At 36.7% G+C, this 144,179-nt stretch overlaps 1 protein-coding gene and 1 pseudogene across 8 annotated transcripts; both read left to right on the plus strand.

The window, feature by feature from the left end:
- Positions 1-5,570: 5,570 nt before the first annotated feature.
- On the plus strand, positions 5,571-114,354 carry GGTA1 (glycoprotein alpha-galactosyltransferase 1 (inactive)). Of its 8 annotated transcripts, XM_074211679.1 has the most exons (11): positions 5,571-5,944; positions 5,999-6,105; positions 20,775-20,778; positions 24,669-24,691; positions 30,030-30,116; positions 62,775-62,863; positions 68,541-68,576; positions 76,382-76,453; positions 77,393-77,446; positions 79,651-79,788; positions 106,822-114,354. In XM_074211679.1, exons 1-11 carry the CDS (start codon positions 5,653-5,655, stop codon positions 107,513-107,515), a joined length of 1,596 nt encoding a protein of 531 aa, XP_074067780.1. In that variant the 5' UTR covers positions 5,571-5,652; the 3' UTR covers positions 107,516-114,354. The 8 variants fall into 8 exon arrangements, with proteins under 8 accessions (XP_074067780.1, XP_074067773.1, XP_074067779.1 ...); XM_074211676.1 differs by lacking the exons at positions 5,571-5,944; positions 5,999-6,105; positions 20,775-20,778; positions 24,669-24,691; positions 30,030-30,116 and adding exons at positions 30,173-39,049; positions 40,670-40,850; XM_074211677.1 differs by lacking the exons at positions 5,571-5,944; positions 5,999-6,105; positions 20,775-20,778; positions 24,669-24,691; positions 30,030-30,116 and adding exons at positions 30,173-39,045; positions 40,670-40,850.
- LOC141505657 (putative monooxygenase p33MONOX pseudogene) lies at positions 20,740-30,141 on the plus strand (annotated as a pseudogene).
- Positions 114,355-144,179: the final 29,825 nt, after the last annotated feature.

The following is a 144,179-nucleotide window of genomic DNA, read 5'->3' on the forward strand; positions in this document are numbered from 1 at the left end:
TAATAGCTCTATAGTAAAATGAACAAATGAGAATGATTTAAGGTTTTCTCAGCATCAGGATAATCCAAGACAATTCCAAAGGATTCATGATGAAATAAACTATCCACCAACAGAGAAGGAACTGATGTCATCTGAATTCAGATCCAAGCATGCCATTTTTCACTTTCTTTTTCTTTGAGTTTTATTATACAAAATGGAAATGTTTTACAGGATTGCACATCCAGAATCTATCTCAGCTTTCTTACTATCTCAGAGAGAGAGGGGAAAAAGAGAAAGGAAGGGAAGAATTAGGAACTCAAACAAAACCCCACAATGAATATTTATTTTTACATGTAATTGGGGGGAAATAGAATATTCTTTTAAAAAAAGTAGTGGGTTTTTATTGGAGTTCTTCATGCAAATCTAACCTTGTTGGCAAGATTCATACAGAGGATTCTCATTTTAGTATAGGTTGAAACTAAATGATGTCTAAGATAAATTCAAACTCTAAGAGTTTGAAATTATACATCAATGATACTGATAGATAATCTTACCAGTGGAAGTATACACAAATATAAACACAAAGAAAGCACAGGAGGAGAGAAAAAAGGGAACATATATTCATATGCATATGTACCTGCATATTCATATTAAGATCTATAAATGAATCAGCCTTTTACAGAATTACTTGTTTGTTCCTTAGTCATTGCTTCTTCTCTAACCACTAGGTCTAGGATGATGATGAATTCTTTTTTTCTTTTTTCTTTTGATGATGATGAATTCTTCAGCTCCCTCCTCATTTTCTTCTCCCCTTCATCCTGAGAGTTGGGGGAGGGGGTGGACATTCTTCAGTCTTTTAAGATGAATTATCCCTAAAAGTGATAAGGATTCCCCAAACCTTCTGTATAGCCTCTCCCATACCCCTGAATAGCTTTTAAAAAATAACCAAACTTCTATAATTTGAATTAGTCATTTCATAGAATCTACTGTAAAACAAACAAAAATCTCATAGCTTAGAATACAAAGTAAAGTATGATCAAAAAGTTTAAGGGAGTCAAAGCAGTACACTATTGTAGACCAGGTCTGATTCGGGATACTCTGGTGTTCTGGGTTAGGAAATGAGATGAAATAGGATTCTTGCAGACCAGACAGATAGCAAAAACTGGTCTACTTAGCAATAACAGAAAGAATATTCAGGAAGCAAACAAGTAGTGATTCAGATGGACACAGCTTCTCTGCCTTTCTATAGCTTCTAGTCATCCTCCTGAGAGAGGAACTCCTAACTGCACATTTGCTAATTTTTTACTTAAACTATCAGGAAGCTGTGTCTGGGATTAGGGATTTAGTGTCCTGGGCTAATTAAGATACAGGAATAATTCCTTTTTAGTTTTTTGCAAGGCAAATGGGGTTAAGTGGTTTGCCCAAGACCACATAGCTAGGAGCTAGGTAATTATTAAGTGTCTGAGACCAGATTTGAACCCAGGTACTGCTGACTCCAGGGCTGGTGCTTTTTCCACTGTACCACCTAGCCACCCCTGGAATAATTCTAATACCGTTTAAGAAAAACAAAGAAAAAACTAGTCTCATCTGTAAGAGTAGGAACTTGGATTGTACCACTTACCCCAAAAGAAATAGATTAGTCCTCTGAAGTTCCCTCTGTTTCTTACATTCTATATTTTATGAACATTCTTTAAGTTCCTATCCACTAAGCCACCTAACTACCCCTAGTTTAATATATAGATAGATAGATAGATAAATAGATAGATAGATGATAGATAGACATGTATAAACATATGAAATCTAACATGATAGTTATAAAATGGCTTTTTGTCACCTCCATATTTTTCTTCTATTAGTTTTTTAAAATGCTTTTTTGATACTTTCTTCCCTTCTCTGTCACAGCCCATTTACATTCTTTCCTTCTCTGTCTTGTATATATATATATATGTGTATATATATATATATATGTGTATATATATATATATTTGAGTAAAATAAATCAACACACTGACCATGCCTGAGAAGAATGGTTTTCTAATTGTTCCTCTAATCCATCATCTCTCTTCCAACAGTGTGTGTGGGATATGTATATGTGTGTGGGGGGGGTGGCTATGTGTTTGGGGGTTGGGGTGGGTGTGTAAGTGAAGGATATGGGGGAGAGAGGTCTTTTGAAGTCTCATTAGAATGTGTTTTTGTCAGAACTGAGGGCTTTCAAAGTTGTGCCCTCTCACATTATTATAGTGGTATTATTCTCCTGATTCTGCTCATTTCACTCTGCATCAGTTCACACAAATCTTTCCATATTTCTTTGAATCTATTGTATTCATCATTTTTAGCAAAATATACCATTAAGTGCATAACAATCCATTAAGCTGTTTTCCAATTGATGGATAACCCCTCTAGTTTCTAGTTCTGCTTTAAATGAAGGCACTGATATTTATTGGTTAATTGTATGCTCTAATATATAATTTTCTATGATTCTTTTCAACTCCACCATTCTATACTTATAAGACCTCCTTATAAGGTAGTTGGTAACTCAACCCTTCAGATCACTAAAAGATCAGCATGTACTACAGGGATGAGGTTATAGCTGTGGAGATGCCCCATTGAACTAGCATTCTGTCATTTTTAAAAGTTGGAAAGAGACTTTTAAAACTTTGTGGAATGCAAGAAGGGTCATTTTATTAATATTACTTGCTTATGTACAATAAAACTTTATTTCAGGCTACTGAATTCTTGTCTTTATGACACTGAAAATGAAAAAAAAAAACCAAAGTATCCCAAATGCAATTTTTTTAAAAATTGGCTAATCCCCTCTTTTTCTGTCTTTTAATTTGCCATATGTAAATACCAGAAGCAGAATTTAATATCATTAAAAACAAAGGATTTCCAGGTGTTTGACCAAATAAAAAGATAGGGTGATTCCCCCCCCCCCCTTAAAAATGATGGTTTTAGCAGTCTTTTCCTGGGTTCAGTAAAAGGAAGATAACCTGAAGGGCTCTGGGAGAGCCAGATCAGGTTAGATTCCTTACCACTTATGAATTTACCTTTCCCTGATTATTGCTAAGGAAAAAAGGGAAGAAAATTTTGATTATGATTCAAGAAAAAGAAAATAATTTTTTTCCTGTTTTCTTTGAAGGAATAGCTGGTAACAGTGAATTTTGACCAAAAGAACTATATTCAAATTCTTCCTTAGTTACTTTCCTCCTGTGTGATCTTGGAGCTCTAATGTCTAAATCAGTTTCTTCATCTGGTCATATAAGGAAGTTAGAGTAGTTGATCTCCTCCAGCCTTGAATTCTAGAATATGCAAATCATCAAACACTTAACATCACGTGACTCCCCTCTTTTAGAATTTTCAACTTCTCTTTTCCTATCCTCTAGAAATTCAAACACTGGCATTTAAGGGCAAGGAGAGGGTCAATCATTACTTGTTTTCCCCTTAGAGACATCTCATTTCTTTTGACTTCTCAACACACCAGAATTGCCTTGAGGGACACCCTCAAAAGAATCATTTTGTATTTATTCTTACATATATTCTGTATTTATTTGTCTGTGATCCTAGTAGCATAAGCTCCTTGAGGGAATTACTCTCACTTTTCTATTTATATCTCCAGATCTTAGCACATAGTATTTATATATATATATATATATATATATATGTACATATATATGTATGTACATATATATATATATATATATATATATATATATATATATAATAAATTTTTGGCTGACTGGTCTAATCTCTTTGTGGTCCTCTAAATACATTTTGTTAGCTCCTCCCTTCCTCCCTTTCTTCCTTCCTTCCCTCTCATACTTGTGGGTATATTGTATAAAAGTCATAATATTTCCTGGTGCTTACAAGTCCAAATCACTCTAGCTTTTCTAGGATGGCTCTCAGACTACACCCTCTTGGTCACTTTTCAGCCCTGATTGGTTCAAGGTGAATGCATATAGCAATATTTTTTTTTTTGTCAGAAACCCTGAGGGTCTACCCTCCTGGATTGATTTTTTTTCTTCTTTTGAACTCTAAAAAGAAATTCTTCCTTCTTTTTTTTCTTTCCTGCCTTATTTTGGAGTGGTCATTCCTGGTCTCTTTTCCTCTTCTCTCTCTAACTTAACCTAAATCACTGGATGGGCATTGTTGTCTCAGCCGAATTGTGACCTGGAAACAGTTTAGCTCTGCAAGGCCAGTGTCTCTCACTGCTTAGGGGACCATCTTCCTGATCTGTATCTGGTCACTGAACCCAGATGGTTCTGGAGGAGAAAGTGAGGCTGGTGACCATCCATCTTGTTATCACCTTCCTGATGTCACAGTCTTCTTTGACAATGAAGGACAAACATCATTTAATCAACTTCTCCCTCTACATAGAGAATTATGGATCTCCAAATATAAAATGGAGCAAAGAGCTTGAAGGGACCTTAGGACATAGATAGATTAAGGCAAGTAGGTGGTACAGTGAATGGAGCACTGGACTTTCAATAAGGAAGACCTGAGTTCAAATATGATCTGAGACATTTAATACTTTGGACAAGCCACTCTGTTTGCTTCGATTTCCTCAACTGCAAAATGGGGATAATCATAGAATTTGACTCCAAGAGATATTGTAAGGCTCAAATGAGATAGTATTTATAAAGAGCCTGGATAATAGAAAAAATATATATCATTAATTAGGAAGTTAGACTACGTAATAATATTAGACCTGGAAGGAATATTTGAATGGAGAATGTTAGAACATCAAATTCTAGAACTGAAAAAGACATTTAAGTTCCCAGGATCATAGATTTTGACCTGAAGTGACCATAAATATCACTGAGTAAATTCTTCTTGAGAACGAATTTGAAACATAGAGTAGTGACACACAACTAGGAAGATGCAGAAAAAGTATTTGTGCCTAGTTGGACTGACTCCAAGTACAAGATTTTTTTTAATCACCTTATGTTGCTCTCAAATCCAAATAGATATTATAAGAGAAGAAACTGAGCCTTTCCCCATTCATAAAGTAGGTTTGGAGGTTTTAACTACTAGATAATGAAATCATCTTGTATCTTCTTTATGTTGGCATTCTGCTTTATATTTTAACCGTTTGAGACTTAAGGTGCTTTTCATCCCTGTCTTTCTGTGGCCTAAAATCCCTTCCGGGTCTAAGAGTAAGGACAAGTTTAGCCTAATCCCAGGCACGATGAGGAACCATCCATCAACCGGTGCTTTACTGAGAAGACAATGCAACTAGAATTTGGTTGATTTCCTCCTTCCGGGGGAAACAAGTGGTGAAATAGATGGGCTTTTCCTGTGGTAATGTGCTACGAATCCGCTTCTTTCTGAATCTGGCACTTGGTGGGACCAGCACCAAACCCAACAATTATCCCACGACCCTCTCCCCATCAAGGGTGGTACTTAGCTCCTCCCCCAACCCCCGGTTGCCCCGTTGTCTCTCCATATCTGCAGTGGCAGAGTTTAGGCAGGACAGGGTTGCCCTGATGAGGTCTTTTATTTTATTTTTTTGCTAGCTTCAGGGTTTTTTCCGCTTGAGTGAAAATTTTTTTAAAGGGGGGGGGGATGTAGCTCGCAGCTGTCTGCCTAGGGTTGGGCTGGCAAAAGCAATGAGAAACATTAGCAGGGCGGAGAGAGGAGAGTTCTGGGTTCTGGGGGTAGCAGTCCCAACCCGGCATGTGCAGAGGAAGAAGAGAAAAACACATTCACTCTAACACACACACACACACACACACACACACACACAGACACACAGACACACAGACACAGAAACACAGACACAGACACAGACACACAAACACAGACACACACACACACACACACACACACACACACACACACACAGACAAACACAAAAACACAGACACACACCCAGCCCTATTTGTAAGGGAGGAGGAGATAACCGGAGTAATGCATAGGCAGGAGAGGAAACCGTGGCCCGCACCGAGCGGAGGAGGTGGAGGAGGAGGTGGAGGAGGAGGAGGAGGAAGAGGAGGAGGAGGAGGAGGAGGAAGAGGAGGAGGAGGAGAAGAAGGAGGGGGAGGCGGCAGCAGCCGCTGCCCCTCCAAGGATCTAGTCCACCGGCTCTGCTCCCGCACCAGCCTCATGGCTGAAGTTCTGTTCCGGCAGGTGGGTCCTAGCGACCGGCTCGTTGTCTCCTCCCTTCCCCTTCTCTAGGCAGCTTTTTTGCTGGTTACCCCGCATCTCTCCCCCGCCCCCACCCTGAGCCCCTAAGTTGCCTCCAGTTCTAGAAGGGATTCCAGAAGGGCGCAGGACCCCGCTTTCAGTAACGAGGGTGTTACAGTGTACGGGAGCTGGGGGCGAGGGGCGGAGGGGCGCAGGGTACAGCCTCGCCCTATCGGGGCAGTTTCTGGAGGAGGGGGCGGAGGGGAAGGGGGGGGAGACTGCGAACAAACCCTAAGGGAATCGTAAGGATTGTTACGATTTCCTTTGGCACCAGGAGACCATCCTGTGTCTTGCAGAAGCGGAAAGAAAGGGGATGCAAAGAATAATAGAAAGGAGACGTAGGGAAGTGTCTCTAAAACTGAGTCTCTCTCTCTCTCTCTCTCTCTCTCTCTCTCTCTCTCTCTCTCTCTCTCTCTCTGTCTCTGTCTCTGTCTCTCTCAAAACTTAGAGAATGTTAAAATTTTAATGTAATCAAAAGGAAAATTTGGGAACACAGAGCATGGGCTACAGCTTGAAGGGACCTTAAAACCACCCAGACATTTTGTATGGAGACACAGACGTTCCCCATTCCCTGAGGTCATGTAGCTGATTCAGTTAGGACTCGAACCCAAATCTCCCGGCTCCCTAGCCTGTGCTCTTACTTTCTACCACGCGCCTGGGGAAGTTCCGAAAGTTTCACTTTGGTAGTTAATAGTTCCTGCTCAGCAGAACTTGCCAGAGATCGAAGGGGACAACTCTCTAAAGAGAGCTGTCAAGCCTTCTCTTCCTCGCCCCTTCCCCACAAACTCCAGTTCCCACTCTCTCATGCATATGGCAGAAAAATAGAAAAAGTAAACCGATGGCAAAACGCTTGAAAGATTGTCCAAGAAATATTAAAAGGGGCACACACATATCCCCCCAAAACCCCTAAAATGAATGGGATGGGATTGAGAGAGGGAGGAGGAGAAAGCCCAGAGGTTGAATTCAGAGTGCAACCATCAGTCCTTTCCTTCATCTGTGGCCCTCCATAGTCCTAAGAGTTGCCAAAATCTAAATTCTAAACTTTACCCATCTTCACCAGAGTCCTTAAGATGATCCCTACAGCTCCATTTGTATGTTAACCAAGTACATCCTGAGAGACGTGTAAAGGGAGCTTCAAATCTGGCTAAAATTTGTATTTGTCAACCGACCCTCTTTTACCCCCCCCTTACTTTTCCTCAAGATGGAATTTTGTTTGGCACCTTCCTCTGAACTTTGAACCTTCTTCATAGATAGTAGATGTGAAATAAATGTTTGCTGTCTGTTGTATGAATCTTGAATGCTGTACTGTCATTTGAAGTGATTTGTTGGTGGTAATATTTAATTTTTAAAAATTGTTACAAGGGAAGGCTCATTAAATGCTTCAGAAGCATTTCCTGAAATGAGCAGGATATAAAAGCAGCAGACATCAATATATCTTTAAACATATATATTGAATCAAAGTGCAAATGAATCTTGACCCTCAATTTCCTCATTTGTAAAACGAGTTTATAGAACTAAATAAAATCCAAGTTCCCTTTCAGTACTAAAATCCTATAAATATTTGGGGTGTCATTTTTAAACTTTGTCTCTCCAGCACCCTGCACACATTAAGGATCTTATACATAGGAGAAGCTTTAATAAAATGGACTGAATTTAATGGAACTGAGTGAGATATTAAGGAATAAGCTTAGATTTTCCAATTTCTCTCCCTCCCCCACTTTCACAGGTGGAATGCAAGCCATAGAGTGTAAGAAAGTAGTAGGAAAGATAAAAGGAAACATGGATTTTTTTTAGGTGTCTTCTATGTGCTAAATCATGTTCTGTGTACTGTGCTAAGCACTTTGGAAATATTATCTCTTTTGATTCTCACAAGAACTTTTGGGAGGTAGGTGTTATTTCCACAGTTGTAGAAACTGAGGCAGACACAGGTTAAGTAACTTGCTCAAGGTCACAGCTAGTAAGTCCTTGAAAAATATGTGAATCCTAGACAACACCTCAAAAGTGCAATCCCTTTTTGAGAATTATACACATGGTATATTGCTGACACTCCTTATTATCCCATCCTTCCTCTCTCTCTCTCTCTCTCTCTCTCTCTCTCTCTCTCTCTCTCTCAGGTTTTTACAAGGCAATAGGGTTAAGTGGCTTGCTTAGGCCACACAGCTAGTTAATTATTAAGTATTTGAGGCTGGATTTGAACGCAGGTACTCCTGACTCCAGGGCCAGTGCTCTATCCACTGAGCCACCTAGCCGACTCCATCCTCCCTTCTCTTAATTCCACCCCCAATTTTGAAACTTCACCTTGACACAAACACTTAACCTGTCACAAAATAAATTTGCTATAGGCAAAAGAGAATAGAACTTTTTTGGCATGTAAAATACATATCTTTGTAGAATTGTAATGTTGAAAGTGAAAAGAGACCTTAAAACTAAGAGACCTGAGAATGTAGATTTATTAGAATAGAACACTGAAAATGGAAAGGGGATTTTAGAGATTACCTAGTCCATTAAAAGAAATGGGGTAGGGATTGTCACATAAAAGAAAATACTGCTTGAGTCAGAATTAGGTGTTGTGGAAGTCAGGATACTTGGGTGCTTGTCCTGGTCCCACCATTAACTGACTAAATGACCTTGACAAGTCATTTCAATTTCTCTGAACTCAGTTTCCTCTTGGAAAATAATGGGCTAGACATCCTAAAATTTTGAAATATTATTGATAGGATGCCAGTCAGAAGTTTAGCTTAATCCCATTTCCCTATGACTTTGTACTCCAAGAGCAACATTAAAAGATAAACAGCAAATTCTTCCTTGACTCAAAACTGGCAAAAACCATTCACCCACTCACTGTAGCATTAGATGACTAGATTAGCTTTTAGACTCCTTGATTATAAAAATTATTAAACCCTGAAGTGGTTAATACAGGCTGGAGACTTGAGAGACACTTTTGATCTAAAGAAGGAAATCTTAAACACAAGTAAAAGTCTTTGCAGTCAGATGAAGAGAAGGCTGGGTGATAAACTGGTTATATAAGGAAATTACATTACAAATATTTATAATTTGTTACATTTTACCTAGAATTCTCTGCATATGTAAAAGGACATTTGATTCTAAAAGGAAATTTTGAAAGATGCAACAGTTAACTAATTGTTGGAGAAATCTTTAATATGGCATAACTGAGAGATAGTGAGTTGAGATCTGAAGTGGATTTGAGGAGACCTTTTATTTTCCCTTTCTGGACCTCAGAGTTTCTATTTGTCTGCTGGAGATAAAAACCATGTTTCCCTCTTACTAAACTGTGGTGAGAAAAATAGTGAGGTGATGGGTAAGAAAGTACTTCAAGAAAAAGACCTAACCTTGTATGAAGAAGTCTGGGTTCTTGCCATGGTCCTGTCCTTTGATAGTTGCATTAGTTTAGACAAGTTACTTCTTTTTATTTTTAATTTTCTTCAATAGCAGAAACAAGTTACTTCTTTTTGAAATGTAGTTTCCTCTATAAAATGAAAAGGTTCCTCCCAGATCTGAGATTTTTGCTTCTATGTTCTAACATTCTGTGTTCTAGAGACCCTTCCACACTAATATTCTATATTGTAAAGGTTTCTGCCAGCTTTGACTTTTTTTTGTTCTAAGCCTCTTTCCTTCTATGTTCTCATGATCTTATGTTGGAAAGTTCTGTCCAGTTCTGGCATTGTAGGTCCCAAGACTCCTAATTCTAATATTCTCTGTTCCAAGATCCCTTTCAGTTATGATATTCTATGTGCTAAGGTTCTTCCAAGCAGTATGTTCCATGATCTGTATAAGTGAATATTATTGTTATATATTCATGGAAAATGAATATTTCTTCTACTTAGTGCTAAATAATGCTCCCCCTGCCGCTCCCCCAAAAGTTTTAAAAGGCAGGAATTAATGTCAGTGTAATTGCATTTCAAAACAGAGTTTGGATTCAAGTACAAATGAAAAATTTAAAACTAAATAATCAACTAACCCTCAGAAGTATATCCCTAGGGTTAGAGAAGGATTTGGTACATAAAAACTCGGACTTAGTTTGCCCTTGACCAAAAAATATGTCTGAAGGCCAGGGAAGGTCATGCCTGAACTGAAGGCAAGAAATACTGAACTGTCACTTATGCAAAAGGAAGATGGCCTAGTACATGGCTAGCACAAGCATTAGGAGTAAGCAAAGGAGAAAGATTAACACCCCCCCCCTCCAAATAACAATCTAACTATTGTTAAAGCTTCCTTCCTTTGGATTTTGAAAGCTATCTCATCTTCCAGAGCTTCTTATTAAAATGACTAGGCCCTTCAGAGAAAAGAAAAAAAAAAAACCCAGAGCTTTTATTAATGTTATATACAGTATAATATAGTAGAAAGACTTCTGAACTAAGAGATTTGGCTGCCCCATTTATTAGTTTTGGAAATTCTCAGTTTCCCTATCTGTAAGATGGTGGCAATAATTCTTGAACTCCTTACCTCACAGGGATATTGTAAAGAAAAATACTTTTTGAGTCTTAAAGCAACATAGAATGTGTGAAATTATTGGTTATCATAGACTATTAAAGTCATAAGGATCTAGAGCTGGGAAAGAGCTGAAAGGTCATCTAATCTAATCCCCTTATTTTACAGAAGAAGAAGCAAGGCCCTGAGAGGTCAGATGAATTGCCCAGGGTCACATAATTGGTGGAATCTGAAATGGATTTGAATTCATGTCTTCTTGGCTTTTGGTCCAACATTCTATCCATGCTGCTTCTCAATATAAATTGTCAGAGCATGGAATGTTCTAGCATGAGGGCTCTGAGAACAGAATATTAGGACAGAAAACAAAGAATGTTAGAACTACAGGGAACTGAGATAATTTACTTGTTTTACAGAAACTGAGACTGGAAACCCAGAGATAGTATGATTATTGAGAAAATGATGAATTTAGAATCAAAGGAATTTTTCATATCCCATTTCTGTCACTTACTATTACTTGTAAAATGAGTTGAGCTGATGGGGTGGATAGATGGCTTTGGAAATTACTTCCAGATTTAAATCTCTTAAATTACTTATATTACGTAGTGACCATTTCAGGGACAGTTGCAAGAATAGGGCCCTTTGAGTACTAAAGAGTTGAATTCATGAGTCTGGTTTTTTTGTGGTCTTTGATCTTAACTTTTTTGATTTTATCTATGGACCCTTGCTTGTGGAGGCATTCTTGCCAATCCTTATCATTGTTAACAACAGATTTGTTCCACCAGAATTCCTTTCTTTGCTAATAATGATAAAGATCCCACAAGATATTGGCTTAACCTATTACCATCAACAAAACTTAGTTCAGCCCCACTGGCTCATTACAGTCTTCGAATTTTGCCTGTTTTTCAAAATTGGAGAGACAGTGTGAAAGTGGAAAGAACAAGGGGTCTAAAGTCAGTAAGAGTCAAATATACATCAACTGTGTGACAATGGATACGAGAAGACAGTTTTCAAAAGAAGAAATTCAAAGGAAGAAATCAAAAATCATAAAAAAATACTCCAGACTTCTGGCTAATAGTCAGAAGACCTGAATTTGCATCCTTTGTGCATGTGACTTGGGGAAAGACTTTTAAACTCTCTGATCCTCAGTTTTCTCCTTTGAATATTGAAGGGGCTAAATTATATAAAATAAATTAGATCCCTCCTAATGAAACCAACAAGCATCTATTAAGTGCCTACTATTCTCCAAGCATTATGTTAAGTAAGCATCTGGGATACAAGGAAAAGCAGAAAAAATCCCTGCCTTCAAGAAGTTTGAAATCTGATGGAAGAGAGAAAATAAGCATTTAGGACTCTAGTATGTGGTATTATGCAAAATACTTGCAAATCCATTTGATTATCACAACCACCTTGGGAAGTAGGTGCTATCACTATCTTAGAGATTTTAAAGATGAGGAAACTAAGGGAGACAGAAGTTCCTGGGATCATACTAGAAAGATTCTGGGACTGAATTTGAACTCAGATCTTCTTGACTTCTGGCCCAGGACTCTATTCACTGTTCTTCCTGGCTGTTTGCTTCTGACATGGTGCAGTCACAACATGCAAATAAGTATGTATAGACAATTTATATACAGAATAAATTGAAGAGAATGACAGAAGGCAAAACACTTTAAAAAAATTTAGATCTTAGAGCCTAAGGAATGATTAAGAGAACTAGATTGGGTGGATTAAGAAGGGCTGGTTCAGTATGGGAGAGAAGAGGACTGAAAGGGAAAGGAGGATAGCAAAACTAAACTTTAATTTCTTCACAATTTTGCTCATGGCTTGTTTTAAGTGCAGTCAGACTTTAGTGACTGTATATAAATATTTGTTTTAGAGAATTGATCTGTACATAACATTAAAAAAAAGAAACAAACAAATAAAAAAAAAAGACCATTCCTAAGGTGAGATACCTTTTGGTAGGCTAAAAAGAGCAAACTGTCAGATTTTATGATTATTTCAAGAGGAAACTGAATACCATTTTCTTTGTTCTTGCTGAGGTACAAACCAGTAGTGATGTTGCTGTATCAAAGGGTACACACAATTTTATAGCCCATTGGGCATAGGTCTAAATTGCTCTCCAGAATGATTAGATTATTTTAGAACTATGCCCAAAGAACTATAAAATAGTGACTAGCAATACCGCTAATATAGGTGAAAGAACCTATATATACAAAAATATTTATAGTAGTTCTTTTTTGTGGTGGTAAAGTATGGAAATTGAAGAAATGATCATCAATTGGGAAATGGCTAGACAAATGGTAGAATATGATTGTCGTGGAGTACTATTGTGCTGTAACAAATGATGAAAAGGATGTTTTCAGAAAAACCTGAGAAGATTACATGAATACAAAGTGAAATAAGCAGAATCAGGAAAACATTGTACCTGTCTACAACAGTAATATAATACAATAATCAACCATGAATGAATTATTCTCAGCAATACAATGCTCCAAGATAATTCCAAGGAATTTATGATGAAAAATACTATCCACTCCAGAGAAAGAAATGGAGTCAATACATATTTAAATATACCTTTTTAAAACTTTCTTTATTATGCTTGGCTTTTTAATCTGCATTTCCTTTTAGAACATCTCTACCTTGGAAATGTTTTGCATGACTGCTATATGGATAATCCATATCAAATATCTTGTTTTCTTTTTTCTTTTTTTTTTTTTGCAAGGCATTGGGGTTAAGTGGCTTGCCCAAGGCCACACAACTAGGTAATTATTAAGTGTCTGAGGCTGGATTTGAACTCAGGTACTCCTGACTCCAGGGCCAGTGCTCTATCCACTATGCCATCTAGCTGCCCAAAATATCTTGCTCTCTTTTTTTTTTATTTTTTATTTTTTATTTTTTATTTTTTTATATCTTGCTTTCTTAAGGAGGAGGGAGCAAGAGGGAGAATTTAGAACTCAAAATATAAAAATATTTTGCTGGTTTATAACTAAGAAAAAAATTAAATATATAAAAATGAACATCATGTGGCAGTTATATTGAAATTTTATGGAGGGCAGTGATATAAATGATACCAATTCAATGCATGAGACTCCTTTCTGTGCCTCATTTTTCTTGTTTATAAGATGAAGCAGGTAGATGATCTCTAAGGTCCCTTTAGTTCTAACATTCTCAGAAACTGGAGATAGAAGGGATCAAGAAGAGACCATCTAATCCAACACGAAACTAAGTAGGATTCCCCTTTTCAGCATATCTGAGACATAGTCATTAAGCTTTTTTTTGGAAGATATCAGATAAAAGGAACCAGCTAGGGTGCCACTAGACTTGGAATCAGGGGGACCTAAGGTTGAATTCTATCTCAGACAATAGCTACATAATCTTGGGTAAATCATCCAACCATATATGTCCTAGTTTCTTAATATGAAAAATTTAAATAATAATCCCATGGGATTATTGGGAGGATCAAATGAGGTAATATGTGTATGCTTTGTCTAACTTTAAAGAATTATGAAAATTCTATTTTTTTTATAGCTTACTATCTCTATTGCAACCTACTAAATTTTTGGATGACTCTAATATTTAGGAATTTCCCCCTATCATCAAACTTCTTTACAATTTCCTCCCTTTGTTTTCTTATTCTACTTAGAAAAAAATCTAATCGTTTTACTATGTAGCAGATCTTTGAATACGTGAAGATAGTTATATCTCCTTTCTTTTCTTCAGGCTAAATATTCTCATGTCCTTCAAGGAATCTTCATATATCATGAGTTGAAGAACCTTCATCCTCCTAGTTATTTTCTTTCTTTCTTTTTTGGGCAAGGTTTTGAGTTTTACAATTTTTCTCCCTCAACCCCCCTCCCCCTGACAGAAAGCAATTTGATATAAGATCTATATTTATAACCATGCTAAGCGCAGATCAATATTGAACATGTTGTGAAAGAAGAATGAGATCCAAATGGAGGAAAGAAAATGTTAGAGGAAAAAAATGCTTTAATACAGAAGACAATTTTTTTTCTTTGCAAGGCAGTGGGGTTAAGTGATTTGCTCAAGATCACATGTATTGTCTGTGGCTGGATTTCAACTCAGGTCCTCCTGATTTCAGAGCCACGCTCCATAAGATATGAAAATAAATTCCATGGTTTCTTCTCTGGATATGGAGGGTATTTTCTATCACAAGTCTTTTAAAATTGTCTTTGATTATTGTACAGTTGAAATGAACAAATCCATCATGGTTGATTATCACCCCATGTTGTTGTTAATTTGTATAATGTTCTTTTGGGTTGTGTTCATTTCAATTAGCATCAATTCATGTAAGTCTTTTCAGGCTTTTCTGACATCCCATTTCTCATGATTTCTCATAGAACAATAGTGTTTCCTCACATACATATATCATAATTTTTTTTAGCTAGTCTTCAAATGATGGGCATCCCCTCAATTTTTAATTCTTTGCCACTACAAAAAAAGAACTGCTATGAATATTTTGATTTTTTTACCCTTTTTCATGATCTCTTCAGGATACAGACCGAGTAATGGTATTTCTGGATCAAAGGGTATGCACAAAGGGTATGCCCTTTGGGCATAGTTCCAAATTGTTCTCAAGAAAGACTAGGTCTGTTCAAAATTCCACCATCCAAGCATTAGTGTCCCAGTTTTCCTATATCTTCTCCAATATTGATCATTTTACTTTCTAGTCCAATCAGAGAGGTGTGAGGTGATACCTCAGAGATATTTTAATTTGCATTCATCTAATCAATAATGATTTAGAGAAACTTTTAATTTTTTTAATATTTTTATTTATTTAAGGCAATGGGGTTAAGTGATTTGCCAAGGTCACACAACTAAGCAATTATTAAATGCCCGAGGCTGGATTTGAACTCAGGTCCTCCTGACTCCAGGACTGGTGCTGTATCCACAGTGCCACCTAGCTACCTCTAGAGCAACTTTTCATATGACTACAGATAACTTTCATTTCTTTGTCTGAGAATTAACTTTCCATATCCTTTGTCCATTTATCAATTGGGAATGACTTGGGTTTTTTTAAAATAAATTTGACTCAGTTCTCTGTAAATTTTAGAAATGAGTCTTTTGTTAGAAACACTAGTTGAAAAAATTGTCCCCCAACTTACTACATTCCTTTAATGTTAGTTGCAGTAGTTTGGTTTGGGAAAAACTTTTTAAATTTAATATAATTTAATATAATCAAAATTATCCATTTCATTTTTTATAATGTTCTCTATCTTTTCTTGATTGTAAACTGCTTCCCTTTTCATAGATCTGACAGATAAACTATTTGTTGGTCTCCTAATTGGCTTATAATATTGCCTTTTATGCCTAAAATTTACACCCATTTTGAACTTATCTTGGTATAGGATGTGAGATGTTGGTCTTTGTCTACTTTCTGCCATACTGTTTTCCAGTTTTCCCAGAAGTTTTTATTCAGAGAGTGAGTTTTTATCCCAGAAACTGGAATCTTTGGGTTTATCAAAAGTAGTTCACTATAGTCATCCCAGTTACTTTCTTCTGGATTCTTTCCAGTATGTCAGTATCTTTTCTGAAGTGTGGAGTCTAGAACTGAACCATAAACTAGCTTTGGTCTGGCCAGGGTATACAGTATAAGTGTATATAAATATCCAGAATTTTAATCTGCTCCCTGGTCCTGCACATTCCCTCTTACTAAGAATGCACTAGCTTTTTTTGGTTGCCCTATCTCAGTATCAATTCCTCTTCAACTTGCAGGCCCTGAAAATCCTCATGTTTTCACCTTTTTGCTTCTTGCTCTTGTGAAGTTCATTCATGCATTCATTCATTCATTTATTATTTTTTTGTTTATGTTAATATGTTTTTGAACAAAGTAGGACTAACATTTACTCCTGTTGAAATTTCATTTTGTTAGAATCAGGGCTGTCAGAGTGTTTTTGAATCCTGACTGTCTCGCAGCTCACTGATAATCCATACCTAGCTGTCTCAGCTTTGCATCATCTGCACATTTGACAAACATTCTGTGTATATCTTTATCCAAGTCGTGTAGAAAAATGTTCAGCAGCCCAGAGCCAAGTGCAAGTCCCTGAGGTATTCCACTAACTCTTAGCATTCTACATCCTAAAGTCCCTGCTCTTATGCTTTGTTCCAACATCTCTTTCACCTACTAAAGCTTGATGTTTCAAGGTACCTTTCATATCTCATATTTTAGGATGTACTAACTAGAAAGTCTACTTTTCAGGTGCTAATGTTAAAGAAGGTCTGTTTGCTTGGGTGAAACTTTAACTAAGGATGCAATGGAGTAACTGGATAAAATATGTTCTTGTAGTCTGTTACCCACTTGGTGTGGAGGCTTGGCAAAAGGAACAACTTGATGAAGTGACTAAATTCCTGTTGAAGGCCCTGTCACCCACTTGGTTTCGAAATTTTGCAAAAGTAGTCACACTTCTCCCAGTCTCTCTCATTCCCCCAAATGCAAATAATTTCTCAAGCATGCATGCCTATCTGTTCAGAGGTGAAACATTTCCTGAGCTGAGGAGACTATCTTAATACCCTTCAGTGTTTTGTGATTTCTGGTCTTTGACATCAGCAAATGTTTTCTGCCTTTGAAAAATAATTGGTATCTTTCATTTTAATTTAATTTCTCTCTCTCTCTCTCTCTCTCTCTCTCTCTCTCTCTCTCTCTCTCTCTCTCTCTCTCCTTTCCTCAACCAGAGAACTACCATGTTTTCAACCAAAAAAAAGAGAAAAAAAAGAAAAATTTGCTGAAATGCTTACCCCTAATCCAAATAATACATCCTTGTTCCACATGGTCCCTTATCTTTATGAAGGAGGGAGGTAGGTTTAACAAAGAATTTGGAAAGATACAGGTGACTTGTTTGGTCTAAGAAAGGTAGATAGTAAGAGAAGGAAGGATAATAGAAAAAAAATTAGGCAAAGATTTGAACCTGGGTTAAATAAAAACCAAAAAAAAATTGAGAGGAACAAGTGTGTGGTTAAAATGTCATCCTTATCTTATATATCTGATGTGTTGCTCAAATGTTATCAGGGAAATAAATTCTATCTAGCAAACCTCCTTTCCCCATATACTAAATAATGGGACATTTTTCCATGTATAGGGTTAAATGGTCAGAAATTCAACATTTGCAAGTATATTTAACATAGACTTAAAAATGAATTCCCTAGTATTTATATACACACATTCACACATATATACATGTCCACATGCATGTACACATGAACAGACATATATATTCCCTGATGTATGTATACATACACATATATATGTCTAGTCTATATATCTTTCTTGACTGGATCTATGATTTCATCAGTAAAGGTAGCTCCAGGTGAGAAATTTCCTTTACTGGTTCAGATAACAAGTCTTAAAATAATTACCTGAGGGGCAGCTAGGTGGTGCAGTGGATAGAGCACTGGCCCTGGAGTCAGGAGTACCTGAGTTCAAATCCAGCCTCAGACACTTAATAATTAATTACCTAGCTGTGCGGCCTTGGGCAAGCCACTTAACCCCATTGCCTTGCAAAAACCTAAAAAAAAAAATTTACCTGAGTCAGTTGAAAGGCTAAATGATGTCCAGAGTTGCAGATTTAGAGATCTTTTACCAGTGTTTTCTCAAGAGGAAATGGCAAACCACTCTAGTATCTTTGTCAAGAAAACGCCAGTGAGGGGGCGGCTAGGTGGCGCAGTAGATAGAGCACTGGTCTTGGAGTCAGGAGTACCTGGGTTCAAATGTGACCCCAGACACTTAATAAATGTGGCCTTGGGCAAGCCACTTAACCCCATTGCCTTGAAAAATCTAAAAAAAAAAAAAAAAACCCAGTGGGGTCACAAAGAATCAAACTGAAAAAACTGAAGATTAACAGTAAGAAATTGTGGGGCAGCTAGGTGGCACATTGTTTAGAGAGGCACATCTAGACTCAAGAAGACAGTAGTTCATATCTGGCCTCAGATACTTAATAGCTGTGTTACCCTGGACAAGTCACTTAACCCTGTTTGCCTCAGTTTCTTCATCTATAAAATAAGCTGGAGAAAGAAATGGCAAATCATTCCATTATCTTTGTCAAAAAACAAAACAAAGCAAAACAAAATGGGATCATGAAGAATAAGACAAGACTGAAATGACTGAACATTTATATTTATGAATATATTTATATATGTGTGTGTATTTATGTATATATTTATTAATTTCTTCACTAAATATTTATAAAATTCCCATTTTGTATAAAACACCATGATCATGGTGGGGGCAGGGGTAGATGAGCAATTCAACTCACCAAAATAGACTAGTAATTCATCTGTAATATATAGGTTTAGAGAGTTACTTTGGACATTAAGAAATTATGGTCACATAATTGAATGTGTGAGAGGCAAGATGTACCCAAATCTTTTTGTTGCCAAGGCTGACTCCTCTATTCACTAAATCATATTGATACTAAGTATAAATAAAGTTAAGTGTCTTCCTTCATGTTATGGTGATTCTAGTTAATAGGGTAATAAACCATATAGATATTCTAATATACAACATTAAATAAATTTCAAGAGATGCAAAATGTTGGATGAGCTGGAGGTGGAAAGAAAAGTCACTTCCAATTGAATTTAGGGAAGACTTCTTGGAGGAGGTAGCATTTGAGGTAGACTTTAAAGGGCTGTCAGGAATTCAAGGGCAAAGAAGGGAAAAGGAGAACGGAAGAACAGAATTCCAGATATAGGTAATAGAATAACAGCATGGAAGCAGAAAAGCACAGGTCATGTTTGGAGAACAGAATGTCTTTCAGTTTATCTAGAATATAGATTTTTGGAAGCTGTTAAAGGGAGTGGGGAACCACCAAATATTTTTTAAAAGGACGGTCATCATCAAACATATGTATATAATATATATATATATATGAAATTTTTTTTATAATTTTGAGGGATGTCTTTTTTCACACCACATTTACTCCCTTTTATTTTCATTTACAGCATTAATGAGCATCTACTTTGTTTACAATTCTTTGCTACTACAAAGAGTGCTGTTATGGGAATTTGGCTGTATTGGGGATCTTTATATCTTTGACTTTCTTGTGGTTTATACTTATCAGTAGGATCTTTGGTTCCAAGAGTCCATACCTTTTTAAAAATTAGTTGATTGATCAATACGGTTTTTTTTGCAAGGCAATGGGGTTAAGTGGCTTGTCCAAGGACACACAGCTAGGTAATTATTTAGTGTCTGAGGCGGGATTTGAACTCAGGTACTCCTGACTCCAGGGCCGGTGCTCTATCCATTGCGCCACCTAACTGCCCCAATACAGTTTTTTTTAGGAATTTTTATTTTGAACTTAATCAACAAACTTTTAAAGATATAAATAACAGAGAAGATGATTATATCCGAAATTGTAAACTTCTTTTGGATACAGTGTGTAATATATGTATATATATATACTTATATATACGATAATTCGAAAGTTTTAGTGTTGCTTAGTGTGGCTTAAGAACTATATTAAGACTCTTTGGGACAATTGATTTGTGTGTGTGTGTGTGTGTGTGTGTGTGTGTGTGTGTGTGTGTGTGTACTTTAATAAGCTAGTAATATAACATCTGGATTTTCCATAATGATTTTTGTTAACACATAACTCCAAATTGCTTTCCAGAATAGTTGAACCAATTCACAGGTCCACCAACTGAGTATTTTGTATTCCTGTTTTTCCATAGTCTCTTCAATATTGACTTTCTGTCTTTTGTTATCTTTGACAGTTTGTTGGGTATGAGGTGCAACAGCTGGATTATTTTGTATTCTTAATTTTACTATTATTTATCTTATTAATATTATTATTCTTTGAATTTTTCTTATTCTCTTATTATTAATCTACCACATGGTTCATAGTTTGCAATTATTCTTCTGAATATTTTTTGCCCATATTTTTTGATCATTGACTTATTGGAGACAATTGTTCTTGGTTTTATGTACCTTGTGTAATGTATGTCTTGGTTATCAAAGCCTTATAATTTGATGCAAAAACCCTTTACCCCCCTTATCAACAATTTCCCTGATCACAACGACATTAATTTTGTTTCTTTAAAAATTTTCAATTTCGGCTCGCGGTGCTCCTGCCGGCAGAGTCTGGTGCGGGTCCAGGAGCCACATGGCCTCACTTGGCCTTGTGCTTCGGGGCCTAGGGAGTGGCGGGGCCCTGGAGCCTTGTTAGTCTCAGCCTCCTGTCCATGCCGGAGCCCTGGGCTGTGGACTGGCTCACCTCCATCCCTCCCCCCTCCCACCCCCTCCTCACCGTCTGTAGAACCTCTGCATGAGAGCTGCTTGGAACTTTTGCTAGTGTCATCACTAGCTGTAGAATGTTCCCTTTTGACATCTTTGTCCTAACTACATAACTTCCATAGACTTTCACCTGTGGGAATCAGGATTCTGGATATCTATCTGGAGAAACATCTGGATCACAGTCTTTCATGGCATCATCCAGAGAGCCAGATGTGCCTGCTATTGAGCACAGTACAGGTAGGCTTCTAGGAAAGATGACTTTGCCAATTGGAATGCAGCGATGGGCATTCAGTTATGATGATGTCCTAGAGGATCCCACACTGATGACTCCGCCTTCATCTGACATGTGCAGTAAGGTTCTTTGGAAAAAGCCGGTCATTCCAGATCGGAAGTACCAACAGCTTTCCAAGGTTGAAGAGGGAGACAATAATTTCTCCATAACCCCCTCAGCTTCCAGTGACCAAATGAACAAAGTCCCAGTGGTGAAGGCCAAGGCTACGCATGTCATTATGAATTCTCTAATTACAAAGCAGACACAAGAGAGCATCCAGTGCTTTGAGCAACAGGCAGGGTTGAGAGACACAGGGTACACTCTTCATAAAGGCCTCACCACAGAAGAAACCAAGTACCACCGTGCGGCGGACGCAGTCCATAAATTGAAGTTTCAAAGTGGAGATATGACAAAAGAAGATAGACTGACTGCTTCAGCCCAGTCCACTCCAAGTAGTACACCCTATTCTTCTCCCAAGCAAAAACCCAGAGGTTGGTTTCCTCATGGATCTTCTACTTCCTTACCTGGCCTAGACATTAGCAGCATGGATGCTAGGAATGGAGACAGAGACAAACCCTCATCTGAAAAATGGAGCCTTTTTGGATCAAGAACCCTTCAGAAATCTGACTCAGGTTTCAGTGTCCAGTCCTTCAGAGGTAATCAGAAGCCATCACCAATGGAACTTATTCGAGTTCAGGCTACTAAAATTGCAGACGACCCAGCAGCCTTCAAGCCACCTAAAATGGATTTTTCCAGGGATGGAAGGAAAGAAACAATCTCCCCAGACCCATAACCTCAAACCAAGGGACATGAATGTGTTAACACCTACAGGGTTCTAAATCTCCCTTTTCATATGAGCAATATTGTTTTCCCTGGTGATCCTGTTATGTAGAGAGAGTATCTTACACTTTTCTTTCTTTCCAGACACCATGGCTACAATGGAATTAGGTAGTGGGAGAGTCCGCTGCCTTTAGTTTGAATCCTGGTGCTGCTATTTGCTACCTCTAAAGTGAGAGGGTTCTATCCAATTAACTAAATTTAATTCCCTTTTTTTTTAGGTTTTTGCTAGGCAATGGGGTTAAGTGGCTTGCCCAAGGCCACACAGCTAGGTAATCTTTAAGTGTCTGAGACCAGATTTGAACCCAGGTACTCCTGATTCCAGGGCTGGTGCTTTATCCACTGCGCCACCTAGCCACCCCTAATTCCCTTCTTTTAAGTATTATGATCTCCACTTCTGTTGACCTGATGGGTGGTGAAGTAGATGAAGAACTGGGCCTAAAGTCAGGAGGATTCATCTTCTGACCCCAGACACTTAATAGCTGTGTGACTCTGGGCAAGTCATTTAATCCTGTGTGCCTCAGTTTCCTCATCTGTAAAATAAACTGAAGAAGGGAATGGCAAACCATACTTGGCAAGTATACTTGTACCACCTGGCTTCCATCCTTCAGTTATCCTCAACTCCTTGGAGTGGGGAGGCATCTAAGGCAGCCAAGATTGCTCAAGAGAAGAACTTAGGATAATTTATTATTCTTCTTTTGAACATCTACTTTTAATGCACCTTTTGTTGCCCTGTGGCATGTGACTGGGGAGGCCTTCGCCTTCTGTCAGCCACTGAACAGCATAAAGTAGGCTGTAGAGCAGAGCTGTCTGAACTGAGGCTGAAAATACCTCCTGCTTTGCTGAAACCACAGCTTGGGTCCAGAGCCCACTATGAGCAAAACAAGAAAGCCCAGGAAGGGTGGAATAAGGATAACAAAGGAGCTTGCCAAGATAGGCGGGTTTAGAGCTCTTTACTCTCAGAAAGTGCAAAACTTATTTTCTTCCCTCCCTTGTTGTGACTGGAGGGAGATGTATGTCACACACACACACACACACACACACACACACAGAGGCACACACAGAATTGTTTAAAACCCAAGGAACTCCAAACCTTATAAATTTGCAAAAATTAGCACCCCTTTGTTTCATAGTTTAAGCTTTACGTTGAGATTTCCTGATGACAGATCTGTGAAATTGTGCAAGTGTTATATTCGTTTTACAGACAGGCAAACTGAAATTCAGTTTGTCCAAGGTTTCAAACTCAAATCTTCTGGCTCCAGGTCTAGCTCCATGCTGGTTGTTATACCATACCAGGGCATGTTATAGATAAATACTGTTTTTAGGTTTAAAGGCCCTTTTCCATGATGATGATAATAATCCTTCATTCTTGAAGAAAATCATGACATCAGGGAGGTGACACCATGACAGCTGAATTTGAGTGAGGGAGGACTGTGCTAAGTCACCAACCTCACTTTCTCTTCCAGAGTAATCTGAATTCAGTGACCAGGTAAGAATCAGGATGACCGGAGATGACCCTGGATGTGAGGCAGAGTTAATAGACTTGCCCAAGGTCACACAGCTAGTAAGTGACAAGTGTATGAGGCTGGATTTGAACTTTGGTCTTCCTGACTCCAAGGCTGTCTAGCTGTCTTAAATTTCCATTAGATTTGGCAGAATATCTGGGTTTAAAGAGACCTTATAGACTACAGAATGTTAGAACATGAAAGTTAAAAATGGAGGATATTTTCAAGAGCTTGGAAAGAGCTTTGTATACCTTTAAAAAACAATACAATTATAGGTAATGATTAGTCAACCCTCTCACATAAAAAAAGTAAAAGCTTAGAAAACTCATCCAACTCAAATTTACGTAGGACTTTAGTCTTGTCTCATTTGAACCTCAAAGTGCCCCAATACCTTAAATGATAATAATAATAACTAACATGTTTATAATGTTTATTATGTGCCATGCACTACATGAAGCACTTTACAATTGTTATCTTATTTGATTCTCACATTAACTCTGTGAGGTAAGAACTATTATCCCCATTTTACAGATGAAAAAACTGAGCAAACTCAACAGCCGTGTGACCATGGATGAATAACTGAACTCACTGAACTTTTGTTTACTGCTGTTGGATTTACATGGTCTCTAAGGTTCTTATCACCTCTGGAATTCTTGCTTCTAGTACTTCAGAGAAAGAACTTAGTATAGTGTAAATAAAGTGTGATCATTCTCTCTTCATAATCAAACAGCTTTGACTATCCCTCTTCCCAATTTATCCTTCTATTCATAAGATCTTAGAATTGGTCCTTAGAGGTCATCTCACCCATTGTTCCCATTTTATAGAAGAGGAAACTAAGAGGTCCATGGAGGGTAAGTGACTTGTTGGAGGTTGAACAGATAGCAGGTGACTGAGCCAGGCTTCTACTCCAAGTCTCCAGTGCTTTTTAAAATGTTTTAAGTTTTTTGTTGTGATTCTTTTCTTTTTGATAACACTTTTACTCTCAACCCCTTTATCCTCAAAATAGAACCCCCCCTTTTAACAATTAAATACAATCAAGCAAACCAAATCAAGACATTGAAAAATGTGTCTCATTTCTCAACTATAGGCCATCATTTTGTTCAGAGATGGGAGGCAAGTGGTAGATTTTACCATTAGGGTTTTGAAAAGTGTCCAGTACTTTGCCTACTAAGTTCTTTCTAGTTCTTTTATTCTGAAACCCCAGTCTTCCTGACATACCCCAATACAGTGCTTTTCCTATAGAGGGCTGCTTGCTTTGAACCTTTGAGATGTATGTGTGTATGCCTGCATATATGTGGACATACACACAATATACAAAAATATAGCATGTGTATGCATATGGATACATGTACATTTAGTGTACTCATATACATACTGTTTGAATATCTCTATATTATATGCATATAACATACATAAATGTGTATTCAAAGCAGGCAGCCCTCTTATAGGAGGGGCACTGTATTAGGGAAGAGTCTAGAAGACCTGAATAAACGTACAATAAATGAAGAAGTGAATAAATAGATGAATGAATGATTAAGTAGATAAATATGTGTGTATATACATATAAGTATATATGTTCCCCTCTTCCTCCAAGGATATTCAGACATATGTGTATACATACAGACATAGATGTGTATATATATATATATATATCCCTTCTTCCGCCCCCAAAGACATTCAGACATTATTGTTGGGTTTCTTTCATAAGAATTAATCATTCCATGGTGTTTTTTTTTTTTAGATTTTGGCAAGGCAATGGGGTTAAGTGGCTTTCCCAAGGCCACATGGCTAGATAATTATTAAGTGTCTGAGGGCAGATTTGAACCCAGGTACTCCTGACCTCAAGGCTGGTGTTCTATTCACTGCACCACCTAGCTGCCCCTATTCCATGGTTTTTAACATATATTTTTAACATTGAAAGCAATGTAGGTAGAGAGTTAGCTCCAGGGCCAAGAATATCTGCATTCAGATCCAACTTCTCATATATTCTGGCTATGTGACCCAGGGCAAGTCAGCACCTCAGTCTACTTTAGTTCCTTCATCTGTAAAATGGAAAGAATAATAATTCTTATCTCACAGGGTTTGTTGTAAGGGTCAAGTGAGATATTTGCTATATAAATGCTTTTATTATTGTCATTATTAGTCACAGTTCTAGTTAACTGTGTACTGACTATAAGTTGCAGAGATGTAACCTTGTATTGGTAGAGGGAGTTTCATCACCTAGGAGGTTCCTATGCCAATGAAATCAAAGGTCCAATCCCTATCCATATTGAGGAGTTTATGGACTCACTAGGGCAGCAATATATCCATGTGTATACACACCTATAATTCTTTAGTGATATAGGATCTTATCTACACAAACAACTGATATAGGTGGTTTTGTAGGGAAGGTGCCATGTAAAGGGAGTTGTTGGTTCTGAGTCTTGACAGTAGCCTGAGTTTCCAAGATGAAGAGGAGGAGGAAGTGCTCCTGAGGATCATAGATCAAGAGTTGGAGAGGGTCTCTGAGGCCACTCAGTCCAACTTGTCCATTTTACAGATAAGTCAATTGAGACCCAGAGGGTTAAGTGACTTGTGCCCAGTTACACTGGCATTTGTACTTAGGGATTTTATTCTAGCACTCTTTCTACAGTGTCTCCCTAACACTTAAGAGATGGGAGTTTCATTTTTATCTTAGTATTCTCAGTACCTACCACAAAGGAACATGGATCTCACTGTAAGGGATCCTATGAGGTAATTGAGTCCAGTCCTTCATTTAACTGGCCCACAGAGTTTAAGTGACTTGCTTGGAACCACACAATTTGCAGGTATCTAAGGCAGGATTAAACCTACCAGTGACTCTTGCTTCCAAATTTAGTGCATTATAGGCTGCACTAACTAAATGCTTGTTCAATTGAATTGAATCCCTAGGAGGCCTATGCAAACTGATAAAGAACCGGTATTCTTTCTCTTCCCAGCTCACTCCAATAAGTTGCATTGTTTTGAAGCAACGGGATAGGTACTAGGAACACTAAATGTGTTTTGCTTCAAGAATTTTTTGCATCACAAACAGCCTGAAAAATAATCAAGTAAAGATTTTCTCTTCCAGTTTCCTGTTTTTTGCCAAGCTAGAAATAGCTTTTTGGGTGAAAGGGTGAAGGGTAGGGGTGAGAGGCCTCCTGGATTTAACCAGTCCCTCATACTGATTCTCTTTATTTTTCAGTTCCAAAAGTAGCCTTAGAAAAAAATTAGAGAAGTTGGTTGACTCTGGCCCCTCCTCCTTTCTGGCATCCCAGCTGCCTGGATTCTGTCCCATTCCCTGGGGGCTTGGCCCACTTTTAGACTTTCTACGTAATTCCCAGGTGTTTTGCTTAAGGTGTGGCTCCCTTTTGGAGGATATTCTCATTTAAATAAGACGTGTGTGTGTGTGTGTGTGTGTGTGTGTGTGTGTGTGTGTGTGTACATATATAGAGAATATATGCTGGATTCTGTATGCTAAATATGCTATCTGTACATAAATATACACACATACCTACATACTAGCATACTAGTACAACCCTTTCATCGTATCTCTAGATGGGTCCTTAGCATCTAGTCCAGTCTCTCATTTTACAGATGAGGACAATGAAGATCAGAATAGTTAAAAGATTTGCCTAAGGCCACACTACAAATAATAATGTCTTAGAGTTACCAGAAACTTTAAAAGATTATAGTCTTGTGATTGATCTTGGTTGAAAAAAATCTTAATTCTTTTCACTGACAGCCCCATGCTTGAGTGTTCTTATGAATCAGCTCCACTAATATTCTCAGATCTCTGCTTTATTCTCCTGTTGATGCTCCTGAGATTCCTCATCATCACCACTTCCTATTATGAAGAAACCCCATCTTCAAATGTTTCTACCTTTCTTTCTTATGGACAGACCTTAGGATAGTAAAATAGGAAATAGTAGCCAATCAGATCATAACATTTTAGATCAGTAAGACTCATGGGATTATAGGTTTTAGGACTTGAAGTAACATAAGAGACCATCAAATTCACTCTGAGAATTCCAAGGTACAAGTGGGTTGAGTCCTGGTATGGGAAGAATTCTGGGTTCAAACCCAACCTTTGATATTCTTTATTTGACCTAGGGCAAATTGTATTACTTTCCTAGGAAAGATTCTTCAACTGTGAGGTAAGGTGAAACTCTGAGGGTCTCTGCTATCTCTAAATCTCTTGCTCCTGAATCAAATGATCTCAAAAATGAAAGGATGGAGTTTCAATAGATGACATTTAAAATTCCTTTTACTTTAATTATTCTGTGATTCTGTAACACAGAACCAGAAGGAACATCACAGTGATTGGATAGAATGACAGAATTGGAAGGGACCTTAGAATAAATGATGTTTCTTAAACTTTTTGGTCTCCAGAAACCTTTATTCTTAAAAATTATTGACAATTTTCCCCTGATTCCTAAAACATGAGACTGTCAGTGAAAATAAGATTTTTCAACCATGATCAATCACAAGGCTGTAATATTTTAAAATTTCTGATAACTCTGAAACTTTATTATTTGTACAGCAGAAAATATGCCAGATAGCCTCCATCACAGGCTACTATGGCCTTAGGCATATCTTAACTATTCTGATCTTCATTTTCTTCATCTGTAAAATGAGAGATCTGGACTATAGATGTTAAGGACCCTTATAAGATGAAAGGTTTGAACTAGTATGTAGGCATATGTGTATATATTTATGTATAGATAGCATATTGTTTATGTGAGTTTATATCTTACAATAGCTACAGTGTTTGAAATTAAAAACTTCTCAATATTGTTATGAAAATAGTTTTGATTTCAGGACCACATTTTGGGAATCATTGGAATAGAGTTATCAGAACTGAAAGAGACCTTTTAATCACTAATATAACCCTCTCATCTAAAGTTGAGCAAGCTAAACTCTACAGATTGAAACAAAAGAAAGTAGCATATCTCTAGGCTCCTGGGCCAGCTGTTTCCTATACCACTTTTGCATGAAATGAGTTTAATTTACATATCAGGGAAGTTCTAAAACAGGGAGTATTTTTGAGAATAACTAGATTGAGTCTTAGAACATATGTAGGAATTTTGTATTAATGGAACCCCAGAAGGGTTACAGAGAAATATAAATAATGGGATAGTGTGGCATTTCTAAAATTAGGCTATATCCCCAATTGATCCCATGAGGTTTTAACCCTAGTTGGAATAAACCTCAGGCCAACTAACATGTTCCTGAGGGAACAATATCTACAATACATTTCTGCTTCCTACCCTGTTCCAACTTGCTTTCCAACCCTATTCTTGTAATTCAGGACCTTAGCTACAATCTCTGAAGTCCTGTTTGGTTTGGTTTGTAATTACCATAGATGCAACCTAAGACATGACAAAAGTCTAGGTTCTCTCTTGGGAATACTTTGGCTGTAGATTTTATAGAAACCCTGAGCCAGAAGGGACCTTAGAACATAGACAGTAAGAATATAGAATGTAAGGTCATAGATTTTGAGATGGAAGAGATTAAGACCTTCTAAACCAACCCCCTCATTATAGTAAGGAGACTGTGGCCCACAGAGGTTATATGACTTAGGTAGCTACACATGGGTAACATGTGGCCAGATTTGGAGTTGAACTAAAGTCCTCTAACATTAAAACTAGTTTCCTTTTCACTGGATCTAGCAATATTCATTGAATGTTACATCTGGAAGGAACTTAGGAGAGACATTATAACATGGATTGTCAGAGCTCAAAGGGTTCTTAGAACAATATAATAATCATTTACATCTGAGTATTGCTTTAAGATTTGCAGAGTATTTCAGCTTCTTCATCTAATTTGGTTCTTATAGCTTCCATATTGTTATACCCATTTTACAGATTAAAAAAACAAACTGAAGCTTCTTCAAAAAGCTACTTCCACTTGGTCATATGGCTAGTGAATGGAAAAAATGGGTCTCAGACACAAATATTTTGAGTCGCATGCACTTAATTCACATTACCCAGCCTCTCTTGCATAGGAGATAAAAACTGAGAGTTTGAAGAGACATTCAAACATAAAATATTAGGAGAAAGGACAGAGTCCAAAACTAGATTTTAAAGTTTGTTTTGTCCAATCTTCCTCCTTAAAACAAATGGAAAAACTGAGGCCTAGAGTGATGAAGTACAAGATCACAGTGAGTTAGCAAGAAAACCTGTATTAAGAAGAGAATAGTTCTTCTGACTTGTAAGGGAGAGGCTGCAATTAAAAAATTTCCTCTTTTCAGAAAGTTCCTCTTCTTTACACTTTAGTTGATATCAGACTTTGTTCCTCCTTTAGGCCAGTGGTGCAGCTGCACTGGCTGACAATCTGCTAGCACTTAATTTTTTTGTGCTGAATGAGTAGCTAAGTTTAGTGCAGCTTCTTTATTTCCAAGTTATAACCCTGCCAAGAATCTTGGAGCTCTGGGTTGCCTTTTTTAATTATTATCTTTATTGATGGCTTTTGTTCTTATATCAACTTTATTTCTAAACATATATCATCCCCCTTCTCCTGTTCATCCTGCTATTCCTTATAACAAAGAATAAAACAAGAAAATGAGAAAGGCGGCTGGGGAAAGCATTTCAACAAAACTCATATGCAGTGTTCCATTTCCAGAGTCCCTCACCCTTGCAAAGATGGGAGGGCGGTAAAATTTCTAATCTCTTCTTCCAAGGAACAAGTTCAGTCTTTATTTAGTGTTTAGGTTTTATTGTCCTTGTTATTCTTCCTGTTTAAGTGGTTTGTTATCATTACAGTTGATATAGTCAACATAATATACAGTAATTCCTGTTTCTGTTTAGGTCACTCTTCATTGATTCATCTCTTAGTTAATGCAATTCAAAGAGAAAGGAAAAATCAGTCCTTTGTATTATAATTATAGCTTCATAGTATTCTGTTTGAAAATTGGAAAGGTCATAGATTTGTTCTATTTTCAATCTTCTCATTTTAATAGAAAAAAATACTAAATACTTATTGACTGACTAAGTGGCCCAGAGAGGGGAAGTATCTTCTAGAAGAACTTCAGGTCCCAGAGGGCTATTGAACTGCTTTCATTTTTGTTTTTGCATTCTCAGATCCTGGCACTTAGTGTTTAATAAATGCATATTAAATTTAATTGCCCAAGGTTTCACAGATATAAGATGGGTCTTAGAATACCTATTATTGCCTACCTTATAGGACTATTGTAAAGAAAGTGCTTTGTCAACCTTAAAGCACTTTTAGAAATGTTTGTGATTATCATTATGATCATTCTCATCAAAAGTTAATGAATAAAACCAGGAAATCTGACCTCAAGGTCCAGGGATTAGTACAGACCAAAAATGTTCTAGGAGTCTATAGGAGGGACAGTTGTCTCCCGACTGGGGTTGGTTAGAGAATGCTTCAAGAAAGAGGGGATAGAAAGAATTTGTATGGGCATAGAGGAGGAAGGACATAATGAATGAAAAAGAGAATGGCATGTTCAGAAAATTATGAGAACACTAAGCATAGCTGGAACAGAGTGGAGAGTCATGGCAGATCATCTAGAATGTGAGTTGGAATCAGATTGCAGAATTATGTGCTCCGGAAAGGTGGGAATCCATTGGATGATATTAAGTAGGGCTTATTAGATTTTCTAGATATGGCCCCAAACTAAATTGTATTAAGTATCAAGTTTTCTTTTCCTCAAATGAAATAGCTCATAATTTTACCCCATAAATTAAGTAATGTAAATATTATTATACCCATTTTAAGGATGAGGAAACTGAGACACAGAAAAACCAAATAAATAGCTTGCCTCTGGTCACAGCCAGAAAGTATCAGAGCCACTACTCAAACCCTTCATTTTTGAGTTCAAGGCTATTGAGTCATCTTTTCCTAACATTAAACCTAGTGCGATTTGTCCTTGTTGATTTTAAGTATTTGATATCCCTGAACAAGATGTAACTTAAATCTTTTTAAGCACCCTGCTATATAGACTTATTCAATAAAAGGGATTTACACTTTAGTAGAAGAGACAAGACATACAAAAATATTCATGAAGTTGTCTGAACAAACATATATGTCAGTGCTGAAATAACCCAGTAAAAGGGGAAAGAGGAGGTAGAGGGATCAGGGAGTCCTTGCTTTAGCATTAACTCCCTGAATTTCTTTGGCAAAATGACTTCCCCTCTAGGCCTCAAGTTCCATTTTTTAATGCTTGTAATCTATGTTCCAAGATTTTTGATTCTAAGCTGCTTTGAGTTCTGATATTCTGTGATTCCCTGCTGCTAGAAGTTTCCTATCACTATATAATAAAACCCTAAAGGTTTCTTTGTGAATTTTGTTCATCTGTGGTGGGATCAATGTCAAACGACTCCAAATTTAGAATTTCCTCCACCACAAACAAAGGTAGAATGAAATGCTGGACCCATTCTGAGAAGGACAATGGTCTGTTGTGAAAGTCAGATTCTTCCCCAGACAGAGGTTTGGTCAATTCCAACCAATTCTCAGTGCTAGGACTTAGAAGCTACTTTTGGCTCCTGCTTGGGGTCTTCTTCCTAGTGGGACCTGAAGGATGTGTTTTGCAGGAAGGTTCAGGAAGACAACATCCTGTGGCCACAGTCAGAAGTCCAAAGCATAATGGTCAATAAATATTGTTTTTATTATATTCCAAGATAGAAAAAAAAGGCAAAAGACAGGAGCTCACAATCTAATGGGTGAGGGGCAGCTAGGTAACACAATGGAGAACCTGGGTTCAAATCCAGCCTCACTTACTAGCTGTGCATCCCTAGGCAAGTTACTTAACTGGAGAAAAAGAAAATAAAAGAAGGAAGGCACTAGAATCTAGAGGGATCTTCTTTAGAAGATAGCATTTTAGTTGGATCTAAAATGTCCTTTGCCTTCATAAAGGAGGCTGGAGACCACCCTCTGACAGAATCATGGAATTTCAAGTTAGAAGAGGCCTCAGGATTATGTAGTTCAGTCCCTTCATTTTCTAAGCTAGGAAACTGGAGTACTAGAGATGAGAACCCAAGTCACAGAGGTAGTAGAGAGATTTCTCCATTCATGTTCTAACTATTATATCTTGCTCCTTTTGTAAGCATACTTTAAAAAAAGTTACTCGTTCTGAACTTACACACTAAAGAAAGGAACATTTTCAAACATAAAATGGAACATAGAAAGGATTATATGAAACTGAGTCTCCATTTCACACTGCTTACTTTTTAAGTACATAACAAATTCTACACATTTCTTTCCAAAATGTCCTGCTTGTCTATACTTCCTTTTATTCTCTGCTGTGCTTTTTAAGGGTTAAGAACAGCCTTTTTAAAAATTACTTTATCCTCAAAGAAGACCATAACATCAGGGAGATGACGCCATGACATGCATGTGAATTGGATTTGAGTGAGGAGGTGCTGTATTAAGTCACCAGCCTAACTTTCTCCTCCAGAGCCATCCAGTGGTCAGTTATGAAACAGGATGACTGGAAGTGACCCTGGATGTGAGGCAATCATGGTTAAGTGACTTGCCCAAGGTCACACAGCTAATAAGTTTCAAGTGTCAGAAGTTGCATTTGTACTCAGGTCCTACTAACTCCAAGGACTGGTGCTCTATCCACTGTGCTACTTAGCTGCCCAATATTTTTCTTCCACTGTTGTTTAATCACATGCCTCCCCAAGGATGGACCACTTTGCTCCTGAGAAGCCAAAAATGAAACTTTTATGTCCATTGACCTAGGACCCAAAATGATACTGTATGGGACAAGTTTGCCTGATCTAAGAGATAAGAGACTCAGGAAGTCCTCAGTACCAGAAATATCTGACCTGGAACTCCAGAGGGGCTAGAAAATCATACGAAAATACTACCTTTGCTAATAGGCATTTTCCATTGACTTTTTCCCCTCTTATTCTGAATAAGAACCAAGTATAAAGTGGAATAAGAGGAGGAAGAGCCATACTGTTGGAAGGACTAGGGCCAGGGAAGCGAGAACTCATTGCTATTTTACTGACCAAAAATTTCTTTTAGCTTGAACAGTAACCAGACTTTTGGGAGCTTCATTTTTTTTAATCTGTAAAATGGGTATACTATTTCCCTTAATTACTTCATAAGGTGTTTGTGAGGATCAAGTGATAATATGTGTATTTTTTTATAAATAGAATGTAGAAAATAGAAAAAATAAACTGTCATTATTAGGGATGGGGATTGCAAATCACTCTTTGTAGCTAATAGTCTCAGACTGGGTTTTTAAAATCTTTTTTGTGACATGGACCCTTGTTTGAAATTTGGCGAAGCCTACAGACCCCTTCACAGAATGTTTTTAAACATACAATAAAATATACAAGATTGCAAAGACAATCAATTATATTAAAATAAAGATGTAAGATTTTTCCCACACAAGTTCTCACACAGAGACACATACATATAGACACACACACATGCACATGGACACATACATGCACACACACACACACACACACAGACATGCACATGCTTGAAATCAATCAATGGACTATGAATCCCAGGTTAAATACTGCCATCTTAGAGAGTTGACTAGAACACTGGGAGCCTAACTTTCCCAGGGTTATTCAGCTAGTGTGTGTTAGAGGTTGAACAAGAGTCCAGGTCTTCTTGGCTCTGAAACTAATTTTCTATGCCAACTGATTGCTCAAACTATCATAATTATTTTAGAATGTATATACTCCTTGCTGTCAGGGATCATTTCACTTTTGCCTTCATTTTATCAATGCTTAGCAAATAGTTGATGTTTAATAAATGCTTGTTGATTGATATACCAGACTGGTTACAAATAAATTGTGTGATAAACACTGCCTCCATTCCACTAAAAGGTAAAAGTAAAATTCAACACAAAATTGGTATATTATTTTATTTTTAAATTTGTTTTTTCAAGTTGCATGTAAAAACAATTTTAAGCATCTTTTTAAATTTTGAGTTCCAAATTCTTTCCCTCCCTTTTACAAACCCTCCTCCCTTCCTGAAATAGTAGGCAATTTGATATAGGTTATACTTGTGCAATCATGAATAACCATATTAATTATGTTGTGAAAGAAAACATAGACAAAAAAAAACACAATCCCATAGAAAAAATAGTGAAAAACAGTATGCTATGATCTGCATTCAGATTCCATCACTTCTTTTTTCTGGATGTGAGTAGCATTTTTCATCATCAGTCCCTTTGGAAATAGTCTTGGATTATTGTATTGCTGAGAATAACTAAATCATTCACAGTTGGTCATTTGCTGTTACTGTGTATATATTGTTCTACTGGTTCTGCTTACTTAATCTTGTTTTGTTTTGTATTTTTAGGTTTTTGCAAGGCAATGGGGTTAAGTGGCTTGCCCAAGGCCACACAGCTAGGTAATTATTAAGTGTCTGAGACAGGATTTGAACCCAGGTACTCCTGACTCCAGGGCTGGTGCTTTATCCACTACACCACCTAGCCGCCCATCCCTTATATGTTTTTTGAATAAGGTTATCAGGTTTTCAAAAAAATCTATCATTTTGTTGCCCTTTCAATTTAAAGAACATCCCACACTGAAGAGGATTTGATAGCAATCTTTATTTTCTGAATTAGGTAGTTTTCAGTAATAGTTTATCAGTTCTTGGCATTGTTTGACATTAATTTTCATTGCATGTTGGTGTGACTGATTCTCTGTACCAATAGATACTGTGATATCTCTTTGAATCAGTGAAATATATTCTTTTGTTTTGGTTTGTTTTTTGCTAGGCAATGGGGTTAAGTGACTTGCCCAAGGTCACACAGCAAGATAATTATTAAATGTCTGAGGCTGGATTTGAACTGAGATTCTCCTAACTCCAGGGCTAGTGCTTTATCCACTGCACCATCTAGCTGCCTCTGAAATGTGTTCTTTATGAGTTCTTTGTTTCTGTTCAGTCATTTTTCAGTGGTGGCCAACTTTTCATGACCCCATTTGGAATTTTCTTGACAAAGATCCTGTAGTAGTTTCTCATTTCCTTCTCCAATTCATTTTACAGAGAAAGAAACTGAGACAAACAGGGTTAAGTGACTTACCTAGGATCACATAGCTAATAAGTAGTCTTCCTTATTCCATGTCCAGTGCTCTATTATTCACTATAGTACCTACCTGTATTTCTAAGAGTAGCATCCATTTTTAAAAAACACAGAATTAAAAAACACAACAAAAGAGATCAATAAAACATATAACATGGAATCCAGTACTCAATTCACATAAAACTAACTAAAAATGAGAAAATCCACTTAATCTAGTTTCATCTGGTCAATTCATACACTGATTCAATCTAGTATAAGTAGAAGCCCAAATGCAAGAATAATGGATCCTGTGCTTTTACTGGAATAGGGGGAACTCCCAGGTGAGGAAGCCCTCCCTCCCATGCTCATTGTCATCTTCTTTGCAACTTAGAATTTTAAAGTTTTCTGGAATGCTGAATGACATTGCTGAGGTGGGGGATGGAGCACATTATCCTATGGGATAGGAGTGACACTTGATGGTTTTGAGTCTGGCTCTAATTCATAATATGAAACTATCCCAATTATTGCTCATCCCAAGAAATTTGCTTGCCCCCCCAAAATAGTAAGCATTTAATCAATGCTTAAAAGATGGGCTTACTGTAACCAAACCCCATTGAAGAAGAGCAGAAAACGAAAGAAATCCTGTCCTAACATACATTCTTGTTTATACTACACCAGTGGAAATTCATCAGGGAAACTGATATTGACACTGGAAGCAGATACTCATTCAAGATAACAGTTAAATTCATTGCATATCAGCTGAAGTGAAACTATAAAGGAAAAAGAGCAAGATGAAAAAGCACCTTGTACCCACTGAGGTAGAGAAATGCACTCATGTTACTTTATAATTTTAGGCATGTTTTGGTTTTGTTTTAGTTATTAGCTCTTTTGATCCTCTCAGTAGCTCTCAGATAGGTAGTGCAGAGCTCTCTCCTAGAATAATGAAACATTTGAAATCCTAAGGTCCTCAGTCTTGTGACATTCTAGGCATTTGAAGCAGCTAGTTGGTAGGGTGGATAATGTGGTAGATTCAGAATCAAGAAGATCCAAGTTCAAATTTGGCCTCAGCTGTAAAACAGGAGTGATACAGTGCTTTCTACCTAGCACGTTTATGGTGAGAATCAAGAGAGGTATTTTAAAGCTATTAGCACCTTGCCAGGTCCCATACTAGGTACTTATTCTCTTCCCTCTAGTGGTATGACTTCTAGTGACAATTCTTCTCATGACTTGAAAAAATGGTAGTCTTTTGAATTTGAAAGGACCTCTTAAGATCCCCTACTAGTCTAGGAGGGGTTTTTTTTTTTGAGCACCTACAATCAAATCTGCAAATCTCCCTTACTTCTGGAGAGCTGATTGTAAGCTGCATACATATAGACAATGGAGGAAACCCACAAGCAGTTCCAGTAAATGCTTTCAATATGCATACTCCCTAGCTATTCAGTTATTTCCTTTACATTTTATAGACTTGGGAAAAAAAATTAGTTAGATCAGGAACCAAACTGGAAATACTTCTAAAGGGGCAGTACTTCCCTTTGGAGCACAGATATTCCCCTTAGCATAACCCACTGGGAAGCTGCCCCACATCCACTGGGACACACATTTGAGGAGATTCAATGGAAGGAACAGGAAAGATCATCTTAGGGTTTAGTCATTGGTAGGCATATCAAAAGATTATTTAGATCAACTCTGACTTTAACAAATTGAGATCACCAAAGAGGGGAAGTGACACAGTTTTAAGATAGAATTCATATCTCAGTTTCTCACACAGAAATGGAGTTTTATCTCCACTATACAGTACCCCTGGAGAGTCTCATGCTCTATTTCTAGCAAATGATATTTAAGCAAGATAGGAGAAATTAAGAGAAGTCAGGTACCCAGCAAGGGTGAGGAAAGAAATTTATAAACAAAACCAAGAATGTGACAGAGTTGTTGGTTCCTGTCTCTGCCACCTTCTGCCCAGAATGTCTTTGCTCCTCCAGGCCATCTCCAGAAGCACATGTCCCCCATAAAGTCCCATTTGAATTAACCTCTGGAGCCAACCTCAGTTATTTCAATAAAATTCATAGAATGTTAGATTTGGGAGCTATCTGGGAAAGCCTTTTGTCCAAACTCCTTTTCTCACCTCCAGCTACAACCATTGTATAGATGAAGAAATTGAGGTATAGAAAGTACCAATTTCATAGTGAACAAAAGGGTTCTGGATTTTGTGAGTCTGGGTTTAAAGTCTGCTTTTGTTTCTTTTTAACTGTGTGATCCTAGACAGGTTACTTTAGCTCTCTGGGTCATAATTTTCTCATCTGTAAAATTACGGTATGGGATCGGATGCTTTCTGAAGTTTGTTTTCATTCTGAGTACCATACTTAGGCATTACCTAGCATTCCCATATCAAGTGGTAGAACCAGGACCCAAACTCATTTTTTTTTTAAAATTTCTAGTTCAACATTTTTCCAGTCGCATAAGGCTTCCTGATTGGAGGAAGAGTGGGATACTTTATTTTGGATCATAAGACTTGGATTTGGAAGAGGATTTAGGGATCATTCACTGAAGTCTCACTGTATGAAGAAAGCCAAGGAGGAGGAAACTGAGGCACCAGGGACTAGGCAGAACTAATAAAGAGATAATGGAGGCAAGATTCAGACACAGGAACTCTAATGTATTCCTTCTATAAGCCAAGCTGCCTAATTACCCCATTAGAAGAAGTACAAAGACTAATCTTATGGTTTTTTTTTTAAATCCATTTAAAATGTTCATTTCTCCTTCAAAAGAAGAAATGAAACCTTCAGGAAGGCATTAAGAACGAAAACCTCTGTTGAGCCAGTTTACTCTTTCCTCCTCTGCCTACATTGCTGCCAAGTTCTGTGCTGTAGAGGGATGTATATGTACTGAAATTAATAGTTTGAAGATGCAGGTTCAGATGCCAGCTTGTGTGACCTTGGACAGGTTGCATAGTCTCTCTGAGATTCAGTTTCTTCATCTGTAAAATGGGAATGATAATGCCTGTACTCTCTGTTTTCCAGACTTTCTTATTGGGGAAGGTGTTTTTATGAACCTTTTATAAACCATAAGACAGGCTGTTATGGCTATGACTTCATTTTAGCCAGTCTGGTCATTTCTGTGGCTTTGTAAGGCAGGTCCCCCCCCTCCACCCCCACCCCCACACTGTCAGAGGCCCAGGGGCAGACAAAGCACGTGAGCACCCGTGGGGGTGTGGGAGGAGGGGCTTTCCGCTTGAGTCTGGGTTTTCGCTTCCTTTCTGTTTCTGTACCTGAATTAGCACCCTCATTTCCTCTTCTAGCCAGAAAGCCCCTGGCCCAGGCTCACGGATCTCCTCTTGGGAGGACTGGGGAACTTTTTCTGCTCTGCTGCCTGGACCACACAGATGTGGCCCTTCCTTGGCTTCTCCTGTATGCACATGGAAAAGAAAACAAATTGGCTTTGGGGTTGTACCTCTGACAGAGTTTCTCCAAGAGTGGACAAATTTTGGACTTGATGGATAGTCTGGAAGAGGATAGTAGACAGCTTCATTGTCCCCTCTCTGCTTCTTGGACTTACTCCAGTCTGGAGGAGGGCTTGAAGAAAGACTGGGGTAGGTGAGTTTGGGAGGTGCTGGCCTGCTCTTGACTCTCTGGTTCTCACTCTTCACCTTTGTTTCAAGATCAGAGGAACTATTCCTTTTCTCTTTCCTGCCTCTCTCCCATTTTCCTTCAAATTCATCTTTATTTAACCCTTTGACCTTACTGGGAGTTAGGAGGAGACATGAGCTCTATACTACTTGAGCTCTATTGTGTTTTGGCTGGTGAAGAGGGAGGAGCAATTTCTTGCAAAAGAAGCCATAAACTGGTTGAACTGAGAGAAAACTCTGAACCTAGAATGTTGGAATGAGGAGGACCTTTAGAACACAGAATGTGGAAACTTGGAGGACCCTTAGAGCAAGGAATATTGGAGTGGGGAGGGGCCCCCGGGGAACATGGAACTTGAAGGGACCCTAGATCTGTAAGGGCCTTGGATATCACTTTATCAACCTGTACCCCAGAAAGGAAACAGATTTGTCACAGTTGTGTTAACCTGTTGCACTTTCCTCTTGATAATGCCATTTTTATTGCTGAACCTTTGATTATAGACAAAATAAACAGTCTGAAGGTTCAGTAAGAGCTAGAATGAAATCCCCCAAACAGATTGTGAGCTTCTGGAGAATGGGAGCTTGCCATCTACGTTGGGGGGGCAGTGTTGGAGTAAGGAGTGGGTAGCATAGGACTACAGGATACAAAGCAGGCCTTCAGTAAATTAGCAGTTCATTGATTGAAAGAGGAAGATTAAGGCGAACAAAAAGAAGCTATGGGTGTCAGTGGTTATTTTGATTGAGGCAGGCAGATAGAACTGTCACTAAAAAATTGCCTCAAATCTCAGAAGCATAACCAGGAAAAAAACCTTGTCAAAATTAGAAATGCAGTTCCTTGATACAAACAACTGACTCAATCATCAGGTCGCAGTTAGAATCTATTGTTTGGAGCTGGGTTCTACAACTGGAGAAAGTTGTAGATAATAGAGGAGTATCATAAAAGATGACTAAAGATAATTAAAATTCTGAAAAAAATTACAAATCTGGTAATTTCTACACTTTTTCCAGTGTAGGTTCTTACCCAAAGGCTTTTAATTGACCAGTTTAACCAGGTTGAAGGACAAGATAACTGGAATTGGAGTAGAGAGCTGGGTTTCTTATTGTGATTGGGGAGTTTGGATAAGAATACTTAACATTCCTTTCCTCCTGTTAATTGGGGGAAGGTAACATTTAAATGGAAACCTTTGTTATTTGAGGTGGTTTAAACTCTATACTGATATTTGTCCTAAGGGACTGCTGAGACCCGGGAAGCCAAGGTCAGTGTAATACTTCGGCTTGCTGGGTAGGGGGTCCCTCCTAGGTGGGGACATCTGAGCAGGTGGGGAAACCTGTATGGGTGAAGGCTCCTAGATCTTTAAGTATGTAAGGTTGGGTTCTTAACCTTTATTCATCTTGGAATAAAATCAGAATGATTTTAAATGAATAATATAGATTAGATTACAAAGGAACTAATTAGATTATAAAGTAGTTATCACAATATTTAAATAATCAAGTCAGTGGATCCCTGTTTAAAAACCGTTGCCATAAGGGACATGGTGACCCACCAGGGAAACAACTATTATTGTCTTTTTCTTTTTCATCTGGAAAACAGATCAGTGACTAGATCCCACTGAAGAGGAAGTGATAGAAGAAATCTAAGCAAAGAAATGGGAAGTGGCAGGAAACCCCTTCGTAAACAAATTCCCTTTACTCAAATCCTGATAACTCCAGAACCTTCTAGATGTTCCCTGTAAAAACCTTGAAGTCTGGAATCGCTCTTCTCTTTTTTAAAGGTAATAATGGAGATGAAAGCGTCTTCCTAAGGCACTAAGGGCAGATTGCACAGATCCATCAAAGATAGAGTGGTATGGTGGAAAAGAAAATCATTGGATTTGCCATGCAATCTGGGTTGGAATTCATTCTCTCCTATTTGTTACTTGTGAAGTTTGGTGGGAAGTCTTTGGGTCCAGATGAAATTCTAAGGTTCTTTCGAGCTTTAAATCTTATAGTAAGATTCAGACTCTTGCTGAACTTAGTATGTATGGGGCAGGCTCCGGAAGAAACAACTCTTAATTCTCTGGTGGGCAGCTTTTAAAAGAGGTTCAGCAGGTTTGGGAAGAGAAAGGGGAAGAACCTTCAGCTCCACAGATTGGCATCCAGTAAGACCTTGAGGGTAGGGGAAGATGATGCATGACATTGGAGTGGGGAGACTTTGGAAATCCTGGTCTCATAGAAGAGCTTTAAAAGTCCTTCAGATGGAGCAGTGGCAGTAGGAGCAGACAATATGGGAGGACTTCTTAGTACTTCTAGGATTCTATGACTGAGTCTAGAAATTAAGAAAATATTTACTCAAGTAGAAACATGGAAATGTGTAGTATCATGTTATATGCTATTGTTCCATCTCTATGAATGTAAAAGTTGCTTTAAGTTCTTAAAAGGTTATTTCAACAGGGTGTCTGTCAAGTCTAGCAGGTTCTAACCAGTTGGAAGGGCCAAGCAATCAAACAACAAACTTTGATTAGCATAATGCTAGGCAGTGGATATCATGATAAAATTCAAACCGACCCTGTCCTTTGGGTGCTGGAATTCTAACTGTGGAGACATTTACATCATATATACATATATATATATATATATATATATATATACACATATCAATGTATGTAAAATAGAAATTAAGTGAATGGACAAGAAGTAGGGAGGACACTAAACCTAACTGTAAGGACTGATAGATTTCTTTGGCTACCCTGGCTCATGAAGGTGCTCTACTAAAGTGAGATAAGACTGTAAGTTATCTTGATGGAGCTAGCACCTCTCCTTCAGAGTATCCTTGATTTAGAACCACAGGGAATTTTACACATCAACTAAAGTCTGGAAAGTTTAATTAAGTCACTTGCTCAAGGTCATTAAAGAAGTGAATGGCAGAGCTTGGTTTCAAATTCTAAATATAACTTTATATCCATTGTACTATTCTGTGCCTTCTCTTAAAGTATAGTCATTAAATATTTATTAAAGCGTGTACTATGTTTTAGGAATATATACAAATAAGAAAAATAAATTTTATGCCTACCTTCAAGGAATGAGAAAAGACAAAAGAAAGAAAGATAAAAAAGGGCAGGAGAGGTGCCTGATGTATTTAGAGGCATGATGTCAAAGTAGTACAAAACAAGTTCTGATAGAAATTAAAACAAAAAGTTCAAAATAAGTTACATGAGCAGAATGTGGAATGACTGGAAATTTAAGAGATGACTGAGTATATATGGTTATCCCTTCCATAATGCAGAAGGGGCATAGTACCCTGGGATTTGGAAAATTCTCTTAAATTTTTTGGCCCTCCCTTTGTACCAGATAAGAAGTCTGAATTTTTTCTTTTTCTTTTTTCTTTTATGGATTGTTTACTGTATTAAAAGTTAAAACTTATTGATATTATACAATACATATATTTTATGCATTTCTGAGTTTCTAAACTTTTTCTCTATTGTTTGTGACTTTTGCAAAACTCCCCCCCCAAATTCCCATTTGATTCCTTGTGCCAGTCCATGATATATCAAAACCTCAATTTGTAAAGTCTCAATATGGAAAGGATAATTGAAGTTGAAAAAGAGATAATATATATAATATATACATAATATATATTATATCTATGGTTGATATTTGAATATTATTTCAAATTTTGATACAACTATAATTCATATATGTGTATATATACATATATGAAAACATTTATGAAATAACTCAATCTCAGACAAAGCTTTTCCATTAAGATGCATCATAAGGTTAGTAAAGAGCACTGAACTTGGGTTTTGAGTATCATTTTTCTCATTTTTTCTCCTCAACTAACCTGGTTCAAATTCATATATGAGTTTAAGCCTTACAACTACACGTGTGTGTGTGTGTGTGTGTGTGTGTGTGTGTGTATCCTTAATCTATATTTTTAAAATACATGGGGTGTTAGAAACAGCAGGATGGAACAACAGGATGATAGAACTAGAAAAGATCTTAGAACTTAGGGTGCTAGTGCTGGAACAGAACTTAAAACATAGTGTTAGAAAGAGCTCATCTTTAACTCCTTTGTTAAATTGGCAAAAAACCAAGACCCAGGAAGATGAAGTTAGTTAATTAAATTTATCTAGAGAGCTAGAGACAGCTGAGACTTGAGCTTCAGACTAGTGACTAAAGCCACTAGTTATCTTGTTCCCTTAGCTACATAGCCTCTCCCTTCTGCCATATATTCCTTGGGAATTGAATCTGAAGCCTCCTAAGGGTGGCTTTTTTATTTTGACCCCTAAAGTGTAAAAGCATTCATGGAAGTGGAACATTCAGTTCAGCCAGATGGTAGGAGCACCTATTGCTTTGTGAAGGGATAAAAAAGTAAAAGATCCATACAAGCTTCTTCTGACTGGATATGTTAAACCCAGTGTGACCAGAACACCTAGAAAAGCAATCACAAATGTTTGATCCAAATGAAGCAGTCACCCTCCGAATCTCAGACAGTACTCTCCTAAAAGTTGCACTATAGGTGAATGGAGAGAGCACTGACCTGGGACTAGATTTGAGACTGGTTTCTGCTCCTCAGCTAAACTAGTGGCCTTAGGCCAATAACTTAATGATGATTATAATGATTCAAATTTATAGAAGACTTTAAGACTTGCTTTAAAAGAGTTTGATCCTCCCAAGAAATGATGTTTACCTCTAAGTTATACATCCTCAGTGAGTTAGGGAGTATATTATTAGTCTCATTTTACATTTATTAATGCTAATTATCTCCATTCACATTTATTAGTGCCAATTATTTATTAGTACTAATAATTTACATTTATTAGTACTAATTATTTACTAGTACTAATAATTTGCCTTTATATAGAACTTGATATACACTAATTTATTTCTCACAATGACACTAGGTATTATCCTCATTTTACAGTGGAGAAAATTTGAGTCTTAGAAAAGTTAAATAATTTGTCCAGGGTCACACAGTTAATAACTGTCAGAATTGGGATTTGACTTGATTCTCCTCCTATCCAGGTTTTTGTCACTGTACCACATTGCCCTGCCTAAATTTCAGGTTCCTTTTTTGTAACTCAAGATATGTGGTTAGAGATGGAATAGACTAGATGATCTTCGATGTTCTGCCTAACCCTTAACATTTGAAGCTCTCTTCTAAAGTACCTTCTGTCAGTCTGTGTTCTATATTTTAAAGTCCCTTCCAGTTCCAACATCCTTTTATTGGGTTTATCCATTTGAACCTTTCTGAAAAGAAAGTCAGAAGAATTAGTTAAGATAAGCAAGTACTAATCTGTGTTGCCAAAGAATGAGTCCATAGGTAAGCATTTATTTCCCAAGCATTTCCTATTTCTTTCAGTCTGGAGACCTAGGTTCATATAAGAAAGATTAGGTAGCAGATCTCACTTTGTTTTCTTCCTTGTTTAGACTTCCTTCATCCTTCATTGCACTTTCTAAGGAAAGTGAATTTTCACCATTCTCAATACTTTTATGTTTTTTGTTTGTAAATAAATACCTCTGCCTTCTGGACAAGGCAAAAAAATGGCTGGGAGTTATGCACTTCTCTGAAGCCTTAACTTAAAGCATGTAGGTTGTAAATATCCTTGTCAGCAAGAACTTTTGACAGAAAAAATAATCTGCAAGTAAACTCCTTCATGATTTAAAGCTAGAAGAGGTTATAAAGCATATAACCCAGACTGTTCATTTTATGGAGGAGGAAACTGAGAATCAGGCAGGATTAAGTTGCTTGTTCAGGCAATATTATTATCCTAATATGTACTTCAACACTAGTAAATTAGATGTCACATAGTAGGCACCTTATTTGTCAAATGAATCAAATGAAATAGTTTTTTTTTCCTGAGAGGTCATGGAATCTTTTTCAGAAAAGTAAATCATCTCACTCCCACCCTGTTTGAAGGCAGGGAGCTGGACTAAATAGACTCAAAGTCTTTTTAATCTTAGGTTTATCAAGGTGGAAGATAGTGGGATCGTGTGATTTAAACCTTGGCAGACCCTTAAGAAATAATCTGTCAGGGGCAGCTAGGTGGTGCAGTGGATAGAGCACTGGCCTTGAAGACAGGAGTACCTGAGTTCAAATCCGGCCTCAGACACTTAATAATTATCTAGCTGTGTGGCCTTGGGCAAGCCACTTAACCCCATTTGCCTTACAAAACCTAAAAAAAAAATCCCAAGAAAATGTAACTGTAAATAAAATTAGATCTAAGTCCTTGGGAATTTCTCAACACCGTCTTTATTTTTTTAATTTTAATTTATTTTTAATGTTTACTTATTTTATTTTTCCCCCTAGTTACATGCAAAAACAAGTTTCAATATTTATTTCCAAAACCTTGAGTTCCAAATTTTCTCCCTTCTTCCCACCCCACTCCCTGTCACTGAGAAAACAAGTTACTAGATAAAGGTAAAAAATGTCAACACCATCTTTATTGATTTACTAAAAATGAAACAAACTAAAGTTAGAAATGATGCAGGGAAATGATGTAGAGAATTGTGAATTTAGCAGAAATAAAATCTTTCTAATGTGTGGAGGTCTTTACTCTTGAGATTCTGCCTCCCTTGGACACTATTGATTGTATCCTATCTCCCCTTGACCCTGGTATATCTTATCCTCCATTTCTACCTTGACTTAACTTTGGCCTGGACACTGGCAGACAAGAAATGATGTGTTAAAATTGGACATCAAGTAACTTGAGGAGTCAAATTTCCTTTGAAAGTCTAATCTTGGGACTGCTAGGTGGAGCAGTGGATAGAGCACCGGCCCTGGAGTCAGGAGTACCTGAGTTCAAATCCGACCTCAGAAACTTAATAATTGCCTAGCCCTGTGGTCTTGGGCAAGCCACTTAACCCCATTGCCTTTGCAAAAAAAAAAAAAAAAAAGAAATAATCTGTCAGTTATTAATACAATCCCTTCGTTTTACAGATGAGATAACTGAGGTTTAGTATGTGAAGATTTGGTTTCTGTTTTAAAAAAAATCCTTTGTGTATGAAGGTTTTTAAAGAAAAACTCATTTAAATAAATATTGCAGTAGACTGACCAAGGAGAGAGTCCCTTGGGTTCTCCCTTGTTGCTTCCCTAGTTTTTTTTATTTTTTTCCCCAAATTTTCCATTAGGCGGCAGCTGCAGCAGCACAGAAGTTTTTGTACATTTTAGCTGAGAGGTGTCTGGTTGTTTTTAAGTTCACAGAGCTCTGTATGGTAGGGTGTGGGAGGGGGCAGGCCAACTCATTTTGTGGTGCTTGGTGGGAGGCTCTTGTCCCCAGTGTAGGGTACTGCCACAGATGCAGCCTTTGGGGCTGGGGTGGAGTTTTGGTCACCAGAGACAGCATGGTCACAGTCCAAGAGTAGGATATTATGGGTTCTTGCATTTGGCTCTGAATCAATAATCCCAGTAAACAGTCTATTTCTTGATGTTCTAGGGGGAAAAAATTTCTCTGCAACCTAGAGATCTGTCTTCTTTCTAAACCTCTTGCTACTGGTGAGGCTATTTAGTCTTTAGCAGAAGATCTGAAACCTGGCAACTTCCTTTAATTCCAGTTCCCCCAATTCAGCAGAGTTGAGCCCAGTAGAACTTTATTTTCTCCCCATTTATACTTATAAAAGGAGTAAATAGTAAAGTATGTGAAATACTGACAGGGAACTAGGCAAGCTTTGCACTTTGCCTACCATATTTTATTTGATCCTCAGAATAATCTCATGTGGTTTATGATTCCCATTTTATAGATGAATATACTGAAGTTCAGAGAGGTTAAGTGACTTCTGCAGGGTCACAAAGATAGTAAATGTATGTATCTCTCTGAGCTTCAGTCTATTCATTTGTAAAATAAGAGAGTGGGGCTACTAAACTTTGAAACTCCCTTCCTATTCTAAGTCTCTGATCCTATGTGCTAATGACATGATTTACTTCTAGCATTTATAGAGACATTTCTGTGACTTTTTTGTAAATTAAGAGAAATTTCTTGTGTGAACTTGTCTGGGGCAACCAAAAAAAAAAAAGAACCTTTTGTTCTTTCCTATCCCAAGATGTGACAAATATTGGTTTCTATTCCACTAGTCTATCCAAACCATTCCTCATTTCTGTACCTGCCCTGATGGAGGTTGATTTCACTCTGTCCTTCCAGAGTAGAATTCAAAGTTTGCAGTATAAGAAAGGCAATGCTATTCGGTGGAAAGAAAAGAATTTCAGGAGGCTAAAGACCCAGGTTCACCCTTGGTGACTTTTGACAAGATCTTTGGGTCTTCATTTTCTCTTTTCTAGAGTGTGGGGATTGTCCTTGATGGTCTTTAATTTTCTTTCTATTTCTAAATCTGATTGTTTTCTGGTGCTCAGTCTTAGCTCTGCCTCTTACTATGTGACTTTAGGTTAGCCATCTCACCTTTGAACTTTAGTTTCATCTATAAAATGGGAAAAGGTTGGATTCCAGTTTCTCTATAAAGTCCATGCTGACTAAAAATCTGTGGTTTCTGGATGAAGGGAGTGTTAGCATTGTTCTCCAAGACAGAGCATCAGAGTCCCCATTTACCCACAGCATCTCAATGCAGACTGATAGAAGCAGTTGGCTTTGGAACCAGGCTTGTAGTACATGCTGGAAATCATAACCATGATCTTGGCTCTATGCAATAAGGATGACTGGTATGGATTTGTGTATATTTAAGAATATAATCACTGCTAAGAAGTATATGATGGGAAGTTATTAAATATAACTATGAAATATATAACAATGGTATATTAAATATTTCATTGTATATGGTTATTTATTGAATGTGCTAATGATCAGGTTATTAATTATGATAAATTAATCAATTGCTTTGGTCTTATGGCTTTACTTGTCTTGAAATCTGAGTACTGTAATTCTCTATGATGAAACAGACTATCCTTTCCTAACAGCAGCCTGTGAAATAGGTAGGATAGGAATGAGTCTTTCCATTTGACAAATTAGGAAGTTAAGGGACCCAAATGCTTAAACTACCAAATGTTGTAACCAGGAATGAAACTCAAAGCTCTGATTCCATTGCCCAGGGTACATTACATTACCTTGTTGCTTCTATGAGTTTCTTCAACCCGTTTTCACACTCCCAAGAACTGTCTGATTTCCTTGTCATTAGTCTTCCACTGGTACACTGGTGTATGTGGTATGTATCATGACTTCTCAACCTTTACACATTCATTGTTCATGTTTTTCTTTAAAAACAAAACAAAAATACCCCATGGAGAATCTTTACAAACCATAGAGATCTACCTGGGGTTTTTTGAATCTTTGAGGCCAAACACTATGCTGCCTCTGAACTATTACCCCTTTTACTAGATAACTGACCTATCTCCTGTTTCTAACATTTTCGACTTGAGAGACCTTGGACAAGTCACATCACCTTTTTGACCTTAATTTCTTTGTAAAATGAAGGGATTAGACTAGATAGTCACTTTCATCTCTAAAACCATGATCCCATAATCCTTTTTCAGGCCTTCATGTCCTTAATAAATAATTTATCTGCCTAAATTCTCCACTGATGCCTCATTTGAGAGTGATCTCAGAAGTCTTCTGGTCCAACTGTCCTTAAAAAATATTTGATAAAATAACTGACTCATATAATAGAAAAGATTCTGTTATACTAGCAAAATGTGAACTTGGTTTGTCCGGTCCCACCAACTTGATAAGACTTTAAATAATAGCCTGGGGACAAAGCCTTATCTATTTCCCAAAGACCAGTGGAGCTAAGTGTGAAGAGGCATGTCTCTGGAAGCTTAGCCATAATTCAATCTGAAATATCTAAACAGGTCTAATGTAGTCAGGATGATTGAGAAAAACTTCATTTATTCATATTATCCATATGAAATGAGAGCTTATCTTAGATCTTATACATCATTTGAATGACCCTTATCAAGAAGCTATTGTGGATAATACCCTTTTAATAATAAGGGAGTTGTCAATGGAATGCCGAGTCTGGAATCAGGAAGTCCGGAGTTCAAATATGGTCTCAGACACTTATTAGCTGTGTAATCCTGGGCAAAGATATATTAGTTTTTATTTAAGACTATGCAGTAGTTTTAAAAAATCTGTGATTTGCTTGATGAATAATAGATTCTATTAATAGTATGAATCTTAATATATTTCTATTTCCTTGAAGCAAATATCAAGATGAAACTGATTTGTCTGGCCAGTAACTTAAATGTGAATAATATGGGGTTAAGGAGAATTTTCCTAAAGAAGATTGCACAGTACCATGTATTTCCTTTAAGCCTTTTGAATATACTTAAGTGGAGTCATGATTTCATTGATGACAATACATATTCTACTGGTACAGCTTATAAATTATCTGTGACACCTTTTCATTCTGCATGATTCTTGTTCCAGGTTCTACATTTTCCACAATGGATTGATCTAGTCTTTTGGAATTCTTTCCTTTGCCTCTTTTTCTTGCTCATTCATATTCTCTCATTCCCCTCTTTCTCTCTCTCTCACACATACACACTTTCTTTCTCTTCCTTCATCTCTCTACTTGCTGGATATTGTGGTTATTATCCCTTATTCATATTACATGGCCAACCCAACTCCTTTTCAAATTATTTATTTCCACAGTGATTTCTCTCATTCTACTTATGCAAAATACATTGAATTATATTAACTATTTTTGTTCAATGTGCATGTTTTGATTGGGTCTCTTGCTAGTTTGATTCTTTGAAGATTTTAGTATTTCAAGATTTTCATCCACATAATTTGTAGGTTGAATGTTTTTAAAAAATGGGGATTTGCATTTTTGAATGACTTGGGATGCTTCCTTATGATTCAGTTTTGAACCCCAATTCATTGTCCCTCTTCAGGTTCTATTCCAAATATATGTACTAGTATAGTAACTGAATCTACTTGCCATCCTAATGTATATCATAGATTGAACAATAAGTATTTTTTGATCCATTTAATTCTTCCTCTTGTTGATTGACTGACTACTAGACTGAAGGGTGAAGGAAATACTGATTTTCACATCATTTACATGTCCACTCCTTTACTATCTGATACTTTTTTTTTTGGTTTTTACAAGGCAAAGTGGTTAAGTGACTTGCCCAGGGTCACACAGTAATTATTAAGTTATCTGAGGTCAGATTTGAACTCAGGTGCTCCTGACTCCAGGATGGGTGCTCTATCCACTGCACCACCTAGTTGCCCCTAATTTTTCCTCTTGTTAGATCTTTCTCCTTTAATTAATTTGGCATCTTACTAATGAATCTCTGAAATTTTCTAGGACTTGATGCAATGTTGCAGCCATAAGGGATGAGTGTCTACAGGACCTTGTCACATTTAACAGTAATCCTCCAACTTTTTTGGGTTATGGTCTCCTCTTTTCAGAACAATTTTCAATGCACAGAACAAAATTCATAGGATTATTTCAAAGAAAACTAAAGATTTTTGAGAATAATAGTATGTTTTTTTCTCTCCATCCATTTCTCTTCATTTCTCTCTATCCAAAGACTCCTTGTGGGTTCATGTATCCTAGGTTAAGAACCTTTGCTCTATATAGTCCACCTTCCATTTAGATTCTGTGTTAGCCATCCTCTGTAGTAAACTCTCTTATGGCAAGCATTGCATCTCCATGATTTTTGTTTTGCTTGATAGTAATCAGATGGTCATCTAATGGAATTTTGTCTCTAGGGTTACATTTATCAAGGAATGTTGTATGATGTTAACTTATTTGATCTTTTTTTCCATTTCTGTGGGGTTTTTTTTATCAAGTTCTTGACTCTTTTTTCATAATTCTCTTGTAGTACTCTCATTTCTTTAAAAAAATTTCTTCTCCAATTTGCTTTTTTAAAAATTTCTTTAAAATTCTCCTAGGAGTTCTTTTTGAGCCTGAGACAAAAAAGTTTTCTTTGAGGCTTTTCTTGAGCCTTTCTTTTGACTGACCCTGGAGAAAAATCTCTTTCTAACTTTGCCTCAGGTCTAAAGCTTTCTGATAGTTTGTGCTTTGGGGTAAGGTTGCTATGATAGGGTTTCTTTTTTTTCATGGTTAAACAGGAACATAATTTTATTTTTTTTTGGCTGTTAAAGATTTTATTTATTTTGAGTTTTACAATTTTTCCCCTAATCTTACTTCCCTCCCCCTCCCCCCACAGAAGGCAATTTGTCAGTATTTACATTGTTTCCATGTTATACATTGATCCAAACTGAGTGTGATGAGAGAAATCATATCCTTAAGGAAGAAACATAAAGTATAAGAGATAACAAGATCAGACAATAAGATATCAGTTTTTTTCTAAATCCTTGGACTTTGTTCAAACTCCACATTTCTTTCTCTGGATACAGATGGTATTCTCCATTGCAGACAGCCTCAAATTGTCCCTGATTGTTGCACTGATGGAATGAGCAAGTCCATCAAAGTTGATCATCACCCCCATGTTGCTGTCAGGGTGTGCAATGTTTTTCTGGTTCTGCTCATCTCACTCAGCATCAGTTCATGCAAATCCCTCCAGGCTTCCCTGAATTCCTATCCCTCCTGGTTTCTAATAGAACAATAGTGTTCCAGGACATATATATACCACAGTTTGCTAAGCCATTCTCCAATTGAAGGACATTTACTTGATTTCCAATTCTTTGCCACCACAAACAGGGCTGCTATGAATATTTTTGTACAAGTGATGTTTTTACCCTTTTTCATCATCTCTTCAGGGTATAGACCCAGTAGTGGTATTGCTGGATCAAAGGGGTATGCACATTTTTGTTGCCCTTTGGGCACACTTATGATAGGTTCTTACTGTATTGCATAGATCACTGTTTTGTCTCCAGGGCTGTTGGCTTTGCCTGGTGGATTGCCCTAGAGCTCAGAGCCTAATTGCAGACCTTTTGATATGAGACTGGCTACTGCTACTCTAGAAGCTAGCCTCCCCTTCCACCCCATTGATACAGACCCTTCTTGCTGAACTCTTAAACTAATTCCCTTACTCGCAAATCAGTTCTACTGTTTTCAGGTTGTTTGGAAGGGAATTTAGGAGGGCACCAGTGAGCTCCTGCTTTGTTACATTATCTTGTCATTATAATTGGTTTACTTCCCTTTTTGAAAGCAGTGATAGTTCTTTTTTATAATTTGATATATCTAATTCTTTTTGACCCTTGGAAATTGTTCATGATATATAAATGTGAGCTTCTAAGTGATCTATAGGTCATTGGCTTCTTTTATTTCCTTAAAACTGAATCACATTTTCCAATATTCTGTTCATTCTTTGTGCCTGAATATTGAAGTCCCTAAATATATTTATCTTTATCTATATCTATAACTTAGTTGTTGTATTATTTCTGCACTTGTTGTAAAGTTGTTTTGATCACAGTGTTGTTGATGATGATGATGATGATGACAACCATGATAATGATGTTTGACTTTCATTCTTTTTTATTTATGTTGGGGTTTTTTGGCAAGGCAGTGGGGTTAAGTGGCTTGCCCAAGACCACACAGCTAGGTTATTATTAAGTGACTGAGGTCACATTTGAACTCAGGCACTCCTGACTCCAGGGCTGGTGCTCTATCCACTGCGCAACCTAGCCACCCCATTGACTTTCATTCTTAAAGAACACCATGATATCAAGGAGTTGATGTCATGACAAAGAATAAATTGTATTTGAGTATGAAGGGGTGCTATACTAAGTCACCAGCCATATTTTCTCCTCTAGAACCATCCATTGGCCATCAGGATGACTAGACAAGACCCTAGATGTGAGGCAATCATTGTAGTTGTTTTAGTCACTGTGTGAATGAACTATGACTTATGTGAGTGTCTTCATTTTTGTTCCATTTGCCTTAGCTGTGAACTCTAGTAGATCACTGCCATTTTTCAACTCAGTAGGTATTTATAAAGCACTATTGCCCATGGAAGGTCCTGTTAGACCCTAGAAAAACCAGAGTAGGAATGTGGATAGAGAGTTTGGAGTCAGGAAGATATGGTTTGGAGTCTAACTCTGATGAATGACAGTGGACAAATCACTGAATCTCACTTCAGTCTCACTTTCCTCTATGAAATGAAAATAACAATGCCTCACAAGACCTGAAATACTGCATGTAAAATACTTTGCACTTTTAAAAATGCTATATTAATGCTATTGGTTATTATTAATCATATGGTTTAGAATAGAATAAAATACTCAATTTATAACAAAAAATAAAAGCAGTTAGATGGCATAGTTGTTTAAGAGCTAGATCAGGAATCAGGAAGACCTGAATTGAAATCTTGCCTCAGATACTAGCTATCTGATTCTGGGCAAGTCACTTAACCTCTGTTTGTTTTGCTCTCCTCATCTGTAAAAAGAAGAAAATATCACCTATTTCCCCAGGGTTAATGTGGGAATGAAATTAAATGATATTTGTAAATTATTGAGTGCTACAGAAGAAGCAACAGTTAGACGCACACAAAAAGATGCAAATTAAATCCTTTGAGAGATTTTCAGAGCAACAAGTGTTCTCTATGGAGAGTTGGTAAAAGCTTCTTGCAGACTAAATAGAATTGTAACAAGTATTAGTGGAAAACGTCACAGGGAAAGAGAAAGGAGAGGGGGATCCTTTGGGGAACCATGAAACAGCAAAGTTTAGCTGAAAGTGTATTGGATTAAGAGTTTAAAGGCCCTGAGTTCATACTTCATCTCTGCTGTTTAGTACCATTGGGATATTAGATGATTTTCTTATCCTCTATGGGTTTATCACTCATACAATCAAACTACCAGATTTCCAAAGTTCTTTTTTGATCTAAAGTTCATGATCCTCTGGCTTGAGCCAAGTGTTTCTCTTCCAAATAGACAAGATGATCAGCAGACCTGTCAAAGTTGAGGCTGTCAGAGTTGAGGCAATCTTGAAAATTGTGAAAGATCTCCACTACAAGTTAACTGCCCTGTACCTAATAGGAAAAAAATGTGTTTCTTAAGACATGTTCTCTGCCAACAAGTCTCTGAAGAGCCAGTGATATCTATTGTCTTGGAGGTTTGGAATGCAGAAGTGGAGAATTTGTAGGTTCAACTAATACCAATTTGAAATGCTTTGCTATGGGAAACAAGATTGAATCTGTTCTAGAAATATTCTCAGTTTTAAGCCTCAAAAAAAAAATCTTTAGGTAAGCAGAAACTGGGACAACAAGCATGTTGTCATGTCAGTCAGAAAGACATTTGTTTTAAATGTCTTTCAAAGATCAGCTTTTCAAAACAATTTTTAAACAAATGTTCACTTTGGCTGACAAGTATCACGTCTATCTGATTTTGTCTTTCCTTGATGAAAATGTCAAGTATCTCCCTGGCTCAGTTTTCTTTTACCTACTACTCATTTCTTTCTTCTTTTTTTTCAAGGCAATGGGGTTAAGTGACTTGCCCAAGGTCACATAGCTAGGTAATTATTAAGTGCCTGAGGCTAAATTTGAACTCAGATCCTCCTGATTCCAAGGATGGCACTCTATTCACCGCATCACCTAGCTGCCCCCTCTACTGTTCATTTCTAAGAATAAATGGCCTCATGCAACTAGAAAGAGAGACAATTTCAATTCATTATGTATGTAAACTATTTTGCCAATCTAGTGGCCAAATCACAGATAAAGGGAGAGAAAGATGTCTATGTATATAAAATCAACAGAGAGTTGGCTACAAAATAGGAAGACCTTTGTTCATACTCAATCTGGGTAAGACTAAACTGCAGAGAAGGGGCCAATCTGCTTTAGTAGAAGCGGTTCTCTACTAGCTATTCTCTACAGTGAAGAAATCACAGTGCTAATAAAAAAAATGAAGAATAAGGGTAGGTGCAAAGAAAAGGTGGTGCAAAGAAAAGGTGGAGGCAAAGTTCTGCGAGAAAGTAGAGGGAGAAGATACAATTTTTCCAGGCATTGTTGACTTCATGGAGATGGTGGCATAAGTGTTAGATCTTGATGGAAGAGAAAAACCTTCAATAGATGCAGTTAAGATGAAAGTTCTTTCCAGGCAAGCAGAGAGGTATAAGCAAAGACTGAGAGATAAAAGCTAGATCAAAACCAGCTTTTCTGTAGAAGAGAATGAAGTTACCAAGGGTGGAAATTGCTTAGCAGAGGTAAGAGATATCTTTGAGATGTCATTGATCAACCTTCATTTTATAGATCAGGAAGTAGAGGCTAAGAGATGTTAAGAGATTTTACCAGGGTTACAAAACTATTATCTGAGGTAGAATTTGAATCCCAGTCTTCCTGCCTTTTCCTTTCCACTGTTCTTCATTTTTACTTTTACTTCTTGCATTATCCTGTATCTCCTCTGCATTCAACTATCCCAGACCAGATCATTCTATGTCTTTTGACTTTAAGAGAGAGAGAGAGAGAGAGAGAGAGAGAGAGAGAGAGAGAGAGAGGGAGGGACAGAGACAGAGAGAGTCAGAGAACAGAGAAAGGGACTTTTTGTTTTGTTTTGCTTTTTCTCATTAACAGCAGGACTTGATAGTTTCAACTTTGGGAGAACTGAAAGATGAATAAAACATGGTATGTGTATTTTTTTTAAAGTTCACCTCTTGTGATAATTCTTTTGGAAAGATATCAAAGTAGTTTCAGGTCATGAGTAAATCTCAAGTCTGCTTTCTCAACTAATGAGTACCAAGATTTTATATTTCAGGAGTCATATTTGAAGAGATAATAAGTCATTAGTGTATCTTTTTCAAGCAACAGCAGGAACATCATTGTCACCAGATAATAGAATACATGAGGATGGGTTAGGTGTAAAGACTGGAAAATAGGAGGGGATCAAGTTAGGAAAGATTTTGAATGGCAAACAATATTTTCTATTTGATTTGAGAAGTGATAGAAAGTCACTGGAGCTTGACAGGCATAGCCCATGGGAAGCAGTCATCATGATACCAGTTCTTGTTGATATAATGCTTTCCGGTTTATAAAGTGTTCTGTAGCTATTGTCTTACTTGTTCCCCACTATGACTTTATGATGCATCGATATTGCCATTTCCATTTTACAACTATCATCAATATTATCATCTCCATTTTTACAGAGCAGAAGCAAAGGCTTTTGCCTAAATTCTCTAGCTAAAAGGTGACTGAGTTGGAATTTCTTTTTTTTTTGCAAGGCAGTGGGGTTAGGTGACTTGACCAAGGCCACACAGCTAGGTAATTATTAAGTGTCTAAGACCAGTTTTGAACTCAGGTACTCCTGATTCCAGGGCTGGTGCTCTATCCACTGTGCCACCTAGCTGCCCTCTGGGTTGGAATTTCAACTTAGAACGTACAAATTCCAGAGGTCTTTAGAACTATTGGACATCATAGAAGGAACAAAAGGGCAAATCACCCAAAAGAACAAAATCACTTCTGTGAAACTTTGGATCTGATGGGGAAAAACAACTCCTCTTCTCAACACCCTCAACTCCCCAGTAAGGGTAGGGCATAGCCCTACACTATTGTAAAAAGACTATATATTCTTGCATTTTATTCCTTTTGACATACATATACTGTTTGTAAACTCTGTCAGTATCAGTTGTGTATAGCAAAATTATACTAAACATATATGTCACCAATCTAAAGAACACTTAGGACTGAGTAAAAATACTCATTTTCACATCATTTTATCCTTCCAAAATTCTTATAATGTTAATGTAATTTCAGTAGAACTTAGTGTTTAATTTTTCCTTTTCCTCTTCAATCTTGTTGGGCAGAGCTAGTTTTTTCTTCAGTGGTGGTAGGAAGAAACTCAAGAGGGAAGTAGAGAACCCCCACCCCCACTCATGGACCAGTACCAATACTGATTGGCACAGAAGTTTCCCTGTTTCATTTTTCTGAGTTAGGCTGACCATAAGTCATCTGGTGACCCTTTACACTCAGGACATCTACCATATTTGGGCCAGATTTTAGTGCTTTAGTTCTATTGTAACTCAGAATTTATGAATTCAAGCAATCCACCAGCTTGAGCCTCCCCCAGAAGTAGGAATTAGAAATGTGGGGCTCCATGGTTGACAAGGTTGCCTTTGAATAGTTTAGTTTTCCTCCTTGTAATTTGGTTTCCTAGAAAACTCAGTCTCATCACTCTATGCAATTAAAGGCTGAGGTGTTATAGATTAAAAATTAGTTGGAAACTAGATAATCTAATCTTGAAGAATGATTGGTTCAAAAATGAAATCACACAAAAAAATTAACTTAATTAGACAATGACATCAGTGAGACAACATACCAAAATTTATGGGGCACAATGGAAGCATTACTTAGGGGAAAATCAATATCTCTAAACATTTATATCAGTAAAATAGATAAAGAACAAATCAATGAATTGAACTTGCAACTAAAAAAAAATAGAAAAGGGACAAATTAAATAGCAAATTGGAAATCCTGAAAATTAAAGGAGATTTAAAAAATTGAAAGTTTTGAACTAATAAACTAAACTGGTTTTATGAAAAAATCAACAAAATAGAAAAACTATTGATTAATTTGAAATATTAAAAGATTGGCAAATTACTGATATCAAAAATGAAAAGGGTAAATTTCTCAATTAACAGGAGTTACTTTACCCAATTATATGCCAAGAAATCTAACCACCTAAGTGAAATGGTTGAATAGTTAGTAAAACAAAAATTGCTCAGATTATTTGAAAAGGAAATAGAATACTTAAATAACCCAGTCTTAGAAAAAGAAATTAACAAACCATCAATGACCTCCCTAAGGAAAATATCCCTTGGAGCAGATGATTTCATTAGTGAATTCTACCAAACATTTTTTAAATAATCAATTTCATTACTACGTAAATTATTTGGGAAAATAATAGGGAAATCACTACATAAGCTATTTGAGAATAGTATGGAATACTACCAAACTCCTTTTGCATCACAAGTATGATGCTGTTACCTAAAGCAAAAGCAAAAGCAGAAAGAAAACTAGTGTCCAATTTCTCATGTGAATCATTTTTTGTTTTTTGTTTTTGCAAGGCCATGGGCTTAAGTGACTTGCCCAAGGTAACAACTAGGTAATTATTAAGTGTCTGAGATCAGATTAGAACTCAGGTGCTCCTGACTCCAGGGCTGTTGTACTGGGCCACCTAGCTGCCCCTTCCCTCATGAATCTTGCAAAAAACTTAAATAAAATACTAGCAAGAATATTAGAGCATTATGTCACAAAAATCATACCCTATGAGCAGATGGGATTTCAACCAGGAATGCAGTATTGGTTCTATATAGAAAAACTATCAGCATAATTGACCTTATCATAATAAAACCAACAGACATCATATCTTTTTTACAAAATACAATATCCATGCCTAATAAAAACATTTGAAAGCATAAGGATAAAAAGTTTTTCTTAAAATGATTTATATTTACCTAAAACCATCAGCAATCATACATATATAATGTAATGGTGATAAACTAAAAGCCTTCCCAGTAAGACCAGGGGTGAAACAAGCGTGTTCATTATCACCACTTTTATTCAGTATAGTACTAGAAATGCTAGCTTTAGCAATAAGAGATGAAAAAGAAATCTATCACTCTTTGCAGTTGATATGATGGAATATTTAGAGAATCAACTAAAACACTTACTGAAATAATGAATAACTTCAACTAAGTTGTGGGATATAAAACTCACATAAATCATCAGTATTTCTATATATTACCAACAAAGTCCAGCAGAAAGAGAGAGAAGTTCCATTTAAAACAACTGTAGAAAATATAAAACACTTGGGAGTCTACCTGCTAAGACACATCTCAAAAACTATTTGAACACAATTATAAAACACTTCACATAAATAGTCAGATCAAAATAATTTTAGAAATGCTAATTCCTAATGGGTAGACTGAGCTATTTTAATAAAAATGACATCTATCTAAATCTATGTATTATATACCAAACTAATGAAACTACCAAAGAATTATTTTGTAGAGCTAGAAAAAATAGTAACAAAATTCATCTGGAACTACAAAAAGGGAATCAATGAAAAATATGATGGTAGTCTACTAGATCTCAAACTTCATTATAAAGCAATAATGGCAAAGAAATAAAATTGTGGGTCAGTGACATAGATTAGAAACAAAATACACAGTAGTAAATGACCACAGTAATCCACTGTTTGATAAATGCAAAGATCCAAGTTTTGGGGAGAAGAATTCACTATTTGAGGAAAATTTCAGGGAAAATTATAAAGCAGGTTGGCAGAAAATAGGCATAACTCCATCTCTCACAATGTATAGTAAGATAAGACTACATCAAGATAACTTAGAAATAAAGGGTAATAAAATAAGTGGATTAGGGAACCTGTCAGATCTACAAGTAAGGGAAGAATTCATGACCAAACAAGAAATAGTACTATGATGTATAAGGTGGATAATTTTGATAAGAGTTTTTGTGCAAGCAAAAACAGTGCAACTGAGATGAGAAGGAAAGAAGGAAACTTGGGTGGGGGAGGTTTAGCATTTTATAAGAATTCAAGTTATTCCTCAGTTGATAAATGGACAAAAGATATGAACAGATAATTTTCAGAAAAAAATAAAATTTATCTATATTAAAAAATTCTGGTTGGCTTCTTTGGCCAAAAATCAATGATAAATTTTGGAGAGAACATAGACATTAATTGAGACAGTAATGTACTATTGGTGTAATTTTGAACTGATCACACTGTTCTGAAGAACAATTTGCACTATAAAAGGACCAAAGGACTATAAAATCATCCCTATTTTTTGTTCCAGCAAAACCACTACCAGGTCTATATTGCTGAGATCAAAGTAAATAGAAAAGTTTTATTTGTACTAAAATTTTTATAGTATCTATTTTTGTGGCAGTAATGAATTGGTAATTAAAAGGATGCCCATCAGTTGGGAAACAACTGAATAAGTTGTATGTTATTGTGATGGAATACTATTGTGCTATAAGAAATGAAGGGCAATATGGCTTCAATAAAACCTGGAAATACTTGCATGAACTGATGCAAAGTGAAATATGCAAATTCAGAAGATGATTGTATACAATAACAGCAATATTTTATGGTGATCAACTGTGTATAACAACTATTCTCAGCAACACCATGATCTAAGCTAATTCTGAAAGACATGATGGAAAAATCCACCTCCAGAGGATGAACTGATGGAGTCTGAATGTAAACTGAAGTATACTTTTAAATTTTTTTTCTTTATTTTTCCTGGTTTTTTTGTCTATGTTCTCTTTTGCAATGTGTCTAATATGGATATATGATTTACATTACTATACTTATATAAACTTTATCAAAGTGTTTGTAATGTTAAAATTATTTTAAAATGCAATTGAGAAAAAAATAAAAATATACTAATATTTTACTCCAGCAATGTCAAACTCAGATAGAAACCTGTCTCACTAAATTGTTGATAAACATTATATTCACTTTGGTAATCACATATTAGTGTTATTTATGTTTTATTGTATTTTTATTTATTTTTGTTAAACATTTCTCAATTACATTTTATCTGGTTTGGATGTTGAATAGTATATATCTTAAACTCAGATAGGAGTTTCTCTCTACTAAATTTATCTATACTACGTTGACTATCAACTTCCTTCTCTCCCTCTGTTGGTCCTCCACAAGGAAGTTGATATTCCGTGAAGATAAGATAATTTTAAACAAATAAGCAAAAAGAAATGAAACTATTAGTATTGGAAATAACAATAAAAATAGCCTTATGTGTTATCTCATTTTTTCCTCATAACCCTGTGATGTTGGTGATTATTATAATCTACATCTTACAAATGAGGAAACTGAGAGTAAGTGTTGAAGAAAGGTGCCCAAAGTCACACAGCAGTTAAGTTTCTGCAGGAAAAATTTGAACCTATTTCTTTTTTACTCCAAATCTAGGGCTCTTTCCACTCTATCCCCCAAACTTGACATTGAAGCAGTTCTTATGAGTGATAGGGGACTAATTGGGTCTAGAAATCTGCTGACATTCTCTTGATTAAAAGCAGAACAATTGATTTTGTTGTTCAAACAGTTCAAAATAAAAATTTTATGCTTCTAGTGGTGAACAAAACTGAAGAGTTGCTGTGGTGGACCTTACTTTGTTTTTCCCAAAAGAGAAGCTAGCTGCTGAGGTGGAAATTAAGGGTATCATGGAGAGAAACCAATATTGTTGGTAGAGAGTATTAGAGATGGAGAGTAACTTTGGGGGTAGTCTTAACTGATTTCATAGATTATAGGAGAGTGTATTTAAAGGAATCTTTGTGGGGGGGAAATAGATACACTCCCCATAATCTCAAATTTTACAGGAGAAATTTGAAAGATGTCAATAATGAAGTTCTAAAGGCATAAGTAGATATGATTCTGATGAAAATGAAAGAAGGAAATTACCTAAGCAAAGTAATATGGACACAGAAATAGATCCATCTCAGATTTTATAACTTGTAGAAGATGGGAGCAAGCACAAGTGATGACTAGACATATAGAGAAGAATAGCCAGATATGCCAAAGTTCAGAATGAGCTGAGAATGGACAGAAAGTGAAAAACAACAAACAAAAAAATGTGGTTTTATAGTTTGGTTGGGGCAAGAGTTAGTCAAGAAACATTTGTTAAGTGTCTTCAATGTGCCAGATATTGTATTAAGTCCTGGGGTATTGAGGAAGAGCTCAAAGATAAGCAAAAAACCATGAAATATAATGTAAGGTAAATGATAGGATGAAACCACTGCTTAAGATGGATATGAGAATAATGAATATATTTCCATTAGGTTTATCTCCTGCCAAATATGATGATCTTTGGATTGAGAAAAATAGAATAAAAATAATTTACAGATAATTAAAACTCAAGATGAGAAAGTAGATGATGAGAATGCATGGCTGTCTTCAGTACATTCATGTTATCAAGCCTAGAGGAAATATTTCCCACTGTACAATGTTCAGCTCATGACATCAAATTTTAGGAATGACATTGAAAATTCGGGAAGGTTTGGTGGCCAGGTCAGAGGTTCATATGGTGAAGAAACTAAAGGAATTTAGCCTGATGAAGAGGAACATGATAGCTCTCTTTGATACTTGAAGGTCCTTCAGGGAAAAAGAATTAATTTTATTCTGCTTGGCCTCTGAAAGCAGAATTAGGAATAAAGAAAGGGGTTCCAGGAGTGTATTTGGTGGAATATTAAGGTGAATATAAGCTTAAGGGATCTTGCTTCCTGAATTTAGGGAATAGGGAACTATTAAAAAGGTATCAAGAAGGGTTGCCTGCTACCTCCATGGCAACTCACCAGTCTGGTAAGTCCACATCTTAAAAATGTTGCAGGAGTGCTACTTGTGCAGGTCTAGATTGGACAAGATGGTCCTTTTGAACCTCTGATATTCTATGACTGTCCTTTAGGACCACTGTAATTCTCTCATTGATGGTTCTTTTCTTTTCTGAATTGTATATAATTAATAATAATAGTTATAATTTACACAGGGCCTTACATTTTGTCAAACACTTTACAAATATTACCTCATTTTATCTTCACAACAACCTTAAAAGATATGTGTGATTACTATCCTCATTTTACAGATGGGGAAGCTGAAGCAGGAAGAGGTTAAGGAATTGAACTCAAGCTTTCCTGAGTCTGAGTCCATTCAACTCAACAAATCTTTTACTTAGTGTCTACGCTCAAAAAGGCTAGCTATATACAAAAAAAAAAGCACAAGCTTTACTTGTTTGAACTCTCTGAAATATTAGACAACCTTTGAATTTTATGCTAATTCAGATTTTAGTATCAGATTTTACCATTGGATAATCTGTAATTTCTTTTTTTCCTTCCCTTCTAGGAGAGAATAATGATTTCCAAAGGAAAAATCATACTATTTCTGCTGATTTTATTAACTGCACTGGTGGTGCTCTGGGGATATAACAACAGGTAATTCAATCATTAGTGGATACAATTGTTGCTTTTGCTTTTTTTTGAAGTTTCTCTACTGAAAAAGAAAGAAAGAATTGGCAGTATATGTGATCAATAAGAAACTTAATTTTTTTTCCTTCCCAGCCCCAACTTTTGTCTCTGCACTTGAGTCAAGCTTGGTGCCTTCCCTAATTCAGACTCAGAATAACATAGTAGCAAAAGTATAACACTGAGTGTTAAAAGATGAGGTCAGGTCTTGAATTTACTGTTTATTAACTTGGTGATCTTGGACAAATCACTTATCCTCTTTGAGTATCCCTTTCATCATCTGTAAAAATGATGGCAATCTCATGTGATCTTTAGATCATAAGATTTCATATTGGAAAGGGAACTCCAAGTTATTCAAATCTAGCCCCCTGATTTTACAGATAAAGAAACTTAAATCCATTTACTCAAAGTCTCATCTAGTCCAATCCAATAAGCATTTATTCAGAGCCAGGAATAAAGCAATAAACAAAAAAAATAGTCCCCCAAAAAACTTATATTCTATACTAATACTACTACCATCTCCACTACTTTTACTTGTTGCTGTAGTTTGTTTTATTTTCTCAAATAGGACTGTAACATCAAGGAAGTGATGTCATGATATTTAAGTGAATTGGATTTAAGTGAGGAAGTGCTGTGCAAAGTCAATAGCCACAATTTCTCTTTCAAAGCCATTGGATCCAGTGACCATATATGGATCAGGACAAATGGAGATGATCCTAGATGCAAAATGACTTTTTTAAACTAAGGTCTTTTAACAGGTCTCAATTTGACTGAGACAATGTCAATTTAGTGATTAAACCAAGGGGGGAAAGAAATGAAGCAAACAATGGCTTATTTTGCATAGTCAAAAAAAAATCAAATCTAGGAGTGGAAAACTATTACTATTAGACTTTTGATTATTATTACTCTACTACCTTGGCTACCATGGTGGCAAAGGTTGTTACTACTACTACTGCTAATGCTTTTGTTACTATTACTACTCCAATTAACAGTAATTCACATTTCCATAGCTCTTTAAAGTTTATTGAATGTACTTCAAATAACTCTATGGTGCATAATTATTATCATCCACATTTTAAAGTTGGGGACACTGAGAAAGTAGATCTTAGATTTTAAATTTGGTCTTCTGACTCTAAATCTCACAGGGATATAGAGAGGAAAGCATTTGCTAAAACATACCACTATAGCTAAAGCTAACTGCTAGCATCTACTGAACAATGCTGGTTGGGTCTAGAAAAAAGAGGTCTCATTGAAACACCACCCTTTCTTCCATATGAGATTGGTAATTGAAAAGAAATAAGAAAAGTCATCCTCCCAGACCAAGAAGAGTGGCCAGACCTGCTGATTCTTACTGCAAACTAAGCTGGACTATTAATCTCTTATCACCCATCTACCTGGGATTTTGCTGAGAAGAAAATAATCATTTTGATATTCTGTATTTGCCAATAAAGTTAGCTTTTCCTTTTGGAGGTTTTAATAGAAGAGATTCTAGGCAAGTAGAAGAGATTGCTTGTGAATGCCTCTAAAAATTATATGTATCTAGGCAAGTTTATAATGCAATATACAGAGATTGGCAGATGTTATTATATAACTACTATTAGTTACTTTTGCAAGATTGCAAAGAATTAAGGAAAAAGTCATGGGTTAAGAGAGAGCAAATGTTGTCTTGCTCTTCAAAAAAAAGGAAGGAAGGAAGTAGATTTTACAAGTTATAATTGATTTTGTTTGATAGCAAACTTGAGGAAAATTCTAGGGCAAATGATTATACAGATGGTTTGTGGGTGCTTAAAACAGAATACTAATGGTCCTAACTAGCTAGCATAAACTCACTTAGAATAGCTCATGCTAGAATAACCTCATTTCCTTTTTTTCTTAAAGGATTAATTGATTAGTCTATCAAGGAAATACTCATAGATAAAATGCATATGGATTTCAGGCAGGCATTTGACAATCTCCCACAATATCTTTATGGACAGTATGCAGAGGTGTGGGCTAGATCATGGAATAGTTGGACACTAACAGAACTAGGTGAGTAACTATACTCAAAGAATGGTAACTGATATATATATTGGAATAAGTCTCAAGGTAAACATCTCAGAGCATGCCCTAGGGGCTGAGTCATGTAAAAGCTTTCAGTCAATGACTTAGATGAAATAAGATCATGGATGTAACTATAAAATGCTATGTAAATATAAAGCATTTCTATTAGGAATGATATATCATTATTATATTAATATCAGAGATATGATGGCTAACTTTTCCTCTCTCCTGAGGACTTCATATTTCACTGGAAAAACTGAACCCATTCATATAGAATTCCTCCTCTTGCCTCTTTTTTTAAAATTTTTATAAGGCAATGGGGTTAAGTGACTTTTTCAAGATCGCATAGCTAAGGTAATTAATTATTAAGCCTCTGAGCCTGGACTGGAACTCAGAACCTCCTGGACTCCAGGGCTGATACTCTATCCACTACACCACCTAGCTGCCCCTTTTTCCTTCTTCTCATTTCATTCAGACATCACTATTTTCTTCTCATATGAAGAGTGGCCCTTTTCTCTAGGGCAAAAATCCCTCAACATGCATCTTTAATTCCCTCCTCTCCTGTCTTCTCCAACAACTATTCTTGCCAACATTCTCTGTCCTCATTTTCCATCACACCCCAGGTTTTTTTTACACCATCTGTCTTGATGTTGCCATCAGATCTTAGGAGTTCCATTTTCTTTTCTATACATATGATTCCCAAATCTACACATACAAAATTAATCTCTAATCTTGAACTCTACTCCCGTCACCAATTGCCTTTTAGATATATCAAATTATGCACTATAGACATTTAAAAATCAACATAATTTAAGATCAGCCACTCATTGTTTTTCTCCAAATCCTCCCCTCTACCCAACATTCCTTTAATTGGCAAGGTCATCACTGTCCTAGTCATCCAAGGTCCCAAAATACATGTCAGCCTTGATTCCTAATTTGCATTCACCTCACATTTTCAGTCTGTTGTCAACTCTTGTCATTTCCATCTTCACATCTCATATATATATATATATATATATATGCTGCCACCCTTCTACAGACTCTTTATCACTTTGTGCCTGGGCTTTCCTGGCAGACTGCTAGCTGGTCTCCTCTCATTCAAATCTTTCTTACATTTGACCATCAAAATGATTTTCTTAAAATGCCATTCAATTTACATCACCTGGCCTCACTTAACTCATTAAACTCCTTTAGTTTCTTATTAATAAACTCCAGGATAAAATATAAAGTGTAATGTGAGACTTCCTAGGAAGTAATATTTTTAGGCAAAAGTTGATGGAGACTTGGCCGAAATTGTAGGAGTAGATGTATAGGTTTGCATCCCCAATAGCTTGCTGCTGTTTTTCCCCCCATAGAATTTCTGTTATGATTTCTTTATCTTATTCCACCATTGTCTTATATTCTCATGCCCAGTCAAAAGTTACAAGAAAGTAATTCAGATTGTGATTAAATATGGTAGATGTAAAAGCCTATATTTCCAGTCATATCATTAACTGAACAAGTTATGGGGAAGGGATGGCTTTTCAGCAGTTTATGAGAAGAGGATCTAAGCATTTTAAAAAAGATACTGAGCTTAATATGAATCAATTAGTGAAATATGGCAGCCCAAAATGCAAATGTAATCTAATCTTCTTTGAGAAGTGGAATGACCAGGGAGAAGGATGTAAGAGCCTCAGTTTGTTCTCCCTGAGTTATATCTAAAATATGTGTTTGGTTCTAAGCAGCATGTTTTATGAAAGACATTGACAACTTACACTACCTCCAGAGGAGAGCTTGATGGATTGACATGCTATGCAAGCATTGGAAAGGAATTGGAAACTTGCAGCTTAGAGAATGGCAGACTTATAAAGGATATTTTCATGTATTTGAAAGGTTATCCTGAGGAAGAGGAATTAGACTCATTCTTCTTGTTCTTAGAGAACAGAACTAGGAGTGGAACAATGAAAAAAGTTGGAGCAAGACAGACAATCTTGAAATAAAGAAAATTTGTCTGTTGAGATAGTTGAGTTGAGGTAGAATAACCACTTATTGGGGGTATTATGGAGATGATTTCTTATCTAAATATCAGCTGGACAAGGATATTTCTGATACACCATAAGTTTCAGATCTGGGATTTTGTACCATACCACTGGGCATTTACATTTTTTATACTTTCCTCTATCCAGAAACATAGAACTGATAAAATGGGGAAGATGGCCTTATGTAAATTGTTTTCTTTATTTTTAGTATTGCAGCTAATCTAATAATATATAACCAATGATTTGCATAGAATTTTAAAATAAAAAAATAGGAATCTTTGTATATAATGATAGTAGAGAGTACTTGGCATTTATTGAGCAGTGAAATGATATGGGTGGACCTGTGCTATAAGCAAATCATTCTGGCAGCTGTCTTGTGGATAGATTGAAAAGAAGAAAGACTCCTAATTTACCTCCCTACTTCCAATCTTTACTCTTTTCAGTCTATCCACAAGTGATGAGGGCTTGAACTAGGATGCTGGCAATCTGAGTGAAGAGAAAAGGATGGATGCTAGGATTTCATAATTGATAGGACATGGAAAGTGAAGGGAGTGCAAGAAATCAAGTAAGATTCTAAAGTTTCCACCTTGGGTGACTGAATTGATGATGGTGCCTTTAGCAGTAATAAGGAAGTTTATAAGGAATGATTGGGGTGGGGGGAGTAAGTAGATAATTAATGCAAAGAGATTTGAAATCCTTCCAGTTCTTTTTATCATGTGGATTTTTGCTTACCAGCTGTCTCAGAGTATTAAACCTGCTGACAAATTGAGAAATACATGCTGGAGGCCTTAGATGTTTGGGGAGAAACAGAATTGAGTATTCTGGGAAGGCAGAGCCAAGGACAAAGCTGATACCTGCACATCCCACTACTGAAGATATTGAATCAAAATAGATTATAACCCCATCTTCCCCAGATGACCAAAACAGCTTAAAAGTAAATATTAGGATTTTTGCCCATAGAAGAGGAGGGCTAAATGACTGTATGGGAGATAAGACCAGCAATTGGTTACAGTGAAGAAGGTGAAGAATGTAGCCAATCTTATCATCATTAGCCCTTGTGGTCAGGTCAGCTCTTCTTAATCATTAGTTTAAAGTCACACAGTTGTTTAGTGGTCCACCTAAGGCTATAACTGGTATACTGAGTGATAGTCATGTGCTTTTTCCTCATGCTTACAGATTTTCACTAGTGTATTATAAAAGAATTCACTCTCACCTCATTTTATCTTTAAGATTTTCAAAACAATCTACTACATAATAATGCAGATTGGGGCATAGGAGACCAGAACCCTTTCTCCCTGATATTCCCCTTAATTATGGTCTCTGATAAAGTATGACTGGTGATCAAGGCCAACTAGAGCTTGGTTTGAACAGAAGTTGTTTGATTTGCATTGAAATTCTACAATTGGCTAAACAATTGGGGAGTGATACTATTGAGCATGTGTCTTCTTGACTTTATCTTAGAGGATGCTGAGATATTTGGGAGACAGCTAAGTAATAGTAACCAGCCACTCTGGAGCAAGAATCTTAATTGTAATCATTACAAAGGAATATTTTCCAAGATTAATATATTGTTTTCTTTTTGTTTACAGCACAGAAGGCTCTCTCTTGTGGATATACCCTTACCAGTAAGTGCCTTTGTTTGACAAGTATCCTCTGTGGAAGACAACTTTGATAGGAGTACAGTGAGGTGATGGCAATGACTCCATCATGTTGATATCATTGTGTTGGGTGAACAGGATGAAGAGGGGGGAAAACTATGGTATAGTGGAAGAACACTGGATAGGGAGTAGAAAACAAGGATAGAGTTTTGCCTTTGGTCCTCATTCCCTGTGTCACACAGAGCAAAGTAGTTAAACTCTTGGGATTTTAGGGGTTTTTCTTTTCAATTATAAAATGAATGGGTTTGGTTCATGACTCCTATGGTTCATGGCAGAAGGTGACATGAGTAGTGACAGCCAGAGAGCATCTGGGTATGTAAGCCTGCCAGGAGAGAGGTGAGGGCTTGGTAGTTCTCAGGGTATCTTGTGTTGAGGAAGGGAGTGCCCCTAGATGAATGACTTAGTATCTGCTGAGAAAGACCTATGGCTTAGTCAAATTCCAGACTTGGCATTCATCCATACATGGGAATTGCAAAAGAAATATGACTTACAACTTTCTGCTTCTTAGACACTGTATACTATTTCCTGGTCCTGCTGCTTTATCTTTGATCTCTCCCTCAATAACCTCTCATCTTTAACACTAATAAGATCACCCCATGTTTTTTAAAGTTGCAGTATGGCATAATAATTTAATGGATAACTTGGGAATTAGAAAGGCTCGGGTTCAGATCTTTGTAAGTCATTTAACCTTCTTAGCTTCAATTTCCTCATCTGTAAAACAGAGACATTAACAACCTCACAAATGATTTTTGAGGCTCAAATGAAATAATCTCTTTTATTTTTTTCGTGCATACTCATAGATCATCTTAAGCCCTTACTTCAGCATGTATACCCACTTTAAAGACCACTCACATAGCCAAAGATAAAGGTCATCGCAAACTGCCAAGTCTTAAATAAATATTTGCTGTCATTTCTCATTCTCTGATTTATACTGTGGTCATCAGTTCTCACTGAAATGATGGTTTCTGTTCATTGTTGCTCACTGTCTTATCAAATTTCCATCTCTCATTTCTATTGCCCTGTCTTGAAAAATTCTACTAGGACACAGAGGAGAAGATATAGCTGGACTTAGAATCACAGGACTTTCAATTGATACATCAGTCCTCTAGTGGGTGATCTTTCTGGAGTAATTAAATTGACCTTTTGAACTTTTATTTCCTATAAAATGAGTTCCAAAATATTTTCAGTGCTTTCCTTCTGGAGTTGAGGAGATTATTTGTTAAAGTGTAAAATACTCTATTAATGTGAACCAATTCTTCACCTTTATAGAAAAAATTCCCCAATTTTTTATTATAGCTATTAATAAAATATGATCTATTCATTCAGAAATTCTGGATACATACTTTATTAATTTTACTTAAGTATGAAAAGAGACAAAGACTTCAGACATGATTCTTACTCTTGGGGAATTTGTATTAAATGTAACTTGTACTGGTTTCTATGGTCAGTGTCAAATCTGGAATTTCAAGAAAGCTAGAGACAAAGCCTTACCCTCGATTGATCTAACTATAACGTATATTGATAGCTTTCAAACCAGTTAGATATACTCAAGACTGTTTCACTGTTACCCTAATATCCTTGATTATTGTTGTCCTTAGTGACTGAAGGAGAGCATGATATATGAGTGATGGCATGACTTGCACATTATGTTGATTATAGTGAGGAGAGTATTGTTCAAAAACATCCTTCTCACTTCCTCTTCTAGAACTGTCTTCACCCCATGATTTGATCTAATAGTAAAGAGAACTTCTGTTGATGATCTGATACAGTGGGAGATCTTGGTCTTTTGAATGGGGTCTTTCCCAAAATATTGAGTAAGAGCATTGGTATGATAATTTTGACTATGAGGTAAAGCTAATCTGTCTCTTGATGATCTTATCATCAGCATGATGATTTTATGGCAATGGTCTTTTCACCAGTAAGTAAAGCTAATCTGTCTCTCCATTCCAGTCTTTGGCTGGCTCTAGGATTTTAAACTGTATAGATAATTACTTCCAGAAAATTAATTCTACTCAGATCTCACTTAAACATAGATGTCCTGTGGCTAAAAGTCTCAAAGAAACTAGGTATTTTGCTAAGTACTAGCTATTATTTTGAAGTAGGGGCAGCTAGGTGGTGCAGTGGATACAATGTCGACTCTGGACTCAGGAAAACCTGAGTTCATATCTGATGTTTACACACTAGTTATATGACCCTGGGCAAGTCACTTCACTTTGTTTACCTCAGTTTCCTCATCTGTAAAATGAGCTGAAAAAAGCAATGACAAATCAGTCCAAAAGTATCTTTGACAAGAAAACTCAAATGGAGTCATGAAAAGTCAAGACACAGCTGAAAAACCACTGAACAAAAACAGCACACTGAAGTAAATTAAGGGACTAGAAAACATTGAAAAATTAATCCAAGTATGGTAGCCCATTCTTGACCATATTTTGATGCACAAGTCATTAGTAAATTATGTAAAGTTAAATATGATTTGGTAACAATTTCTTTGGAATATAGAGGTTTATCATTCACACTAGTTGTCTTTGGTTATGTGAGTGGTCTTCAAAGTGGCTAATCATGCTAAAGTAGGTGCTCAAGATGATTTATGAGTATGCAAGAAGAAAATACAGATCTTCCTATTCCCAGAATGACTGGTTTCTGTCCACTTCTGCTCTAATAGGATTGTGGTGGCAGCAAAGGGGCAGGTTGATAGTTTCTTTTCCCTTTTCCTCATTTCCTTCCAAGGCATAGGTGTCAGTGTCAATAACAGAAGAGACAGAAGTAGTAGCTTGTTTTTTTTGTTTTGTTTTTTCAAGGCAATGAGGCTAAGTGATTTGCCCAAGATCACAAAGCTAGGTAATTATTAAGTATCTGAGGCTGAGTTTGAACTTAGGTCTTCCCGACTACAGAGTTGGTTCTCTATCCACTGCACCACCTAGCTGCCCCAGTCATTTTTAAAAAATAAACATTTATTTTCCAATTATACAATAGTAGTTTCTATAATTTTTTGTAAGGTTTTGAATTTTACAATTTTCCCCCACTCTCCCTTCCCTCCCCCCCAGAAGTCAATCTGATAATCTTTACATTGTTTCCATGATATATATATCAAACTTGATTGTGTTGAAAGAAAAAAAGGCATATTCTTGAGGAAGAAAATTATGTAGTATATAAGAAAACTTTTTTCTTAAATTGAAGGTAATAATCTTTGGTTTTTTGTTTAAACTCCACAGTTTTTTTCCTCTGGATACAGATGGCATTTTCCACCACAGATAGCCTAAAATAGACAGAAAGCATCTTATATGAGGGGTATGAGATAGATGTGGTGGCAGGAGCTGTGGTCAAGAATGCTGGCCAAGGCACCAGGGGCAGCTAGCTCCAAAGTCAAACAGGGCTAGCAGGTCACAATGAATAGAGCTCCTATGGTGACCAGGGAAGCAGAAATCCCTGTATGCTGTGCCCAGTATATATAGGCTAAACCTAACACAATGATCCAGAAACCTATGAAAACAATAATTATTTCTGAGATTACTACTAAGATACTGGGAAAGTGAAAGAAAATAAAGTGGAAAATCACAGAGTAGGGCATAAATATTAGTATCTTGCTTAACTCTGTAGGTAACTCCTATTTAAATTTTTATTATGCTAAGGACATAAACTGTGAACAAATGAAGTTTCAATTCTAAACAGATCTCAGCTCTCTATGATATTATAAGCCCATCCCAAACACTTTAACAATTGTCTATATCATACTGGCTAAATATGGCCCCTGCATACATAGCCCCTTAAAGCTCTTGCAAATGAAAGCAAAGAAAACATAAGAGACAGGGAGTTGGGCATGCAAAAGAGCCGTTCTATGGGTACTAATCTCCACTGTAAGTTCTGTTGCACCCAGTCATCCAACACTCAGAGAAAAAAGGTGGTTTAGGGCCATGTTCTTCATATACTCTTCAGAATATTGTTCCCCCATTGCAGCCAGCTGTGATCATTTGGATAAAGAACTATCTCTGTGGCTAAATTTAGATGCTACTATAAACGGGGAAGATAAACATCTAAAGACTGAGATATACAGATCCTGAATACAAGAAGGATAGAAGCTATAGCCCAAGAAAATATTCCAGACCAAAAAAAAAAAATCTATGTGACTGAAAGGACTTAGAATCTGGATAATCACCAAGTATATCCAAAGTGTATTTCAGAGAAAGTTTGGAGGCTGGTTGCACATTATTATTTCCTAAAGGAAAAACAAAAGCTTTGCTGCTTCTTGAGTAGGTGAAAGAGAAAATATAAAATAAGATCATAGTTCAGAAAAAGCTATTTACAAATGTCACAGGAATACCCAAATTATGTACCAGTAGAGTAACTGAAGCATGTCAACCTTTACTTGAGTCAAAATTGATAAGCTAATTAAAGAGGTATATTTTAATCAAGCACTCCTTCTAACCTAGAATTCTAATAACTTGACCAGCAAATGAAAAGTTGTCTGTGTTCCCAATAGGTCATTAGTTAGATCCAGTTAATGTTTTGATCCCATTGACCATTTACTGCAAATGAAAAAATTCTGATAAGAATGAAACATATGAAAATGCCTATATTTACATGGGAAAAGCAAATTATATATGCTCGGAAAAAGTTTAAAAATCTAACTTATGACCTGATGCCCTCACTTTAGGTCAGATGACAAAATAGGTCCCATGTGAGTGAACAGTGAAGATTTCATAAATTGGAAGGATTTTTACCATAGCATATTCATTGTCAGCACCAAAGGTTGTATTGCTGTATTTAAAATATATATATTAAACTAAGATTTTAAAAAACAGTGAAGCATATTTAATCAGATTGATTTCAGCAAAAATCCTTTAAGTATAATATTTTTATGGAGAGTAAATGGTTCCCCCATCATTAGTAAATAACATAGCATTTAAAATGTTATTTATGATATCTTTATTCCATTTAAAAAATTTATACTTCTGTCTATATTTTGTAAAATGTTAGCATGGTAGTATGTGTTTATAATTTATATAGAAATACATATATATTGAGGAATTGTGATCAAGAAGGGTTTTTTACTGATAGGAGTTCATAAAAATTTAGAGCTTACTGATATTCTCTTCCTCCTTGGTGAAGGACATGGTTTAAATCAACCTAAAAATCTGGAAAAGGAAAAGGGCAGTGGGTGGGGGTTGGGGCAGGAGAAGGCTGAATGTAAATAGTGGCATCATTCATCTTAAAGCAGGAGTTTTAGAGTTGGCTATCAGAGGAAACCTGGGTTGATCTTGGCTGCCTTGCTTGTGATCTCTATGACCTTGGAAAAGTTCCTTTCTCTTTTAGAGTCTCAGTTTCACCATGTGTTAAAAAGAGGAGCTTGAATTATATGGTCTCTAAGGACACTTCTAGCTCTAAAATCAGCCCATTTAAAATCTAAACTCTGGACACCTTGGATCCTTTAAAAATGTTTTTTATTCTATTTCTATATCACAGTCATTGCAGGCTACAATCACATTCATCCCTATGTTTGTAACAAAGGAAAACAGTTAAACCAACCTAAGACAATGCAATGTGTCTGATAGTGTTTGCAACCTTCTGCTTTCCTACTCTTCACTTGATGCAATAAGACAGGTTATTGCTATTGATTCTTATTGGGCACAGACTACAAGACTGAGAAGTCTAAGGTTCCATCAGAATGAAAATAATCACTATAATTGTTGTTTTTGAGTTGTTTCAGTTGTGTCAACTTTTTGCTATCCTATTTGGGGTTTTCTTTGGCAGAGATATTGGAGTAGTTTGCCACATTTTCTTCTCCAGTTTATTTTACAAATGAAGAAACTAGGGCAAACAAGGTGAAGTGACTTACCCAGGGTCACATAACTAATAAGTTTTAGAGATCTTCCTCACTTCAGGTCCCCCCCACTATCTATTCTTTCATTTCCACACATCTCCATAGTTCAGTATGCCCACAGGATGGGCATGAGGATGCTCCTGTACTCTGCCTCTGATGCATGCTAAGAGAAATTTGTTAACCTGAAAAGGCTGTAGAGAAATGGACTATCATTGTTTCTTTTGAAAATAGCAAAGTTTCGGTGAGGAAGATAGGGCAAGTGTTTATTTCTGTTTTATTCATAAGAAAATTGAGACAGATCTGATCTGATTTCTTGCTCTTATTATTTGGTCTAAGGTCCTAAGCATATGATTCTGACAGGACCAGGTCTAAAATTCAGATTTCCTGTCTCCCTAGAAAAAGCCATTGGTGGGATGGGTCCAACATGATGGCACTATCTTTCATTTTTGGGAGAGTTTAAAATCATCTTTCCTTGCAGCTGCTCTCTCAAAGGAACAGGTCTCTGGGTCAGTAATAGCTACAGTGCTATAAGGCTCACAGTGTAGTTTCCTCTTGGTAGCTGAGAGCTGAGAGGCCAGTCTGTTACTCTACTTCCTTATTTAGCAAGCTGATGTGCAAACTATGTTCTGTTGTCCCGTTCCCACCCCCACCCCCCCACCCCCACTTCATGGAGGACCTCATTCTCTTGGTATGTAGCCTAAACAGGACTGTACACTAAGCAGAAGCAGACCCATTGTAACTACAAGTGTGAACTTTTCTTTTTTTACCTGTTAACTTTGCCAATTTCAATTCTGGTTAATTTGATGGCATTATGGGAAGGAGAATCTTGGGGTCACATCCTATTTGTACTGTACTGTGACCTTGGGCAAGTCATTTCTTTTTTTGATTTACACTTTTGAGTTTCATTTATTGAAGTCCCATTTTTTGCACTTGTCATTTTCTGATAACAGCCCAACCACTGAGTTCTTCTTGTAATGAATTCTTATGCAAAGTTAGCTGGTTGGCTTTATTTCATCTGACAATGTATAATGTATTCTGCACCAATGGTAATTCACTCTATACCAAGAGGGTGGAAACATGTTCCGCCATCTGTTTTATAAGACCAAATGAGCCTTTGGGAAAATCATTATCTTCTATAAGCCTTAATTTATATATCTTTAAATGAAGGGGGTGGACTAGAAATAACTGACATTGATATTGTTCTTGGTATATGCCATCTTGTTTGATACATATAAAAATCCTAAAGTAAGCATTCTAATCACATTTTCTCATGAGGAAATTGTAGGCTCAGAAAAGTTGAAATTTACTCATGGTAGCACAGCTAGTTAATTCCAAGGCAGGATTTAATAGATAAGTCTCCTCATACTTATAAATCCAAAGAGTTTGTGATTTAAAATCTGACTTTCTCAAACTGACACCATTTTACTTAATTGGGTAAAAATTGAGCCTTTCCATCTTGTGACAAAGACACTTAGAATTATGACAGAGCTTCCAAGGAATGGAGAGAGTCTTCCAAGTTGAACCTTATTTTACAGATGAGGAAACTGAGGTCTAGAAAAATGAAGTGGCTTGCTTAAGGTCACACAAGTAATAATAGAGTTAGGTTTCAAATCCAGGATTCTTTTCAGTCTTACATTACTTCCCTTTTGTGACTTGCATTGATTTGAAGATTCTCTGTCCTGTCTGGTTTTTGTTTTTCCATTTATTAGAAACTCCTTTGGTCAGCATTGCTTCCCTTCCCATCAGGCCTTTTCCCACCCTCATCACAGTTATTTTTTGGTTTTTCCCTCACTAGAATGAAGGCTCCTTTGGGGCAAGGAAGGTTTTGCTTTTACTCTATGTCTTTAGTATGTAGCATATCGTACCATGTCTTGTCCATAATAGATCTTGTCCATAATAGATGCTTGTTGATGCTAAGTGACTTTCCAAGTTAATAATTATTCTCTTCCTACAGATCCAGAAGGAACATTAATAGCAATACCAATTTTCAGAAGAGATGGTGGTTGTCTAACTGGTTTAACAATAGGTGAGGACATCTTTGATAGGGGAGCTCTTTTTTTCCATGAGTTTATGATTCCCAGATCCTACAAAGTTAAATGACCATCAAAATTCCTTTTAATTTCCTGTCAAAACATGTCAGGGAATCTTGTCTTGGTGGAAGGAAATTATGACATCAGCTTTTATCAGCCCACTTTTATTTCATAATGAGTATCATCAGCCCCTTCAGGAATAGCTACACTGGATTCAGTTCACTCCAGTGTATGGAAGTTACAAGGAAACAGGTTTTCTCTCCTTCAGAGTAGGAACTTGCCAACAACTTATAAACTGCCCCTGGAGAATGAGCTCCCTGTCCCTAGATAAGCTCAGGGAGATGGATGTTCTGTATGAAATTCCTTCATTGAATGGAAGTCTGGATTGAAGTGTCTATAGTCAATTTCCAGTTCTTGATTCAATGGGCTTCATTTTGTCAAGGATTATGCAGTTTAGAGAATTTACTGGAGTGGTCAGATAGGAGATCATGATAGCATCTGTCCAGAAACACTTTACCGGTATTGACTGCCTCACATAAAGAGTTCAAAGGCCACCTGATAAAATTGTGACTTTCAAAATCGGGATCACCTGGATTCTAGCGATTGCCTCTGGTTGAATGTCTGGTGAAGCACTTTATATTCTTGGTGGCTCAATCAACTCTAAAAGATGTTAAGCTTCAAAAAGGTTGCTAATTGCCTTGTCATAGGGAATTATCTAACTTGATGTAAGGACATCAATGAGAACTTTTGGTCAAAAGAAGAAAGGTAGTAAAGAAGGGATATAGTGATTTCATGGATGTATTCCAAGCCCTCAAATGGTGCTGATTTTCTTCACTTCTGTGTAGCAAATCTGTGATCTAACAAGTATTTGATCATTTTGAATTATATCCATTGTCTCCAAACTCAATTGTCTTTTTCTCTCTGTTTGCACCCAGGAGCCAGGATGATCCAGTTGAAGAGCCCCAGCTGTCAGAATGGTTTAATCCCAAGTAAGAGGCAAATCTCTGCTCTCTAGAAAGTTAATACTTAAAATGGCTTAGTGAGAGATCAAAAGTATTCTATGGCTAGTTGTCACTAACCTGAAGAAGATTCCAGATTGAGGAAAAGAGAAAAATTCTTTGTTTTTAAGCGTAAGGAATGGGTTAGAAGCACAAACCCTGGAGATTTTGAATAGTGTTTGCAAGATATATAACAATTCCTAAATTGAATGGGCAGTCATGGAATGTCAAAACTGGATGGAAATAGTCTAACTCAATTAGCTTAAAAGTAATTATTTGTTATAGGTATATATATATATGTATACATAGATTATTAGTCTTGTAATGACATTTTATAGAAATCTTCAAGGGGAGTCTAGAAAAAAAAGATTAGTTAAAAGGCCCTGTAGAGTTTATTCTTTTTTTTAAAGAAAGATTTTATTTATTTTGAGTGTTACAATTTTTCCCCAATCTTGCTTCCCTCCTCCCACTCCCCACAGAAGCCAATCTGTTAGTCTTTACATTGTTTCCATGGTATACACTGATCTAAGTTAAATGTGATGAGAGAGGAAATCATATCCTCAAGGAAGAAAAATAAAGTATAAGAGATAGCGAAATTACATAATAAGGTAGCATTTTTCCCCTAAATTAAAGGTAATATGCTTTGATCTTTGTTCAAACTCCACAATTCTTTCTCGGAATACAGATGGCATTCTCCATTGCAGATAGCCCCAAATTATCCCTGATTGTTGCACTGATGGAATGAGCAAGTCCATCAAGGTTGCTCATCATCCCCATGTCGCTGCTAGGGTGTAGAATGTTTTTCTGGTTCTGCTCATCTCACTCAGCATCAGTTCATGCAAATCTTTCTAGGCTTCTCTGAATTCCCATCCCTCCTGGTTTCTAATAGAACAATAATGTTCCATGACATACATATACTACAGTTTGTAAGTCATTCCCCAATTGAAGAACATTTACTTAATTTCCAATTCTTTGCCACTACAAACAGGGCCACTATGAATATTTTTGTACAAATGATGTTTTTACCCTTTTCCCATGATTTGTAGAGGTTATTCTTGTTCAATTCAATTAAGAGTTCAATTAGAACTTTATCTTCTGAATTTTTGTTCAACTCTAGGATTTAGTGTCTCTGTGTGTATCAATAATAATATTAAAACTAGAATTCAAGATCTCCTGAATTCCATTCCAGTGCCCTTTCTATGGTCTTGACCTCAATCATCTTTTTTTTTTTTTAGATTTTTCAAGGCAATGGGGTTAAGTGGCTTGCCCAAGGCCACACAGCTAGGTAATTAATTATTAAGTGTCTAAGGTCAGATTCGAACCCAGGTACTCCTGACTCCAAGGCCTGTGCTGTATCTACTGCACCATCTAGCCACCCCCTGGCCTCAATCATCTTTAAACTAACTTCTATGATTTGTTGAAGTGGTGCAAAGAATAATGGATTAGGGTTCAGATTCCTACCATTTCTACTACCTGTTGACCTTGGACAGGTCACCTTCTGGGTCTCACTTTTCTCTTCTTTAAAATGAATGGTGTGAACTAGAAGTCCTCTATGGTCCATTCCAGCTCTAAATCAAGCCCTACCTCTTATAAACCTGTGATATATTGATAAATTCATGGGAATCTGTGCCTAGGTAAAATGTAGGGATGAATGTCTTTCTTTCCCCATTATATGGCTTTAAGGACATCTGAGGGGGAACCAAAAGCAAAATAAAGTTGATGTTAGCTGATGGCAAGCCCTGCCTGTGTCAAGAGTAAGGTTAAAAGTGAGAGTCCAGAGAGAAAGGAAAAGAGGGACTAATATACAGTGGGTATAATGCCACCAAAAACTTCCTCTTTTGCCTACATATCTTGACCTTTGTACTCTTTCCCCAGTATTTATAAAATTTCTTTGTAGTTGGATCTCAGGATATAGAATTCCAAGTTAAATTTTGTCATCCCTTAGCTGGAAGGAGACTGAGAAGTCTAGTATCCTCATTTTCCAAATTAGGAAACAGATTCAAAGAGTTGGAGTCTTATTCCCAGGATCAATGAATTAATAAGTGTAATCTGGATTTTAGACCCAGATTTCCTGATTTCGTATCCAATATTCTTTCTGCTCCATGGGTCCACCTAAGTACAGTAACTGATTTTGTTAATATTGTCTATTGTTTTAATAAAAGAGTTTGATATATTTACTTTTCTCCCCCAAACAGACAGCGCCCTGATGTTCTGACAGTGACAAATTGGCTTGCTCCAGTCATTTGGGAGGGAACTTATCATAGAAAGATTCTGGAAGACTATTATAGCAAGCAAAAGATCACAGTGGGCTTGACAGTATTTGCTATTGGAAGGTAGGTACCACTGGTGAACCTTCTTCATGTCTATCTTTTCATATGAAAAATTATAATGGGCTCAGAGAAGTGATAAATTCTGGGTTTGAAATGAAATGTACATGTTTCGTACATGTATTTCTTGCAGATTTTCATTTTTGTATTAATTTTCATTTGTAATTTCCATTCATGGCCAACATATCCATCAAGCAAATTGAATAACAAAATGGAAAGATTATTAGATGGGATTTCAAGACTTGGAAGAGCTCTACCACTAATTCTTTAAAATTTGGGTGAATCATTTACCCATCTTTGAGGAGATTAGACTGTATGTTTTAAAAGATTACTTTCAGGTATAATATCTTATAACTTCAAAGATCCTCCTTGTAAGCTCATTGGGGAAAAAGTCTCAAAAAAAAATTGGAACACAAAATCCATCAACAAATTCTTCCTTTGTTTCTCTTCCCAGAAATCTCCTTTTGCTCCCTTGACTTTCCATGGATCCAGGGTAGTACTCATACTTTCTATGTCATCCCTCACCCTTATGACTTTTGATCCTCCTTTTCTGATCCTACATCTCATTGAGAATATTTATTGCTTTGCTTTGTGAGTAGAATCTATCATTGTTAATATGCTACAATTGAATCCTCTTCTTTCTATATCTCTCCCTTGCACTTTTTTGATTGTTTCTATGTATGATTTTCAGTCATACAGCATCACTGGAAGAACACAGTGTGGAAAAGATGCATTTTGATTGCAGGGAAAGAATTTGAGATGGAATAAAACAGTATGCAATTTCTCATGGGCAATTTTGTCTTCCCTTCTTCTCTTGACCAATGCTGTGCCCAATTTATAGTTCATCTTCTGTGACCGTGAGTAAGATATACATACGATGGACTAGCTTCATGGGCTAGCAATTCACTTATCAATTCAATACAACAGGTGTTCTTCAACCATTAGATTTTCTCATATAGAGTATTAGGGCAAACTCTTAAGATTCTACTTTAGGAGTCTCTGCATTGTCCTGGGGCTTGATGCAATCAATTCATTGTTATCCACAAATAGAAGCATCTAGAGAACCTCACCATCTAAAGTTCACTTTTCATTTTGATGATGTATTGAACATCATTCATGACAGTGACAAACAGCTTATATTTCCCTATCTTATGTCTTGCATGATAACATATATCACAGGAGCATTAATATCATATCAGGGTCATCCTTATACTTTGCATATATACCTCTTTACTTTATCTCTTGTATGTTATTAAGAAATCATGGGCATCAAATTTATTTCTGTTTTTGCATATATCAAGAATAATATACAATCCATACATAGGAACAGGAGACATTTTTAAAGGAGAATATCTGAGGCTTCATCTTAACACAATTAGTAGTGAACTAGTAGAGAACAGGAAAAGCATCAGGTTTGAAGTCAGAGGACCTGAATTTGAATTCCAGTTCTGCTACTTCCTAGCAGTGTATCCTTAAACATTTCACTGAAGATCTCTGCTTTCATTTTCTTTATTGTAAATTAATTAAATTGAACTCAGTGATTTCTAGGATCCCTTCTACCTCTGTCTTTTATTGCCAATTATTATCAAATACTTTCTTAAAGTTAGCAAACATAGTAATAATTTCTAACAGTGCCAGTTTAAATATATGACCACTTCATTGGATCTTTATTTGCACTAATCATGACTGGCTGTGTGGTATAATTTGTGTAAACCTGTTTTTTCCCCTTTTCCTCTTCAAATCAAGGATACCTTCCATATATATGTGTAAATTAATCTCCCAAAGATTTTGTAGCAATAAGAAAGTAGGCACATGGGTTTCTGATATTGGAGCAGCTAGGTGGTACAGTGGATTGAGCACTTGCCCTAGAATCAGAATAACCTAAATTCAAATCCAGCCTCATACATATGATACTAGCTGTGTGACCTTGGGCAAGTCACTTAACGTCACTATCTCTCAAAATCCCCCCCCAAATTAATTGCTATTCTTACCACTTCCTTTTTTGTAATGATTTTAAAAATCCTTGCTGTCTTCTCATTTAAGTGACCTCCAAATCATGTTGCCATCAACAATGAACTTTATCTACTTATAATCTGTCTGTTCTCAGTTTTCTTCCAAATCTTTTGCTTTGGTACCATTTCTGCTTTCTTGTTCAGCACATTAGGGACTGTGAAGTTAATAAGAGTTCAAATATTATGGTTCAGACTCAGTCAGTCTCTGGGACTGTATACTCACATTCTTGCATGGTAGAACCTGCCAGAGCCTGTGTTATTTTGGCATAGCTTTTGGAAACTCAGCATCATCTCCACACCACAATAAGGCAGTGAAAAAGAACTTTTTGTGTGATTCTGAGAACAGAATCCAAAAATCTTGGAGAGAATCTATTAGTAATCATTTACTAAGCATTTGCTGAATGCCAGCTACTATGCTAAACACTGGAGATCCAAAGAAAAAAAGTAAAAATGATCCCTTTTCCCTCCAGGAGCTTACAGTCTAATACGGGCAATAACATGCTCATAAATAGTTGAATGCAGAGGTACATACAGAGGAAATGAAAGATAATCTTATAGTGGGAGACAGTAGTATCTGGGTTGTGGGGGAAAGGTTGGGACCAGGAAAGGCCTCCCATAGAAGGTGGGATTAGAAATGCATCTTGGATGAATTCAGAATTTTTAAGAGGTGGAAATGAGGAGGAGAAAGCTTTCCAGGAACAGCCAGTACAAAGGTCCTAGAGATTAGAGGTGAATAAAAGTATTGTTTGAGAGGAATAGCAAATATGCCAGAATGGATAGACCACAGAGTGTGTGAATGTTAAAGGACTTGGTAGGGCCCAGCTTGTGAAAGAGCTTTAAATGCCAAAGAAGTAATTTTTAAAAATAACATTTTATTTTTCCCCATTACATATAAAAATTTTTTAACATTCATTGCTTTTTTAAAGTTTTGAGTGCTATATTTTATCCCTTTTTCCTGCCTCTTTTCTCCCTGAGATAGTAAGCAATCTGATAGAGATAACACATGTGCTATTGCAATTATGTGAAACATTTCCATATAGTAATTTTGTGCAAGAAAACTTGAGGAAGAAAGGAAGAAAGAGAAAAGAAAGTTTTAGTCTGTAATCAGATGACTGATTCTTTCTCTGAAGTCAGATAGCATTTTGCATCATAAATTCTATGGAATTATCTTAGAACATTGTATTGCTGAGAACAGTTAAGTCATTCATAGTTGTTCATCGTGCAGTGTTACTGTTACTGTGTACAATGCTCTCCTTGATCTGCCCACTTCACTCAGCATCAATTCATGTAAGTCCTTCCAGATTTTTCTGAAATTCTTCTGCTTGTTATTTTTATAGTACAATAATTTATTACATTACATTCATATACTATAACTGGTTCAGCCATTACCCAATGAGTACTCCCTCTATTTCCAGTTCATAGTTATCACAAAAAGAGGTGCTATAAATATTATTGTAAAAATAGATTCTTTTTAAAAAATTTCTCTTTGGGATACTAACCTGTAATAATATGGATGGATCAAAGAGTATGTACCATTATATAGCCCTTTGGGTATACCCAAAGATGTAATTTTTAAAGATTTAATTTAATTTTATTTTCAGGTTCAAATTTTCCTCCTTCCACCTACCTCTCTATTTCCTGCCTTGAGGAAGCATAGAAGACAAAACTTATTACAACATAAAGAGTCAAGCAAAAAGAAGTCACATTAAAAAAAATTTTTTTTTACAATAAAACAGAAGCCTCAATATGCCTTTTTTTTTTAATCAGAGAATAGGTAGTATGATTTCATCTGGAACTGCAGTTGATCATCATGTTAAGACTTTCAAAATTGATTATCTTTACTATTGATATTATTTTATAAATTGTTTTCTTAGTTCTATTTAGTTCTTGTGTAGCTTACTTTACTTCACATTGGTTCATATCAAATCTTTCCAGATTTTTATGAAACCATCTCTTCAGTCATTTCCTTGAAGGATAGTAAATTTAGATCTAGGAATAGAGACTGGGAAAGAAAAGTCAGACAGGGGACAATCAAGACAGACTATTCAGACAGGTAGTTTATTATAAAAGTGCTGCTAAATGGTCAAGAAGGATGAGAATTGAGGGAAAAGGTCATTAGATTTAACAATTATGACAGTAGGGATGATGGGGGTGGGGGAAATCTAGTGGATAAGATGGAAACCTAGTGGATAAGTGGAAATTTAGAGGTCATGGAATCATAGTTGTATGGAAAAGAGCAACTCCTCATCAAAGACCAGAATGAGGGAGAATGATGATGTCCATACAACATGAGATGACTAGGAGAAGGAGAAAAGCCTCAGTTTCTTCATCTTTGTTATGAATGTGGTTGGATAAGATGATATCTGAGGTCCCTTCCAGCTCATGGAAAGAAATTCTTATTAAATGGTCTCAGGGTTTTCTTTTGTTTTTTGGTGAAATTTATGTCTATGTCCTCAGCCAAGAGAGTCAGGGAAGGGCATGGCAAGGGAAGCCTTTAAAGAGAAGAGAATCATTTAAGAAAAATCAATAAAAGAATCTCCTTGCTTCAAGTAGGGGCCAGTTGAAATTAGATAACAAAAATTTGTTGTTAACTCAATCATTAGTTTTTGTAACTTCTTCAATCTTTGTTCAGCTACAGAGAAGCAGCTCTCTAGGCAGATGGTAAAAATAATCCAGAGTGGAGCTGTAATTTTGGCTCCATTTTAGGCTGCAGATTAGTCATTTAATTAAACTTTAGTCTCATTTTGCATCAACATGAGTAAGAACTGAGGCAGATGGTAGAAGTTATCCAGGAAGGAGCCATAATTTTTACCCAATCATAGACCACAGATAAGTCACTTAGCCTTATGAAATCTAAGTCTCATTTGCATAACTAGGGTAAACCACATGGTTCTAATAATAGAGATGAAGATATTTTGGAAATTCTGAAGACAAAGCCTTAAAGAAAATACAATTTTTTCCCTGCCTTGGGAAATTTTGCCTGATGTGTCTTATTTTCTGAATAAGCTCTACCAGAAGTTTTTGAATGAGACTATTACTTTTTAAAGATTCTTTGTGAATTTCTGAGGCACAAGGTTGTTCTCACTGAGACAAATTTCTCCATTCTTTTATATATGTATTTCAGAATGTTTTAGTAGAAAGAACCCAGGATTTAGAATCACATTGCTCTAAGCCTCAGTCTCTTCATCTGTGAAATGAAGGTGGTTGTATAAGATGATATCCAAGGTCCCTTTCAACTCTTAAATCCTGTGTTCTTTGAATTGGATGATCATTTAGAAGTGTTCTAGTCTGATATGTATCATTGGTAGATTTTTAAAAAATCACCAATATAGTTCACATGTGGAATATGTAGGAATTTGAATGAACTTTGTAAGAAGGAAGAAAAATTGAAAACCATGTTCTAAAAAGGCTTCAAGGGTATCCTTCCTCAGGTCTATGGCAGCTCCTTACCCTGGCTCATATCCCAGGATTTCAATTCCCATTTTTAGCACAATCTGAAATTTTCACAAGAATAATCCAAGGCAAAATTCTTAGACAAAAATGACAATCCCATGATTCTGTCACTTTCAACCAGCACAGCAACCCAGCTGTCTAATAGAACTGAGCCCAGTAGCAGTTTACTATTACTCAGACCATGGGACAGCAATGAGACTTTACCCTAGATCAGACTACTTTGAATATCACTGAATGCTTGCAGGTCCCTAGCCATAGAATTAAGATTGCATTAACACAAAACTCAGTACACCAAGAAAGGACCAAACTTCCCTTCAGAAATGTTCAACATTTAGCCTTAACATCAAATCTAAAGATAGGAAGTAGGCTGGAAGAAGTAGACAAAAAGAATCTCATCATGAAAAAGCTTTTATAATGATGTTGATTCTTGAGGTACAAACTCAGAGGAAGAGAATTTCTCCACAACCTCAGCAAGCAAATTATCAGAAGTAAAACACAGCTGAGACACAGATTCATCTAGAATTACTGGTCAAGATGAAGTAAGAGGTATTTCTTAAGGAGTTAAATGTTTTATTTAATCAATATAAGAGCACTAAAAGGAAAAAAAATTGGAGAAGAAATGAAAGCTGTGGAAGAGAGAACTGGAAAGGGAATTAACATTTTGGTACAAAGAGTACAAAACTTGTCTAAACAACAAAAGTTTTGTGTAAAATTAAAAGCCAATGATTCCATGAATTATTTAGAAATAGTAAAGTAAAGTTTTAAAAATGGAAGGGAGTAGAAGAAAATGTAAAGTGGTTCATGGCAAAATTTACCTTTTTGGAAAACAGATTAAGAAGAAGGTATTTAGGAAACATTTGACTAACTGAATACTATAAACAAAAAAAAAAGCTTAGACATATTTCAAGAAATTTCAAAAGAAAACTCCCCAATTTTCTTAGAACCAGAGGATGAAGTAGAAATAGAAAAAAATCTACTGGTCATCTGAAAGAAACCTCAAAAGTATAACTTCATAGGAGCATCATTCTGAAAATCCAGAGATTCCAGGCCAAATACAAAATAGTGCAAGCAGCTATAAAGAAAGAATTCAAGTATTGAGGAGCCAAAGGAAGGATTGAATAGCCATCCCTATAAAAAGAGTGGAGAAAAAAAAAATGAATAAATAAATAAATAAAAGAAAGGGGCAGCTAGGTGGCACAGTGGATATAGCACCGACCCTGGAGTCAGGAGTACCTGGGTTCAAATCTGATCTCAGACACTTAATAATAACCTAGCCATATGGCCTTGGGCAAGCCACTTAACCCCATCTGCCCTGCAAAAAAAAAAAATAAATAAACAAACAAATAAATAAATGAATGAATGATTGAATGAATAAATAAATAAAAGGAGTGGAGAGCTTAGGATATGAGTTCAAAAGGCAAAAGGATATAGGCTTACAGGCAAGAATAATTTATTCAGCAAAACTGAGTTTGCTATTAAAAGGTTTATAGGTAGAAGTATGGGGGGGGGGGAAATGAACCTTTAATGAAATAAAGGAGTTTGAAGCAATACTATTTAAAAGACCAGAGCCACATAGAAAACTGGAAATGCAAATCCCAAAATTTAGAGAAATATAAAAAGCTAAGTATAAACAATCATAAGGGGCTAAATAAGGATAAACTGCTTACATTCATATATTAGAAGATGATACATGTGTCACCATTAAATTCCAATGTTATCTGGGGTCATATAGGGAATCTAATTAGATAAGGTCTAGGAGTAGTGCTGTTAGATCTATATGATATTAAGGAAGAGAGAATCTAAGAATATATTGAGGGGAGAAAAGAAAAAAAGATTGAGGAAAATTTTCCCATATGATCCACAATTAGACATCTATACGAAGAAAGAGATGAGGGTTGGGGATTAGCTTGAATTTCAATTTCACCTCAACTGGTCAAAAGTAAGAATACACACAAACAAATACAGTTCGGTACAGAAATATATTTCATTCACCAGAGACAGGAAAATATAGCTCTTTTTAACTCAGAATCTTAAAATTAGAGGCTGGAAGGAATCTTTAGCAAGGCCCAAGTCTAATTTTTTTTTTATTTATGAGGAAACTATGTTCAAGAGAGGAAATTATTTGTCCAGGATCACACAGGTAATAAGTAAGCAGAGTTTGTATTTGTACTTTGATTTTTTTTTCTCAAAATTCAGTATTCTTGTCTCACCTCAATTTTCACTCTTGGCTCTGCTATAAGTGTTTTGGAGGACACTTAGCTCTTTTCATTTAGGAGGAGCAATAAACTTCTGAAACGAAGAACAAAGGACCAAGATTCATTGCCCCCTCCCATCACTCAAATAATCCCCTCTCATTTATTCATAACTCCCCCACTCCCCATACTTGGCATCTCTATCTGCATGCATACACCCATACAAAAAAGACACCATGCTGTTTTTTTTAAATATAAGCTCACTTCACATGGCTAACCAACCAGTATATTTGCCAAGAAAACCCCAAATGGGGTCATGAAGAGTTGGACAGAACAAATGATTCAGCAACAAAAGTGGCCTCTAAGTTTACAAATCATTTCCTTCATAATTCTATGAAGGAAGAAATATGTCTTCATTTTATTGATGAGGAAATAAAAAGTCTAGGAGTTCAGAATAACTTTATAAGGGTTATAGAGTCTGTTAGTGAATGTTCTAGGAGAGACCCATGCTCTTTCCACTACATATTGTTGCCATTGTTTCAATGGAACTCATTGTTTCCTGCCACATTAATTTCCAAAACATTTTTTGAGGGGAATGGGAACTGATTAATAATGTTGGGAGTTCCTTGGAAATACTTCACAACCCTAATTATTGTCCTGAAGTTTTTAATTTGCAAAGGTTAGATCCCATAGTGATTTGGGACACAGCCATATCATTTTCTCTTGGAACTTTAGGTCCCCTAGGACTTAAACAGTAGAGGACAACTGAAATTAGATTTAGAGTCAGAGGTTTTGTATTTGGACCCCAGCTTCATTCACTCATTCAACCAGCATTTAGTATTTACAATATGCCAGGGACTTCTAGGTAGCGGGCATACAAAAAAAAAAAGACAATTCTATAGAGAAATTTTCTTGTATTTACTGAACATAAGTTTTTGACTTTTTCCTTTATGTACCCATCCATATTTTAATTTGAAGTTCACATTGTCCAATTACTGGAAGCAGTCCTAAGGTTTCTATGTGGTCTCTTTTATGAATAGGAGTACATTTAGTCCTGGTTCTTCTGATAGATAAATGGAAGGATTATGGATATGTAACAAGTTAGTAGAAAAGCTCAAGAGTAGACCCTAACATCAGTAATAGAATTTAGAATCATAAAATGACCTTTTATCATTAGATTATAGTATTTAAAGCTTGGTGGAACCTTTAGTCCAATCTTTTTCATTTATAGGATAAGGAAATTGAGGTCAAGGTAAGGCAAGTGAGTTTTGGAGTGTCACATAGGCAGTAAGTAGCAGTCTTCCTGGCATTGAAATTGTATAAATTTACAATTCTACTTTTGAAGGGGATGTGATTTTACAATAAAAATTTTTACTGCCTAATAGACTAATTTACTTTGAAAGCCTCCATGTTTCAGCTTTGTATAGTGGAATGAGCCATTCTTGGGAATCACAAGGCCGTGCTTGGTTTTAATCAAGATTCTGCCACTTGCAGACACCTCTTTTCTTTGGGTCTCAGTTTCCACTTGTAAAAGGAATGGCTTTGTGTAACTACAGATGTTTATTTACCAGCAAGTGATAGAACATACTATCTCTACCTCCTGACAGAAGGGTGATGGACTTGAGTTACAGAATGAGAACTTCCTTCTTGGACATGGGAAATGTCTGATTTTGGGGGTTTGGGTTTGTTTTGCTTTGTTTTGTTTTTGTTTGACTGTGCTGATAGAAGATTTGAGTTTGTGTTTCTTTTTTTAATTTGGGGAGGTAGGATTTGAGGGGGAGAGAGAAGCTAAGCATAATGTTGCCAGAAAAAAAGAGGTCATTGAAGTGTTTTTGTAAGGTGCAGAAAAGTGTAGAAGTTCAGTGATAAACAGACAAGCAGGATACCTTTAATAAATGCAAGTTGCCTAACATGTTGAATTTATTACTGTTCACTGGGATCAAAAATTCTGAAATACTTTATGAAGGGACTGCTTATCAAGGCATCCAGCCAAGGGAAGACCTGAAATAGGTGGCTTGCTTCCCCTAAACCTCTAAAAGTTGCTCATTATATATGTATTCTCATTGCTTTCTGGTTAATACATAGTAAATTTTCCAAATAAGACATATAACATTAATTAAAATCAATTAAAATGTCCTTCCCAGGAAACCAGAAATTAACTGGCACTTTCAAACATAGGTCTTTGGGACCCCTGAGGTTTTCTTGGGTTGGCATAACTCAGGGTCCTATGCTAAGCAATAAATTGTTCGGGTCTCTAAGCAATACATATCTGGTTTCTGTAGGGCTAGACTTAAACAATGCCATAAGGTTTTTCCACCATTCCTCCCCTTTTGGGCTTTAAGCCCAACATTCCTATACTAGAGGAAGTGCAATTACAAAAGCAAATAACTAGATTAAGGTTTAAAATAATTTGAGTCAGTGGAGGCATCTCCTTCACTGTTCATCTTATCAAAAGTTTGCTACAGTTCCTTTAAGGACTGATAGAGACCAGGCTGGTGGCTGTCCACAGAGGATCAAGTTGGTTAAGTATTTTCGGCTTTAAGTCAGAGGATTTAGATTTGCACCAGGAAACAAGTAAATTACACAGTGCAGAGAGATTTACCAGACATTGAAAGAACACATATGGTCACAAGTATAAAAAGTTTTTGTTTTATTTTTTAAAGACCTTCATAATCCCATGCTTCCTTCAATCACATAACATTGAACAAACTCAAACAGATTCTGTAGGTAAGTCAGATTGCAAATTAAATGACATTTAATCAATTTATGTTACCTTGGGTCTTAGCTGCCCCATATAGCTCTCTGATACTTGGAAACATTTTCTCATGGAAATCTTCAAATAGGTCTTATTCCAAGGCATTTGTGGAAGGATGATCTTAAATTTGATTTTCATGTAGTTACACCCAGTTCAAACTTAATGAAGATAACTTTTTAACTTGTCTTTTTGTTATTATTCTTAGTAGCCACATTTGAAAGCCAATTCTATATGTATCTTTATCTTCATTTTTTAGGAAAAAACATTCTAATCTTGCTTTTTCTCAGAGTAGTTTACTAATACAATTCCATTTGTCACATCACATCTTTTTCCTAGTTTTCTTATCATTCCTTTGATGATACATTATCCTTAAGTCATCCAGAAAGATTGAGAAAATTTATGAATCAAGTTTTACACATGAATAGTTAATTATTAGTGACTACAACTTCAGAATAGAAAAACAAAACAGGCTCTCTTTCCCTGTATGTGAAGATATCAGCTGTTGTGTTGGTGCCACTGCCATTCTGGGTGAGTGTGCTTGCATATGTGTGTGTGTGAGTAGGTGAGAGAGGGAGTGATATGAGAAGGAGCAGGGAGGAGGAAGGTATGGAGAAAAGAGCAGTAACTTTTGCTGCCCTAGACAGCTTGGGGGCAAGAACTGCCAGCAGCTCCAGTCCCTTCCCTTTGCTCCCCTTCCTGGGTGGGAGCATCCCCTGTTTCCTACCTTGCCCCATCTCTCACCCCTTCACTGGACATTCCTTGCCTGGGTGTGGGGCCTCTTATTGCAGCATGCCTTCGCCATGAAGCAGTCAGGATCCCTGGGACTTTGACTGCCTCCGCTCCCCCTCAGATTTGGAGCCTGAGCCATGAGGATATACTACAGAACCCTTCCTTCAAAATGTCCAGTAGCCAAGTTCTACCACTTCTTACATCTTGAAATAGTAACTCACGAATTTTACCTGTTTTGAATTAGACTTGAAAAGAAAGTGCTAATACTATTTATGTTGTGAATGTTCTATGTCTATAGTTTATTTGACATGGTTCAAACTGATCAATGCATTTTTTTCAGTGACGGTTTGTAGCTGTGAAATATGCTTGTTGTATGTGATGAATTGTCTTGATGTAACAGCTGACCTGTAGTATTATCAAATTCTTTAACTGTCCTAGAAACATAACAGTGTATGTTAATAACAAAATAATCAAGATTCAGGTAGGAGGTTAATTCATTTTCCACATGATGAATGTTTTTTGGGGGGAGTTTTGGGGTTTGTTTTGGTTTTGGTTTTTGCAAGGCAAATGGGGTTAAATGGCTGCCCAAGGCCACACAGCTAGGTAATTAGTAGATGTCTGAGGCCGGATTTGAACTTAGGTACTCCTGACTCCAGAGCCTGTGCTCTAACCACTGTGCCACCTAGCTGCCCCTGTGATCAATGTTTTTGACCAACAAAATTAGTATTTTTTTCAAAGTCCCTACAGTTACACAGTTTTTTCTAGATTTCAAAATTCCCAAAGATTAATGTCCACTAATGGATTTAATTTTTCTTTATTTAGATCATTGTCTTGAATGGTATGAAAGCTATTTGATAGTAAATAAGTATGTTGTCATTGATATTGGCTAGGGCAGATAGATGTCACAGTGGATAGAGCACTGGCCTTGGAGTCAGAAGGTCTGAAGTTCTAATTCGGCCTCAGACTCTTGATACTTACTTGCTGTATGATCTTGGGCAAGTGACTTAACCCTGGTTGCCTCACATCCAGTGCTATCCCCAGTTTTTCTGAGTCATAATCTGGGTATTGAACCCAGATGACTCTGGAGGAGAAAGGGAGACTGGTAACTTAGAGCAGCATCCCCTCATTCAAATGTAATTCACATGTTTGTCATGGTATCACCTCCCTGATGTCCTGGTCTTCTTTGCAAAACAAAGGGCAAAAACATCAATATCATCATCATCAAATCTGTTTGGCTTAGCAAACAAACTAAAAGATTCTCATAGATTTCTTTTTTCTGTTCTTTGAGCATGTTTTGAGATGAAAAGGCCTGAAGTGATAACTTCCTTTAAAAAGGTGCAGCATCATTCAGATATTTTGTCCTGATTTTCAGAATTGACTTGTAGTGGAATTAAAATTTTATTCATTTGATTTTCTTTCTTATCACCCTTACTTGAGCAAAGGGAGAAACAAATAGAAGAATCTTAGAATTTATGAGAAAAAAAGATCTTGTACCATGAAAAGTACTATATCAAACTATTTTACATGACACAAGTATTCTGAGGGGGAAAAACTGAACATTGCTGTTTTTTATTAAAAATTTTATTTATTTTGAGTTTTACAATTTTCCCCTAATCTTACTTCCCTCCCCCCACAGAAAACAAATTGTCAGTCTTTTTTTTTAATTTTTATTAACGATAATATTTGAGTTTTACAATTTTCCCCAAATCTTGCTTCCCTCCCCCCACCCCACCCCACAGATAGCACTCCGTCAGTCTTTACTTTGTTTCCAGGTTGTACCTTGATCCAAATTGGGTGTGATGAGAGAGAAATCATATCCTTAAAGAGAACAGAATTCTCAGAGGTAACCAGATCAAACAATAAGACATCTGGGTCCCCCCCCCCAATTAAAGGGAATAGTCCTTGTACTTTGTTCAAACTCCATAGCTCCTTATCTGGATACAGATGGTACTCTCCTTTGCAGACAACCTAAAATTGTTCCCAATTGTTGCGCTGATGGAATGAGCAAGTCCTTCAAGGTTGAACATCACTCCCATGTTGCTGTTAGGGTGTACAGTGTTTTTCTGGTTCTGCTCATCTCACTCAGCATCAGTTCATGCAAATCCCTCCAGGTTTCCCTGAAATCCTGTCCTTCCTGGTTTCTAATAGAACGATAGTGTTCCATGACATACATATACCACAGTTTGCTAAATCATTCCCCAACTGAAGGACATTTACTGGATTTCCAATTCTTTGCCACCACAAACATGGCTGCTATAAATATTTTTGTACAAGTAATGTTTTTACCCTTTTTCCTCATCTCTTCAGGGTATAGACCCAGTAGTGGTATTGCTGGGTCAAAGGGTATGCACATTTTTGTTGCCCTTTGGGCATAGTTCCAAATAGCTCTCCAGAAGGGTTGGATGAATTCACAGCTCCACCAACAGTGTAATAGTGTGCCAGATTTCCCACATCCCTTCCAACAATGATCATTATCCTTCCTGGTCATACTGGCCAATCTGAGAGGTGTGAGGTGGTACCTCAGCAAAGCTTTAATTTGCATTTCTCTAATAATTAATGATTTAGAGCATTTTTTCATATGGCTATGGATTGCTTTGATCTCCTCATCTGTAAATTGCCTTTGCATATCCTTTGACCATTTGTCAATTGGGGAATGGCTTTTTGTTTTAAAAATATGACTCAGTTCTCTGTATATTTTAGAAATGAGTCCTTTGTCAGAATCATTGGTTGTAAAGATTGTTTCCCAATTTACTACTTTTCTTTTGATCTTGATTATATTGGTTTTATCTGTGCAAAACCTTTTTAATTTAATGTAATTGAAATCATCTAATTGGTTTTTAGTGATGTTCTCCAACTCTTCCTTAGTCATAAACTGTTCCCCTTTCCATAGATCTGACAGGTAGACTAGTCCTTGATCTTCTAATTTGCTTGTAGTATTGTTTTTTATGTCTATGTCCTGTAACCATTTGGATCTTATCTTGGTAAAGGGTGTGAGGTGTTGGTCTAATCTAAGTTTCTTCCATACTAACTTCCAATTATCCCAGCAGTTTTTATCAAAGAGAGAGTTTTTATTCTGGTGGCCTGACAGAATTTTTATCCCAATAGCTGAACTCTTCGGGTTTATCAAACAGCAGATTACTATAATCATTTCTTGCTATTGCACCTAGTCTATTCCACTGGTCCACCACTATTTCTTAGCCAATACCAAACAGTTTTGATGACTGATGCTTTATAATATAATTTTAGATCAGTAGGGCTAAGCCCCCTTCTTTTGTACTTTTTTTCATTAAATCCCTGGAAATTCTTGACTTTTTATTTCTCCATATGAATTTACTTACAACTTTTTCTAACTCATTAAAGTAATTTTTTGTAATTTTGATTGATATGGCACTAAACAGGTAGTTTAGTTTTGGTAGAATTGTCATTTTTATTATATTAGCTCTACCTATCAATGAGCAGTTGATGTTTGCCCAGTTATTTAAATCTGATTTAATTTGTGTGAAAAGTGTTTTATAATTGTTTTCAAAAAGTTTCTGAATCTGACTTGGAAAATAGACTCCCAGGTATTTTATATTGTCTGAGGTTACTTTGAATGGGATTTCTCTTTCTAGCTCTTCCTGCTGTATCTTGCTAGTCATATATCGAAAAGTTGAGGATTTATGAGGGTTTCTTTTATATCCTGCAACTTTGCTAAAATTTCTAATTGTTTCCAGTAAAAACTGAAAATTGTTAAAAAAAAACCCCCAAGGTTTTATGTAATAAATTTATTTATAAATCTGAAAAAAACCCAGTAAGTTCTTTTATATTGCATCCTATTTTAATAATTCTGTGATGGTTAGTATTACAACAGGATTCATCATGTATAAATAAAAATTTTACTGTTTACCTCTCCTTGTTATAGAATTTTGCTAATGAAAGGAAGAAGGGATATAGCTATATCAATAGCAGGGCTAACCTTTCAAGAGGAGTAACTGGCATGACTTAAACCTTCTTAACTTTGATTCCAGGTTAGCATCATATCTAGTCTTTATTTTGGAACAATCAGTCATAAAGCAAAAATTTCATGTTATTTACTGAGTATCATAGCTAATCTCAGAATGAACCAGGTAGAAAATTTTTCATTTTAAGAAAGATAATACAATAGGGAAACTAAGTCAAGGGAATCCTACCATTTTATTTGCAAGGCTAAATTTTTCAAGTACACATATAACAAGTACACTTCACTACCTTTCATCAGCACTTATCATTTCTTTTAACTGGTAGATATTGACTTCATGAAAAAAAAGCAAGTTTTACATGATAGATATTTTCATTTGTGCAATACTCTTTTTCTGTACAGCTTTCTATATAGAAATATTCTATTTAATTGGTGCTCATTAAATTCAAAATAAAAAATGAAATGAAGAAATTGAACTAGATGGTTTCTTTTATCTATCTATCTCTCTGTCTATCTATCTGTAAAATCTCCATGTAAAAGAAAGAGTCAACCTCTAAAAACAATCCTTTGATCAGAAAGATTTTACCTATAGCAAAACTAAGTACATTTCTCCATGATATCTATTCATTGTTTTCAGTTCTTTCTGCAAAGCAAATCTCAATCCCTCTTCCATGGGACATTGTGTCTCTCCCTCCTGTTCTTGTCTTTTCTTCTCTAAGTTAAAAATTCCAAATTCCTTCATTTGATCCTCATAAAGACTCATTTTGTGACCCTTTAGTCATCCAATAGGAACTCTTAAGATTTTTCAGTATCTTCCCTAAAATATAGTACCCAGACTTGAGAACCACAAACTGATATGATGTACCCTTCCAGATGTGACTAAAAAATTCTCCCACCTTTGGTCATTTTATTTAAAAACGTATATGATTGCAGTCTATGTGTATTCTGTTCTGATGCTGCTGATTTCTTCTGTATCACCTTGAATACCATCTTCCCCATGTACTTCATATTTTTCATTTTCATAGCAGGGTGCTATTCTGTTCCATTAATATAACATAATTCATTTAACTCAGAGCTACATAGCATTGTGAGTTGAGAACTAACCTTAGAGTCAGGAAGACCTGTGTTCAAGTGCTCCCTTTGTAAAATACTATTTATAACATGATCAAGTTATCTTAACCTCTAGTGCCTCTAGGCAACTTTCTAAATGTATAAATTGCTGAGCAGTTGTTTGTCATTAACATTGGTGGTTTATTCACCAGAACTTAACTGTACCACTGAATCAAAGGTCTAGTTCCCACCCTCCACCCCATCCCACTCAAAAAATTACCTATTGTTGAATATAAATGTTGTCTCCAATTTTTTGATAATATAAATAGAAAAGCTGTGGATATTTTCATATAGATAGATCTCTATTTTTCTTATGAATTTTTGAGAGATAAAGTCCTAACAATGGATTTCATAGGTTAATGGTATAATCCATTTTTGACTCATTAAACATCACTATATTGCTTTCTGAAATGTTTACTTCAAAATACAAACTAGCTTAAAATGAATGAGTACCTGTTTCCCCATAGCCCTGCAATATCAACCATATTTCAAATCTTAAATGAGATTATCTTGATAATGTTTTGCAATAGATTATGTCCATTACCAAAATTAATAAGAATGGTGAGAATAGATCTGCCTTTTTTAGCCTCTCTTGAATATTTTCTTAGTGTTTGTTTCTTCATTGTATATGGTATTAATTAATGGTTTCAAATACAGGGTATCTCCAAGATTTAGTTTGACTTTAAATTTTAAAAATTTATAACTTTTAAGGGCTTGAAACTGCACTAAAACTTTTTTGAGACACCCTGTATCTATCATAATGTGGCAAAGCCCTTCTAAACTTATATTTTTAAATGTTTATAACATAAATGACTTTTATACTTTATCAAGGGCTTTAATCTGAATCTAAAGATTTGATCAGATAGTCTTTAATTCTCCTCTTATTAACAATTTGCATATTTTTACTCTGAATACTTTTTGTTGCCATGGATTCATTTAATGAAAGATTGTATTGGTGAATTTTCTATTCCTCAGTAATACTGAGGCAGATAATTCCGGGGTGAAAGGGAAACACAAATGCCATTCTCTTGTATTCTTTCTGTCTCTGTCTCTCTGTCTCTCTGTCTCTCTGTCTCTCTCCCTCTAACTCTCTCTAACCTAGAACCATGTGTTCCTGGCCTAGGCTGATGGAGAACTAAAGTCCCTTATTCTCAGAGAGTCTCCCCTAAAGCTTTGTTTTTCAGCCTGTCCTCAAGCTTAAGACCTCCCCTCCATGTCCCTGGTCTCACTCCATTCTCAATCTAGTCTCCTGCCTCATTCCCTCTTACTTTCCCTCCAGCACCTTGCCCAGTCTTTTTTTTTTAATTTAGGTTTTTGGTTTTTTTTTTTTTTTTGCAAGGCCATGGGGTTAAGTGGCTTGCCCAAGGCCACTCAGGTAATCATTAAGTGTCTGAGAATTAGAATTTAGGTCCTCCTGACTCCAGGGCTGGTGCTCTATCCACTTCTCCACCTAGCCACCCTTAGTCCTTTGTTTTAATCTGAATTTTGCAGGCTTATGAAATAAATCCTGAGCTATTTCAACTCCAGGGCTAATAGTTATTTCACTAAAGAGTTTCAAAGTATTTCAATGAGAGTTTTCAATCTTTATTGGTAATACCAATTTCTCAAGCAACAATAACTGTTTCCTTTAAATTCTCCATTTAATTAACAAAGCTCAATAGAGTAATCTCTGATAATTTTCTTGATTTTTAAAACCCTTTGATAGATTTTCTATTTCTAATTTTTCTCTTTACTATACTTAATTGTTTATCAGGTTTTAAGTTTTTGCAAGTGCATAACTCTTAGAATGATTTGGCATTCAATTTTTAAAGTATGTTCAATTGTATTAAATTCTACTCTAATCTTAGTTATCTCTTTTCTCTATTCTTTTGGCTTATTTGTTTCCTAAATTATGTTTTTTAAAATATATTGAAACATTTTATTTATTAAACATACAGTTCTTAACACACTGCTGAAAAGCTACTAGGGAAAGTATATTCCCCTGAAAAAATCATTTGATTTTTGATTATTAGAAAGGACAATTATTACCTTTAACTCTGACAATATAATAACATTAGTTCTTAGTATTGGATCAGGATTTTGCTGCTCATTCCTTTTCTTTTCTAAAGTTTTTAGTTGTGGAAAGACTCAACTTGTTAATTTTCTTTCTTACAGACAAAAACTTTTGAGGCTATTTGTTCCTGTAAATTGCCTTGGCTTCATCTCACATATTTTATATTAATTATTTGTAGTGCAATTTTCTTTGCTTTAGTCTATCATCCTGTAAAATAATTTCATTTTTTCCTCAGTCACTAAATAGTAAACAATCAAAATTCTATGGGCTCTACAACTTTTATTCATTGCATCATTCTTTATTACAAGGCATAATTTTGCTTTTGTTGTTTGTTTTTTGCATTAGTCTGTTAATGAAATGCATACATTGTTTTTCCTATATTTGCCCATACCTTCTTTTTGACTCAGAACCTGATATATTTTTTAAGTTGTATGAACAATAGAAATTAAAGTGTATTCTTTAATTGTCCCATTAAATTCTCGCCAAGCATTTGTGAAGTCTTAATTTGTTTCATATTTCTTTCAGTTCTGTGATTTTTCCCTTTTGGCTATCTTTTTTTTTTGAATTTATTATTGCTTATTAGTTGGTACTGAAACCTTTACCTTTTTTAAAAACTGTTTCTTTTTTTTGTTTTTTTAGTTTTTTTGCAAGGCAAATGGGGTTAAGTGCCTCGCCCAAGGCCACACAGCTAGGTAATTATTAAGTGTCTGAGACCTGATTTGAACCCAGGTACTCCTGACTCCAAGGCCGGTGCTTTATCCACTACGCCACCTAGCCGCCCCTAAAAACTGTTTCTTGAAAAGCTTTGAATCTTAATTAATTTTGCCATAGAAATATTAGGTATATATGCATTTAAGTTAATAGACTTTAATTTTGCATAAACCCTTTGTTATAAATGAATAAAAGAAAAACCTGATAGAGTGAGAGAAAATTGTAGATTTTGTTCACAAACCTCACATGATACTGATACAGGTGCCTTACTTAACATGAGACACAAGGTAGTATTTGAACATCACGTAATTTATAGTCTTCAGAAACTCTTTCCCCTCCCTCTTGGATTTTCATAGACTCTCAGAGTTTGAGTTACAATCTAAGTCTGCCCATCCCATGACATGTCTGTAATATGGTTCCTCCCATTATAGGATGCATGATATGCTGATGAACCCAAATAGTCACAGGGGGTGTGTGGGATGATATTCAATTACCTAATTGCCCAAACTCAGATTTCTACATCACTCTTGATCAGTTAAGGACTAGTTTCTTCTGATCTTTGGTCTGTCATCTTTGGAATGGGATTAAGAAAACTCTCCCAGTTTTGTGATTAGCTGGGTTCATTTCCCCCTTTGTAATGGATTTCAAAGGGATCCCCCCCACACACACACTGGGTGAAGACCAACAATGTCCTACATTCCTCACACCTTTGCATAGCATATAAATGTCCTTTATATCTTTAATTCACCTCTCTTTTTCATGATTTGGTGATACAGTGAAAAATTTTAAACTATCTTTTAATCCTGAAATCTGTTTAGAGCTTTCTGAATGAAATGTTTTCTGTAAGCCTTGTTTTTATTGGGTGAGTTTAGCACATTTGCATTTTATAATTGTTATACTTATCTTTAATCATTTTGTCAAAAGAGAACACATTTTCTTATTCTTATTTTTTCAGGTATTCATTTAAACTTTGTAGAACCACTACCAAGTCCCTGAGTTATTCTGCCCCTACAATACATATAATGAAATTCTTCATTACTTTTGTTTTTCTAGCCTTCCTGTTGCTTTACCCCCAATCTCCCACAACCTGTAATCATTTTACCCTTCTTTGTTTTCCTGGCTTACCAACTCTAACTCTGGCCTCACTTCCTCCTTTCAAAAATTTCAATCCTTTAGTTAACCAGTTAAACATTACTTTGTCAATGACTCTTTAATCCCTTTTGTCAGGTGTTCCATTATCTCACCACTATCTGCCTCCTCCACCCATTTAGTCAATGTCACTGAATTGTCCACAACTATACTGTCTAGTTCCACTAAAGATTTGTTTATCAAATCTTATTGGGTCACCACTGCTAAATGCCAATCATTTTATATTTTCCCTGTGAAAATAGCACTTTTCTCACACTTATATAACTACATCATCACTTCCTATCTGTCTTGACTGCTTCTTCTCAGCTGGAACTGTCACCTCCTTCACAGATTGAAAAATTGAGGCCATCTCTAATGAACCCCACCCTCTTCACCAATTCCAGATATTAAACCACCTCAGTTAGTATCATCTCCCATCATCTATTCCCTAACCCTGATGCTCCTACATACCCCAGGATACCATCCTGGTTTCACTTCTCTGTGTAAGCTCTACTAATTTTCTCTCCAGTGCTGTATCTCCCTAAATTGTGTCCTGAGTCCTTTTCTCTCTATACTCCTTTACTTGGTGATAGTATCAAGTCCCATGAATTTAATTATCACCTCCGTACTGATCATTCCCAAACCTATCTTTCCTGACCTAGTCTCTCTGCTGATTTTCAATATTACACTTCCAATATCTTGAACTGAATTTCCAGTAGACCTTAAATTCAACATATCTAAAACTTTTCCTCTATACTCTCCCTGCTTATTTTCCCTGTTTACTGTAGAGGGCAACAACATCCTCCTAGTCCTTTCAGACTCACAACATAGAGTCATCCTGGACTCCTCACTATCTCACACCTCCCCTCATCCAAGATATTACCAAGGTCTGTCATTTTCATCTTTGTAATCTTTGTAGAATATGCCCTCTTCTGTCCTGACACTCCCCTGTTCCCCCAGAGACCTTCAATAACCTTATGACTAGATTATTGTGATACCCTGCTGGTGGGTCTGCCTGCCTCAAGTCTTTTCCTATTCCAATCCATCCTCCATTCAATTACTGAAATGATTTTTCTAAAATGCAAGTCTGATTTTGTCACCTACTCAATAAACTCCAGTGTTTCCTATTGCCTCTGGGATAAAATACAGAATACTCTTTGCCATTCAGAGCCTTTTATAATCTTTTCCTCTCCTACCTTTCCAGTCTTCCTACACCTTACACCCCAACTTATCCCTCTTTGATCTAGTGACATTGGCCTCCTTGGCTCTTCAAGACTTCACTTTTTTTTTCTTCAGGCATTTTCTCTGTCTATCCCCCATGACTGAACTACACTCCCTTCTCTTCTCTGACAACTAATTTTGTTGGCTTCCTTTAGCTCCCATCTAAAATTCCACCTTCTAGAGAAAGCCTTCTCCAATCCCCCCCCACTTAGTGCCAGTGTTTTTCTTCTTTTAATTATTTTCCATTTATTCTGTATATATCTTGCTTCACATATATTTGTTTGTGTTTTGTTCCTCCTTCCTCCCTTGACATTGAACTGAAAGTTCTTTAAGGACAGAGGAACTATGTTTTTGTATCCCAAACTTTTAGAAAAATGTCTGGTACATAGTAGGTGCTTGAGATGCTTATCGAATTTATGCAAAAGACTACCATATCTATATTTTCAAACCACATCCTGAATTTGTGCTCTGAATCTCTAAATATCTTTTTGATATTCCCATCTGAAAGTCAACATGAAAGTCAACTGAAATGATCTTTTCTCCTAAATCCATACTCCTAGCTTTCTTATTCCTTATATTAAAGGAATCACCATTCTTTTAGTAATTAAGATCTTCAATATAAGAGTAATTATTGGCTGGTCACTGTCACTCCCATAGCCACTCTATTGCCAAGTTTTGTTGATTCTACATACTCTCATACCAATACAATACCTTTCTTTCTACTCATATCACAATCATCTTGGTCCAATTCTTATCCCTTCTTATATATATACCATTACTGTTGTCTCCTAAGTGGTCTCCCTACATCTAATTTTGCATCTCTACAATCTATTATCCAAAGTATGAAATTCCTCAAAGGATGTGTAACTAGATTTATCCTTTGATGAGAAAACTTCATTGGTTCCCTAATGCTTTAGTTAGACAAAATGCAAACATGAACTCCTCTCTTTGACACTGAAAATCCTTCATAATCTGACTTCAATTTACTCTCCAGGACAATTACATATTACTTCTCTTCAAATGATCTATGCTCCAACCAAATTAGCCTGTTTGCTAATCACTTCCATACCATTCCATTTTCCCATCTTTGTCCTTTTACTCTAGCTATTCCCCATACATGGATTGCTCTCCCTCTTTGCTTCCCACTCTTCTTTTTTTTTACATTTTTGCAAGGCAATGGGGTTAAGTGGCTTGCCCAAAGCCACACAGCTAGGTAATTAAGTGTCTGAGACCGGATTTGAACCCAGGTACTCCTGACTCCAGAGCCAATGCTTTATCCACTGCGCCACCTAGCCACCCTTTGCTTCCCACTCTTGATATTGATAGTTCCCCCTCAAGTTTTTGCCCAAATGTTATTGATTTGCTTAGCTATTAGTGTTTCTTCTCATTACTTTTAATATTTTTTACTATTTTGCTTGTTTTGAGCATGTTACATCTTCAAAGAACAATGTAAGATTCGTAAGGGCAACCACAGTCTTTTATATTTTTATCAGTGCCTACTATGGTACTTGGAACATATTAGACACTTAATAGATGCTTATTATATTACTTAATTGAAAACAAATTTCCTACATTAAGAATTATACAAATGGAATTGCACACAATGCATAGCAGGAATAAATAAAGCCTTAAAAATAACTGGATTTTCTAAATGATCAGAGAACAAATAGGTCCAAAAAATAGATAGGAATAATTGATAGATCATGATGCAGCAAACTCAAGACTACTGTTGTCTTAGAGAATGTAGAAAAACAAAATACCTTTAGACAATCTATTTCAAGAAGTTATCAAATATATTTCCCCCAAATTAGTTAAAAACATTTGGGGAAATAAAAATATAAGGAATTGACAGTGTTCTTCAGGAAGAAACTAAGATCTAGAACACCTGGTAGCATTATTATTTAAATTCTAAAGCTGTAGTGATAAGCCTAAAGAAGATGTAAAGATACCATTTACTTTCACATGTATTATTGATATCACATTTTTTGCCTTTTTAATGGGGAAGGTATAAGAAGGAGGGACTTTGAAATTCCAAATTTAAAAAAATTAATAAAAATAAAAAATGTAAAAGATAACAATGATTGGTTTTTACCATTTAATTTTTATTAATATTAATTTCTGAATATGCTTCCCACCCTTACCTGTGAGTCTTTTTTATAACAATGATTTTTACAAGCAACATTTCCACAAAACAAACTGGATTCTGTATCTGATCATATGTTCAACCTTCCACACATATAGTTTCCTTATCTTTTCAAAAAATGCAGGTGCATTTTCCCATCTGTTCTCTACAATTGTAGTCATTATTATACAACATTTCTCAACATTCAGTTACATTGTATTGATTTTTCCATTTACTAGGTTGTAGCCATTTCTGTATCTAGCTTCCTTGTTTCCTTATTTCCCTCTGCAACAAATCACAGAATTCTACCTTTGTTTTAGCTGAATTTCTCATATTTATTGTTTGTTTACCTTAATTTGAACTTCTTTCTCAAAGATAAAAGAGTATAACTTTGGAATTATCCCACTCTCATTCTGATGCTCCATTTTTTACTTGTTTTTCTTAAAAAGCCTTCTGAAACCTTTAATGATATAATACCATCCTTATAGTTATCATGCTGCTTTTTAATCATAATTGTTTAAATATTTTTTCTTTTTCTTAGGAAATTGTTTGTTTAAATACTTCACTGGAGTGCCTAGGTTACTTTGTAAACTTATCAGCATCTGTTTGCTTACCAAATATCCATTTTCTCTTGAGTTTTACTAATGAAAATAATTCTGGGTTCATGCTCATGTTTCTTTATTGACTTCTCTGTCCTTGAATTTTACTCCTTGAAAATTAACTATTTTTTGTGTGTGTGTGTATGGTAAGGAAGAACTAAAAACAAAGTGAATGCCCATTGATTGGGAAATCTACAACAAATGGTAGTAAGTTAGTATAATAGAATAATATCATACCATTATTAGTATCACTAGGATTTTATTATTCTTATTTTTTTTAAAAGCTGTCCCTTTTGGAGACTAGGGTATGAGAGATTTAGACCTTTTGATCCTTTCATTCCAATACCTTAAATCTATCTCCCAAGCCCCAAACATCATTTTCAGATAAGAAGCTGGTATTCTTTTTGCCCCTGGTGATCAGTAGTTAATGAATGGAAGACTGTATGAAAGCTTTTATTAAATGCTTGCTATCTGCCAAACCCTTGTCTAATACACTGGGGTGTTATGAGTTCAAAAACAAAGATTTTCCCTCCTTCCCCAATCCCACCTGACCCAGGAGAAAGAATAAAAATTCTAATGAGCAAAATCATATTTACTGGGAGTGTGGTAAGAGGAAGGGAACTTGGTCCAGAAAGTTAAGAAATGGTGAACTGGGGCTGGTATGAAGAAAGACACTCTGTATCCAGAGAAAGAACTGAGAAGTAGAATGATTTTACAAATAGATACACGCGCGCGCGTGTTTGTGTGTGTGTGTGTGTGTGTGTGTGTGTGTGTGTGTGTGTGTGTGTGTGTGTGTGTGTCTAATAGTAGCCATCTCTGGGTGGGGAAGGGGTGACTGAAAAAAGTTACTTGATAATAGAGTTGCAGTTTCCTATGCATTCATCTTTTTCTTTTCTATTCTACTGTATTATGGAAATGTTTATTTTTATTCCTTGAGTTCAGAATAAAATAAATATTTTATTTAAAAAAATCTGGAAGGGACCTTCAGTGGATCAATAAACAATTGTTTATTACCTACAATAATCTAGGCACTATGCTACCCTAAAGATTACAGAAGTCATTGATTTCTCCTGTCTTTTTACAAATAAGGAAATTTAGGCACAGAAGGTGACCAGGCTGGGTCTTGAGGCAAAGTAGTTTGCCCTTAAATGCTGCTTTCCTTCTACTACTTAAAATTCCATTTTGCCCCTCACAAATTGTGTGAACTTGAGCAACTCGTTTTCCTCTTTCTAAACCTCAGGTTCTTCTGTAAAGTGGGGGAGGGGTAACCCAATCCAAGAATCCTCCCCCACCCCGCTCTGGAATCCTATACCTATGACTTGCTTACAGTTACATGGCTAATAAGGAGTGGAACCAATGTAAATGAATGCAGATTAAACATGAAATCAAAAAGTAGAGCTTATGTTGAACTCAGAATAACTTCCCTATATTCAGACCAAATATGAAAGACTATATTCCAGGATGATTATGAGAAGAATTATGGGGCCTCTGAGCTGATGTGTATATTAAACCAATGATCTACTGAGTTGTACTACTATAGCTTCTACTGAGTACTGCACTTGGATATGAGACACGTCTACTCATAGCTTCTAGTAGAATGAGAAAAACTGTGAGTAAAATTATTTGAAATCTAAAATGGATTTTTAAAAAGCTATTTAGAATGTGTTACTGATAAATTCATTAGAATCCTAGCATTTCAAATAGGAAGGCACCTCAAAAGTTATCTAATCCAAACTCCCAAGTATTATAAGGACCACTTCTGCAGCATCCTTAGAAGTGGTCATTCCATCAAGCCCTGAAAACCTTCATTAACAGTAAAGAATAAACTACCCCTTGAGGTAGACTTTTCCCTTTTGAGAGAAGTCTAATTATTCAGAAGTTTTTTTTAATTAAGTTTCAACTTAATAGTTGAAACCTGCCTTTTTAAATTTTCTCTTTTCCAGGCTGGGTCATGATGAAAATTTGGGAGAAGAAAAAGAGAAATGGAGGCACAAAGTTCCAAGCACTATCAATTTGTTAGGATAACTAGGAAATATCAATAAATTGTATCCAAGGCTCCTTTGTAATTAAGGATGCCTCTGACAAATCAACTCTTTTATCACATTTACTCTGTGTTTATACAGGCATATTTCAGTCCTGATTGAATGAAGCTGCTCACATTAATTACTCATTAGGCGGACCAAAATCCCAAGACTTTCATCTTTTGGAAAGTCTCATGGTAGACAAACATCCTACCACAAGAGGATCTATGTGAACAAATCTGAATTTGATTCACAAATATTGATTCTGATTAGATATAATTCTCAAAAATTAAACTACAGAATTTCAATTATACAATTTCACAATAGATAACTGAAGGTACAGATTTAAAGGAATTCAAACTTATATAATGAGGGATCAACCAATATATAATGGATTGATTGATCATTAATACATAATAAATTGAAAATAATAGAAAATAATATGAGCATCAATTTTTAATAGACATGCACAATTTCTTCTTTTGATTCTCTAATGGCATAGATTTTGATGTAATCCCTGTCATCATGGTCACTCTTCTGATGGTATTCCAATTTGCCAGTGACAAACTGTGTCATGGAGGCAAAAATGATTATGGTACCTAGATAGACAATCTATTCAAAATCCAACCATACTGTCAATTATAAGAGAAAATGGGAAAGAGAGTATGCATGCCTGCTAGGTGGTACAATAGCTATAGTACTCGATTTGAAGTCAGAATGACTTGAGTCCAAATCTTGTTTCAGACCCTTATTAGCTGTGTGATGGATAAATCATTTAACCTTTGTCAGCCTCAGTTTCCTAAAGTGCAAAATTGGCTTAATAAAAACACCTACTTCAAAAGTTGTTGAGAGCTCTAAATAAGATAGCATTTGGATATGTGTATGTAATACCATATAAATGCTTGCTATTATTTTTATATTACTCAGTATGGCTCTCATGAAAACTTATCATCAGTTAAGGGAGATAGCTTGACTTATTTGTGATTTATTTCACAGATATCTTGATCGCTATTTGGAGGAGTTCATGACATCTGCTGAGAAGTACTTCATGGTTGGTCAGAGAGTAATTTTTTATGTCATGGTGGATGACTACTCTAAGATACCTTGGATACAGCTGGGTCCCCTTCGTACATTTAAAGTGTTTGAAATTAACAGAGAGAAGAGGTGGCAGGATATTAGCATGATGCGCATGAAGATCATTGGGGAACACATTATAAATCACATCCAATATGAAGTTGACTTCCTCTTCTGCATGGATGTGGACCAGATCTTCAAGGATAATTTTGGGGTAGAGACTTTGGGTGAATCAGTTGCTCAACTCCAAGCATGGTGGTATAAGGCGGATCCCAGTGAGTTCACTTATGAGAGAAGACCTGAGTCTGCTGCATACATCCCTTTTGGTCAGGGAGATTTCTATTACCATGCAGCCATTTTTGGTGGCACACCCCTTCGGGTTTTGAACCTTACCCAGGAATGCTTTAAGGGAATTCTTCAAGATAAGAAAAATGACATTGAAGCTGAGTGGCATGATGAAAGCCATCTAAACAAGTATTTCCTTCTCAATAAACCCACAAAAATCTTATCACCAGAATATTGCTGGGATTACCATATTGGTATCTCCTCAGACATTAGACTTGTCAAGATTGCTTGGCAGTCAAAAGAGTATAGTGTGGTTAGAAATAACTCATGATACTTTTGATGGGATGGTAATAAGTTTCTGGATTAGAGTTCCTATCATTCTGGCTAATTCCTCAAAGCAGTTGCACTTAAAAAAAAGTAAAACCAAAAAAAAATTACAAAAAATCATCACCTCACTCAAGCAAATTCACAAAAACTCTCTTTCTTTGTAATTTTTAAACTTCTGCATGGGTGATACTGGATAAAGTTCATAACTATGGAAATTAGATGTAAATACACTGATTTTTTTTAAATCTACTGTGGGTAATGGGGAAATATATTGACGTTAATGAAATATGACTGAGATTGTCATAAGAATTCAAAGCCAGAAACACTCTTATTCTGTAAGTGGAATTCAGCCATTCAAAGGTTGATGAGGAAGATCTAAATCATGGATTGTCTCCTCATGACTTTGATATCACTTTCTTCAGTTTACCTGAAGGAAGATAGTGATGTCTGCCCTGTGCCAATACTTTATAAAGACTTTGGGCTATGACACATACCAAGTTTACAATTCTTAGTTGACTATCAATGACATGTTGCCTGAACCCAGTTGAGGACTGTGGTCATTTCCTGATCAGAAAATGATGTGTTCCAATACAGAGTTTACAGAAATATTAGGATTTACAACTATCCAAACATGATGAGTTTTCATAATGAGTCCCAGGAGCTTTACCTCAATGACACTTCCAGAACTAGGTATTAAAACATTCTCAGCAAGAGGCAGATCACCTCCTAAACATATTATATTATACCATCTGCATGACCTAAAAGGTCCATAAAGTGTAAAATAAGAGTCTGGCAAGTGGCATGGCATTTTTACATTAGATCCCAATGGTGCACTGAACCTGGTAGAGATGTAAGAATAGTATGTAATGACTTGTGTTACAGGAGTGAGGAAGATTATTCTGGCTCTTTGATCCCAATGAACAAATTCACAGGGCCACTTAGTAATCTTCCAACTTGCCGGTGTTTCCCTGGGCATATCATCATCTTGTTTTGTACTTGCTCCATCTACAATTTTCCACTTTCTGGTTTTTCTCACTCCTGGTGAGGACAAGGGGTCGGGAGAACAGAAAGACAAACCAGTAGAGTTTGGAAGGAGAGGGCAAGAAGCTTTAAAGTTTTTACCCTAGACATTCTCTGAAGTAGAGAAAGAAGATGTAAATGCTCTATTATTCAAATATCACCACCAGTGCTACTTGGACCACTTTAAGGGATTGGACAATTGATGAGCATCAAATGTGAAAGAAGCAAAAGACACCAAAAGACACCTATAGTCATATAGGCTTCAAAAAAAGGAATTATGTTTGAATTATGAATTATTATGAATTTGAATTATTATGGAATTATAAAATACAGATAGGATATGTTAACCTTTCCAATAATTATCATTTTTGAAAAAGACATCAGTATCCATTGAGAGTGACTGTAAATGTCCTTAGACTTCATTGGTAATTACACCACTAGCTCACAGAGAAGGCAGGAGAAGGAATGTATGTTGATTTTTTGTTTTCCTAGCTTTCTTTTGTGTTCTAGCTCAAGGTATCTGTGTATCCAAATAAATTCTTCAAGAGCCTATATGTCATTACATATCTCACGGTAACTACTGTAAAGGGGCTACTTTGATGTGACAGTAGTTACTAGAAATATTCTACTGCATCCTCTCCCTAACAATTTCTTTGTAATAATAATAAGAAGAAGAAAATTTTAAGAGCCCACAGGGAAAAATAGATAACTTGTCAGTTAAAGCACTCTTGATCTCCATCAATATTAGTCAATCTATTTTAGACTAAATCTAGACTTAGGAGGGCTAAGATTTCCATCCTGCATCCTGTACACATACATCAACATGATGTGTCATTGAGCGTTTTGATATCAGGTTTAAGAGGCAACTTTAAGGGGAGTTCATTATAGCTCTCTTTTGCTTTTTTTTAAGGACAGAGTCATTAGAATTCCTATTGGAACAAATTCAGTATAACTTTAATGATTGCTCTTAAGAACTTTTAATGTCATTTAAGATGTAAAGCAAAATAAATTATTTTCTCATAATATACCAGTGTGTTTATTGATTTTACATGCCATAGTCAGCCACTTCAAAATTTTTCACACAACTGAGCTCTTGGATTTCATTCCTGTGATTTATCTTCCTGAAAAATTACCCTTCTCCTGGGACCTCCATGGAGTAGATGGAGGGTGGATATTAGAGAGTTCTTCCCATTACCTCCATTTAAGGAAGGGGCTCAGGGCTTACCTGTCATCATTTCCTGCCTGCTTGCATGTCTTCCTCATGTTCCAATGCTGGGTACCTTCCTCCTTTTGGCTTCTTTTTACACTGTAAGCTCCTTGTCTTTTGGCCTTTATTTGTATCTGCTGCTTAGCACAGGACCTGGCACATTGTATATGAAATTTTTTATTTTGTTTGGTTTTTTAAAATAACAAAAAGCACAATTTTATTTAAAAAATCTTTGTTCTGTACATAGTCTCTAGGCTCACTTTTCTTTTTTCTTTTTTCCTTAATGATTTCTGTTTTACTTTCCTATACTTTTTTCTTTCTTTGCTCCTAACTTTTTTTTGATATTTTATTTTATTTTTCCAATTGCGTACTATAGTTGTTTTTCAACATTCATCCATTTGCAAATTTATGAGTTACACATTTTTCTACCTCTTTCTTCCCTGTCCCCTTTCCTTGATGGCAAACAGTTTGGTAAAAGTTGTACATGTACATTTGTGTTTAAATATTTGCATATTATTCATTTTGTGTAAGAGGAATTAGAACTAAGGGGAAAGAAATAAAACCATGACATAGGAAAGAAGGAAAAACATAAAAGCAGTTTTTTAAGTTAACATTTAGATTCTGTGGGTTTTTCTCTGGATATGAATAGTATTGCACACAGCAGGTCTCTTGGGTTTTCCTTGATATCTGAACTGCTGAGAGGAGCTGTGTACATCATAGTTGATCAACTCACCCTTCACTCAGCATCAGTCCATGCTTCTCTAAAGTCCAACCACTCATGGTTTCTTTTTAGTTTTTGCAAGGTAAATGGGGTTAAGTGGTTTGCCCAAGGCCACACAGCTAGGTAATTATTAAGTGTCTGAGGCTGGGTTTGAACTCAGGTGCTCCTGACTCCAGGGCCAGTGCTCTATCTACTGCGCCACCTAGCCACCCCCACTCATGGTTTGTTAATGAACATTCTAGTGTATGATCTTAATAAATGTTTATTAACTGTGCATATATCTCTTTCCTAAGGAACTGAGAATTGACAATATTGACATTCTCATGGTGAAATTAGCTATATTGAATATGAGGTTTAGTTCATTTTAGGATTCTTCTGATTTGTGTAATCATTGATAGGTGGAATGCAAAAATTAGATGAAAAATTGGAACTCAGAATATATGGAAGTGAGTAAACAAAAGATGAATGAAAGATGCATTTATTAGTCACTGTGTATAAAATATTCTTGGGACTTGAGGTGATGATGTTTGTCCTTCATTCTTGAAGATCTTTATATTGGTGGTAATGCCATAACAAGTAAGTGAATTGGATTTGAGTGAGGGGGTGCTATACTAAACCCCAAGCCTCACTTTCTCCTCCAGAATCATCTAGGTCCAGTGCCCAGATATGAATTGGGACAAATAGAGATAGCCTAGAATGTAAGGCTATCAGGGTTAAGTGACTTGCCCAAGGTCCCACATCAAGTGTCTGAGACCAGATTCCAACTCCCATCTTCCTGCCTAAGGCCAGTGCTCTCTCTACTATACCACCTAGCTTTCCTGGTAATGGGAGAGACAGTATATTTTGAGGTACATGCCAAATGGAAAGGTTCTTTGATTCTTAGGGTACAACAGCAAAGCATCTTTAATATCATTTCTATTGCTAATTATCCCCATATGTAAAGATGACATTGAGTAACAACAGTCATTCTCTCTTCTAGAACAAGTACGATGAATGCCTTATAAGATGGTGCTTTAAAAAATATAACTTATTGTCTTTTTTGTCTATTTGTAAGCGAAAGTTTTCTGTATCTACCATTTCCTTTACTACACATAATGCTTGACAATTACATTTTTTTAATTAAAAAAGATATTGGTATTTTTTTGTTCATCACCTTCATTTCCCAAACTTTCCCTGTCTCCCACCCAGTAAGCCACCCCTTATATAAAAGGGAAAGGAAGAGGGAAGCAATTCAGCAAAACTAATCATATCTAATAAGTCTGTAATTAAATGCAATGTTCCACACCCATATTCTACCATCTTTGCAAAGATGTGAAGAAAGGAAAGTCCTATTTTCTTCTTTGAGGCCAACTTTGGTTATTATGTAATAAATGCAGTTTCTTTTTTTTTCCTTTCCATTTAAATGTTGGGTTTATTATTTTCTTGGTTCTATTTATTTTACTTCATTATTTCAAAGAGATCTTTCCATGACTATTCATCTTATTTATTATTTTCTAAGATACAATAATATTCCATTTCATTCACATACTACCATTGTATTAATTTCCTTATTGAAGGGCATTTATCCAGCTGTCTTTTGCTGCCAGAAAAAGGAGTAGCTTCATGTTCTAACTGAGTACCTAGAATCACTCCTCCATTACAAATATGAGTGCCAGGGGCAGCAGTCCATAGAGCACCAGTTCTGGAATCTGGAGGACTTGAGTTCAAATGTGGCCTCAGACGCTTAATAATTACCTATGAAACCTTGGACAAGTCACTTAACCCTATTAACTTACAAAAGGCAATAAGGAAAAAAAATATGGGTGTCAATTTGGGGAGCTAAGATAGTGGAATAAAGGACCTGAATGCCTCATTCCACTTCAAACAACTTTATAATGACACTTCACATCAAATTCTGAGCTGGCAGAACCTACAAAAGAAACTCTTTTCTAGTCAAAGACTATAGACGATCAGCAGAAAATGTCTAGCACAGTGCAAGCTGCCTTGTTTAGCCCACTCCCAACCACAAAAAGAGCAGCAGACTTGCATTAGAGACTGCAGAAACTTTTGGCACTTTCAATCCATACAGAGTAAAGGGGTTTCATAACTGGTCAGAGATTAGAAATTACAGGAGACCCTTTGCTAGTGCAGGACCATTGCTATATGCAGTCTCGAGTTACAGTCTCAGGGGATTAGAATCAGTCGGTAACAGGGATCCTGGTCATAGTTCCTGGACAGAGAAGAGAACTTGTGGTTGTTCAGATGGGAGTAGGGAACCTGGTTTCAATTTCAAGGTATTTGTGACTGTAGAAGAGCACACTCCAGATCACAGTACCAAGGTCAACAAGAACACCAGCACATAGGGCAAGAGAGTAGTGATCACAATTTTTAGATTATGCCAAGATCATGCCAGGAGACAAAAACTTCCAATCCTTTAGAAATAACTAAACACAGCAGCAAGAAAGTGTGTCCTCCATACTATAAGCATAGCCCAATTTTAATATGAAATTATAAGTATGAAATAGACTATAAAAATTAACAAACAATAAAATAAAAAACTGACCATAGAAAATTACTGTGGAGCAGCTAGGTGGCATCAGGAGTCAGGAGTCTGGAGAATCTGAGTTAAAATCAAGCTTCAGATTCTCTGACCATGGGCAAGTCACTTAACCCTGATTGCTTCACATTTTTTTTAAAAAGTGAAATTACAATGGTAACAGGGAAGATCAAAACACAAAATGAGAAGACAATAATGTCAAAATAACTGCAAGCAAAGACTCAATGGGGGAAAAAAGAATCAGACGCAATCCAACAAAATTTCCTGAAAATCTCAAAAAAAATTTTAAAAATCAAGTAAGAGGCAGAATAAAAAGTGGAAAAGCAATGACAGTGATGGAAGAAAATTATGCAAAGAATCAACAGATTAAAAAGAAGGCACAAAAAGCCATTGAAGAGAATTTTTGACAACCAAAATTGATCAAATGGAAAAAGAGGTACAAAAATTCACTGAGGAAAATAATTCCTTAAAAATTAGAATTAAAGAAGTGAAAGGTAATGATTTTCTTAAGACATCAAGAAAGAAACAAGTGGAAACTGAATAAAGAAAAAAAGATGAAAACATGCAATTTTTCTTTTGAAAAATAATTGATCTAGAAAACAGATCTAGGAGAGATAACTGTGAAATTATTATACCTAGACATCACCATTCAAGAATTTACAAAGGAAAACTGTCCTATTATCTTAGAACCAGAGGATAAAAAAGAAATTGAAAAAATTTTTCCATCACCTCCTTGAACAGATCTCAAAATTAAAAATTCCAGGAATATTGTAACCAAATTCCATAGGTCAGGGAGAAAATATTACACAAGCAACCAGGAAAGGAACAATTCAAATATTATCTTCCCATAGTCAAGATCAGGTAAGATTAGTAGCTTACACAATAAAATTTTGGAAGGCTTAAAATGTGAAACTGAAGAGCTAAGACTACAACCAAGAATCACCTACCCAGCAAAACTGAGCATAATCCCTTCAGGAGGAAAAATGGAAATTTAATGAAAGAGAGGAGTTTAAACCATTTCTGATGAAAACAACAAAGCTGAATAGAAAATTTGATTTTTAAATTAAAAATTCATGGAAACATTAAAACAAAGCAAGAAAGAGAAAACATATGGGTTCAATAAGTTCAAACTTTCCATTCTTAGATGGAAAAATGATATTTGTAAATTCTAAGAACTTGAAAGAGTGTATATATAGACAAAAGACACAGGTATGAGTTGACTATGATGGAATGACTTCAAAAAATAAAATTAAGGGGTGAGAAAGAAGGATACATTGGGAGGAGAGGAGAGGAAGAGGTTGAAGAGGGCAAATTATCTTACACAAAATACTCAAAAGAGTTTATACAGCAGAGGGGAAGATGGGGATATGATGGTAAGAAATCTTTCTTACCCAACATAGAAGAAGAAAGGGAAGGGGATAAGAAAAAGGCAGTAGGCTGATAGAAGTGGGGGGTAGATTAAGGGGGGTAGTGATCAGAAGCAAAACAGACTTGAGGAGGGACAGGGTAAAATGAGAGAAAAAAGCTAAGCAGGGTAAAATGGAATGGATAGAAATAGTTATAATAATGAATATGAGTGGGATAATGTCATCCATAAAGCAGTGGAAAGCCAAATGAAATAAAAACCAGGATCCAACTATTTTAAAAATAATACATTCACTTTAAACAGAGAGACACAGCATAAAAATACGGGACTGGAGGAAAAAATCTAGTATGCTTCAGCAGAGATTTAAAAAAATGAGAGGGTTAACAATCACGATCTCAGACAAAGCAAAAGTAAAAATAAATCCAATTAAAAGAGCTAAGCAAGAAAACTATATTTTGCTGAAAGATACTATAGACAATGAAGTAATATAAATACTATAGATTTGTGCACCAAATCACATAAAATCCAAATTCTTTTTTTTTTTTTTTAGTTTTGTTTTTCCAAGGCAATGGGGTTAAGTGACTTGCCCAGGATCACATAGTTAGGTAATTATTAAGTGTCTGAGGCCAGATTTGAACTCAGGTCTTCCTGACTCCAGGGCCAGTGCTCTATCCACTGCACCACCTAGTTGCCCTAAAATTCAAATTCTTAAGGGAATAATTAAATGATTTACAACTAGGTGGTGTAGTAGATAGAGCATCAGATTTGGATTTAGGATGATCTCAGCTCAAATCCAGCCTCATATACTTACTATGTGAACCAAGAAGATCACTTACTCCTTTTCCCCTCAGTTTCCTAAAAAATCTATAAAATGAGCTGGAGAAAGAAATGACAATCTCTTCTAATATTTTTTTTTATCAAGAAAACCTCAAATAAGATCATAAAGATTCAGACGAGACTGGGCAACAACAAGAAGAAATGATTTAGAGGAAGAAATAAAACAGTAAAATTTTACTCATGGGGGCCTCAATTTTCCTATGTTAGAACTAGATAAATCAAACTATAAAATAAATAAGAAAGAAATTAAGAGATGAATAGAATTTCAGGAAAGTTAGACCTCTGAATGAAATTCAATGGTACTAGAAAGTTATATACCTTTTTCTCACTTGTCCTTAGCATTTTCACAAAAAGAGACTGTATTAGAGCATAAAAATCTCACAATCAAATGTAGAAAAGCAAAAATATTAAATACATCCTTTAGAAATCATAAGGCAATAAAAATCACATTCAATGGCCCTTTGGCTCTGGAAACATAGAAGACAAATTGGTTGGAAAATAAATAATCTAATTTTAAAGAATGAGTAGCTGAACCAACAAATCATAGAAACAATAATTTCATTAAATAGAATTACAAGTATGAGAAAACATTCCGAAATTTATAGAATGAATCCAAATCAGTACTCAGGGGACATTTTCTTTCTATCTCAAAACACAGCAATAAAATAGAGAAAGAACAGATCAGTGAATTGGGTATGCAACTTAAAAAAAACAAATTAAAAGTCCTTAGGTAAACATCAAATTGGAAATCCTGAAAATCAAAGGAATGACTAATAAAAGTAAAAGTAAGAAAACCATTGAGCTAATAAATAGAACTAGGATTTGATTTGATTTTAAAAACCAATAAAATAGATAAATCATTCACTAATTAATTTTTTTTTTAGGTTTTTGGGACTGGAGGAAAAATCTAGTATGCTTCAGCAGAGATTTAAAAAATGAGAGGGTTAACAATCATGATCTCAGACAAAGCAAAAGTAAAAATAAATCCAATTAAAAGAGCTAAGCAAGAAAACTATATTTTGCTGAAAGATACTATAGACAATGAAGTATTATAAATACTATATATTTGTGCATCAAATCACATAAAATCACATAAGTGGCTTGCCCAAGGCCACACAGCTAGGTAATTATTAAGTGCCTAAGGCCAGATTTGAACTCAAGTACTCCTGACTCCAGGGCCGGTTCTCTGTCCACTGCACCACCTAGCTGCCCCCAATTGATTTTTTTTTAAAAAAGAAGAAAACCAAATTACCAGGATCCATTGATGAAGTGGAAATTAAAACAATTATTAGGAGCTATTTTGTCCAATTATATGCAAACAATCATAAAATTCTAAGCTAAATGAACAAATACAAAAATATAAATTGCTCAGATTAACAGAAAAGAAAATATAATATTTAAGTGACTCTATCTTAGAAAAAGAAGTTGAACAAGCCAACATTACATTCCTAAGGAAAAAATTCCAGGGACCATATGATTTCATAGGTATATGTTGTTTGTTTTTTTTAGGTTTTTTTGCAAGGTAAATGGGGTTAAGTGGCTTGCCCAAGGCCACACAGCTAGGTAATTATTAAGTGTCTGAGACTGGATTTGAACCCAGGTACTCCTGACTCCAAGGCCGGTGCTTTATCCACTACACCACCCAGCTGCCCCTCTACCAGACATTTAAGGGACAGTTAAATGCAATACTTAACAAACTATTTGGAAAAATAATCAAAAAAAGGAGTTCTACCAAATTCCTTTAATATCAGAAATATCAGAAATAGATTTTTGCTCAGGGAGACAGAGCAAAAACAAAGAAAATTTTAGACCAATTTCTAATCAATATTGATGCAAATTTTTCAATAAAACACTAGTAAGGAGATTAGAGCACTATATCACAGATGTCATACACTAGGAGCAAATTGAATTTATACCAGGAATACAGTGCTGGTTCCATATTAGGAAGACTAAGACATGATTTACCATATCAAAAACAAAATCAAAATCACACATTATCCCCAAAATACAGAAAAAGCTTTTGACAAAATACGATATTCATTTCTGTTAAAATATTTGGAAAGCATAGGGATAAATGAAGTTTTCCTTAAAATGATAAATAGTATTGATCTAAAACCATCAGCAAACTTTTTTTTTTGCAATGAGGATAAGATCGAAGCCTTTCCAATAAGATTAAAGGTGAAGCAAGAATTTTCATAACTTTTATGCATTATTGTACTAGAAATGCTAGCTATATCAATAAAAGAAGAAAAAGAAATTGAAGAAATTTGTATAGTCAATTAGGAATCAAAACAATTATCCTTTGCAGATGATATGGTAGTATACCTAGAGAATCAACTAAAAAACTTGTTGAATAATTAATAACTTCAACAGAGTTCCTAGATATAGAATAAACTCACATAATCCCCAGTCTTTCTATATATTACCAACAAAATTCAATGGGAAAAGATTGAGAAATGCTATCTAAAATAACTGTAGACAATACAAAAATAATTGGAAATCTACCTGCTGAAATAAACTCAGGAACTGAATGAAAACAATTGCCAAACACATTTCACACAAATGAAATCAGATCTAAAAAATAGCTCATTAAATGTTTAAAATGGGAGAAGAGAGAACAATATATCTAGTACATAGGTTGTAGTCTATGAAAAAACAGATTGTAGAGGGATTGGACATCATGATGAGAATTTAGGGTTTGGGGTTGCAAGGCAGAGGAAAAAGTGAAATAACAATTTTCAGATTTGCATGCATTTCTAGGTGAAGGAATAACCAACTTTGTGTATGGCTGACATAGGGTAGAGGAATATATCATGGATTTGGAGTTAAGGGTGTTTCTGAGAGTATATGTTGTACATGCTGAAGTCTCCTAATATGAGGGTAGGAGTTGCAGAGCAGAAAATAAGCTGTGAGACAATCACCAAAGTAAAGCAGAAAAGATGTAGAGTGTCTTGGAGGTCAGTAGCCAACAGTGAAAACTAGATGAAAGGAGTGAGATATAAACACACACACACACACACACACACACACAAACAAACAATAATCCAACACATAACAATACAAAATACACAACCTGGCTTTGAATTCTTCCTCTGCCAATTAATTTGTAACTTTATTTTATTTTAAGGGGTGAATATACAATACCTTAAGAGATGGTTATCTGTTGTTCTAGAGGAATATAGCAAGTGGTCAGTGTTTTTCTGGGTTTTTGAGGAAATTCAGAAAGCAATTTTTTTTATTTCTAATAGGAGATTGTTTATATCAGGATGGATTGAAGAGAAGATGGAAGAGAAGGATAAGATATTGAACTGAACATCCTCTTCCAGGGGAAAAAGATGGACTTTCAATGAATCAGGGGGAATTTCAAATGTTCCTGTTGGAATGGCTAGAACTGAAAAGAAAGTTTGACCTTCAAATACAGGACTCAGGGAAGAATAGAGAGTGTAGAAGAAGGGTAAAATGAAGGACTTGATGATGAACTGCATGTATTCCTGCATAGAAGAATGATACTGATAATACTCATAAAACTTCTCATTTAATAGAGCAGGTAAAAGAGCTTTTATAGATGAAGCACAGGAGAGAGCTGAATTTCAAGATATATCATATATATCATAAAAATGGAGTCAATGGCTAAAATGTACTGGTAGTAAGAGAAAAGAGAGGTGGAATAGGCTGAGATATTTTGTATAATAAGATTTTTTTTTTAATTTCAATGAGCTATTGCAATGATATGGAAGGGGAAAGGTGAGGGGAATGAGGGAACCTTCGCTCTCACCAGAGATGACTCAGAGAGGAAACAGCATACACACTCAATAGGGTATAGACATCTAGAGTACAAAAGAGAGAAGGGGGACGGGGGGGGGGTGATGTGGGTGATGGAGGAGAGGGTGGAATCATGGGGGAGAGTGGTTATATAAAACACATTTTTTTTTACTTTTTGCAGGGGTCTGGGATTGGGTGGCCTGTCCAGGACCATGGGACCTGTTGGTTGCTGGGCCTTAGGGGTGGTATGTGGGCTTGGGGCCTCTTGGCTCCAGGGCCAGTGATCAGTCCGCTGTACCACTCAGCTACCCTACAGCTCATTTTAGAAGAAGGACAGAGTGAAAGGAGAGAGAAAATATAGTATATGGTAGTGGGGAGGTATGGATGGAGGGAGTTACAATCAGTAATGGCAATGGTGGAAAAATATGGAATTAGCTTTTGTGATGGACTTATAAAGAATGTGATCTACCTGAGATAGCTGGTAGTGTTGGAACACAGACTGAAGCACATTTTTTTTTCTCTTTCCTTTACTTTATTTCTCATGAAGATCTATATTTTTGTGGGGGTAGGGGATATTTTGTTTATTTTTAAACAAGAATATTTTAGTAATATATAAAAAAGTCATTTGTACCAAAATAAATAAATAAATAAAATATTTATATTTACTGAGTTTTCTTAAAGATTTTACTCCCCTCTAAAATCAGTATATAGTGTGCCCGCTAAATGACTTGATCTGTAATATGACTTAGTTTGTATATAGAGTCTATTTAGCAAGGTTTGTCTCCATGGGACAATACGTGATATTATAAATAGGTGTTTCTAAGTTTATTCAACTTTATGACATTGATAGAAATGTGGGATTGTGATTTATAATACAGTCATAATATCCTTGTCTTCTATTGCAAATTTACGTCCCCTGGCTTATAGCCACCAATGTTTGCTCAAATTGTTTTGGCACAAGCAGCAGAGATTAGGATGGTGTAGTTGAGAATAAACAAAAGATAGAAAACTGAAACTGGTGCTGAACCATTTATAGTTTGCTATTCAGATGTTTTCATTTATATGGTTAGCATCAAATGGGGAATTATTGAAAGTTATGCTGACTGAATGACTCATTGATCTTAGTCTTGCCTATAAATCAATATTGGAAGGGGATCAATTATAGCAGGTGTCACTCAGTCTGCAGTCCTTATATTATCTGCTATTTATCATATATCTCTTACCTACTAGTCCTCATTAGTGAGATGATGAAGTAATGGCTCATTCCCTTTGCCGTCATGGATCTATCTGAATGTCTTTTTCTTATGAAAGTTTTGATAAAAGCTGATCCTTTCTTGAATCTCTTGCTGATTTCCAGTGAATAGTCCATGGAGGTGTTGACATATATTAATAATCTTTTTTTAAAAAATTCTCTTTGTCTTGATCATTAATCAGGATAAAAACCTAAACAAATAATTTCCCCTTTAACAAAGTCAAAAATTCCCATAAAAAGGCAAAGCAAAATTCCTTGAATGAGAGACCATCTACTATAAAGAAATGTGAAAATTGCTAATTAGTTTTAGCCCTGAGCATGTTATTCCTTTCTTGCCAACTCTATATTGATATGCCTTGATTGAGCAGTTAAAGTGACATATACTGTATTATGGTGAAAAGTATACATGATTTGGTGGCAAGGGACCAGATTTCAGATCTTTTTCTTGGTGCAACTTAGAGAAAGTCACTTGATTTTTCTAAGTCTCATTGGTAAAAAGAGAGAGGGAGTAGATTGGATGAGTTCTAAGAAGCCTCACAACTTTTTGATTATCCTGCTTTTCAAAGAGAGATCATAAAAGGGTACTGGTAGTATTTCTTTTCCTTTCTGACTTCCCATTAATTTTTTTGGCTCTCAAATACATAAGCCCACTAAAAAGCTAAATTCCTTCAGACTTTGAATGTTCTCTACTCCTCTAAAATTGTTCTCTTTTCCCTTATCTATTAACTGATCTTTTCTTGAAGACTCTTCTTTTATGTCTTTCTCAGTCTCTTCCCAAGGCTGGTAGCACACTGAATAAAACTCAGGGCTTACAGTCAGGAAGATCTGAGTTCAAATCTGACCTCAGACACTTACTAGCTGTCACATAACCTTGTTTGCCTCAGTTTCCTTTACTGCAAAGAATTGGACAAGAATGAAACCACTGGACAACAACAACAATCTCCAGTTGTTAGTAATTTTATCCATTACCATTTATTTTTTCTTTGTACAAGCATCCATTATACTCCTACTAGGTACAAGCATTGTTTGAGCTCTTGGGGATACAAAGACACAATATAAAATAATCTCTGGCCTCAGAGAACTTGCTTGGGGAAAAAAGTAGAATACAACATGAACAAAGACAAGCAAAAAGAAGCGTTTCCCATGAAGTGGCACCTGATTTGAATCCCCAGAGAGCTAAAGAGGGGGAGGAGTGTGTGAAGAGTGAGTACATTTCAAGTATATGGGACATATTGTACAAGGCACAAGAACAGGAGATTAGATGCCAAAGTCAAGGAATTGCAAATAGATTGAATTAGATGAAAAAAAAAAATGAACAAATGGAGTGACATGCAATTAAGGCCAGAGCCAGAGTGAAGGACCTTAAATGCCAAACTGAGAGGTTTGCATCTTATTTTTGAGACAACAGGAAACTGCTGAAGATTTTTGAGTCAGGGAATAATTTGATTAGACTTGTATTTTCGGGATTTGATCTTGGCAACCATGGGGATCATGGACAGAAATGGAAGACACTGAAAATGCGGAGACCGATCCTCATTGCAATTAGGCCATTGCCATAGTCCACATGAGAGAAGATGGGATCCTTAGCAGTAGCAGTGAGTGGAGGAAGGGAATGAATGCAAAAGAAATTGTCAATACCTTCAGAAAGTATATCCCACTTAGACTAAGGCACTTCTCCAATTCATTAAAGAGGACAGGAAGGGAGAAGTGACAAATGTTCCAGGATGATACATGAGCATTTCTGCAGCAAAAATTTTTCATAACCCCTTAATGGCTGAGAAAAAACATTCCCCTCTGAACCTATCAGATGGATCCCCTGAAATGTTTTCTTTGGACATCAACAATAGAAACTAATCTATGTAATGAATTTGAGCCAATTAGATGCTCCAAAAATAATCTACTGGAATATATTTCTCTATAGAGCTCTATCCAGTTCTGAAGATGTTTACTATTTATCAAATAGTTCAAAGGTCAGTTTTATTATAGACAAACTTGGTTAGCGCCAATGCTTGCACTGAAATCATCAACATGTAAGCTGGGAAAGTCTTTTTAGTTCTCTGTACTTCACTATCTTATCTGTAAAAAGAGTAGGCTTGTTCTGTATGCCCTCCAAGCTCCCTTTCACCACTAAATCTATGATCTATGAACCTAGATGAGAGGGGTACCTCTTTGTAGCTTAGTAGAGTTCCGTGTAGCAGTCATTTAATCAATGTTTTGATAACTCTTCCCCTTCCTTTGAAGCAATTCCAGTTTTAGTCCTTTAAAAGCACTAATATGACAAAAAAATTCAATTTAAGTCAATTCAATACATATGTATTAAGCACGTTGCTAGGTGGTAGAAGAGAAACAATGTTTTGATAAGACAGTTCCTGCCTTCAGTTTAGGGTGGGGTGCTGGGGTGAGGGGAGGGCTGTCAAACAAAAAAGACACAATATGGAGGAGAAATACAAAATGATGGGCTAAGTGAGGTCTTAGCTAAAGGTCTTTACGAACTGGTGGGGGAGGGAGAGGGTAAAGCAACAAGGAAAGATCCTAAGGAATAGATAGTATTGGGAGTTTGACTTTCAAAAGATGAGTTTAACGATTCTAAATGTATAACCTGCCGGGGTTTTATTTACAACGCCGGCTTCTTTATGCTAGTCCGTCCTCTTACTCACCAGTCCAACGCATGATGAGTCTTCGGGGTACCTCCGGCCCCCACTCTTTGATGGGGGGAAGAACCAGACAGAGCGCCTGAGGTGGATAATGAGTCTTTATTCTTCTGTGATCACATCCCGCTCCCTCCCAACCTCTCAGCAGACACTTTTATCCCTTCTGTCCTCCCTCCCATGAACTCTTACCCAATGAGGGGCCGAGTTCTGTAACATTCCCTTATAAGGTGATTATGTTTCCCCCGCTAAGCGACCGCCAAGCCTCTTCCCCCCGCCCCCAACATCTCCCCCTTTCTGTTTTACAAGGTTATCACTTGGTGTGACCTTAAGCGGTGCTGAGGTTAGCCTTAAGCGGTGTCATTTCTACTGGCCTCTGATAGCCGGGGGCGAGGAACCCTGTCTTAGGTCATCTCCTTCAACCCAGGACCTTGCCCGTCCTAGGCGCCCGACACCCTCAGGGCCTGTCTTAGGTGGCTGGGTTAGGAGAGGTTGCCCGTCTTGGGGTTTACCTCGTCTTACCCCTAGGTGTCACATGTCATGCATGGCAGCTAGCCAGACTTGGGGATCCTCCCCCGTCTCCATGGCCATGAAGGCTTTCTGAGTAAGAAGCATATAGCCCCTCTGTCGCCTAGCTAGGCGGCAGAAACAGACAACAAGTAGGGTGATTCCCAGAATCAGCGTCCTTGTTCACCCTCAAGGGGGTACCCTCCCGCCATCTGGCAATCCCTCCATGGTATGGGATCCTCGATGTCTTCTCCTGTGGCCACACATGAGGGGCCCCACCGAGGAATCGTGAAGTCCCGTTGAGTTTGATTCACCAGGGGTCGCCAACCCAGAAGGCCTCGGAGCTGGGTCCCCTTTTTTGTCCCTGCTGGGCTGACAGTCGTCTGCGGGAAAAGGCCGACGCAGGGGTCAGTCGGGGCAGTGCTATAGTTAAAATCGTTCTGCCCTGTGGAGTTGAAGTTCCAGGACCGATTTTCTTCCCCGATGTCGAAACATAGGGAGTTGTTCAGGTCCCAGCAGAAGGAGTTCTGGACCGATGCTTCAGCGGGGTCCATATATGCAGAAGGGAGCCCCATCGATGTATTGGTCACTAGCAGCCGAGGGTAGATCGGGGAGTTCCGTGCTACCGGAAGGGGAGAGGGAATAACTCGGAGTATTCCCCATGTCGGATGTCCTTCAGATGGAGCACCTCCAAGGATCCCTACGACGATCAGAAGGCCTGAAAAAGGAAGAAATTCCTCTCACCCCGTAGGGTTGGGCATTAATCAAGGTCTCTTATCTTGTAAACAGGGAGCCATCTTTCTGGCTCTTCTATCTTATCCTCGGGATGAAATGACAGGTGGCCCTGTCTTCTGTTCTTTACCGTTACAGGGCCATGCCAACCTCCCTCTTCATCTCTCCACATGACTTTAGAGCCTGGTAGGGCCTTGGTGGGAGAGGGCAGGAGCGTTGGTTCTTTCTTAGCATGTCCTTTTGGGGAGAAAACTCTCTGGGCGGCTGTAGTGCCGTCATCCCTGACTTGTAGGAAATTCATGGTAAATAGTACCTGAGACAGGTCTGAATGGGTCAGTGACCTGCCAACTCCCCCTTTCTGTTTAAAGAGCGTAGTTTTGAGTGTGCGATTTGCTCTTTCTACCAAAGCTTGGCCAGTGGGATTGTAAGGGATCCCGGTGGAATGGGAAATGGAAAATTCTTTGCAAAAGGAAGCAAAGGCTCTCGAGGTGTAGGCGGGCCCATTATCGGTTTTGATAGCCGAGGGGACACCTAAGACAGCCATCTGGGCATATAGATGTGAGAGAACGTGTTTAACCGCTTCTCCTGGCTGTAGAGAGGCGAAGGTGAAGGAGGAGAAGGTGTCCACCGAGACATGGATGTACTTACGACCCAGGTGAGTAATGTCCATCTGCCAAAGAGCATTGGGGCCGTCCCCACGTGGGTTAGACCCCTCCGCGGGGAGGGCTTGTCTAAAGGGAGCACAAGAAGTGCAGGAGCGCACAATTTGGCGAGCCTCCTTCCGGGGAATGCTGTATAGGCGCCGGAGCGACCTGGATGACAAGTGATACTTACCATGTGCCAGCTGGGCAGGTGTGGACAGGTTTAACAAGAGAGCCCTATCTGCCTCCGCATTGCCCTGGAATATGGGGCCGGTGGAAGAAACGTGAGAGCGCACGTGAAGAACAAACAGGGGGTGGTTTCTATCACGGAGGGAGGATTGCAGCTGTATAAGGAGTGGGCTAATGGAAGAAGTCGAGGAAATGAAGGCATCTTCTAAACAAGGGATTAGCATGGCACAATACATACTGTCAGTAATAAGATTAAAAGGGGTGTCTCTGTAGAGACGGAAACCCTGAAGTATAGCATATAGTTCATTCTTCTGAGTGGAGTCAAAGGGGGTATCAAAAATCCAGGTGGCGGGTCTAGCAGGGTCATGGACCACAGCACGGCCCAACCTGGTAGCGTCAGTGAAGACATTAGGGCTGGTCACTGGTTCTGGGGACACTAGAGGGCGCAGGCGGGAAAGGTGCAGTTCAGCGAACACTCTAACCACGGGAGGTGGCGTGAGTCTGGTCTGAGAGAGGGTAGTCAGGACAGTGGCCCAAGCGATAGATCTATCAACTAGCGAGTGGGTCACCTCCTCTGGGAGGGTAAAGTTGAGGACAGGCAAGAGGCCAAAGAGACGCTGGCATCGCTCTGAGGCCTGAAGGCAAAATAAGGCCAGGGCCTCCCACCGGTCCCGGATGATGCTCTTAGTGGTCCGGGGGTATAGCCATTCAAGGCATCCATGTCTCTGGATTAAACATCCCCAGCCAAGGGAACTGTCCCCCAGTGTGTGGAAGAGGACAGGCGACTCCGGGTCGTATTGAACCAAGAAGGAAGAGGTTCTGCGGAAAATTTCCGAGAGTGCCTGTCTTGCCTGGGGGGTCCAACTTCTAGGGGATGATAGATGGGAGTCGCCTTTAAGGACATCATATAGAGGTTGCATTAAGGAGGATGGGAGGGGCATAGCGGGACGCAGCCACTGTATGGCGCCAACAAGCCTCTGAAAATCATTAAGAGTAGTGTATCCCTCGACGTTGATCGGAGGAAGCGCCCTACTAATCTTTCCCGGAAAAATCCTATGTCCCAAGTAATCATAGGGGAAATCCATCTGTACCTTTTCCGGGGCTATGTGAAGCCCCTTCTTGCGGAGGACATGGGTGGTGCGTTGCAAGCAAGCCCGAGCCCCCGTCACAGAAGGTGCTGCAATCAAGATATCATCCATGTAATGTATGAGCATGCAATTCGGGAATTCTTTTCTGATAGGATGTAGCAGAGTATCCATGTAAAGCTGGCACAGGGTGGGGCTATTGGCCATTCCCTGCGGTAGGACGGTGAACTGATAACGTTTACTGGGGGCTTGGAAATTGATCGCCGGGAGGGAAAAGGCAAATTTTTCTTTGTCCTCCGGGTGGAGGGGAATGCTATAGAAGCAGTCTTTAACATCAATCACTATAATAGTCCACCCTTGCAGGACTGCAGTGGGCATAGGGAGACCAGGTTGGAGGGTCCCCATGGGTACCATGTTGGCATTTACTGCCCGAAGATCAATCAACATTCTCCAACTCCCCCCTTTCTTTTTTATGACAAAGACGGGGGAGTTATACGGGCTAAGGGACGGTTCCACTTTGTTCTCGCGCAGGAGGGTCATTACTATGTCTGTGAGGGCGATGAGCTTTTCTTTTGTCAGGGGCCACTGCTCAACCCAAATAGGTTTCTTATTAATCCATGTTATTCTGGGGGAAAAGCTCATCTCTAGAGTGGCCCCAATTAATTTCCCCGCAGGCTATCAGGGGTGGCAAGTGTCAGGTTAAGCTGGCTCAAGATGTCTCTACCCCATAATGCATAAGGGAGGTCGGGTAGGCACAGTGGGGTGAAGAGTCCAGATTCTTCCAAAGCTGACCACCGTAAGGCGTGTGCTGCTTTCATGGCAGATCTATTGCCCCCCACCCCCGTCACTGCTTGAGGGCTCTGTAGGAGTGGCCACTCGGGCCTCCACTGTCCCCTATTTATGACAGAGCAATCGGCTCCAGTGTCAATTATCCCTTCGAGCTTCTGATTTTCCACCGTGATGGTTAACAGTGGTCGCCCAGAGCTGACCGGGTGGACCCAGTTCACATGAGCGGGAGGGGTCCGCAAGGGCAGCGCCTTTCCCACCTCTTGGCCTTGTTTTACCAAGGTGGGAAAGGGGTGGGGGTTTGTGACCCTTACGGATGTGGGACTTCCGGGACCAAAAATGACCTGGGTATGGGTGACTAAGTCCACACATCTCTCAGCCCCCGTGATGAGCGCTGGGAAAGTAGTTAGCTCGATGGGAATCATCGAGGTTTCCCAAGGCCCGATCTCTCTCTGCTGTGTCCCTTCTCTATAGTCAACCCTCACGGGGATAGTCACAGTGATGGGGCCGCTGTCTTCGAGCACGGGGGGGGGGGGGGGCCCCCGCGGCCGGGCCCCTCCCTTTCCCTTTTCCCAACTTCCCTTTGGATCGGCAGAACCTGGCTATGTGACCTGGCTTTCCACAGGAATAACAGGTCGGAACTGAAGTGGAGGGGGGCCGCTGCCTGCACTGTGCTTTGAGGTGCCCTGGCTTTCCGCACCCAAAACAGGTGGGTCTCATCTGCATACCGCGAAGGGCGGTCAGGAGGCTATCCTCCCGGTTCTCCATGGCAGTCACTAAGGCTTGAATTGAATCCTCGCTGGGCATGTCCAGCAATTTGTCAACAATTTCTTCTAATGAAGCGTCGGGGGAAAGGCTGCTAATGGCTGCGATCCCTTTGGGGCGAAGTCCCTCTTTAATCAATTGTCTCATAAGTAGATCAGATCCCGGGGTGTCTCCCATTATACGAGTCACTGTCTCTTTAACCTCGTTCACAAATGAGAGGGGTGTCTGATCTGCTCTCTGCTTCAGCCCAACCAACTTCTGTGTGGCTCTCCCCCCTTTCATGGCTCCAATCTTATCCCAAGCTGCAACATGTGTTTCTTTAACAGTCTCTAGCTCAAACTGGCCATACCGGGCCCGAACAGCAGGGTCAGTATAGGCTCCAGTTCCACACAGGAGGTCAATGGCTAAATCCAGGGGAGTATAACCCCGGGATTTTGCCAGCTTAGAGGCCTCTCTGCGGGCCTGAGCCTTAAAAGCTAAATATGAGGAGGCATCCAGGCACGCGGCTGCAATTTCGTCAAAGTCAGCAGGGGTCCAAGGGTGCGTAGCGAAGAGGTTTTGCATCAGTCTTTTTACATAAGGGGAGCTTGGGCCGTATTTAGTCACGGCCTCCTTAAGTTCCTTAAGCATCTTAAAAGGGACAGGGCGGTAGTCTCAGGCTCCGGTAAGGGGGTCCGTAAATACCGGGTAGAGGCCCCAGTCATCCCAGTCCACCTCCTCCCCTTTCTCTATTGCTATGGAGGCACTCGCGGCAAGTAGGCCGGATGGGCGGAGCCCTTGAAGGGATCTCTGAAGGGCGGACAAGGAACACGGGGGATTTTTTGCCTCTGTTTCCTGGCTGGGCCACCAAGTCTGGGGCGCGGCAGCTGTCCAATCAGCGCGGACTCCTCCCTCCTCGTCAGCAGCCTCCCGCTCCCACCTACTCACGCTCCTCTTCCTGCCACCCCTGAGGACTGTTTGCACCCCTTCCTTCCCGCGCTCGGAAACTTCCGGCCCTGAATCTCTAAGTGCGCCACATTCATCGCCCTCCCCCTTTCCTTTCTGTCTCGGTAAGGAGGGGCATGCGGCATTTTCTTCTCCCTGGGGGCCCCTTGTTCCCCCATTGTTTCTTCTAAGTTCCTCCCATGGATACAGGGGAGGGGGTGGCCTTCCCTCTTCCTCTGAGCTCTCTGAATCCGATCCCGCCAACGAGCTACCCACCTGAGTGCTGATTGGTCGTGCCTAAGTCACCTTCTGGGGATGCAGGGCTGCATCCACTATCTTATACACTGTAAAATCCTCAGGGGTCAGTTTTCCCGGGCAGGTGTCATCATAGGAGGCCATCTGCTGCCCTACCACCTTCCATTTACCTGGTTGGATCCCACTATGTTGCACCCAAGGGCAGATGTTCCAGATATTCTCAACAAAAGCACGGCACGTCTTGATAGGTAATTTACAGCCATGCTTAGCGCAAGTTTATAAAGCTGCGCTGCAACGACCCCTTTCTCCTCCGGCTGAAAGGCGGGAATACTATTCCGGCCCCCCATGCTGTCTACTAGCCGAGGCTGCAATCCTAACAGGTGGCAGAACTGGAAAATTCCCGTTCGGCAAAAGAGAAGGAGGCAGCAGGGCACAATCAGACAGGCCAGCACGGCAAGGAGCGTGATTAGAGCGGAAGGAGAAAGGGAAGAGAAAGGAAGCATAGTCAACACAGTAGGGATATGTCCTTCAGGCAATATCTGAGAGTAAACGCCCTCTCCTTCCTCCCGGTCGGAAACGACCGAGGCTGTCTGGAGAATCCGACCAGCGGATTCAGACGTTCCCTAGCAAAATCAGGTCCCTGTTCGGGCGCCACTTGACGGGGTTTTATTTACAACGCCGGCTTCTTTATGCTAGTCCGTCCTCTTACTCACCAGTCCAACGCATGATGAGTCTTCGGGGTACCTCTGGCCCCCACTCTTTGATGGGGGAAGAACCAGACAGAGCGCCTGAGGTGGATAATGAGTCTTTATTCTTCTGTGATCACATCCCGCTCCCTCCCAACCTCTCAGCAGACACTTTTATCCCTTCTGTCCTCCCTCCCATGAACTCTTACCCAATGAGGGGCCGAGTTCTGTAACATTCCCTTATAAGGTGATTATGTTTCCCCCGCTAAGCGACCGCCAAGCCTCTTCCCCCCGCCCCCAACATCAACCTATTTCAGATTCTTTGCTATCTTAGGGTGTAGAGAGGGAAGAGTAGGAGGGAGAAAACTTTATAAAAATGAATGTTAAGAATTTTCTTTACATATATTTGGAAAAATAATAAAATAACACAAAAACGATGAATTTGTATAGTGTATTTTTGGAGCAAGAAACACAATTGCTTACTCTCTCTAAAGGGAAAAAATTAAAATAAGGTTATATTTTTTATCAAATGTATAGAAGGTCAACAGAGAGATTAATAAGATAGAGCCAAGCAGGAGCAGAGGAAGTAGTAAATACTGAAGATTTCTTTTAGAAGTTGATTTATGGGGAGCGGCTAGGTGGCGCAGTGGATAAAGCACTGGCCCTGGAGTCAGGAGTACCTGTGTTCAAATCTGGCCTCAGACACTTAATGTTTGCCTAGCTGTGTGGCCTTGGGCAAGCCACTTAACCCTTATTGCCTTGCAAAAAAAATCTAAAAAAAAAAATAAAGAAGTTGATTTATGTAGACCACAGAAAACATTATTCTTATACTTCCAAATCTCAGATCTGCAGTATGAAGGACATGCAGGGCTTCTTTTGGGGGCATGTTATCTCCATTACAAGTCCTAGCTTACAAGCAGAAGGAGGTGAAGTATAGTTTAATCAGGATCATTTTTCCAAAAGGAAAGATGACTACTTTGAGTTAAAAATCTAATCTAGACACTTACTAGGTATATGACCCTGGTCACTTTATCCTATTTGCCTCAGTTTCCTCATCAGTAAAATAAGCTAGAGAAAGAAATGGCAAATCATCACCAATATCTTTGCCAAGGAAAACTCAATGGGTTCACAGAGAGTCAGACACAAATGAAATGAATGAGCAACAACAAAAATGAGTGGAAGATGTACAGGTCCTGAAGACAATGAGTTTGATTCAGAAATAAAACAAATGGAAGGAAAGAAGTAGTACTAATAGGAAGGATAAATTACTTCCCTTTCAAAACTTCAGTTTCTTCATCTGAGAAATGGGGATGATATCCTTGCAATCACTACCTAATAGGTATATTCTGAGGATCAAATAATAAAAAAAATAAAGGACTCATTAAAAGAAATCTTTGTTTGAACTTCACTGTGATTAAAAAAACAAATTCAAAAAGAGAAAGTTAAAAGATTTTATTCAACACGCAGAGAAATAAGCTTTGGGTGGGCCAGCAGATATTTGACTTTTGACACTGCTTTTTATAGACAAAAGTAATCACTTCCAAGTATGGACAAAAGTATTTTGATTAGAATACCTAATCAAGGAAAGATGTAATTAATGCCACCTCAGCTCCTCCCTAAGCATTTTGATTGGAGTAAATAATTTTGAGTAGTTGAGATTAGGGAGCACTCCCATTTTTTGCAGTCTAGATGTCACTCAAGTTTTAGCAAGGTTTTAAAATGGTCACCCAGACTGACTCAGCACAAATAACAGATACTTTCCATACACTGACAATCTGAAGTCTTAGATAAAGATAAATTAATATTAATATTATTCTCAAAAAATTGTTGCAAGATCAGAAACAATAAATCCATAATGCAGCAGGTATTTTTTGGTGACCTGTAGACTAAGGTATATACTTTGATGATGATGTTGTTTATCCTTTATTCTCAAAGAAGACCATGATAGCAGGGAGGTAATGCCATAACAAGCAAATGAACTAGATTTGAGAGAAGGTGTTGTATTAAGTCACCAACCTCACTTTCCTCACTTCCTCCTGCAGAATCATCTGGGTCCAGAGGCCAGATATGAATCAGGACACCTGGAGAAAGTCCTGGATGTGAGGTAATCAGGGTTAAATGAGTCACTTAAGTCACTTAATTTGTCCAGGATCACATAGCTAGTACCATATTTTCCAAGTATGAGGCACACCTTAATTTGGGGGGCCAAAATTTGAAAAGAAAAATGTATTACATAAAGTTATTGAAGTCATTTTATTCATCATGAAATTCAAGGATCTTCTGCTCATAGCTTTCAGGCATCTTTTGGGCAAGTCTGGTGTGTAGACACATGCTTAATTCATTCTGTTTCATGAACCTGAAGCACCAATTGCATCCTTTGAAATCAGTCACTTCTTTTTCATCAACAATTCTTCCTGCCTCCTGCTGAACCATCTTTATGAACAAGGGATTCCACTTGCCCTTTGTTCTTCAATCCATCTCTTCAATTTCCTCTCTAACTCAGACCATTCTGCTGACTTGCGTCTCATGGCCTTCTCTGTCATGGTATTTTCAGTAAGGTTTCTTCTTCCCATAGCCAGTCTCAGATTGTTTTCTCAGTTGGAGGAGGACCAAACTGATGTTCAGCAGCATGATTTCCATTCACTTTCGCAAACTGGATCATTTTGAACTTGAATTCAGCATTAGACAAAAATCTTTTCTGAGCCATTTCTGGGCAGAATGTGGCAAAGCATAACCTAATATATCGATAACAAATGCAAAACAATGAGCACAAAGATAACAAATGGGAAGAAGCGGGAAATGAAAATAAAAAAAAAAACTATAACTACTATATAAGACAATCCTAGTTTTAGACCTCAAATTTTTCAAAAAAAGGCATCTTATACATGGGGAAATATGGTGTCAATTATTTGAGGCCAGAGTAGAACTCCTATCTTCCTGACTCCAAGACCAGTGCTCTTTCCACTGGACCATAGGCTTCAATATTCATACAGACACAGACCAGCCCAGACAGTGGGACCCAAACACCTAGTGACAGAACCCTACCAGAGGTCTAGAGCCTTGACCACATTATTAATGCCCTCTGTGGTTCATAGGATAGTAGTTCTAAAGCTGCTAAGGGTCTTAGAGGTCAGATAGTCCTATTTCCTCACTTTACAAATAATGAAACTGAAGTCTAGGGAGATTGAGCACCCAAACTCACACAGGTAGGAAGTTTCAGAGGTGGGATTTGAACTCAGGACCACTGACTTGAGCCTTGTCTCTTTCTTTCATATCAGACTGCCTGAACATTCAGTGTTTCTGTAAGAGAAAGCATCTTGGCTTCCTGAGATGACAATAGACATTCCATTGAGAATCTGAAGGTTCTATTTTAGGGAAATGGGGAAGCAACATAATGTTATGAAAAATGTTCATATCTCATATATAAATGGTTCATAACAGTTGCAAAGCTTGTCATGACCAATACTTGGTTTAATCTCTATGAGTTAGGCAGCCCAATAATTTTACATATTATATATATGTATATTTGATCAGATGCTTCCTAAACATATGTACACATCTATTCATTTATGTGTATACCTATATATATATGTGAGTATATACACATAATCATATATTTATATATGTACACATATATTTATCCATTTCTATCTATCTACACATGTTAAGTGTCTAATTATATGAGCAAAACACTGAATATGGAGTTAGGAGAGACCTGGTTTGGAATCTCAACTTCCACACTTAATAATTGTGTGACAGTTTTTTTGATTCACTGTTCAGTCATTAGCAAAATGCAGATAATTACCCCTGGAGAGCCTGTCTCAGAGGTCTTGTTTCTTTGATGAACAAATGAGATAACATGTAAATTATTTTCAAATTTAAATCTCTCTGTCAGTGTCAGCTATTATCAACCCCAATTTAGAGAGCATGAAACTGAGGTATAGAAAAGTTAAGAGGTATAATGTGTCTACATTTTGCTTTAGATTCACTCTGGATTCACTTTATCTCTTTTTCCCCCCTATCCCAGGAAAGAAAAATGTTCTCTAAAGGAAAAAATATTCTATTCCTGATCAATTTTTCTTTTTTTGCTTTGGGAATTTTCTTTTAGGTACTTTTTATGTAACACTTATGAGCAAAAGTGTTGCTTTTCTTCTGGTGACTTTACAATCTGGCTCTATTCTATCACTCCAGACTGATTTTACATTACTCCTTTTTACGTAACTCTGTGTTCCAGTCAAACTGCCCTATTTCCTGTTTCTGGCATGACACTTTAATTTCCTGGTCCACAACATTCCACCTCCTTCCTTTGGACCTTCACACAAGTTGTCCCCATTCCTGGGATTCTCTTCCACCTCTTGGAGCCCCTACTTAGCTTCCAGACCCATTTCAAATGCTGAATCCCATAAGAGTCCTTTCCTGATGCCCTGAAAGGTTACTGTTTCCCCCCTTCATAAGTAATATGCTTTTACTTGATATGTATTTTATAATTGCTTCTGCATAAATGTGACTCATTTCTGCCCCCTATAATATAATGGAAACACTTTGAAGACAAAGACGGCTTGACTTCTGTCTTTGTATCTTCAGAGTTTAGCATATTCAAGTCTCTATGCCTTTTGAATTTAATTAAATAACTTGAATCAGTCAAGCTGATATTTTATGTGGCTATTTTAAAAATTTACTTAATTTTTAATTTGTGCAATAAAATATTTTCATAACAATATAATAAAAAATGATCGCACATGAAACTACAAATCCATTATGTACTTGTTATTCTTTTATTTTGAAAGAATATATTTATTATTATATATATTTATTAAAATATTTAATATACTAAAATTATGTAATTTTTTTTCCCTTTTTTCCCCTCGCCCACCCTACAGAAGGCTACTGTTAGACACAAATAGCTATTATATTGTAAAATTATCCTATGTATATTTCTATTTATCAATTCTTTCTCTGGATGTAAATAATATCTTTTTCATATGTCTTTTATAGCTAATTTTAGTATTTATAATAGTGAAAATGATTTATTTGCTCTAAGTCATTCTTAACATAATATTGCTGTTCCAATGTTCTATATACAATGTTATCTTGGGTCTGCTCATTTTACTCTTCATTATTTCATGCAAGCCTTTCCTTGTTTTTCTAAGCTCATTGTGCTTATCATTTCTGCTATAGCACAGTAATATTTCTTCACAACCATAAACCATGTGGGCATCTAGAAAATTAGTTATATATAATGTATTAAATGAGTTATTTTCCCCTTATTCTCTCCCAGCACCACCTGTCTCAAACACAAAGTAGAATTCTACATCAGGGGTTTTTAACCTGAAGTGCATGAATTTTTTTTTTTAATATTGATTACTATTGCATTATAACTGATTTCCTTTAGAATGCTTTAAGTTTTTACATTTACCAAAATTATTTTGAGATGAAGTCTTTTAGACTTCCCTAGACTGCTAAAAACTCTATATTAAAGATAAAAGTAAGAAATCCTGGGTTACATGAGCTCTAAGTTCTTTACTAGATCTAAGTACTATGTTCCTAAGAAGATTAGAAAATTCTGGACCTCTGTAGAAGAAAAGCCTCCAATTCAAGCTGTCTCTGAAGAAGATTCTTTTGGAATTTTCTGCAGAGTATGCATCTAATGTTTGCTACATTTCAACTTGAACATGAAAATCTTGGATTTGGAAGGAACACTTGAAATTATATAGTCTAATTGTACATTTCATTTGGGGAAAAACTCCTCCAAATATGTGAAAAATGGCTACCTGCTCTCTACCTTAAAACTTTTAGTGACAGAGCTTATTTCCATACTACCTGCCACTGTTGGACAGCTCTCCTTAAAAAATTCTTCCTTATTTGCAGTCAAATCCTTGTTCATTACTTTCACATTTTGATCCTATTTCTGTCTTCATATATCATCCATCCAATGACAGTCCTTAACATTACTGAACACAGTTTTTATTTTTCCTGGATCTTCTCCTTCAATCTAACTACTCCCAATGTCTTTAGTGTATTCTTCCTATGACATGGTATCTCCAGACTTTTTAACAAGCATTTTTGGAACAGTCCTTAACAATGGGCATGGCACTAGGCAGATACCACAGTTTAGCAGTGTAATCCCTGATGCCAGGGAGCGTAAATTTTTTATTAGGCTATGATATGAAGACAAGTCTAATTCAAATAATCACAGATGAGTACTTTAAAGAATCACAAAACAAAGTGCTAAGAAATATTCAAAGATGATAATGTTGCTTCTAACCAGGAAGGATTATCATAGTAGACAATACAACAAGAAGAAAATAGCCCTGATTTGCCTAGATTTTAGCAAAGCTTTTGATAAAATATCACCTACTTTTCTTGTGGGAACAAAAAGATATAGACTAGATGATAATACAGTTACATGGTGTCCTTGCTCCAAAAGTGGTCATTTATGGTTCAACATCAACATAGTAGGGAATTTCCAGTGGAATTCATCTCAGGAATCAATAGTTTGGTGGTGAATGAATGAAGGATGGCAAAGAATCTTGAGTCCATATCATATGAAGATTTATTGACAGAGCTGGTAGTATTTAACCTGAGAAAGAAATCATTGGGAGAACAGGGCATGATAGTTGTTTTCAAACATTTTAGAAAGTTGTTGTATGAAAAGAGAATTGGATTTGCTCTATTTTACCATAGATGTCAGAAAAAAGATAAATTTGATAGAAGATGCAAAAAAGGCAAATAAGATTGATTTCAGGAAGAAACTTTCTAGAATTTAGAGCTGCCTTAAGAGAGAGTAGATTTCCATTCCTTAGAAGTCTTTCAGCAAAAGTTAGATCACTCCTGAATATGTTCTAGTGGGGATTCCTTTCTAGGATGAGGTGAATCATATAGTCATTAAGTTACCTTCAAATTTTCAAATTCTGACTGGTTGGCATGTTGGTTAGCTTTACTGAATTTTCTTTTCCCCTCCCCTTTCTTTTTTATCCTTTTAAAAATAAGGGATAGCTCTCTAGGTGGGAGGGCAACTAGGTGGCACAATGAATAGAGCACTGGACCTGAAGCCAGGAAGACAAGAGTTCAAATCTACCCTCAGACATTTAATAACTTTGTGACCCTGGACAAGTCACTTAACTCTGCCTCAGTTTTCTCATCCATAAAATGAGTTAAAGGAAATGGCAAACAATTCCAGTATCTTTATCAAGAAAATGCCCCAAAAAGGATCATGATGAGTCAGATATGACTGACAAAATAACTAAACAACAACTCTAGATGGGGAAAAATGAAAGTAACGTAATAACAAAAGACATCAATAAAGATTTTAAAAGTAAAGACTGGATAAAAATTCAACAGATGAAGAGAAAGAGAGACTATTCTAGATTGCTAACATATAAAGTTAGCTAACATACAAAATTACTAACATATAAAGAAGCAAGAGAATGTAGGACACATTAGGCCAAAAAAAAAAAAAAAACCAAACAGTAAAGGCTAAAGCACACATTTCAACTAATCTGCATACTTCCAGTCATACTCCCTATAGAGATGTAGTAAGAAAGATTTTTTCTTTTCTTTTTTCTTATTGATATTTTCTTTTATTTTTTAAATTACATGACATGAAAGTTTTTCATCATTCATCCACATACATATTTGTATTACATAATTTTCTTCCACCCTCCCTTCCCACCCCCCTTCCCCTCAGCAGCAAGCAGTCTAGTGAACATTGTAAATGTATTTTTGTGTTTATATAATATATTTACATATTAGTTATTTTCTGAATGAGGAATTAGGACTAAGGGAAAAGAAAGAAAACCATGGGATAGGAAGGATAAACATGAGATTTTTTTTTAAATTTTAAGAATTAATGTTCATTCAGAATCTGTAAGTCTTTTTTCTTCATCTGGATGTGGATGGCATTGTTCATAACAGGACTCCCAGAGTTGTCCTATCTCTCTTAACTACTGAGAGGAGCTGTATCCATCAAAGCTGATCAGCTCACAATGTGGTTGTTAAAGTGTACAATATTATCTTTGTTCTATTCCCTTCACTCAGTATCAGTTCCTATAATTCTTTGTATGCTTCTCTAGACACCAACTATTCACAATTTCTTATAGGACAATAGTATTCCATAACATTCATATATTATAATTTCTTCAGCCATTCCCCAATTGATGAGCATCTCCTCATTTTCCAATTATTTTGCCACTACAAAAAAAAACTGCTACGAATATTTTGGAACATGTGGGACTTTTTCCCATTTTTAAATAATTTCTTCCAAATATAGTATTGGTATTGCTGAGTGAAAGAGTATGATTAGTTTATTGCTCTTTGGGCAGAAATCCATATTGCTCTCCAGAATAGTTGGATTAGTTCATAACTCCACAACAGTGAATTAATGTCCCAATCCACCCACAACCTTTCCAACATTGATCATTTTTTCCTTTCTGTCATCTAAGCTAATCTGATAGATGTGAGGTGGTGCCTCATAGTTGTTTTAATTTCTCTAATCAATAATGATTTGGGGGCGACTAGGTGGTGCAGTGGATAAAGCACTGGCCCTGGAGTCAGGAGTACCTGGGTTCAAATCCAGTCTCAGATACTTAATAATTACCTAGCTGTGTGGCCTTGGGCAAGCCACTTAACCCCATTTGCCTTGCAAAAAACCTAAAAAAAAATAATGATTTGGAGTATTTTTTGTTATGATTATATATAGCTTTAATTTTTATGTTTTGAAAACTTCCTGTTCATATATCCTTTAATCATTTGGGGAATGACTTGTATCCTTATAAATTTGATTCACTTCTCTATTTTAGAAATGAGATCTTTATCAGAACCCCAAGCTGTGAAAATTGTTTCCCAGATTTCTGTTTTCCTTCTAATCTTATCAGCAGTGATTTTATCAGTGCAAAACTTTAAACTAATATAGTCAAAATTATTAATTTTACTATTTACAATGTTTGGTCATAAATTTCCATAGGTCCAACAGATAGACTAATTAACAGAGTAAGAAATTCTCTAGTCTAAATTCTCTGTCTAAATTCTGTATTCATTTTGACCTTATTTTGGTATAGGGTGAGAGTTCTATGCCTAGTTTTTCCATACTATTTTTGAGTTTTCCCACAATTTTTGTTGAATACAGTTATCTCATAAACTACTGTCTTTGGGTTTGTTCTTTGTACCTATTCTAAACCACTGGTCCATTACTCCATTTCATAACCAGTACCAGGTGGTTTTGATGACTGTCACTTTATAGTATAGTTTTTAGATTTGGTAGATGACTTTTGGGGAAGAATTATTGAGTATAAGGAAATCAATCCTAACCCCATGTAAAATCAAGATCCGAGGAAAGACTTTCATATAATTACATTTTCCTCAAGAGCCATTTTTTATGACTTACTAATTGCATATTTCATTTATCTTTCATTAATTACCTATTTTAAATGAGCCAAACCTTTTGTATTGTTTGGATTCCAAAATAAGGAATGTAGTTGACTTATTAAACTATATTTGGAAAATAAGCTCATAGGAAAGAATAAATAAACACTGAGGACAGAAATAATACTGAATGAATGAGCTCTGCTTCAATGACTAGTTTTTTCCTATGTACTAGAAAGGACAAAATGAAAATGCCTAAGCAGGAACTGATAGGTAAAAATAAGCCAAGATAAGAAGGGAAATAAGAAGAGGGCAGGTAGCTATCTTCCATGAGTTTAAAGTTACCTGGTCTAGATGAGCCATATAGTAGATGTGAGGTGACTGACAGGGATCTTTGAAAGATTGCGAAGAACAAGAGAGTATAGGCTTTGAGAAGGGCAAGTGCCCCAGTCTTCAAAAACAGGCAGAGAGTAGACTCTGTATTTGGTATGGATGAGTTTAATTTCAATTAAAGGCCAAATTTTGGAATACTTTTTTAAAAGTGTGGTTACTGAGTGACTAGAATATTAGATGACACAAAGTATGCTTCATTTTTGTTTTTTACTGTGTCAAATTTAATATATACTTTATTTTTTGAAATGTAATTTTTAGAAATTCAATTTATTATTTTGGTATCCAAATTCTTTCCCTCCCACTTTCTCCTCTTCCCATTGAGAAAGTAAGAAAAACAAAATCTGGTATAAACAGTGTGAATAACTTTATGAGGAACAGGTCATAGGGTCATATCTTTGGAGCTGGAAAGGACTTTAGAGGTCTCTTAGTCCAACCCTACCTTTTACAGCCAAGGAAACAGTCCAGAGAGGTTAAGTAACTCATTGAGATGGTAACTGGTTGAGCTGGGATTGAAGCCCAGGTTCCCTGATTCCAAATCCAATTTTTTTTCCTCCATCCTACCACACTGCTAAATTCATTTCTTTGTGTTATGGGGTTACCAAGCTAGTAAATCAGAACAATGCAGTTAGATGTCCTTTGCCTAGATTTTAGCAAAGACAAAAATCTCTCATTCTATTCTTACGGACAGAATGGAGAAATAAGGTGTGTTATTGTTCAGTTGTGTTCAACTCTTCATGCCCCAGTGAGCCATACTCTATGGGGTCTTGGCAAAGAGACTGGAGTGGTTTGCCATTTCCTTATCCAATGGATTAAGACAAACCAAAGTTAAATGTCTTATCCAGGGTCTCACAGTTTATAAATGTTTGAAAAAAAGATAATTGGGATGGTTAAGGACCTCAGATTTATACTATAGGAAGGTCAGTAGAAGGAAATGGGGGTCTTTTAGACTGGAGGAAAGAATAATTATGATTGTTAAGCATTTTTTAACAAGATTCAAATAAGAAGTATTCACATGTTAACAGATTTTTTAATTATAAACTTTTTATCCAAGTCAAAAGAACAAATTACATACAATTAAAAAAAGGAGACTATACTTCATAGGCATTTCAGTTTGTGATAATTCTCTTTTCTGGCTCTTTAGAATATTTCAAAGAAACAAAAATACAAACCACTTTCATTGAGAGGAAAAAAAAGCATTATTCATTTAACAAAATGCAGACTGTCCACATGGAGACAGAAACACCCTAATCACATACTAAGAAGCTTGTATATACAGGATCTGATGCTCAACAAACAACAGTTATTTCCCATTGCATTTACTTGTTCATATATTTTTCATTCAAACAGTGGAAAATATTTTGGATGAATGGGTAACACTTGGCTAAGAAAAGTCTGGCAAAAGGTTCTTGTAACTTCACTTCAATGTCTTCATGACTCACAGAAAGGAGAAATTATTCCTCAGTAAAACGTTCTTATTTGGAAAAAACAAAACAGAAAACACAACCATGGAATTCTTTTATGGGGAAATCTTTCTTTAGAAGGATAAACTCCCCCTCTCCCCATCACTGAACTCATTCACCCTCCAATTGTATACTTGTTACAATGTGTTAGTAAGTCACCATTTTGTGATTACTAAATTTTTCATCATAGCTACATATTAAAATTGTACATTTTAATCAACTAAACCAGTCATTCTAAGAGTCTGACTAGATACTTGTACAATCAAATTCAGTGACTCGGTTGCCTCCCACTCCTATACCCAAGATATCCCAAACTACTTTAACTTCCATTTGACTAGATAAGAGGTTTATGTGGCTTATGTGGTCAAATTTAAAATTTCCCTGTCCACTTTAGATTCCATTGAGTAATGAGGTATTGCTTTAAGACATACAAAATATACTGAACTGAAGCATTTAGTTTCCATTCTAACTCTACTTTGTTCTTGAAAACAAAAGAACAGGTCAGGATTTTCCCTAAATGAATTAACATAGTCCCTAGAAATGTACATAGTAAGAGAGCCATGGCAATCTAAGACTAAACTATGAATACAGATTAAAAGCAGACCAATATGTACATAGTACTGTTCTTTCTTTCCAAAATGGGGAATGGTATGTATTGGGCTATGTGAGCAAATGAGAGAGAGAGAGAGAGAGAGAGAGAGAGACTGAGATTTAAAATGCTTCAACTTAATAACCAGTAAGTCTAAACAGGAGATGAAGTATTATGGTACTAGAATTTTAACTAGATTTTTTTTTTTTAGGATTTTTGTAAGGCAAATAGGGTTAAGTGGCTTGCCCAAGGCCACAGGCTAGGTAATTATTAAGTGTCTGAGGTCGGATTTGAACCCAGGTACTCCTGACTCCAAGGCCGGTGCTTTATCCACTACGCCACCTAGCCGCCCCTAACTCGATTTTTAATGAAGATGTTTCAAAAAGAATGAGTTAAACTCTAGCTTCATCCTAAGACAATTGTAAAAGATATCCTTCACATTTCAACTTATACTGGCTCCCTCAAACTTTTTTTTTATATTTGTAAAGAACTGCAAGCCCAACACATCTTATTCTATCAGGAATACCAAGAGTATTTAACATTCCATATATATATATATATATATATATATATATATATATACATACATATATATATATATGCATACACAACTCAAAGACACAAACATACACACATACACACAGGATGTTTCAGAAGTGTGCTAAACAGCAGCATCAAGTCTTTTATGTTACACTTGATTTTGGAAGCAGTCAAGTTTCTGTGATAGTTTGTCTTGTTTTGTTGAAACAGCACTTTGCCAATAGAACCATTATCTGGCATTTCTTTAAATTTTTAAAAATTTTAAACTTAAACAAAAGAAACTCTGCTATGTGCACAGCAGAATGTAAGAGAGGACTCAAAATATAAAGTAATAGATTTCAATTTCAAGAAAGTATATAGCAAATACTACACTTTGTGTTAAAAATTGTCCATCTTTTCTTTTATTCTTTGCTGTGTACTTTTTACTTTATTTTTGTCCCTCTCTCCCCAGGGCAAGGCTACAATTAAGCATGGTTTTGTATATACACACAAACACACACACACACACATTTTATATATACATATACATATACACACATGAACACATACAGAAATACCACATATTTAGACATTTTATCTACACATAGAAACATACATGCACATATATGTCCACACATTCATCTAGCTCTATACTCATACACACAGATATATGCACACATATACATTTATATACATATGTGCATATGTATACATATACATATATATGGCTATACTATGCTTATTTCCACTTATCCTCGGTTTCTCTGAAGGTGGATAGTATCTTCCAAGTCTGCATATTTTTCTAAATTCGCCAGCTCATCATTTCTTCCACCATGTAATATTTCTTCCTTTTACTCTCTAGTTATTTTAAATAGTCTAAAAATTGATTAATATTGCTATCATGTAGTATAGTTTCCCTATTTTCCTATTTTGATTAAATCTATTTTAATTTTTATCTGCTATTTCTTGAAGGAGCATATCTACTTGGTTTTCTGTCTTTGTTAGTGTTGTAGGTTGCTTTGTTGTATTTGAGTGTCTAATGTTTCAAATTAGTGTTCAAATTTGTCCATTGTTCATGCTCCTCAATACAGCATCCATAGACTTAACTACACCTGCTATTGACTTAGTTACTTAGCCCACTGTCACAGCTGTTTGCACTCTAGCTGCCACAGCTTCTATCTGAAAACTCATTATCAAGAAAATAATTGCTTGCATTTCTAGCATATATTTGCACAACTTCTGTATTGCCCTTCTGAATGGCCTTTTTTAATCTTGGTCTTTTCAGCATATTTTTCTTTTAGTCACATTATCTGGCATTCCTATTAAGCTCTTTTGGAGTAAATCAGGTTAAATGAGTTTTTTTTCCCATGTTTGACATGGTCTTGCCATTTCTCTTGGGAGTAGTGGTGGTGATTGTGGGGCACTGAAGCTCCACAGTCCCCAGAGCCTCCTTCCTCTTGCATGGAACCCTACCTAGCTTAACATTTATGTAGTACTTTGAGGTGTACAAAATGTTGTGCAAATTTTATCTCACTTTATCCTCACAAAGGTTATTGTTGTTTGGCCTTCATTCTCAAAAAGGACCAATGATATCATGAGGTCAATGTCAATTTATGTGAATTGAACCCATAGAAGTCCAGTGGCAAGACAAAGGTCAAGATGACTGGAGATGACCCAGAATGCAATGGGTGACCTTGAACTCTCTAAATTACAATCTTTCCCAAGTCATAATTTGTATGAGGTCACACCCATTCAATGACCAAGAGCACAACTTGATAACAAAGTAGATTGAAATGTATATGATTAAATGTAAATAAAAATTTAACAAAATTGGGGCAAAGTCAAAAAACAAATCACAAACTTAGGTGCACCCAAAACACATAAAGCACATAAAGATGGATTTAAACAGCATAATAATTTTAAAATTTTCTGAATAATATGATAAATAATAATAAAAAATAAGAAGTCAGAGGAAGAATCTCAATTTTTCCTCTTTAATGACATATAAATCCTCTTCCTCAATTAGTCTAATTTTAAATCATCTAATATAATTTAATCTGTATTCTGACTTAGTTTACTTATAGTTTGTCTAATGAGATTTGTTTCCTTAGAAGATATATGAGATTATATATTTGTTTAATTAAGTCTGTACATTGAAGCAATCATGGGATTATGGATCTGTCTTCTCTTTGACCTTTAAGATTGTAATATGTAAATAAATCAGTTCTCTGTCACTCTGAAATATTTTTGCTTATAAGGAAGCCTTGTCAGAATCCTCATAATTATTTAGGTTTCTGGGGCCTGAACCTATGCTTGAGCATATTAGTAAAATTGAGGTTTTTATTTCCATAATTTCTGCATTGTGGTAAATATATAATTGGCAATAATTACTCATGATTTGAACTCAGAGAATAAATATTTTTCACAT

Source organism: Macrotis lagotis, chromosome 1 (genome assembly GCF_037893015.1).
Source record: "Macrotis lagotis isolate mMagLag1 chromosome 1, bilby.v1.9.chrom.fasta, whole genome shotgun sequence".
NCBI lineage: Eukaryota > Metazoa > Chordata > Mammalia > Peramelemorphia > Peramelidae > Macrotis > Macrotis lagotis.

Coding starts and splice junctions, on each gene's coding strand:
- GGTA1 (XM_074211679.1), top strand. CDS start 5,653: ATGTGCAGAGGAAGAAGAGAAAAACACATTCACTCTAACACACACACA. Junction 30,117..62,774: donor CTTGCAAAGATGGGAGGGCG/GTAAAATTTCTA, acceptor CTTCCCTTCTAG/GAGAGAATAATGATTTCCAA. Junction 76,454..77,392: donor TCTAACTGGTTTAACAATAG/GTGAGGACATCT, acceptor GTTTGCACCCAG/GAGCCAGGATGATCCAGTTG.